Source organism: Mytilus trossulus, chromosome 14 (assembly GCF_036588685.1).
Source record: "Mytilus trossulus isolate FHL-02 chromosome 14, PNRI_Mtr1.1.1.hap1, whole genome shotgun sequence".
In the NCBI taxonomy this organism is placed as follows: Eukaryota; Metazoa; Mollusca; class Bivalvia; order Mytilida; family Mytilidae; genus Mytilus; species Mytilus trossulus.
The window spans coordinates 40,820,451-40,943,574 of record NC_086386.1 but is presented as its reverse complement, the minus strand read 5'-3'; the positions used below and the strand labels follow the sequence as shown (position 1 = coordinate 40,943,574).

Genomic DNA, 123,124 nt, shown 5'->3' with positions numbered 1-123,124 from the left:
TACCAGGACTAAATTTAGTATATACGCCAGGCGCGCGTTTCGTCTACAAAAGACTCATCAGTGACGCTCGAATATAAAAAAGTTAACAAGGTCAAATAAAGTACGAAGTTGAAGAGCATTGAGAACCAAAATTACTAAAAGTTTTGTAAACAGTAAATTTATAAATATAACCATATCAATGACAATTCATGTCACCACAGAAAGTGATGACTACTTGGCTTGTGATACCCTCGGGGAAATAAATCTCCACCAGCAGTGGTATCGACTAAGTGGTTGTAAATAAACTCATCATAGATACCAGGATTAAATTTAGTATATACGCCAGACGCGCGTTTCGTCTACAAAAGACTCATCAGTGACGCTCGACTCTTACATCCCCAGAGGAAATAAAGCAGTTTTGACGGTGATTATTATTTGTACTAATGACCTTTTATTATTTGTACTTTTTTATGAACTAGTTCCAATATCTATTCATTTTAGAAAAAAAATTCTAAAAAGGCTTAGTTATCTTAACATGCTGGTTTTTCTAGTGATATCCCCTTTTTTTTTTTAATTCTCTATCAGTCAACTACACTAAAACAAATGACCATATTGTAAGGAGCATGATGGAAGACCTTTCTTTCATTTAATCAGACACATAAAGGTAAAAGAGAGGACAAAAAAGAGTTATCGTTCTGAGAAAAATGAAAAATTTCAGAACGGATCACATACCGGTAAAAGAGAACCTATTGTACGAAAAAGTCTAGAATTTGTTTAACGATAAGAAATTCACATTGCTGGATAAATTTTATACTTTATCATGTTCATGAACAGTAAGAATTGTTGGAAAAAGTGAAGTTATTTTCCAACCCAGTAATTATTAAAAAAGGGGGAAAATTCAAATGATTTTACATATATTTCAAATGTGGTTTGTTAGAGGAAGTTTGTTGATTATTAATTGCTGCTCTCGATAATATATATATTATGAACGATATAAAATATGTGAAATGTATACTTGCCCTTCAAATCCCAACATTTGACAAACCACTCTAGCGGACAAATTTGTGAACTCATCATCGCAGACATTGCCCCATTCGTCTCTGTTGTACACCTCTAAGCGTCCTTCAACGATATCAATGCCATTTTCGTGACGGGAATACCCATCCACAAGTCTAACTTTTGATGCATCTGGAAATCATATTTGTTTTTGATTAAGCAATAGAAAAAATCTGGGTGGTATTTATATTTTTAAATTGGTAGAACATGTATTATAATTTCGATCGTAACTAGTTGAGTGCTAATTGGAACTATTTGCAACTCCCATTAAAAAGAGTGTTTTTGGCTTGTAAATAGATTTCCAGTGATGTTAAGGACCAAATAATATGGAGAGAGAATTGAGAGTTCATGGCCACTTTCTCAGCTTCTGTAATAAGACCATGACTACTTATCAGTGGTGAGCATACCAATTTAATCACGTCTGTCAATCTGTCTGTCTGTCTGTCTGTCTGTCTGTCTGTCTGTCTGTCTGTCTGTCTGTCTGTCTGTCTGTCTGTCTGTCTACATTTTTATAACGTATGATAAGTCATAAATACATTGTCTGTCTGTCTGTCTGTCTGTCTGTCTGTCTGTCTGTCTACATTTTTATAACGTATGATAAGTCATAAATACATTATCTGAGTTCAATGATTTATATAACAGTGTTTTAGTATGTAAAATGAAATCTGTATCAAAAGATTTAGAAAATGTATTAAAAACTGCCTATGAGAGAACTATCCACCACATTTAGTATAAGTGGGTATAAACTAGTAAAGGTCATCGTACGGTCTGTAACAATGGGAAAAAGTCAAACCACTCGAGACTGGTTAAGCTAGCTTTTATACCAGGTTCAAACCATAAGATTCAACATAAGAAAATGCCTATAGCTAGATATGAATATGACAGTTGCCATTGATTAGTTCAATGAAGACATCCTATTACATATGCAAGGGAAAATAAAGCATAATGAAGGTTGGTCAAAAGGAAACCCATTGCAAACAATACAATCCTAAAAAGAGAATGATGACCATACATGAGCCTTTAAACAAGAACTGTTCGAGATCGGCTCATCGCTACTGGTTATCGTGCGATACTACCATTTCGGGGACCTTTGCCTACGAACAGATACACAGGTGCCCGTATCCAATATAGTGCAGAGCTCGCCAAAGTTGGAAATTAGCGTCGTGGAGGAAGATCCATTGTTCCAATGGAATTCAGTTTATCTTCCTTGGCCCAATCGTAGCCCGAATTTGAACCATATCGAGCATATGTGGGACACTATTGGGCGTAAAGTGCATGAAAGGACACTCCAGTTCTAATCAGGAATCAAAAGACGTTAAGATGCGGTTAACCGTTTGAATGGAGACTGCGCACAAAGTACTAATTTTTGGCGTATAACAATCAACCATGATGTGAACAATCATCTTAAGATTAATTTTGAAATGTCTGACATTGTAAAGTTCGACTACAGTAAAAGTTGTAAAATGCATTTGTTTTGTACAAAAAACACTTCATTTTGTTATAAACATTTTGGTTAGATGAATCTTTTTTTTTTCATACATGTTTTTTCGTTTGAAAGCCCCTTATCATTAACTACTTTTCAATATTATAATACAAATATTTTATCATATTCAATCCAAAATAAGAGACTGATTTTTCAAGTTTTAAAAAATCAAGGTGTTGCAATACTTTTTTCCATGAATATAGTTAATATCAAATTTGAATTGGTTGATTTTAGGAATTTTTCACATTACAAGATTGTTTTAAATTGTTCTCAAAAACCTAATTTTCCTTGGCCAGAATGGGCTTTAAAGCTACTCCTTCACATATACTAAATACTTAATAAAATTCGTACACAAAACATTTAAATCATCAAAACATTACCTGTTCCTTGTTTAGATAAACAATAAAAGACAATACATAATATAATCCAGACCATCTCTGTTGGAGAGACGTCTTAACAATGATCAGCTAAGATAATAATAGAAAAATTTAGTTTCACATACATAACTGTCAGTTAATATATAAATATATAATAATTATCCCATTGAAACAATTAAAAACGAAGTATTCACATGACATGTGTATTAAGAGTGTTGAATGCAGTATCACTGACCTTTAAAACCAACAACCAAATACAAACATGATGCCAAAAACTTCCGTGATTACTTTTTTAAACAAAAACATAGAAATATTATACCAAGTCACTAAGTTTAAGACTAAACAAACGTTAACTTCTTTGGTTTCATTATACAAAAACTCAGAAATTGCAGAACGATGAAGGTGTTAGTCAAAAGGGGGATGGGGCATGTATTCGTACTGATCAAAGTACTTTTTAGTACATTTTTGTGCTTAGTTTGGATTTAGTTTTGACCACAGTATTCAATAAGTTTGTCTCTTTTGAACCCTTGGTGGTATAGTCTTACCTTTAATTGACAAGAAGTTATCAAGCTTGTTAATTAGCACGCCTAGTAAATAACGGCAACAGTAGTATACCGCTGTTCAAAAGTCATTAATTGATTGAGAGACAACAAATCCGGGTTACAAACATATACCGAGTAAGCGTTTCGTAAGACTAATTAGCGGCCATGAATTAAAGCAGTTCGAAGGAAATATCCGTATATCAGTTGAAAAACGTTGAAAAATCATAATCCCCAAAAGATGATTAATCTGACAGACAATCTCTCCTTGAAAAGAACCACATTGTAAAGAATAATTTTCGTCAAGTCTGCGACATTTTCTTGCCTCTCCAGAGTCAGTATCCTTTGTTAGTCTTGTATGATTTTTTTTATTTCTAGTTCATTTCTATGTTACGGAGGATTTTTTATTTCCATTTTGACTGATCTAGTACCCTTTTTCTATGCTAGCTAGAGCTCCGCTACGGTTTCGGGAATTTCTTGCTGTGTTGAAGACTCTTGGTGTCCCTTTGCTTTTATCTGTTTTTTGAGAGAGTTGTTGTATTTTCGACACATTCCCTATTACCATTCTCAAATTTATCATACCAACTCGTATGCATTCATGCTTGTAACATCCGACATGATAAATCATTCTTACTAAACTTTTTAATACTGGCCACATTTTTAGCCGTCCTATACAATTTATGGCTCATAATAACAAAACACAAGCAAATAAAAGATGTTTATAAATTTATAAAAATGATAAGCTCATAATTGAATAAAAAGATTTTTCGATGAATTAAATTGAAAACATAATTTTCGTTTTTAAATTGTGCTGTTTTAAACTTTAACAAAAAAAAATTCTACAATGCAATCATTGTGTACATTTATTTGTGTAAAATACTTATAATTCTACTTAGGGGATCAGGTACTTAGGGTATCAAAATTATCGACTTCCGAGGAAAATTTTTAAACGGAAATTCCCTAAGAAAATGGCAAGCAAGACACTTGTAATGCTTAACATTTATAGTAGTATATATATACCGTAAAATGTATTGTACCAGGATGAAATGTTACTATTGATATTATTAAATTTTCATTTCCCATGGCATAAGTTCATTATCTAGCTATCGTCATAAAATTTATAATGAATGATGAATATCTTAACTGACACTCTAAAATTAAAACATTCCAGTAGTATAATGGTTTGATAATATGTTAGTCTGTTAGTCCAATAGTCCAATGCATCCGTTAGTTGGACCTAACAGCCTGATAGTGTGACAGAATTCCCTTTTAGCATAGCTCTGCTGTTGCGAGGATGGATTTCGTCTTTTTCAAGCTTGTCAGTACACAGTAAAAACTTGCAATACGCAAGCAGTAAAGAGTAATGCGTTGTAAAGTATATCAATATTTATAGAATTATCGTTGGTCCTCTCAACGAGATTTTTTTCTCTCGCTACGGCGAAAGTGAGAAAAGCAATCGAGTTAAGATAACCAATGATAATCTGTTTATCGCTTTTTTACCTATGACGACGTTATCAATTTCATGTCAATTTCATTGACAAAGGAATTAAACAATAACGGGAAAAAAAATCTGCAGCTATAAAATAAACTAGACGCTCTAAAGAGCCTATGTCGCTCACCTTGGTCTATGTGAATATAAAACAAAGAATTACTAAATAGTAATAATTTTATACGCCAGACGCGCGTTTCGTCTCCATAAGACTCATCAGTGACGCTCAGAACAAAATAGTTAAAAAGCCAAATAAATACAAAGTTGAAGAGCATTGAGGATCCAAAATGTGCCAAATATGGCTAAGGTAATCTACTCCGGGGGTAAGAAAATCCTTAGTTTTTCGAAAAATTCATAGTTTTGTAAATAGAAAATTTATTAAAATGACCATAATTGATATTCATGTCAACACCGAAGTGCTGACTACTGGGCTGGTGACTTGGGGACGAAACGTCCACCAGCAGTGGCATCGACCCAGTGGTGTAAATAGTTATCAAAAGTACCAGGATTATAATTTTATACGCCAGACGCGCGTTTCGTCTCCATAAGACTCATCAGTGACGCTCAGATCAAAATACTAAACATTCTTGCTGCTTACAATTATATCTATCTATAATGAACTTTACCTAGTAATTTCAGTGGAAATTGTTAGTGAAAATTTATAAACTTTATGAAAATTGTTAAAAAATTACTATAGAGGGCAACAACTCCTTAGTGACTCAATTGACCGTTTTGGTCATTTGACTTATTTGTTGGTCTTACTTTGCTGTACATTATTGCTGTTTACAGTTTATTTCTATCTATAATAATATTCAAGATAATAACCTAAAACGGCAAAATTTCCTTTAAATTACTAATTCAGGGGCAGCAACCTAACAATCAGTTATCAGATTCATCTGAAAATTCCAGGGCAGATAGATCTTGACCTGATAAACAATAACACCTCCTGTCAGATTTGCTCTAAATGCTTTGGTTATAAGCCAAAAACTGCATTTTACCCCCAATTGATTTCTAGCTATCGAGGCCATCTTGGTTGGTTGGCCGTGTCACCGCACACATTTTTTAAACTAGATACCCAATGATGATTGTGGCCAAGTTTGGTCTATTTGGCCCAGTAGTTGCAGAGGAGAATATTTTTCTAAAAGATGAATAAGATTTACGAAAAAATGGTTAAAAATTGACTATAAAGGGCAATAACTCCTAAAAGGGTCAACTGATGATTTTGATTATGTTGACTTATCTGTAAATCTTACTTTGGTTAACATTATTGCAGTTTACAGTTTATCTCTATCTATCATGATATTCAAGATAATAACCAAAAACAGCAAAATTTCCTTAAAATTACCAATTCAGGGGCAGCAACCAAACAACGGGTTGTCCGATTCATCTGAAAATTTCAGGGCAGATAGATCTTGACCTGATAAAAAATTTCACCCTCATGTCAGATTTGCTGTAAATGCTTTGGTTTTTGAGGTTTGAGCCATAAAACTGCATTTTACCCCTTTGTTCTATTTTTAGCCATGGCGGCCATCTTGGTTGGTTGGCCGTGTCACCGCACACATTATAAATACCCAAATCCTGTTTGTTGCCAAGTTTTGTTAAATTTGGCCCAGTAGTTTCAGAGGAGATTTTTGTAAAAGTTAACGACGACGAACGACGGAAAAGCTCACTTGGCGCTTTAGGTCAGGTGAGCTAAAAAAGAATTATTTCAAGGACCTTCTCCGGCTTTCAGCGGCTTTAAACTATGCAATCATCTCAATATCGTATTTCTTTATTTGGTGTTTTTGATCTCACATTTCAACACAACGACAATAAACATGCAGACGAATAAATTGCTCAGTTTATAAATGTTTGTACATGTAGGAAAGTGACCGGAGTTGAGTATGGATAATTTTCTACATTTGAAAATGCCAGTACCCAGTCAGGAATATGACAGTTCTTGTCTATTCGTTTTTGATGCGTTTTGTTATTTAATTTTGGCATGTGATTATGGACTTTCCTTATTAAGTTTCCTCTGAGTTCAGTATTTTTGCGATTTTACTTTTTGATTTGATATAGCTGGATTATAATTTTATACGCCAGACGCTCGTTTCGTCTACATAAGACTCATCAATGACACTCAGATCAAAATGGTTAAAAAGCCAAATAAATACAAAGTTGAAGAGCATTGAGGACCCAAAATTCCAGAAAGTTGTGCCAAATACGGCTAAGGTTAACCGTACGACCTCGATATGAAAATAAGTATGATCAAAACACTTGATTTTATTTTATGAAAAGCAACATATGACTATACAAACTTCTCGTAGTTAACTACTTTTTCTGTACACGTAATCGTGGATAAAATCATCAGTAATAAAAAAAAAAACAAGACTAGTCTATAGTCATCTCATTTATCAAGGTTTTGGTGTTCTCCTTCTTTGCTGAGTTCCGGTTCTATTTCAGTATAATCGTTTTTAGCTTCAGATGAGTTCATAACCAGTGCTTGATACGGATGAAGATACCCTGAAAATCTTTGATTTTCATCAGAGGTAGTTGAACTGTCCTTTGTTGATTCATAATGATGAACATCTACCTCAGTTGATATGATTGGTTGATACGGATTCAGGTAGCCATCGTTGCCATCACTTTTGATTGAGGTACTGTTGTCTTCATCCGTGACAGAATAAAAATTATTTTCTTCATTTGTAGAAAATTGTATGTCGCATAACAAACTGTCATCAATGTCTTCATAATCATTTTCATCCGTGTTCTTTTGATCTTTTATGCATTGCACAAGATCCTTTTCCAGACGACTGTCCTGGTCGCCGTCTTTTGATTTTGCATTGTCTACTGCTGGCTTTTTTCTTAACTTTTTGTAACAGATGTATGTTATCAAAATGAAAACAAAAATTGCAAGAAGACCGGAACTTCCTATATAAATAAATCTTTCTTTTTTCTGAAATCCTAAAAAGAAATGTTTGGACAAATGTATATGAATTTAGTGACTGCTTATGAATAATGATTTGTCATGTTATATGTATACGCTTCAATGAAACAACACGTCAAAAGACATTAATAAAAGTTGAAATATAAATATCTCGCCTATGTAGCCTTATCATGAATTTTGATAATTATTGACGACTGATATCGCCGATACCGGCAAAATCATATTTAAATCTCGCATTTGCATGTTGAACAAACCGCTTAAATCACCTAGAGTTCAATATGCGTTCTCTGTAACTAAAATCAACTGGTACAAGTATTTATTTAATGTGTTGTGCTCTATCAAAATTATCCCAAATGTAGTATAGTTTTTTTTTAAACTTACCTGATTGGCTAAAGACGGAGACTGAAAAGGTCGTCATGATTTTTACAAAATTATGAAAACTTCAAGAGTTTCGTTTTCCAAACAAAGGTATTTGAATTGACAGAAAATAGAAAATTAAGATATAATAAAAGCTAACATTGACGATGTTCTTGGCATCAACATGCCGATGTCAGATTGGAAAATAAAATTGAGAATGGAAATGGGGAATGTGCCAAAGAGACAACAACCCGATCATAGAACAGACAATAGTAGAAGGTCATCAACAGGTCTTCAATGCAGCGAGAAATTTCCGCAGCCGAAGACGTCCTTCAGCACAAATATATAAACTAGTTCAGTGACAACGTTTTTTTGTTAAAAAAAAAAAGACGAATTATTAAGGAATAATTATACTGTTCGATTATTGTACCTGCTATCTAGATCATTATCTAAATTAAAAAAAAAATTTCAAAAAGAATTTGAAATTCTTTCTTACTACCGGGTGCAAAAAGTAAAGTATCAAAAATATTAAACTCCAAGAAGAACACACTAACCTGTATCTGAATTTGTCTCTTTCCTATCGTGAGTTATCATATTTGCTGCATAAAATATAAAAAAAAATGATAAAATGATGATAAAAAGAAAAACCTACGTTTTACTTTCACGACAGGGACTTTATAATTGTGTTCAGCTTTATTTATATTTATTTATATAATAACCGCTTTAACTTTTACTAGTCTATAGATAATTGGCAATCCGTTTTATGTCATTCAAACTATGGGTTTTTCGGGGAGCTGTTGCAGGGGTTCGTTGCGTGAAGAGAAGATGACACTATCCCCTCATTCTGGAGACTGGATTTCCTACTTCATCAAAATTGTAATGCTAAAAGTTTTAAAACTTTACAGATGTCCATACCAAAGTACTATGGTTGAGTGTGAGAAAAGTTTCATGGCGTCACACAAAAACAACCTCGTCGTTCTCTGGATCCGCTACTGCTTTTACAATATTGCTATCAACCAATTAAGTGTTCTTCAGTTAGTGCAAAAATCAGTATACACACAGTTTGTATATAATATGGAAATAGAAAGTCAAACCATCTTTTCAAATGACTATTATGGTTACGAAAACATTTTTAAAAATAAACTCATCAAAGATACCAGGTAGGACTAAATTTTATATATACGCCAGACCTGCGTTTCGTCTACAAAAGACTCATCAATGACACTCAAACCCAATAAAGTACAAAGTTGAAGAGCATTGAGATCCAAAATTCCGAAAAGTGTTGCCAAATACATCTAAGGTAATCTATGCATGAGGTAGAAAAGCCTTAGTTTTTCAAAAAAATCAAAATTTTGTAATTTATCTCCCTTTGCACAGTTATTCATGAGAACCATGCCATATGCTGAATATCATACTGTTGTCCCAGATGCACAAAGCTAGGCCAATGAAATATAAATGTACAATAGTGAATAGATCAATAATATAATTTTGGAAAAAAGCACGCTTTCAGTGTTTGGCTTCTCCGCTACCAACAAATTACCTATTAACCATCGGCTAGCGAAAATGAGCTTGGGGTAGAAAATACATTTTGAATTTTGATACCAAAATTACTTTTTATTCCACAGTATTGTTTTTCAAAACTTCTAAAATTATATAGCAATGAAACACTCAACTTACTAGCATTTATTTCAATGTCAACTCGAATCAGTATAGAGAGGTTTACACGCAGAAAACACAAGGAAATCACTTGACAGTATAGTTTTTACATGTTATATTTAAATTACTATGAAACATTATGATGAATGATGTTAGATAAGTACAGTGAAGGGCATATTTCCGAAAACATTCATATATTACTTATAACACTCAAATAACTCAAACAATGTTTTATATTTTACGGAAATAGTGTTTTTAATGTCAATTCATTTCCTTCAGGTGAACTTTACCATAACATCAATAAAATAATTTAGTATTTATTTTTCACAATTGACCTTTAAGTTTTGAATTCCAACCGGTAAATGTTTGTACTCTATAGTGCAGTTAAGTAATATATGATATTTCAGATTTTGAATCCATTGGTTGAACCTTGAGAACTAGTAAAAGTGCATTTGAATAAAGCTATAATGTTCTGTAGCATTCAAAATTACCGAGGAAGTAATTATGGGAGAGAATTATAATATTATAGATTGCAAAAATTGGCCATTAAAGGGATATTTCACTTAAATCTTGATTTCTCTAAATTCCATCTGTATACATTGGAAAGAATGACATCCCCGTCTTGAAATATTATATCATTCAAGAAGTAAAATCACAATAATACCGAACTCCGACGAAAATTTAAAGTTCAGTTGTTACCAGCTTTCTTTTTTTTCTGCTTAGAATGGTCTATAAAAAAAGACTTATTGGCTTGCTGCCGTCATGTGGTATGTTCCTTTGACATTTTTGAGATCTTTCAATTCTTCGCTTTTATGATGAATAATTCCTTTTAATATCTTTTGAATTTGTTTCACAGACAAGAAACAAGAAAACTGTTCCTAAAATTCTTTCGTGATAAAGTATGTGTATTTCAAAAAATGAAAATAAAATGAATACGTTTAAAACACAAAATATTCGTTCTTACCTGCAATTGTGCTATGATAACTAGACAGAGACACACAGCCTTGTACATTATCACATCTGAAATACATCGTATATTTAACATATAAGGCAGAGAGTATACAGGAGCTAAGTAAATCTGTAAATGCAAGTTATAAAACAGACACAAATAAAAGTAAAGCAAATTGAAAGCATGTGAAGGCCAGACACAGGGAGACCCGAGAGTGTCAACAGTGAATAACAATTTTCAAAAATATCAATTTTTAAATTCAGACAACCGCTTTTTCCACATTGAATATAAGATTATCATGATATTTGTGATACTTAAGACAGTGGTAAGCAAAATCAATTACTAAGCTGAAGGATAAAGAACATGACAAAGCAGGATGCATAATGTCAAATTGACATCTTTCACCATTATTTCTGAGAAAAGCCACATAATGCCATAAGAGGTTAAAGAAATTAGAACACTTTTTCAGATTATCAAAATTTCCAAATGATGAAACAAAAAAGTCATGATTTATGTCGATCGTAAAATAACTTAATGGCTTGGTTTTTAAGACTGATGGTAAAACTGTATTTACTTAATTTCATAGTCAAATGCATATCGAAATATGTATTGTCGACTTGTAAATCACTAAATCCTGATGATCCTTTTAAAAAAAAATATTTTTGAAATACGCTTTCCTAAAACTGCTTATGTTCTTTACATGATATCCGTTAGATTAATACTTGTAGTTGTTCAAATATTTGCGCTTTGGATCTGGTGGATATTTTTCTAATAATAGTACCAGGAATAGTACGTCAGACGCGCGTTTCGCCTACATAAGACTCATCGGTGACGCTCCTAACCAAAATTCCAAAACGTTGTAACAAATACAGCTAAGGTAATCTATACCTGGGATAAAAAATCCTTAGTTTTTAGAAAAAGTTTTGTATACAGGAAATTTATAAAATTAACCACATTATCGATATTCATGTCAACACCGAAGTGTTGATTACTGGACTGGTGATACCATCGAGGACGAAACATCCAATAGCAGTGGCATCGACCCAGTGGTGTAAGTAGTTATCAAAGCAAAACAAGTACAAAGTTGAAGAGCATTGAGGATCCAAAATTCCAAAAAGTTGTGCCAAGTGCAATATACGGCTAAAGTCATCTATTCCAGGGTTAAGAAAATCCTAAGGGTTTTCAAAAAATCAAAGTTTTGTAAACAGGAAATTTATAATAAAAAAAATGACCACGTTATTGATATTCATGCCAACACCGACGTATTGACTACTGGGCTGGTGATACCCTCGGAGACAAAACGTCCAATTAACAATCATTTGACATTTCATTATTTCTATAGACGTTCATACATAATACATACATGCATGCATACAGGAACACGTACATAGACAGAAAAAAACGGATAAAGAACATAAAAGAAAATAGCTAAATGGGCATACATATATATTCTATTGCTTATTACTAAAAGATAGCTGATGAATGACCAATTTCTAAGCTGAGTCATGTTTAATTCTTTTTTAATTGTACCTTTCATTATCTTTACAGTAACATGTTGTATTGCATCTGTATCCGAAAAGGTTCTCTGGACATTTTTTACACCCTTTTCCCTGTAGAGCATAAGAAGTAAAACCTACTGGACACTCTAAAATATAAAAGGGGATCTTGTTGAAAAGTTCATTTAGATAGTTCTTGATTTTTTCCCCATATTCCGTCGACATATAGCCGTAATGACATGTAAACAAATAGTTTACTATTAGTAAGTAAAACAAATCACTTTAATAATGCAACAATAATTACCAAAGTGAGTAAAAAAAAAATAACTCGTAAGTTGTGCTGCACCTTATTAACGTGCGTCATGTTTATTACCCCGAACCTTGTGCACTATGACTATGAGCGACATCCAAATATGCTTCAGTTGCTCTGATTGTTTTCATACAACATTGTACTGGTGAATACTCCTCTATCTTTTGTCACAGATTTGTGATAATTGATGATCAGGTGTATAACTACAAGAAAGTGTTTTGTATATCACAATGATCTTCATCTGACCTTGACGTTTGACCCTAACGTACATTTTTCGTCAGTACCATAACCTTTGTAATCATTTGATTTTGGATATTATTACGTTAAACACATAAATATACCATAGAAAATGACCTCTGACTTTGGTCTTTGTTTATGTCAATGTTTCATTATGTATTGCTTACTGTACTCCAAATTGTTACTCTAAATGCAAGTCAAATATGGAATTAAAAGGTTAGATTTTGGAGAAATGTCTTTTAGTGCATGGACTTCAACAAAAAATATCGCTATAGATCTATATTTTATCTTCTGAAGACAAAGTTGTGACATAAACTAATGTGCATCTCACCTGGCCCGAGAACCACTGAATGGATTGAAACCAAACATAGCATTAATGTTCCTTATGAGGTGCCGACCAAGTGTTGTTACTTTGTAGCCGATCCATAATCCAAGATGGCTGCATGCAGGGGGATTTAGTTTAACATAGAACCTTTTAATAAATACATACAAATGTCTTCTTTTAGAGAACCACTTATTGGAATGAAACCAAACATAGCATAAATGTTCCTTATGAGGTGCTGATCAAGTGTTATTACTTTGTAGCCGATCTATCACCCAAGATGGCTGTCAGCATGGGACTTAGTTTTACATAGGACCCTATGAGAAATACATACAAATGTCTTCTTTTAGAGAACCACAGATTGGAATGCAATAATAAACCAAATTTGACCTCAAACTTTATTGAAGTATTCGTTATGAATGTTATCTTTTTTTTAGATGATTTCAAAAACCCAAGTAGAGTTAGGTGAGAAACACAGGCTCTTGAGAGTCTGTAGTTAAGAGATGCTAACCTTTCCATCCACATCCACTTCACTTGAACTTTAATGGATAGTTATCTCATTGACAATCATACCAAATATCTATTTTTTAATTTAAGAAACAATATATACAATTGCTAGGATTTCAATGAAAGTCGAAGTTCATAACTCAGCTGTCAGTGTTACGATAAAAGTAGGTATTTGTATCTTTTATATATGTTTTCTCGATTACTTTTGTTGAGTCTATTCAAACGTATATAGTTCTGTGACAATTTAGAGCTTAGCATGTTGTATATAAACTGTTTATTGTCGAAATAAGTTGTATGTTTCGAATCTCTTCTGTCGTTTGGTTGCTGTCACGACGACGGATATCCTTGTATACGTATTACAGTTAGTTATGTACCTTTTTCCTGCAGTATGGTATGTATACATGTATGTTAATAAAATTAACGGTACCAATTTTCTTGCACCAGATGCGCATTTCGACAATACATGTCTCTTCAGTGATGCTCGTGGCCAAAATATTTGAAATCCAAAGCTTATATAAAAGATGAAGAGCTATAATCCAAAAGGTCCAAAAAGTATAGCCAAATCCGTGAAAGGAATCAGAGCTTTGCACGAGGGAGATACATTCCTTAATTTATAATAATTTATAATACTTTGTAACAGCAAATTTAAATAACACAAAAAATCCGTATTTCATGCCAGTACCGAAGTACTGGCTACTGGGCTGGTGATACCCTCGGGGACTAATAGTCCACCAGCAATTGCATCTTAGTTTACTAAATGATACAGGATTAAATCACACTATACACGTATTTCTTGACTGCACAATATTTGCAATATACGTGACACAAAACATTAGGCATTGAAAATCACACCTGAAGATTATGCAATTTATGGCATGTATCGTTCTATATGATATTTACATTTATCACGTACAATATACATATACAGCAATTTGGTAATTAATAAAGGTACTTTTTTCAAGTCTGTATCACATACCTGGAGTGACGTCATAAATCGAACTACGTCAACATTTGATCCATGACATAGGACAGTGTCGTTTATTTATTCAGTGAATTATTTAAAACATGGTCTCGAAAGTATATTAAGAATGTAATAAGGTTTATAGGAGACATTAAGATGTGGATATTCAACAAATAAAGAATTTTTAATTTCCTTTTCTTGCTTATATTTCTGACGATGTAAAAAAAAACGGATATTCCACGAATCTGATTCTGTTAAAATATGTGATAAACAGAATAATACATGGCAAAATCCGTATCGAATGCTGTATCACCACTCGACCAATATCAGCCCTCGGGACGTTTGGCCCTCGGCACTGATATTGGTTTCTAGTTTCTATATATTTATTGTTACCTGATGCATTTTGTTTACTATGAGACAGCAAACCAGTCACACAAAATATAAATTTGGAGGGCAGTTTAACCCTAAATTCATGACAGAATTTTTTATTTTCTACCGTTGATGCTGATTGCACGTTGACGTATATATAAGTTTCTAGTGTTACAATTTGTAAGATAAATAGAAGGCATTTTTTCAATGAAAATAAAACTGTTTTTATATACAGCCGTAATACGAATGTTTGAGAAACGTCCGGCGTCCAGCGTACTTGACAAGCTAGTTAATTTTGTATTTAATCTATATATATTAACTTATATTAAAATTAAATTGTGTACATATACGAAGGTTGTAGTTATGTCATTCGTTCATATCTAGTAAATACAGGGGAAATTAAAATGCATGTTTGTGAATGATCTGGAGCACAAACCTTTACATTTTCCATTCTGAATGACGTAGTGCGAGCAACAATAATATAATGTCCGTGTCTTTGATGCTATCCTACAAGTAACACATAAAAATATGAAAAAAATAGTTTTATGCAAACAACTAGAATCAGGTCTAACACAACTGATGTATGAAAGTTTTAACTCATGAATTGGTATATATATAGATATCATTATATTGACTGTTTTGTCTATTTCAAAATCGTTTGAAATATTTCAAAAGTTTTGTTATTTGAATTGTTTCCATTTAGTAATACTTTGTTTTCATTAGGCTCGTTAGACATGCGATAATTGTTTTTTTTTTCACAGCCGCCTCTTCTAAAAGTGCAAATATATTTTTCCCATTAATTACATGTATTTGAAGAAGTCCTGGATGATTCAAAATCTAACATATATATGAGATATGTCATGTGACGTTTAAACAAGATGGACGTTTGAATTTTTCACTGAAAGAACTGTGATAGATTATTGGAAAAATCTTCTGATCTGGATGTGCTAATCAGTTAAAAACCAGAATATTGTGATAAACAGTTATAAGGGAAAGTATACATACACCAAAAACCCATAACACTCTATGTCAAGATATCCTCCACGAAGACCAAGGCAAAGTTCCTCCGACTCTGATTGTGATTTTGTCCGTCCTTCGCCCAAAAGATTGAACACAAAATCGTACTCTGTTCCTATCCAACCTTCTCAGTCAATAATGTCCGAACCAAACTCAGACCAAAATGTATCAACGAATGATTTATATAAATTAATGATGAGTATTAAACAGAACCAAGACTCTTTAAGGGCATACGATACAGTTTTGATTCTATATTTACAAGTTCATGAAAATTTGCATATAGGCTATTTTTTACCTGATTAAATCAAATATGTAATAAAAAATATACCTTCATGTGCTACTTTTTGAGTAAAATGAGGTCGAAATTTGGTATATTTGCTCAAAATTCAAATTTGTGGCCGTAATTTCTTTTTCGAAAGAAAGACATAACTTTTTTGTTATAAAAGATAAAAACAAATTGTTTTTTGTTAAATAATCGGGAATTTCTATATTTTATAAATATCTTAAAAAAATATGCAATTTTTTGTTCAGAAATAACTCATATTTATCAAATGTTCATGAATTGAGGAAAAAACGTATTTTTTTACTGCATGTTTATTACAATTAAAGAAAATCCTCTATTTACAGGTTTATAAAATTTGGGTCACATAATCTCCCTGCAAAATGAAACCAAATGCCGTTTTGAAAAATAGGGGTCCATGAACTCGTTTTCAAATTAAACCAGTTTGAATGATAAAAATCAGTCGAAAAATGCATCTTTTCCCGATATGTCACAGTTTGACGTCGCGAAAATAACAAATTACTTTAGCAACGTCATTACCTTCCCTGTAACTGTATCGTATGCCCTTAAGAACATCTTTAGAGCAAAGAATGACGAACATGGAAACAAAATTCACACATGAGATAAGCAAAGGTATACAATCTTTGAAAGATGAAATGTCAATGGAATTTGCTAATGTTGATAATAAGATCAGAACATTGGAAAATAAAATGTTAAAATATGAATCAGATTTACATGTTAAAAACACCACACAATCGGCAATTAACGAAAACAGCTCACAACACAAATTGGTATTTAAAAATATCACCCATGATACTTCGGACATGGAAAGCCTTAAGGCGTATGTTAACGGTGTTTTAAATGCCATAGGACTAGACTTTAACGTGGTTGATGTTCAGAAGATCGGAGGTAAAAATAACGGTACAACTAACAATTCTAATCAATCAAAAACCGTTCTCGTAACTTTCTCTGAAGGAAAAGAACGCATCGATGTTCTTCGGAACAAACGGAAGCTAAAAGATACGGAAGATTACAAAACCTTATACATTGAAACGGACCGTTCACGTCATGAACGAATGCAAGAGGCGAACCTTCGGCGAATCATTAAATCGATTCCAAATTTGGAATTCCGGGGTGGTCGTGTTGTTGAAAAATCAGAATAATATGCATGCCAGTCAAATAAGACCGATGCAAAACTGACAATTGGTAGTTGGAACTGCAACGGCTGGTACGTTAAACGACAAAATGACAATGGCAGACTTTTAAGGGAAAACATTTTAACTTCTTTGAATTGTGATGTGTATGGTATTTCTGAGACCCATCTGAAAGACAATGAAGCTATCGAACTAGATGGTTATAAGTGGATAGGTTGTAATAGGCGAATTCTTTCGAACAAAGCGTGGAGGGGTAGTGGTGGAATAGGATTTTTGATTAAGAACTGTATACTTGACAACTTTGACGTCGATATTCTTGACAATAGTAGAGATGATATTCTTTGGATTAATTTGAAATGTAAACATGACCAAAACTTTATGCTTTATCTGTGTGTGTGTTACCTGCAACCGGAACGGTCAAGTAGGGGCAACGTTGCTCAGGAATTTTACGACCATCTTCTATCGCAAGTGTATCTTTATAGTAGCTGTAATCCAGTCCTAATTTGTGGTGACTTTAATGGGCGCATAGGAAACTCGCAAGATCGGACTGACTCTATCTGTACTTTACCAGATCGATGCTATATTGATTCTGTAAAAAATGCGTTTGGTGTATTTCTGTTGGAGTTTTTGAACGACTCAAACTGCTCTCTGTTAAACGGAAGAGGAGACAGTACAAAAGACAATTTTACGTACGTTTCGCCTATTGGTAAATCTGTCGTTGACTACATGATTACTCCGCATGCTTCGTTCACAAAATTTTACGATTTCGAGGTAAAACTTGTGTCAGACTTGCTGATCGATCACAACATTGAAGTACATCCCAACTCAAGAGTCCCAGATCACTCAGTATTACAGTGTTCATTCGATTATTCGGAGTATCGAAATTATTCAAGTCCACAGGTAGCGAAAACGCCAATTTATGAAAACAACTGTGTACAATCTGTGAGGCGAAAATATGACGTCACAAAGATACCAAATGATATATTCAAGAGCGAACGATGTGTGCGCTGTTTAGACAAAGTTGTCGATTCACTACTCGATCGTCATAACATTGAACAAAGGATTAACTCAATCTATGAAACGCTACTGAATGCAATTCATGACGAAATGGACAATGTTCTTGACTACAAAGATTATGGACAAAGCACACACAAACGTAAACGCTGTAACACAAAACCGTACTGGAACAACGAATTACGAAATCTACTACGTGAGGTAAATATTGCCGAAAAGGACTATTTGAGTTATCAGGGTGACCGTCGAACAAAAACAAAACGCAGGGAGATATTTAAAATAAAGCGTAGACAATTTGACAAACGTTTACGACAAGAAGAACGGAAATATACAGCTCAAAGACTAAATCGAATAAAATCAATCAATCAGAGCAATCCAAAAGAATTTTGGCGTGAAATCAATAAACTAGGTCCAGGAAAAAAATCGACAAACATTGATAGTGTCAACATGGACGATGGGTCAGTGTCTCATGATCCCTCTGAAATTTTACAACGATGGAAAGAGGAGTATTCCAAACTGTTCTCAAGTGACAATACAAAAGTTGATTCTGAATTTATTGAGCAACTGCAAAACCTTAATTCACAACTAGAGCGTGAATATGAAAACCTCCCTGTTAATCAAACATATGCTGACAACACGAGAACATCTGAATTGAACGAACCTATTTCTCTTGATGAAACGAAACGTGCGCTAATTTAGGCGGCTTAGATCATGTCTGGACCATATCTTTTCACTGTGTACAATATTGAGAAACAGGAAACTGCAGAACATAGACACTTTTTTGTGCTTTGTTGACTTCAGCAAGGCGTTTGATTCCGTGAATCATACTATACTCTGGAATAAACTTTTAGCCGTGGGTGTGTATGGAAATATGTACAAAGTAATTAGGTGTCTCTACTCAAAGCTACAAAGTGCAGTGCGATTATCGCCTACGATGTTTACTGAATGGTTTTCCGTTGATTCCGGTGTCCGTCAAGGGGATAATCTCGCGCCCACACTTTTTGCATTGTTTATTGATGAATTGGTACCACTCATTAACGGACTCTCTTGTGGCGCATTAATCGGTGACGATATGATCAGCTGCTTGCTATACGCTGACGATCTAGTTCTTATTTCGGGAACTGTTGACGGACTACAAAATCAGCTCAATGCTCTAAACGATTTGACAAAGACACAATTAATGAACGTTAACACAGAAAAGACAAAAATTATGCATATTCGAAAGACTACAAAGGACAGAACTCAATTTACGTTTCGACTAGGGGACAACATAGTTGCATTTGTAAATAAATATCGTTACTTGGGACTCACATTATCCGAGCATATTGATTATAATGTCTCTGTCAGTGAACTCGTTAGTGCAGGTAGTAGATCATTGGGATCTTTGATATCTAAATTCTTTAATATGGGTTATATGGACTACGACATATTCACGAAAATTTATGAAAACACTGTTATTCCTGTACTTGACTATGCATCCGGTGTATGGGGAGCAAAGCAATATGACAATATCGAACGCTTACATTATAGAGCAATCAGAACTTTTCTTGGCGTCGGCAAAACAACACCAATTCCAGCAATATTAGCAGACATGGGATGGCATCCAGTTTTCATTCACAATCAATGTAACGTTGTCCGCCTATGGAGTCGTCTTATGAACATGCCTGGTCATAGGATTTGCCGAAAAGTGTTTGTTTGGGATCGTGAAATGTCGAGACGTTACCGAAACACATGGTTTAACAGCGCAAAAACTCTTCTGGACAGATGCAATCTTTCACACCTAACTGAAAACGACTCCGCTATCTCAACAAGATTCATACTCGACTCTGTAAAAAGTAAACTTGTAGCAGACTTCAAAGACAAGTGGTTTAACGAAATAAACAGTATGCCAAAGTTGAGGACATATAAACATTTAAAAACCGATTTTTTTGCCGAGCCATACGTACAAAAGCATTTAACAAGGACACAAAGATCTGCAATCGCTAGAATTCGCTGTGGTACTTTCCCACTAGAAGTCGAGCGAGGACGCTATAGAAACATTCCAATCGAACAACGAGTTTGTAAAATGTGCAATACTGGATCTATTGAAGATGAGCAACACTTCATCCTGTACTGTGATCGTTACTCTGTTTTGAGAAATAAACTATTTACTTCAATATCACCAGACCCTGCTTATCCTCTACGCATAAATGAACTTCCTCCAAATGCTGCCTTAAATGAACTGTTATCTAACAACAACAAAAGTATAGCGAACTTTATCTTGGACTGTGATCGTATCAGAAGAGAAATTATTTAACTATTTTACTTGAACTGTTGAATTTTCTAATAATTTAGACATTCGTCCAAAACTATGTGTTATCTATTTTTCAAATTTTGAACTTTAATTTGTCAGTGCATCGTAAGCCTATCTGGCTGGCTGTAATGTAATATTGTATTGATATGTATCTATTGTATATATATAGGTTGCACTATAATAAATCATTCATTCATTCATATATTTAGGAAATGACTGAAATATTTGTTTTTGTCTATGAAAATATAACACCAAAACTGTTGTTCACGCTTATGCGGGTACTTTAAAAGTGAGCATCACAGCTTTTATGTTATTTCGAATAGACGGAAAACCATATTAAAGTCATTCAATATAATTCAATTCTGCTGAAAAGTAGTAAATAATGATAAAAACCTTGATGACGTCACGGTCACATGACAAAGTTATGCCTATATGAGCTGATTGACAAAACACTCTCAGCCAATCAGAAGACGTGTTATATTCATTATTGAATAATTATTACATGTAAATTACAGAATGCGAGATACGCAGTTTTTAAGTTATAATGAGTAACACGGCGGTCGCAACCACTGGAGCATTATCTGTTTACTCTGCCGAATTACTTGACTTAATCCTTGTTTTTCTTTTAAGCTCGTGTAATTTTCAGATTTGAACAAGTGACTTTGTTGAATGCGATTTGTTCGTTAGTTTGATATTTTCTTATGTTTGTCTGTCATGGGTTAGTCTGTGTACACAGATTTGCATATTGTATTGTATTGTAGTTTTTAATTGTCGCTTTAGTATCTTATCACTTGATCTCAGCCTAGCTCAGTCATCACAGACAAGATGATTTTTGTTGATATACATGTACTTGTCTTGCTCTTAAGCATAATATTACATATGCAATTGACAATTTGTTTTAGGGTATATTGTGCCTGTTTAAGGAACAGAGTACCGTTTTAGGCAGTTTTTCAGCTGATTATTTTTCAAATTTAAATTTGTTATTTTCATGATTACTTAAAAGTTCTGATGTTGAACCAAAAACAAAGTTTAATTTGAACCCTTTAAGACCAACTTGAAAAACATAAACCAAACAAAAAAATCTAGATACATGTTAAGATTCAGTATATAAGCGAACCACTTTAATTCATTTTTTGATAAATCAAACTATGTTGAATTTTGGACTATATGTGTACCAATTTGAAAAATGCCCATAAAATCCAAAATCTAATTACACGTTTTGATTCAGCATTTCAAAGAAACCAAAGAATTAATTATTTTTTTAATCAAACCAAATTTTTTTTGGACCCTCTGGTGAACTGAATACTTTGTTGATTTCATTGATTAAATTTCTTAATTCATTTAATTTTTCTAAACTAGAAGTCCACACTATGAAACAGTCATCTAACACCGGTTACGATCATCCCAATATGGCGGACACAAATTTAGAGAAATTTTAGAAGGCCGATTTCTCTGCTTTAAAAGCTTATTTTCAGAATTGTTTTATATCAAAAGAATTCTTAATAGGCATTGCCATTGAATTAGTTTTTCCTAAATGATAGAAAAAGAACCAGAAGAACGATCTAAGTAACGTTTCCAATAATACCATAATTTTTTTTTAATAATTACATTACATTTATATTTAAAAGGGTTTTTTAATTCTTGACGATGCTATGAAAGTAAAAATGTAGATAATAAACAGTGTTTGTCTATCATTTTCAACGGATTGTTCAAGTGTTAACCGTGCGGAAAATTTTGATTTGAATAGCTTACGAATTTCGCACATAATTTGCTGCGTTTAACCTCTTTGTTCATAAAATTCAATAAAGTATTAGGAACTGTTATATTCTTAGTTTTATTTCAGTATTTCCGGAATTCGTTAATGATTCTTTAAAACCGATTTATTATAATGTAAATGAATGAAAATAAAATACCTAATTTGTTTAATACAAATTCTGGCTTCAGAATTACTCCTAATAAATGCGAGTGGTAAGTAGAACGACAGAACACGTCGCCAATCCATCCTGCATCAATAAGGAAACAAAATTAACGGAAATAATGTGTGAGAAAATAATTATAGACTAGAGTGCTTCATAAAGATATTATAATATTTGTATTTAATCGTATCACGGATTAAACAACAAGTTTATTGGTTAATATGGTCTTGAAAATCTGTATTGGAGACTGGATGGCTGAGAATGCAGTTTAACGCTTTGGCTATTTCTACTGGTTCACATTGATCAATCCATTCGTTTTAGATTGAACTTGAATTCCCCAAAACAATGTCAAACCTTTCTGTAGCTTTTATGTCATCTGACTGAAAAGGACCTGTGCGAGTTATGCCATCATTTGTAATTTACTAAGCCTTTTCATCTAAAAGTTATAAAATTAATTATTTTTAAAAAACCGGAGAGTATTGAAAGTATTGAGTAAATTGATTAATTTGGGAAATGCAATAAGACCAAATCATCCAAATTTAAAACAAAATTATAAATGGAATACAATAGTTGTCTAAGAAACATTCAAATTAGATAATCAAAATCTTAGAAATTGTGTAATAAAGAACAGACAGAAACTTCTTTTATAAAAATAAAATGGCGTTTGAAGGATACAAAAGTTATTCTAAGTTGAAAAAAAAAATCTTTGAAAAAAAGCAGAAGACAATTAGTGTTACAACAGAAAAATGGTTTGATAAATTAGAAAGACGTGTACGGTAAAAGAATTAAGATAGCATCTTGGATACAGAAAAAAAAACCACAATACCATGAAGAATTTTCGAAATCCATAAAAAATACTTTTTGAAACCTAACAGAAATTCTGATGCTAGATTAAAAATACATCAAAATGCGTATTGCTTTGTGTTTCTTTATTTTTCTTTGACTAGATGTATAGGGGAGGGTTGAGAGCTCACAAAACATGTTTAACCCCGCCACAATTGTGTGCCTGTCCCAAGTCAGTATCCTCTGACCTTAATTAATTTGTTATGTGTTTTAATTTTAGTTGATGAATATGTTTTGGAGTTTAGTGTCAGTCCATTTTCACTGAACTAGTACACATTTTTTTCAGGGTTCAGTTGAGGACCACCTCGAGGTGCGGGATTTTCTTACTGCGTTGACGACCTATTGGTTGCCTTTCGCTGTTGTCTGTTCTATGGTCAGGTTGTTGTCTTTTGGACATATTCCCCATTTCCATTTTCAATTTATTTTGTGTGTAGGTAAAAGTATTATCTAAGGTTAGATTGCTTGATAGATGAACATAGAAGTCATTATTAGGTTAGGTATACTTCCCTCCTTTAAGAGAAGACTAATATTATAAAAGTTGGACGTCCATTTGGTTGTGCGGGATGTATAAATACTCAGTCACGTTTAGTTGGAGAACAGTTTATACTGAATGTAATAGACGCATTATAACAATATATGTATTCATTGACACATTTATATTAGAACTTCTTTATAATTCAGCACTCTTTCAAAATACCGATGATTTCACATCGCGAATTACTTAATCAGATACAATAATATTAATGTGACGGACGTGGCTGTATTTATCTAAACTGGATAACTATTTATTCAAGAACTAATATATTTATAAATAGAATAACTTATTATTTACCTATAATAACATTAGAAATTGAATAAATATAATTTGTATGGGGTTTATTCGCACACTTCTGGGACGTTTTGACATTTCTTAATTAAGTGTATATTCAATCCCATTTCAATTTAATTTAGAAGGTTTAATAAAAATCATAACTCTATAGGCTTTTCATATGGGAAAATCTCGGTGTGGATGCATAAGTTAAAGTCTTGCAAATTTGAAAGGTATACGGAGAACTTTAGATCTATAGCATTTACTTGTATTTGAAATGCGTATAAACTTTGCATGCGAATCAACTGAAGGTTAACAAATCTGAAAAGAAAACACTCATGAAGTAATTACAATTGTTAATCATATCAAAATAAACATTTTGGGTAAAAATCTACTTAACCTTTTGGTATGTTTAACAAGAAGATAAAAGTCTCGACACAATAGGTATTATTCTAAATACTACTATCTAACAATGAAGACATGTAATAAAGACATTTTTAAATATTATCAAACACTTCACCGTTCAATATCGGTACAGACTGATAACTTTAATTTACTCAACGACAAGAATTTGTTTGCATATATATAGAAGAAATTCCTATCTATGGACTACCGTTTTTAAATACCCTATGTCTAATTTGGTCATTAATAAAACAATTGTAAACATGTATTTGAAACGTATACAATAGGGCCATGACGCGAACGGATATTTTAACTTGGTTGAGCAAATTACATCGAAGTTTTAACAAGAGTAGCGAACCAAGACGTTCGATAATATCATGTTCCGTTACACACAAGACAATCATTTGAACAAGCATATGGAATAAATGAAATGGTATGTAAACTTCATAACTATTATTTGTTTGTTTTAAAAACTGGTAAAATTTAGGTTGAATTTTTCCAATTTTTGTATTTATAAAATAAAATTAGGACTTATCAGAATATAAAAATTATCGTGAGCAATAATGACTTGATTTTTATCTAAATATGCTTATGGTCTTTTTCCATCGCAAATGTCGAAATTAGAGAAAGAAAAAAAACTCGTCAGAGAGACCATGTTTATATTATGTGTTACGACATTACCCGCATTGCGTTAGCAAATAGACTCGTTAGTGACGCTCGAATCAAAAGGTAATTCGGTCAAAGCAAGAACAAAGTTGAAAAGTATGAAGATTTATAATAATGTAGATCTGTTTGTGAAGCATACAAAGAGATAACATACATATGGCTGTTATTTTGTGTCCTTTTTACACTTAATTGGGGGTTAAGGGGGGAGGTAAATTAATGTGTCTCAGGTTCAATAAATAATTTGAATCTTTGAATTTTAATTGTAAGCATGAAGAGAAGTGTTCATAGATAGCCTGCATATGACGTCAACAATTATGTATACAATAAGTCAGTATCAACCCCTAAATAGTTTTACAAAGGTTTGGTGATGTACATTTTTTTTTAAATCAAACAGAAAATAACACTGTATTTATACATCCCTCAAAGCAAAACACAAAGGGAGGGTGAATTCATAAGTTAATCATGATGTGTACATCGAAGGCTCGTTTTGTAGAGACAAAAGACTCATCATTGCCGCAAAAAAAGGCAAAATCAAGTATGAAAAAGCATTTGGGATTCAAAAGTCCAAAATTTACCAAACTTAGCTCAGTTATTTAGTCCTAGGGTGAAATAATAGAATTTCAAATATCAAAATGCCCTGAATCTGAATGCCGTTAGGAAACGTCATGCCTCCGGCCACATCAGAGACGAGTATGCGTATAACGAGGGTGCCTCTTTCATGGATGGATCTGTACAATTCTACTTTTCATGACTATTTTTTTTCCCTTAAAAATGGAAAAAAAGATACCAAAGGGGTTATTCAAATTCATATGTCGAAAAAAAAACTGACAATACAATGACCAAAAAAAACAAAAACGGAAAGACAAACGACAGAACACATGACACAACATAAATTAAACATAAGAATGAGCATCACTATCATCCATTGTATAGTGAAAAATAAAATCGTTAATAAAACGTTTGTGATTATTTTTAAACAGACTAAAGTTATTTTGAATTTTTCACCGTGTGAAGCTATTAAATAATTTTAAAATACTGATCAAAATCAATGAAAGCTTGAATGGTGTGCGATACGTCAAGCTTATCTTATTTTGTAATAAATTTAATCAAAATAGATAAATACAAGGTTTATTTTCAATTACGTGCCATTTTCATGATAATGTTTTTATTGTTTTGCTATTGAAAACTCCCCAAAGTAACTGTTTGTCTTTTGTCATCGGCATACAAAATGTACAATATTACAATGTTTATGAGCATCAGGGGCGGATCAAGCCATTTTAAAAAGGGGGGTCCCAACCGATGACAAAAGTGGGGTTCCAACTATATGTCCCCATTCAAATGTATTGATCGGCCAAAAAAAGGGGGGGTTCGTAAAAACTCAATTTCAAAAAAGGGGGAGCAGATTTTATTTTCTTTTGCCAAACTAGTATTTAACTTATGTCTCGTTTTACCAAATAATGGATTTCTTACTAAACAGCTTTAACGGGCAGTATAAATTCAATACTATACTTATGCAACATAATACTTTAAAGAAGAGGTAATTGTCAAATTATTCTTGTATAAAAGAAATTACACGATTTTCACATTACGTGCGTTAAACATACCTTTTGTTATAATTAATTAATGGTGTGAATTTCTCAAGGTTGAAAAGGTCTTAGATCTCCAATACCCAATTATATATGGAAAAAATAACAAGCTCGTAATAGTTTGTTTTCTATTTACCCACGACCTAAATAATTACGAAGCTGACTTTTTACTGTAAGTAAGATCATGATGATTCGTAAATTATGTTTTCTTATTCAATCTTCAGTTATGATTGATTCACTAAATGTTAATTGTAAAACGTTTATTGACAAATATTCTATGCACATTTAGTACAAAATGTACGAGAACAAATCATTGATAGATCAAATTCTGTTCAGAAAAAAGACTATAGTTTGAAATTCGAACGTGTTGTACATTGCGAATAAAAATGTTGTTGGATATGCAAATGTACCTGCAAATAAGCCCCTATAAGGTCTGTTCAAAGAGTTAATGCAAATAAATCACACAGAGCGCATGCCAGTTTCAATAAATAAAGCAAATAATTTAGCTCTCCATTCTAAGCGGACGTGGTTGCGTATTTGTACATCCCCCATAGCTTTATCAACATTGTGTGTTCAAATTTATTTCAAGGAAATTGTAAAATTTATATTTATATATTCTCTGCAATGAGGAAATTCAGAATTCTCTTCAACTAAGTAAATAAATGTTGATAATTGGATGCCGTATGAGATATTGTGGCATACAATTAACTACAATCTGATTCTTTTGTCACAATGTCAACCGTTTGAATGATTCTTGAATGTGCGAAATGATTGAATTACTAGTAAGTAGTAAATAATGTCGTGTAATTATAAATTGGTGATCATAATTTACTTAATCTATTTCATTTGTCCAATGTAACCACTTATTATACGTTGTTAAATATAATACATTGATGTTAAACATCCAGTCACAACTATTACATATCAGTACAAGAAAATGTGGGGATATGAATTTGAACCCGGCTCTGTACAACAATGATACGCTGAGTCGGACTTTTTACCAGCTGGTTCACAAAATAACTGTCCGCAGGGGGTCATGTCAGCCTACCGAGACTCCAGACTGAGCTGTATTTTCTCATACTCCTTAAAATATAAAAAAAGAAGATGTGGTATGATTGACAATGAGACAATTATCCACAAAAGACCAAAATGACACAAACATAAACAACTATAGGTCACCGTACGGCCTCCAACATGAGCAAAACCCATACCGAATAGTCAGCTATAAAAGGCCCCGATAAGACAATGTGAAACAATTCAAACAAGAAAACTAACTTAAAACACTGCTTAATGTAAAATCAAGTAGAAAATACCATTTGGTATAACTGTTTTTCTAACAAGCCGTTGATGGAACCCAGGGGCTCCCGCAATTGACGTGTACACAAGTGTTAACAGAATTTGTTACAAAAATCCTCAAATATGTAAAACATCAGTTCATACATTTATAAGCGGCCAATCTAACTTATGATCCTGTTTAAACAGCTTACGTTATCTTCATTTTGATAGGATGACAATAAAACCAAACCAGCTACAATACAATTGAACAATCAACAGAAGGGGGATCTTCGACAAGCTTTTGATCTCTTTGATGCGGATGGTTCTGGGACTATCGATGGGAGTGAATTAAAGGTAAGAGATAAAGGAGCATTCTTGCAAAATACCTTGATTTTATTAAGTTAGAAGTTGTAACGTGCATAATGGTTACCTATATACTAGTAAAAATATAGAAACCAAATCTTTAGATCTAAAATTGAGAATGGAAATGGGGAATTTGCAAAGATACAACCTCTGACCAGAGATTAGAAAACAGTCGAAGGCCTCTGGTGTTTCTTTAACGCAGCGAGAAAATCTCGTACCCTGAGGCGGTCCTCAGCTGACCCTTAAATAAAAACGTGTACTAATTCATCTAATCTAACTTTATAACATCGTTATGATGTGTAACTGTCGGCTTTAGGCAAAGAATCTCCAAATCAGGTATTTTACTTCGTCATAACAATTTACCAAATAAACAGATAAATGTGCATACAGATTGCTATACACAAAGTTACACATAACTGTTTCTAAATGCTGTCAAAATTGTCCACACTTCAGCCTGATCGGCTTTATATTGATAGAAACAAAAAAGATATTGGGTATCCACCATGGCACAAAATCAGTACGTGCACAGCTAAAAAAAAATACAACCAAAGAACAGTACTTTTATGCGGTTTTTAACTCAAAGACACAGTGAGGTCTTCAACACGAAGCAAAAAGAAAAATGTCACCTCTCTGTAATTTGCAGACTTCTCCTAGCACCTGTTTGAGAGGATTTTTTTTTTAATATTGCGAACTGATTCGGATAGACTATGTAAGATGTATCACTACCAAATTGGGCCTGAAAAAAGAAAACATACTGAGAGTAGTACATATTTAACACAAAATAGTTCATATGCATAAAAATAAATATAACACTATGTAGAATATGTGTTGTATCAACGTGAAATATTTTTCACTGGACGTTGAGCCAGCAAAAAGTCACTAAATCTGCATTTCTACATACGCTGTACATTTAGTTTTAACTTTTGAACTGATATTATAACGTTTATACAGCAAACAGTCATGGTGAATCAGGTATTATCGAAAGCTATAAATTATGAGTTTAATATATAATTGAAATTAGTGAAAGTTTATCGTTGAATATTTTGATTTTTGGTGCAAGTTTTTTTTCTAATGTTTACCTTAATGTTAAACGGTAATTGTCTTTCAGATAGCACTCAGAGCGTTAGGCTTTGAACCAACTAAAGAAGAATTAAAGCGATTGGTGGCAGAATGTGACAAAGACGGTAATTATATTTTTTCAAATAATATGAATTCAACTACTACATGTATGTACATTTTCTTTTCTTTTTTGTTAAATCATTTAACTCGCATATTTAAGTAGTATGTATAATTACATGCAACTTTATAAGTTGGTTGAGTAATGTCATATAGAATGACTTTCCTGTACAACGGCACAACAAAAAGACCACACTTAAAACAACAGACTCCTTCTAGAAAAAATGGAGGTTTGAACAAAACCCATTACATAAAAGCATGTGACAGTATGTGTGGTTATTCCAACCAGTGTATGCGCGCACAAACATCCCGCTTTTTTCACCTATACCTTATGGCGTACAATGTAAAACACACCGTAAAATCTTGCTTAGATCAGATACCAACATGTTGACCTCTAACTTAAAATGGAAACAAATATGTTTAAAATGTGTTTGTAGGTCTTCTGGACTTCAACGACTTTCTGAAAATAATGTCAGATAAAATGACAGGTCCAGATACAAAAGAAGACATGTTAAAGGCATTTGAACTTTTTGATTATGAAGAAAAGGGCAAAATTGCAAAGCATAATGTTATGCAAATAGCTGATGAGCTTGGACTTACACAGACAGAGAAAAGAGCAAAAGAGCAGGGATTGGATTTACCTATTACAGAATGGGAAGTAGATGTATGTATAAATTACTGTATGAATAAACCGACTGCCACACGTATCACATTAGTGTTGATGTGGTGTTTAACAACAACCAATCAATCATTCTACATTAGTTATACTTAATTTAAGTATCAGACTGAAAACGCATTTGTGATTGCGAATTCAAATGGGATTATTTCCCGTTGAATACAACCAGATAAACATCACAGTTATTTCGTCAGTAAGGACGTCATATATAAGCACGGTAATAAGTCTTTATATATATCATTGGTGTATCTTAAAGTTCAATTATAAAGTTTCATAAGCACTGTGATCTGAACAAAATCATTGCTTATAATGTCCAAATACTACGTTATTAATTATGTACGTATCGAAACCGGTACCATGACTACTGAGCTGCTAATACATTGTGTACACTCAGAAACTAGCAGTCCACCAGCAGTGGTATCGGGTCAGTGCTATTATGACAATATCACTTTACAAATAGGGAGCTAACAGAAATCATAAAAACATGTCTAACATTTTGAAAAAAATTGGTTATGATGGCTTGCAAAGTCGTTCCCGCCATGCTACTTGTATTGATTGTTTGTAGTTTCAATATGCGAACATCGTATAAACTATGAAGCTGTGAAATTAGCTGCGCAGGTTACAAGTTTTAACAACAACATAAGATTATGTTCTTAAAAAGGACTACTAGAAATCCATGTAAGATGAACATCTTTAGAAAAAATGTATGAGCAATAAATAGAGCATGCTATTTTTCTTTTCAGGAAATGGTTGATGGTGCTGATAGAGACAGAGATGGTCTAGTTAGTAAACAGGAATTCTTAAAAATCTTAAAGACAGAAAAGAATTAAAATATCGTTGATCTATTTCATGTTTACTTAGTTGCCAGTAGTATACGACCAGAGTTTAAAAACAAAAACATTATAAGTGCGTACAAAATCAATGTCATCGTGTAGAGCGCCACCTGCGGGGTGTCGACTATGTTTGTAAGTTCAGTAATCAATATTTCTTTTTTGAGAATTGTTAGTACCAAATTATGTATTGCACGGAAAGATCCGAACCATTATATTTTTTCAGCAAGTAGAAAGAGACATTTTCAATGCTCTGTTTTCTTCAACACCTCTCCCTAGTTTTTCGTGTTGCAGATTTTGAGTCTTTTTATGCAAAATTCAGGACAAAATAACTACTTTTGACGATTTATTCCAGTATTGTTTATAAAGAAATGCATTTCTATCATTTACCAAATGTTTGATCCTTATTTGAAAGTTATTGGTTTTAAAATTATTTTTAGTGGTAGAGGCGCTAATAAAAAAAAGAACATATTTGAATATGATTCGGTCATTTTAATCTTTTGTTATTTAGACGCACCTACAATGTTTGAAAAAATACAAACTTGGGGTATTTCATTTTGCCCTTTTTACGGCTTATAAGTAGTGTACTTTTTTTATTTTTAATTTAAGCAATAGTAAAAAAAAAGTAAAGAACTTTAGCTCAATGCACTAAACAAAAAGAAAGACCCGCAGACGAAGACACTTCTTCTCTAAACGATTTCAAAACAGCAATTAAAAATCTTGGAAAACTTTATGTGGCTGCTGATTTTCTGTAATTCATCTAAATGGCCAAAAAAAATTACAAATATTTTCTCCTTCTTTGTCTCAAGTTCACTTTGGAATATAAAGGTACATGGCGATTAAATCTAATAGTATGATCTTATGGATTGGCATTATATAATTTATTTTTTGCGTCTTGGAGATCGGTCATTCCGCGCTCAGATATTTTTTTTTGTAGATTGTCCAATACTTTTTTGTACACCCATAAAGTAAATAATTTACCGAAAGAGAGTCTTCAGCCATTTTTCTAAAAGCTCTTTTTTTTCTTAATACAACGTGTCCGATGTAATCCTTTTTGACATAATTCTGACTGTCTCCAGGAAAAAGAACAGAAAAATTGTTTAATGGAAAATTTTGTTTTAACATAGTCACGGTGGGTATGGTTGTCCTGCGAGAGAACGTACTGTGCTGGTGATTTGGTCCTGACGGGTGCTGGTGGGTCCTGATTCTGTGCTGGTGGGTTTGTTTACATTGTATCAGAACGGCAATAAAACGACTGTTTTGTTGCTTAATTTTTCTCTGATGTGTCATAAGTACCATGCAAAGTATATTACAACAATATTATATTGCAAACGTCGTGCAAGTTCGTTAAACGGAATTGTCCTGACGCTGTGCTGGTGATAAGAAAAACGGTCCTGGTTCTGTGCTTCTATGTCCTGGTTCTGTGCTTTTATATTTTGGTTAAAAGTGGCATATATTCAAGATCAATTTTTTCATTGGTGCTGTACTGTTATTGACTAATTAGCTGTTGTATGCTTTCTTGAAATTGACATTGTTGTGAATCTGTTTACTGTTATTATGAGAGAAAAAATACCCCTATTTTTTTTTAAATTTACTATAATCTTATTTATTGGCCTGTTAATGGAATCCTTCTTGTCCCCTTTTAAGATAAGAAAATATGTTTACGATTTTCGGATTACGATCATTTTGCAAGATCACCAAAATACGTTGTAGTTTATACAATACTTATATAAAGTAGATGATGTGGTATGTTTGTTGTCAATGGACAAATTTCCATAAGAAACCAAAGGAAGTATGTGTTAACAACCATACGTCATCGTGCGACCTTCAACAATAACCCATAAAATAAAAATGTAAAAGGTTTGACATAAAAATGGAGAGCAAAAATATAGAACAAAGGACTTTCTGAGCGTTTGAATCATGTCTTTAGCAGCTTAAAACACATTTGTTTGTGAACAATTGAGTGCTGACTATAAGAATGACAATAGTATTGCGAATTTGTTTTTTTGGTGTTTTTTTTTGGGGTGGGGGTGGGGGTGGGGGAGGGATGGGGATAAGTTAGAGCGAGGTTACAGTGACGCTTGGAATAGTTTCCCGTAAGATTTAAAAGTTGTATTGTAAAAGAAAAATGTATCTTATAGCTGTTAAGAATCACTTGCTGTTAGATTTTTCCTACATTTTTTTTTGTCTAAACGGTTATCAGGTAAAAAAAAAATCGAAAGTTCGATAGAACACTAAAAAAATCACTATTTTATGAAAGGGCAGGCTAGAATATGTCAGAGAATGAAGACGAGATAACATAGAGAACACTAACAAAATTAAGATTTCTGAGCTTTTTCATTTCAAAATAAATATTTTTGATAAAGAATTACGGGGGAGGAAGTGAACAATGTGTCCTTCTTTTCTATATTTAAATATTTTTCATGAATAAAAATAAAATGTGCCTTGATTATAATTGAAAATGAGTAAATGGAAAAAAATACCCAACTAAAATACACTTTTATTTTAATATTGGAAATATCACTAAGCTTTTAAGTTTTGTGTGTCAAACACACCATCTCTGTAGTAATGACTCCTTGCTAAGATATTTCACTTCATTCATTTTTTTTTCTGCATTTTTTTATATTGTGAATTCATAGAATTATTATATTATAATGTAGCCTTAATTCATATTTAAAAAAACTGAATCTAAAGCCAGATATATCAAACATTTTTGTTTCCATCTATCCGTTTTCAGGACTTTAACAATCAACAATAACACGTCTGGAAAATGCGTACTCGGCTGTCTGTAATCGAGCATTTTTAGACACCACAGGCTCCTAAAAAAACAAGCCGGGGTGGGGGTTCAAAGATGCAAATTATGTACTTATATCAATATTTTATCTTTTCGTGTACGGTTTATGACCCCTCCTGTGGCCTGTCAATTCCGAAATGTGAAAACTGCAATAGTATCAAAACAGCACAGACAATGAATAATAGAGATATAATTTTGTACATATATCAAGGGGAAACTTCTTGCAAAACATTATTATTTATAGTTCATTATTATATTTAGTAGAAAAAGAGAATTTAGAGAAAATAAAATCACTATTTTTGTAGAGAATTCACAGACCTTTGTACAGAGATTTTTGTTATGTTTAGCATGGGATCAACACAATGGTTCATTACCGAGTAAAAAAAATCTAAATGTCTATCTACCTTGCACATTTTAGAAAATTCAGATCAGATAACGAAACTGGGTCCAGCAACATTTATAAGCAATTTAAGATTGTGACCCTCACAGTTTCCATTCACCACAAATATTCTCGTTACAACGAATCATTTTAAATACAAAAATACGTGTTGCAGCCTTTTGTTTATCTATTAATATATGTATACGGATAAAGTTATGAAAGGCAGCAGGGTCATCAGGGTGAGGAGTCCATGTCATCTGAAATAAATGCTAAGCATAGATCTAGAAAGCGACAGATAATCATGACATTAAAAAAAGTCTCTTATTTTTAACTTATTTTAGATACTATATATTGTTATCTGATATTGGACGAAAGATGTTGCCCTTTTATGTTATTATGTTATACAAGTTCAGATCATTTGAAAACACATATTAAACAGCCAAATGGATGCACAAGAGCTAAAATAGGAGTTATAGATCCTGTAGGCAACAACTATCTGGCTAACTGTATTGATTTTGTAACATTTGTTTCAAATATGACTAACTTCTTATCCAAAATCACCAGCACCGTATCAGGACCCACCAGCACAGTATCAGGACATGAATAAATTGAGAAAATGCTAAATTTTAATAAATTGCAATGTTTTTTCACAAAATTGTTTTGTCGTGTGGATTGCGGTATAGAAAGCGGACTCAATGAGCATTTTTGTTTTATTTTTTCAGTTCGAGATTTTCTGAAAATGAGCATTTTTGTGTTACGCTTACTGAAACAGTTTAGAGGGTCATTTTTTTAATGGTTTATATATGAACCGATTAGAAACGAAATTGAAAAATCTAAACTGTTTTCTTCCATTTTTTTTTGAGTGAAAACGTCAAAAATCATCATTTTCGTCTTTGTTTACATTTTTTCATTGATCACCAGCACCCGTCAGGACCGAATCACCAGCACAGTACGTTCTCTCGCAGGACAACCATACCCACCGTGATAGTTTTGAATAGACGTGACATCGTTTTCAGTTCGTCTTACAGCTGTTTTGTCATTTCTGTTAAATAGACGCCGTTGAGTATTTTTGTGGAGAGAGTTATCGAATTCTTTTAAAAGTGAGTGTTGTTTGCGGTATGCACGAGCATTTTGTAGATAAAACTTGTGCAGAAATTAGATAACCTAAAACGGGGGGACATTGTCAAAAGTAGTTTTTCATCCTGAAACTTGCATATAAAGCCATACAATCTGTACACAAAAATCTAGGTGTTTTTGAACACAGAGCACTGAAAATGTCTGTTTCTGATTGCTGGACATGGATTACGGTTCGGTTCCTTTCGTTAAATACATTGTATTATTGCACTATCAAGTCTCAAAACAGAAGTTTCGATACTTGAAATTACTTTGTTTTTCTCCGCTTCAAAATTGCCAACCTGTGTCATACATAGCCGGCAACCCACATGTGGCGTATTACACGGTGAATCGGAACTTTCAAAGTTATAAACATGTTCGGCAAATTTCTTAGTGCCGGGAAATAAGTGTTTCATTGAAACAAATCTATCAAAATGGAAAGCATGCTTTTCTTTTTTTGTTTTTTTATAAAGGCATAGGACTTTCTTTTTTCCCGGCTGATAAAGCTGCTATTAAAAACAAATATTGTTTGACGTACACTTTACTTTGAGGTTCTGCCCAAAAAAAAACCACTAACATTCAAACTAACTCCTTTATCGGAAAATGACATCTATAATATAGAATTTTAGCTTCTTCCTTATAAGCCGAACAAAAAATAATGAAAGTTCTAACTATGTACTGGCTTCCGATGCTGCACAAAACACCTTACAAATATACATTTATTTCGCCCTTCAAGCCATTGTTCCACTACTAAACTGTATATTCTACCTACCTGTAAATTTGGTACAATCAAACATCTGATAATAAATTGTTCAAATAAAGCCTTTGGAAAAACTGGAATGAACTACTGTTGGAGTGTCAAAAGTTCGTTGGAAGTACTTGATAAATTGCATGCTTTTATTGGTGATTTTGAATCTGTTCAATGTTTTGATTTATTTCTACCCAATATGCCACTTTGTCCCATATTCATATTAAGAAAAAAATCAAACACCTTATCAAAATGGCATTTATAAAGTAAGAATGCGAATGTATATTATGTGTTCAAACTCTTTAAGATAATGTTTTAATAACTATAAACAAAAGAACTATGTCGATTTGCATGCATTGATACTAAAGCTGCCCTTGAAATTTTGCTAATTTACATTTGTATTCGCTTTGGAGATTCTGTAAATCATCAAGTTATCTGAATTCCATTGGGGACTAAATAAACTCATCATAGATACCAGGACTAAATTTTGTAGATTTCGTCTACAAAAGACTCATCAGTGACGCTCGAATACAAAAAAAGTTAAAAAGGCCAAATGAAGTACGAAATTGAAGAGCATTGCGGACCAAAATTACCAAATGTTTTGACAAATACAACTAAGGTAATCTATGCCTGAGGTAGAAAAGCCTTAGTATTTAAACAGTGCACCACTTACTGCGAACCTGTTTCTGTATTGTTCTGAGTTTCAATTTTTGACTTAAATCAGCAAAGACAAATCAAAACAACATCTGATACAGCAATTTAATACTACTTTTAGATATTTGAAGGATAAATTGGCTCTCTAACGACTTCAGTATGTAAACTAAAGAGATTTATTCTGCTGAGCTAACTTTTAATAAGGCTAATACTAACAATGAACACTGTTCTTTTCTGAATCCTGATATCTATATATTTTACGGGAAGCTAAATGCCAAAATTTTTGATAAAAGAGATGATTTTTCATTTCCTATTATTAATTATTCGTTTTTAGATTGTGACGTTCCCTTGTCACCACCTGATGGTGTTTATGTATCTCAATTTGTACGATTTGCTCAAGTATATAGCAACGTAATCAATTTTAGAGATAGAAATCGATGTATTTCTAAAAATAATATTAAACCAGGGTTTTTGATTTGACACATAAGTAAAAACATTTACTAAATTTTATCATCGGTACAAGGACATCATTCGTAAATATAAATCAACATGCAGAAATCTTATACGTTCAGGAATTTTACATTCAATCTTTTATGGTAATATTCTTTACTAAGCACAACAATTTCGGCATTCACCTAAAAAGCTAACAAAACATTTAAACAGACTTATCAAGAAGGGATATCGATAGCTCGGTGAATGTGAGGAATATTTTCAACTCTATTCCTCGACGTAGACGCAGTCATGGTCGTCGCCATTATACATCACCTACTCTGCATGATGTCTCTATTAAAGACTTGCTGCTATGTATACAAAAGCCGTTAGGTATTCATCACATTCGCACGAAACTTTAATCATTACCCCTTTCTTAACTTTTTTTCTCTGTTCAATTTATGTTTGGAAACCACTGTTACAAACCCTCATTCAAACCTATACAAACTTACAGCTATAATTGCGGATATTGCAAGTCACAGACTTTTCAAGCCAGTCCGCATTGGAAAAGATGAAATAGAGTAAAGACCTTTCCTTAATCTTTCCTTTGCCAACAAGGGTCTCGATGGCGTAAACTTAGGCAATGTACTTCATCATGAATTAGTTCAATCGAAAATACCACCCTATTTCAAAGATGAGTCCGTACCAATCATTTCTTATACATATACCAAACCTATTGCAACTAAAAAATTTAAGTGAAAAAAGGTTTTGTATGATCTCAATATTGACGACTTCAAGTCTAAACCTTCTGATTGCATTTGTGCTAGTTCCCAATTTATATATAATCCGGCTGGCGACGTTATTCCCGGTGACCTCAACATTGTTAATAACACTTCTCTCTATCGTGAGCCTAAATCCATCACTTGGAAATACAACTTTAAATTTTGATGGATTCAGTCGAGGATTATACCAGACAATGGTCTAATCTCAAGTGGGAAGATGTAGACACTCTTTCAGAATGAATGAAGGCAGTGAGGTCGATGTTACAAATCAAAATTAAGAAACTGAATGGGTCTATCAATGCCGATGCTACGTCAATCTTTAAAGACCCAAATGTTGCAAAACACTTCAGGACAAATTGTCCCCGCAGATGAATCCCTAAACAACATCGTTTTTCTTTGCAAAACTCATTACATTAACTGCTTGATAAACGAATTAGGTATTGACAATTCACTCGGAAACTCAACACATACCCTCACGACACTTACCAAAGACGAAATTCTGGATATCATATGTCTGTTCTATGTTCCTTTGGAATTTCAACCAAGGATGAAGAACTGGATCTTCCATCACTGTATTAGATACCTAAACTAAATAAGTGTCCTTACAAACAATGGTATATTGCTGGGTCTTTCAAATGCTCCATGAAACCGCTTTCTAAATTATTAACATCTATTGTATCAGCAATCAAAGACATTGTAAAACTGCCTATTCTAGAGGTGGCGTGAATCAGGTGTGGATACTTATAAAAATGAAAAGATCTTTAAGAGAACATTCAATCTATCTCTGTTTCATCTTGTAGTAGTATTAAACATTCGACTTTTCTACACAAATATTCCACATTCAAAACTTAAAGGCAAATTGAAAGAGTTAGTATTGCTTTGTTTCATAAAAAAGAATGGCCAACGTAGATACAAGTATCTTGTCTTTGGGAGGGATAAATCCTACTTTGTAAAGGATCACTCTGATTCAAACAAAAAATTCTCTGAAACTGACAATATCAATATGATTGATTTCTTGATTGACAACATATTTGCTACGTTCGGAGTACGCGTTTTTCAACAGACTGTCGGCATTCCAATGGGAACAAATTGTACCGTTTTTTTGCCGACTTGTTTCTTTTTTATTATGAGACTGAATTCATACAGGAACTTCTTAGGAAGAAAGATAAGACGTTAGCAATATTCTTTAACTCTTCTTTCCGCTATATAGATGATGTTCTTTCACTAAATAATTCAAAATTTGTGACTATGTTGAACGCATCTATCACATCGAACTAGAGATAAGGATACTACAGATACAATTAAGTCGGCCTCATATCTTTACCTACATCTAGAAATTACAATGAGGGTCGGTTGAAAACAAAACTTTACGACAAAGGAGATGATTTCTGCTTTCTAATTGAAAACTTTCCGTTTCTAAGTAGCAACATTCCATCAGTTACCAATCGTATGGATCCATTGATTTGTGCAATCCGTAGAGTTCCTTGTGGTACATTTTTGCAGGGTGGTTAGAGAAGAGATTCAGAAGGGGAATTTCAGAAACACATTTTCAAATTCATAAAGATTTATTAATAGGAAAGAAGAAAAGTTACTATAATTTAATCATGTAACAATCCTGTTGAAGATTCGTCTGCTACAAACATTCGAGAAAGGTACACGAATGCAGTGTTTTGTATTAACGCATGGATTACAAAGACACATTTCACGACGGCAGATAGAAATGCAGTTACTTTTTGGAATAAAAAAAAAACTCAGTCTTTTTTACTTCGTTTATTAAGGAGCCGTAAACTCTGTAAATAGTCAAGATTGTTTTACAAAAGAGAATTTTCCAGCTTCCGTTCTCAATTCAATCCAACTCAATTTTATTCAATCAAACAATAATTATGGCAATTGTCCTTTTTATTTAAACTTCAGCATATTCGAATTCACAAGTTTTTTTTATACCAGAATTTATGATAATCCGGATGACTTTTCGTAAATATATTTTATTTTTCATCTTTTTGATGGTTATACCATATTATTGTCTTATATTTTTAAATGGAGTGTTTACAATTTTCAAATACTTTTGATTTTGACATGATTATGCAATCTATATCGCTACTTAATAATTTTAGACCGTCATAAAGGATTATGAGAAAAGAACATTATTTAAAAATATAGTCAAAACATTATCACTCTAAAATAAAAATTGCGTGTTGACGAATATAGACTATCTTAAGGAAGCATTTACAGAAAAAGTGAATATCTTTAACCTTCACAATCTAAGTGAAGTACACATAAAACTTATTCTTAACTATTAAACAGCACCATCATAAACCTATTTTTAGTCATATTGCAAAATGCTAAATTAGAATGCTTAACATTATGATTTATATGACATTTTTAAAATATGCATAAAATCTTGATCAATGACTGTTCGACAAAAACAAATATTATGAGAAGAAGAAAAAGTTTTCTTTCCTGTAAATCAATTACTTCAGGTTTTGTAAAAGATCATTTCCTTATATCATGTGAAAAAACTTTCCTCTTATTTCCAACTCAGTTTTCACTCAATTGATGATACAATGAAAAGGCGTGAATAAGGATAGTTGAAGCTTGTTGGTCCATCCAGGCTTGAACATGATATCAATGACCAACGGAACAATTTCAGTCTTGTAAAAATGATTTAATTTTCACCTTTTCGACTTTTATATATTTTTTACTTATATAACAACTGTCGCAATGCTTAGCGTTTACTTTCTTATTTTGTGTGATACTCGTCTACATAAGCACGTTTTACAGAATTCCCAGAGAAATATGCGCTGCTTATACCAAAAATTCGTGACCAGGGGTATGCTAAAGAAATGAAAAGTGGTTTGTTTTACATTCACAATATTACTTATTGTTTTACGATATGATGACACTAAAGCATAGCAGTTTATTCGTATGCACACACAATAGCTCCCACTTTCGTACTATACATTTCTTACGGTTTCCACATATTTTTCATTTCTCAATTAAAGACAACAGCAGTATACCAATGTTCAAAAGTCAATGATCGATTAAGAGAAACCAAATCCGCGTTACAAACTAAATAAAAGCAACAGTAGTATACCGCTGTTCAAAATTCATAAATCGATTGAGAAACAAATCAGGGTTACAAACTAAAACTGAGGGAAACGCATCAAATATAAGAGGAGAACAACGACACAACAGAAACATAACATTAAAATGTAACACTCACAGAAACAAACTATAACATATAGGACAGAGAAACAAACGAATGATAACTAATAAAAGGTACCCGGTTTAAAATTTAATACGCCAGACGTGCGTTTCGTCCACACAAGACTCACCAGTGAAGCACAGATGAAAAAAGTTCGAAAGCCAAAACAAGTATAACCGAGGGAAACATATCAACTATAAGATGAAATCAAAGTAACGACAGAAAAATTAAAGTGTATCAGCAACATAGATACAATACTTTTGTTTCTCGTCAACACTTTTTTAATGTGAGCTGCATATGAAATGTTATGCTTTTTGGGGATCAGATATGTTGACGCTGACACCAATCACATATCCTGTATTTTAATTTGTTGTGAGTAATTTGAACTATCATTTTTTTGAAATTATCGTCGTTACGGACCAAAATATCACATTTCATTTTAACCACATGTGGTTATACTAAGGTTTTCATTTAATAGTTGACCTTCTTTTATCGGTCTTATGTTGAAAAACATAGGTGTCCTGGGGTTTCATTAGTTGATTTATCGTTCAACTTTAATAGAACTGAAAAAAATTGCATATGTTGTAGTCGCTGAAATATGGACCATTTTGTTACTGAGTGTTCAACTAGTTCCAACGATAACTACCTTGATTTAATTGAAATTGTGATGTATTTTGATACCATATGCCAAACCTTTATGAACTTTCGGATATAAAACATATACCCCTAGTACCAGCGCTGTTCTTTGTGTTCTTCAGTAACGTTGTTCACTAGAAACAGACTATGACTATTTATTGAAAAACTCGATAATAACCAGCATATACTGGTACCGAATCGTGTGCCTGTCAGTTTACTATGAAATTGGAATATTCCAACGATTTAAACAATATAATATTGTCGTGAATATGTATGTTAAAAGTAAAATAAAAAATACCAAACTCAAAGGAAGATTTGAAATGGAGAGTTGCTGGAAAACAACTGGATAATACCTGGTTTTATAGCTAGCTAAACAATTCGCATAAAATTCCATTTTATGAACAACAATGTATCAACAAGAATACATGCCTGAGACATCCAACAGTCATCAAGCTCTCAATCCGAAGGCTCAAATTACAAAGTCCTTGTAGGAGTTTCATTTTTAAAAAAAGTTTGTATTTTGTACTATTTTTGTCGTCCTGGGACCATACAAAATATTATGTTCACCTCTTTGCATTCAAACAGGTTATGCACGCATAATAATTCCTTACTTTTCTGTAACTAATTAGAATATTTTGACGATATTTTATTCTTTGGTCTTTTGGTAAATGTTAATTTGTACATATACATATTTTAAATGAAAGTAAAAAAGAACATAGCAAATGTACCAAAATCCAAGGAAAATTAAAAACGGAAAAGGCATTTTCGGAGTACCGTGTAAATATTGTTGACACAAATTTCAAACATACCTTTGACAATACACAAGCAAAAGAATCTAGTTTACACTTTAGTTTCAAATTCAAAAGTCCTTCCACATGGAGAAAACGCTTACACACCTCTCTGCAAGATCAAGACATTTTTAGCAGTGGATAGAATAGAAATCTGTGCTATCTTTAAAAAGAAGTCGTTAAACTTATAAGAGGGTAGTGTGAATTATAACATTAAAGGTGCAATTTAAAGCACATGAAAAAAAGCACAATACATGTCTCTTCTATAAAAAGACAAAAGGGACAAGAGTATAACCAAAGGCGAGTAAGGAACGAAAGCCTTTGTATTTAGAATAACCTATACGAAGAAGCATCAAATATAACCTAATACCAGAAAAATAGATGCCAGAAGATATCTTGGAAATATTTATTGTATTCGTCGTTTAGTTTAGTCTCAAAACACATTATTTTCCAACGCCAACCGTTTAAGGTTTATAGTGGATTTAATGAATGCATTTTGAATGTGAACATACAGTTTTATTTCGTTATGCGTGCGTAATTGCTCTTTAACATTTAGCTTGAAAAACTTTTGAAATATTCAGAAATTTTGTAACGTCTGTAAATAAAGGTAACAGTAGTATACCACTGTTCAAAAGTCATATAACGTTTCAAATATTCTTATGAAGCATTATGCAATCAATCCATATTGTGTACAAGGATTGATCTTCCAATATATGATATCCCTTTTTGGATCTTCATATTCTGATACTGTCAGATATTTTTTTCTTTCAAACTACAGAATAAAACAAAACCATTTAGACGAACACCGGACAAGTCGAGTAATATAAGTGTTATTCATGAAAAACAAAATACTAGTACCTGAAGGAGAGCAAATAATTTAAAGTATTACACATAGTAATATCAAAGTAAAATACAAAACGAAAGCATATACCATTTTTCCCGCCCAAGCGCAAGTTACTGTCGAGGAACAAAAAACTGAATAACATTGTTCATCGTTCGTATTTCAAAATGTATTATTCAATCTAAATAGGAAATAATCAAAACGCACGTAATACCAAATGGAAAAACCAAAACCATTTGTTTCGTTTCATAAAATATGAGTGCAATACAAAATAATTTACCCTGAAGTATGCTTTTTACAGAGTACCCTTTCGGACGGCACAAACAATGTCACGACAGATTTATAATCAATGAAACAGTATCTAAAAATATCGTATCGTATTTTTTTGTTATTGCTAATGGTGTGATTTATTGTGCATTTAATGTCAACAACTTGACAAAACGTACTAAATTACCAGTTGAAAATCCCCTAAAATTTTCCAGAAGAGTATAAATTTGGTATAAAACTTGCTACAAATAATAGCAGGATGTATTTCCACTTAATTTGACAGAGAAATGTATCGAAAACTAAATTTTATTATTGCATCATTGATGGTGATAGGAACAGTTCGTTGTGAAGAATCTAGTGGCTGTACTGGTGAAGCATGTTCAACCGATCCGTCAATAGATATTTCAAATGCAACACTGATCTCGAATTTCAATATTTCTCTGTTGAATAAACAATATGCATCTGAAATTGGAGAAGAGATAAAGCAAGAACTAGAAAAGGAAAGAATGGAAATAGAAGGAACAGCAGACGATTTGGGTCTTTTTAAAGAATCTGGATTAAATGGTAATTTAAAATTCAATTATGTTTGTTAAAAAGACACAATCAAATCTCTGTTTGTTTCGTTTGTTTTTAATGGCAAGAAACATTTTTCTTTTTTCTTTTTTTGTAAGTTCTTCCTTTTACCTTTTTACCGGTACTGGCATGAAAATACGTATATTTTGTGTTGTTAAAATTTGCTGTTACAAAATGTTAGAATTATTATAAATTAATGAATGTATCTCCCTCATGCAAAGCTCTGATTCCTTTTAGGATTTGGCTATACTTTTTGGACCTTTTGAATTAAAGCTCTTCATTTTTTATATAAGCTTTGGATTTCAAATATTTTGGCCACGAGCATCACTGAAGAGATATGTATTGTCGAAATGCGCATCTGGTGCAGAAAAAATTGTACCGTTAATGTTATTAATTGTTTTATCAATGTGATACATACTTTTTTTAATAGAACTTCTTCGTAACTTCTACGTTTAAGTTATTCGATGAAACTAGACACCAAACAGTCATTATGCCTTCATCGCTGAGGCTTAAAATCCGAGTTTTATTATATTATTTCTACACTTTTTGTGACCATACAAGATAGTATAGGTCTCGTCTTTCTCTGCAAACATAAATATCTATCAAAATATATAATGTCTGCGTATTTCAGTAATAATGGTTTGATTGTATCATGACTCGTCAAACGTTGGTTAATGTGTTTACATAACAATCTGGTTTTCAACTCACGATCACCGAATAATATATTGTTTATGTTACGTTCTAGATATTGAAAAATCAGGATCCAACTTAACATCAGCATCAGACTGTCCATACTGAGTGGATATTTTTCTTACTAAATAATTTATTGATTTTTTTTACATATCTACCTGTTCTTTCTTTAGTGTTGATGTTTCTATTGTAGACTTTCTAAACATAAATATAGTCTATGCACTGGTCCTCTCCCCCAACTTCCCTTTAATTGCCTTTGATATTTTCGTTGCCTACTGATGAAGCTTATGAATTTCTTAGTGTGGAGAGAGATTAACTTGTACTTTTGATTTAATATCTTCCCAAACCTCTTACTTGCTAACCAAGTAGTTCAAAACTAAACAGGTATATTTGAAAACATAGATATTTCAAATAAGAGGATTCGAAATCTCTTTTCATTTGTTCGGACATTGCGGTCAAACCACAGCTTATAAAGAATTAACAGAGACTTCCTTTTATTTTCCCGATTAACACCCGTATCATGAAAGAGGGCATACACTAGTTATACAACAAATTAAATTTTATTCTTTACATGGTGTTTTCGAAATTCAGATGATACCACAAGAACTTGTGGTCAAGTCGCGTATTTAATATATATATATAAAGAATGCTCATTTTTCACAGTTGAACCTCGTGATAAGTCAATGCCAGAAAGCAACTATAGTGCCATCCTTCGGTATATTGTTGACCTACAGAAACTTTATATATCCATGAACGGAAAAGTTTCATCGGCGCTACAGAGAATATCTATCATTGAACAAAAAGGTAAACATATTCTTTAAATTTAATGTTCTTAATAATAATGTCCAAAATCATGATGTTTGTATTCATACTGTTCTCTTCCATTGACCCTATTTTATTTTACAATATCAGATTATATGATGTGGTTCCTTGGATGCAGTTTTCTTTTCTCTTTCATTTGAATGTGTTAGCGAAGGACCACAATAAAAATATATTTGATAGATTCGCTAAATCATAAATATATTTTGTATATCCAGTTAATGTTACCTCATATTTATATGCTTCTATGAAAATGAACAATGTTCTTCTCCACTAGTCTTGTCTCTTTATAATTACTAAAGAACTATAAATATTTTAAGTTTACTTTGCACAATTTTTTATTCGCATTAGTTTTGGTTTACTTTTTGTTTCTTCTTTGTTAATTGGAATTCTTTCTGGTCATCCTCTATTTACCATATCAAATAATGTCTGAAGGGGAGGTTTTCCTCAGTTTTAGTTTGTTATCCCAATTTTGTTTTTTGTCCGTAGATTTACGAGTTTTGAACAGCGGTATCCCAGACAACATGAGTATGTTGGCCCAACATTGGCACAACGTATATCATTGCATTGGCCCATCGTTGTATTTTAACGTTGGCCCAACGTATAAGTGCAAAGTGGGCCTACGTTGGCCCAACATGATGGCTTCATGTTGGCCCAACGTTGTACGGTTATATGCAATACATAGAGCCAACGTTGGCCCATTGTATGAAAAACGAAATCCATGTTGGTACAATGTTGGACCAACGTAGAAATATCTTTTCTTATGTTGGCACTATGTTGGCCCAAGGTAGGTATTTCTCATTTTTATGTTGGCAATACGTTGGTCTATTGTTTCAACCAAATTACAATGGATGCTGCATGAGGAGCTGTATATGATAAATACTCCGGAGCGCATTTGATCTTTTTTTGTATTCCAAACTGCCAAAGTTTAAGGTAGCAATTCTGTATTTTTGTATTACCCATTGTTGTTACTGTCCTTATTTTTTTCATGAACTTTGCCTCTTTAATTATATTTATTGTGTGACGCTAAGATATTTCTTTGGCAATGTTTGATGGATCGACAGATAAAGTTAAAACTCTGTGTCATTTGGTGTCTTGTAAAGAGTTGTCTCATTAGCAATCATACCACATCTTCTTTTTTCATATTAATTTCATTTATTTCTTTAACAGAACAAATGACATATGGCTTATGGTTAGGCGATCGATACAAATAGTTTTTCGGAGATGTAATTTTAGTTGTATTGGTTTCAGATCCAGAATAAAAATTAAATAATTCAGAAGATGAAACTTTATTTATTTTAAATTTGATATCATTGGTCGTCACCACGAGTAGTGTCCTCCTCAATTTGAACTTCAACAGTGTCATTATTATTTATATATGTTATTCTTTTTTTCCCTTCTCTGTTTCTTGCCACCTTCTCTGTCAAGGCTTAAGCACTGCCAATCTTTAGCTGCATCATCTATCTCCTTATCCGAAGACTCTTTACAGCTATGGTTTTTTTTCTAACCGACTCTGTAATAAAGTTATACGTAAACTTGAATTGCGTATGTGTCTAATGCGTGCGTGCGTAATCTCCCTTCTAGATATGTAATATAAATTAATGTATATTCTAAATATTTTAAACACTATTTAATACAAAATAAAATCTTAAATAACCATTTTTTTGTATATTGGTTATTTGTCTAATGGTCAGAAATTCATTAGTATTAGACGGATTTGTGGGTACAACAAACCCTTATTACTATTATTTCAGAATTCGGTATCATACTTTATATATTCGTAATATACATGATATATACAGAATAATTTAGATGTGTATTAATGAACAGTTATATATTTGATATATAAAACACTGTTTCACATTCAAGTGTGTATATGATTAGGTTTCACATATATATCGTATCTGTTTGCATGCGATTTAGAAATACAATAAAACTAACAAATTCATTTATATTTTAATGAAGTAGAAATCATTATACCACATTTTTGAAACATTACGGAATAAGGTACATCTTAAGACAATTTTATTCCATTAACTTCAGTAATGATCATACATGTTGTGGTTATAGATTTATATAATTTACCATTTGTTTGAAGATATTAATGTTCAGTGGCAAATATTTCATGATAATTAATAGGATTGAAATGATTTAAAATCTAGTAAATATTTCCCCCGAAACGAATAAACTTCCAAGATCTGCATTATAAAATGATAGAAATTAATATATGTTTTGATTTTTAAATCGTATATATATATATCAGATTTTTTAAAGTTACAACTCACATGTTACTATCTTTCTCTTTGAATCTCAGATGACATGATTTTCTCTTTTTGTTTTCTTCGTATCACTGCTTTCTTACAAATACACAACAGGAAATAATCACAAAAGTGACCATCCCATTACATTCAGATTTCCTATAAACTTAATTACCATAGCAACTATCTTTGAAATTTGTCGAACATATGGTCAACCTTATCAGAATGGGCTTGATTAACAGACTGGCTGTATCAAATATCACTCTGCATATAATTGCTATTATTATGTTTCACAAAGTTTAATAAATAAAGTTATTATAAATAATGATTGCAATAAATTTTAATTTTTAACCAGACAATCCATGTTTACGATATACATTTTTTTATTACAGTTATGATATTCCAGTATAAATTTTACCTGACTAATATATAGAGTATAATATATGATCACGCAACGTTGGGCCAGCATTGGCCCAACATAGAGTTGTAAATGTAATTTCAGTTGATAAACACTTTCGGTATAGCATTAACTTTTCATAAAGCCTGCTGCAATCGAAATTATCCGCCTCTCAAGAGAAATAAAGCGTAAAATATTATATAATCAATTCTATTAACAAAATTTCATATCGGCCCTATGTTGCTACTAACATAATGCCAACATTTGCCCGATTATTTATAACCAACATGAGATAATAATATGAATTTACAACAACAGACCAACGTTGGGCCAATGTTGTGCAGCCGACACCAACATGCGACCAATGTACCGACAATTTGCCAACGTTGGGCCAATGTTGTGCAGCCAACATAAACTTGAGACCAACGGACCGACAATTTGCCAACGTTGGGCCAATGTTGTGCAGCCAACATAAACTTGCGAATTTGCCAACGTTGGGCCAATGTTGTGAAGCCAACACTAACGGTCGACCAACGAGCCGACCATTTGCCAACGTTGGCCCACTGTTAGTCTGCTGACTGGGATACTACTTTTGCGTTTATTTATTAAAACAAATCTTTTTCGTATTTTCTTAAAAGTTCTAGTAATGCATAATGCAACAGATGTAGAGGAATTTTTTTCAATGAAGGTTTGTAATTTTTTTTAGTTCATCGCAAATTTTAAAAATGCTTGATTTCAAATTCCACACATGAAATAAAAGTATGTATTCATAGTATTTCGGGCAAATCGAGTACCTTCACATGGAAATGAATTGTTTATTGATTTATGTAAAGTTCCAATATTATTTTTTACAGTATCAAAAACACGGAAAATATGTAAGTATCTTTAAAAATTTACCATACACCGTATCTTGAAATAACTGAAAGTGGTTAAATCATTGATAATATAAAGAGATAAGTCTCTTTTAGAATTCAGAAAATATTCAAACGAAACACCAAAAATGCACGTTTACTGAGTATCGTTAAAACAACGTTACTGAATACAAAAAACGGCCCTTTATAAATTTCATTTTACCAAATATTCTGAAGAGTACATTTAATATCACCATTTGAAATGTACGGATTTCAATTTGTATGTCGGAACCAAAGGCGGTCATTGAAAAGATCCTTTTGTATAAGCAACAATTCCGTTACAGCTACTCTTTCTTGAAAATACCAATTGTATATGCATCTTGTATTTCACTTATGATGAGCAACACAAGACATGATATCTAAATAATCTCAAGAAAAGTGTGCATGAGTAATGCAGTTCATCTTACCGTTTTGAAAGAAGCGTTTTTCTTCTTTACTTTAATTTTACTTTAATTTTCTTTGTTTTAGTTCTATTTCTAAGAACATTGAAATATTTAGTATTTGTTATTCGATTTTTTTTTGTGTAACTTTTTTTTTCCCTTGGGGAAACTTTTCGTATCTAACATTTCAACTTTCACAATCGTTCAAGTTTAAGGAATAGATAACTAACTTACAAACTTCTTTGTACTATCTTAGAAAAGAAATATTTGTTTATCTATTACGGTTACCCGCCGTTTTTTATGAAGGTAGACCAACGATACACACAATTGTCGGATTCCAATATATGCAACACAGTGTATATGGTACTAAATGACAGGCAGGAACTGCGAAACTTTCCAGAGCAAATGAGGTTACCTTGTTTAAGGCTTCTGTCACAGTTCAGCGTTTTGTGTATACTTTTTTTGTTAACTTTGTTACAATTGCATTGTCTCTTGTCGATAAATATATATATAAAAAAAGAAGATGTGGTATGATTGACGATGAGACAACAGTCAACAAGAGACAAAAATGACACAGACATTAACAACTATAGGTCACCGTACGGCCTTCAACAATGAGCAAAGTCCATTCCGCATAGTCAGCTTTAAAAGGCCCCGATAAGAGAACAATTCAAACGAGAAAACTTACGGCCTTGTTTATATAAAAAAAAGTCCATTTGATTAGATTATAGAAATTAATATTCTATTCTGTAAAATCCTTAACAGGTCAATCAGGAAATTTCGGTCAACAATTACATATTCCTGGGAACAGTTTTCCAGCTTCAGCGTACATACGGTTCTATCCAGCATTTGAACACACACCTGCCATTGTATATGGATTATATCTTTATGATACATCGAGGCTGGCTAATTCGAGATTCAGCACCAGAGTCAACAACCTTTCTACATATGGATTTAATATTAGCATAACTTCTTGGGCAGACACCAAAATGTATGGAGCTCGCATTTCCTGGATGGCATGTCTCAAAAATGTTTAATATACAACAGGACAAAGTCATCATGATTTGGTTTATCGTACTTACAATGTTTACTTGATTTCCGTCACAACATTTTAAACAAGGAACGAAGCATTCAAAAACTTATTCATGTAGTATAGTTTTAAAAAGATATTGTGCTAAACTTCTAAAAACTTTCGTAATTGAATAATATGGTTTTAAAAATTCTCACCACTTACAAGCAGCGCATTCTATTCTTTTCTTCTTGAAAAAAAACCCAACATTTTCACTCTAGTGTCAACCCGAACTTAATATTAGTAATAACCGTTAACAAATCAGTGGTTTTCATTTTTTAAAACATGTTGGCAGTTCTTTCGACTCTTTATTTATGTAGATCACTGACCCTCCTCTTACTTTTCGTCACAAGAAAGGAAACCAATAAATTATTGTAAGCATTTAACGTATCGATCTATATGTAACACACTTTTGTATATACCTGTTGTCATTTATATAATTTTCCAATTGATTTCTTATAATAATTATTTGCAAGAAAACAATTATACATGTCAATGGGGTTGAAGATAAAATTATGAGCATTCTTGCAGTCATCTAGCTTAATGTTTAAAATTTTATACGGTACATGTATTTAACTTTCATTCTTATTTTCTTCCTAATAAAATTAAATTCTAAATGTTCCTGTTTATTTTTATGATATGAAAAGTTGTAAACAATAAGCAAAATAAAGAAAGAATTGTTCTTTGACGTTTTGATGATAACTGATACATAGATAACAGATGGAATAACGTTCCTATTAAACTATGAAACAAAATTGACCAAATAGATATTCATCTCATGAATTCGTGTTTTATGACCAACAAATATTCTCACACCGACGCCATGGTTTATATAGAACAAAGGGATCAAATGCAGCTTTTGGCTTTTATCTCAAATACAAAACCTTTTAGAGCAAATCTGACGAGGATAAAATTGTTCAATTGATCCGGATCTATCAGCCCTGAAATTGTCAGACGAATCGGACAACCCATTGTTGGGTGGCTGCCACTAAATTAGTAGTTTTAAGGAAATTATGCAGTTTTTTGGTTATTATCATGAATATTATTATAGATAGACACAAACTGTAAACAGCAATAATGTTCAACAAACTAAGATGTACAAAAATGTTAACAAAACCAAAATTGTAAATTTACCCCTTAAAGAGTTATTGCCCTTTAAACAAAATTTTACACAATTTATTCATCAAGTTTGCCTTTAGTTAGCTATTATTCATGTGTTTCTTTGTCTAATATGTTCTATTTATTTGTATTGTAGTCCTGTAATATTATGTTGTCATTTTAATGTTATATTTAACATTGCCAATTAAGTGCGAGGTTTGGCATGCCACAAAACCAGGTTCAACCCACCATTTTTTTCTTTAAAAATGTCCTGTACCAAGTCAGGAATATGACCATTGTTATATTATAGTTCGTTTCTCTGTGTGTGTTACATTTTAACGGTGTGTTTCCGTTGTGTCGGTTGTTTTCTCTTATATTTGAGTGTGAATTCACATTACTATAAGACGTGTCACGGTACTTTTCTATCCCAAATTGATGTATTTGGTTTTGATGTTATATTTGTTATTCTCATCGGATTTTGTCTAATGCTTAGTCCGTTTTTGTGTGTGTTACATTTTAATGGTGTGTCGTTGCTCTCCTCTTAGATTGAATGCGTTTCCCTCAGTTTTAGTTTGTAACCCCGATTTTGTTTTTCCCCCATGGATTTACGAGTTTTGAACAGCGGTATACTACTGTTGCCTTTATTGCTAACATTTAAAAAATCTTCTCCTCTGAAACTATTGTGCCTAATACTTCTTATCTTTAAACGAATGTTCCTTTAGGAATTAAGTTTATGAATTGTATCAGAATTTGTTATCCTTCAACAAACATGAACGCCATGGCTAAAAATAGAACATAGGGGTCAAATACAGTTTTTGGCTTATATCTCAGAAGCTATAGCATTTAGAGCAAATCTGACATGGGGTTTATTTGTTCAAAAGGTCAAGATGTATCAGCTCTGACATTTTAAGACAAACCTCACAACCCATTGTTTGGTTGATCCCAATAAATTGGTAGTTTTATTGAAAATTTGCAGATTTTGGTTATTATCTTTGATATTATTGATAAGATAAAGATAAACTGTAAACATCACAAATGATCAACAAAGTAAGATCTACAAAATGTTTTGTATGACCAAAGTTATCAATTGACCCCTTAAGGACTTATGACCCCTTTTAAAAGGACAATCTACACAAGTTGTTCATGTGTTTATACTTGAAAAATCTTCCCAATTGTATTTGGTATAGTCTTTTGTAGACGAAACGCGCGTCTGGCGTATATATATACAAAACTTAGTCCTGGTATCTATGATGAGTTTACTACCACTGGGTCGATGCCACTGCTGATGGAGATTTATTTCCCAGAGGGTATCACCAGCCCAGTAGTAAGCACTTTTGTGCTGACATGAACTATCAATGAAATGGTTCTATTTATAAATTTACTGTTCACAAAATGTTGAATTTTTGAAATATAAGGCCTAAAATATGACAGATACAACGAACATTTAATTGACATTTTAAGCCACTTATCAATATATATTTAAGAGTAAAAATAATCATTGATGAAAGATTTAAGCCAAAAAAAACACAGGTGATTCTGGCTCTTGAGGGCCTCTTGTTTTATTAGGACACCTTTGAGGCTGATACCTTTATAACACAATCATTTAAATTGATTAGAGGTTCTAAGGAGCTTATGTTGCTCACCTTTGTTCTTTGTGCATACTCAGCAATAGGACACTTTCCAATATTGTACACGAAAAATGCTGATCATTTTGTCTGTAAAATTTCCCTCTTATCTTCTTTTGTTTTTGGTAAAAAACACATTTTTAATTGGAACTGGATAGTAATTCTTTTTTCGAGGCGTCCATTTTCTTTCCTGGTCAGCCTTATGTCAATGATTTAGTGAAGGCTGTTAAGGTCAAGAGACAAATACAGCGTATTCAGGAAGAGAACATAAGATACAAATATACCATGAATGGAACAGATGACTACGACCTGTGCTATTATTTACTGATGACTATAAGAGTACCTCATCTCTAAGCATCTGACTAAAGGTTAATGGTGTTCATTATCCAGTAGGAAGCATATTAAATATATCAATAGATTTTGGATCTACAGGCCTAAACTATTTACTTACAATTTACCAATAATAGAACCATTGTTTGCATAGTACATTTGAACTTGAATAGAGAAGATTATCCTCTCTTACATGAATATGTTACCTATATCTTAACCCTTGAATTGGTTTACAAGGGGTGAATAAGGAATGCCATTGTAGTACTTTACAATTGATGATTTCAATAATATCCTACTTTATATGTAAGCATCCAATGACTTCACTTTGTCTTGAATTCTGTAAGTAGGAACTTTTTAGTGACATGTTTTAATACACCCAATTTGATGGACTCAATGTATATGCATATATGATCATGGGTTTTTATTTTAATGTTGATTGAAGTCTACAGGCCTCAGAAAGACACTTTTATGGGATTAAATAGAAGAAATCTTAAAAACAAGTATTTAAACCACTTCTTGAACATTGTTTGCAAGTGGAATGTTTTCAGTTTGATCACTTTGATTTCTGATGCTCCTGAGTGTTGCACCTCCTCTAAGACTACTCATTACAAACATGCACACATCTTCATTATTCATTCTTTTAATCAACCGTTTTTTAAAGATTCATAGCCAAACTGACTCATTTGTTCTATAGCAGTAAGATACATAATAAATTTCTTCAAAAGCAGTACATGACCTCAATGGAGGACTCAAAACTTATCTTTTCATTCATATAATGCTTTTCCAAAAAAAAACTATAAACTCATTGGTCAAGGGGATACATAAATAATGAAACAAGAATAAGATAATTCACTTTTATATAACAACTGTTTTGTGGCAATCATGACTGCATGAATATATACTAACATAAGCAAATAACTGGCTTTATAGTATTCTAAAAATAGATTGAAAAGCTTAAAATAACACTGTAAACCATAGTATTATCTACTATTAAATATTAACCTATGCTATTGTAAAAACAAACTGAAAAAATATAAATCCTAAAATGCTTTTTCAAACAGAACAACTTTTGCCACTAGAATGAAAAATCTCGCATATGGTATGCTTGTTTTATAACTAGCATTCTATTTAAAGAAAAGGTGATTTTCAGTTAGACTATAATTAAAATAAAAAAATCTATAATTATGAAGCAGTAATTACATAAAGAGACATCTAATTAGAAGTCTTGCTTAGTTCTATACAAATTTCAAACTTTAGTATCTGTAAATCTGCCATTGTTATTTCATTTCTCAAAGAAATTTGAACACAACAATAAAATAATTATATAAATAACAGATGAAAAGTAAAATAACAAATATATCAAAAGTAACAGCCCAAAATGACTAGCAGTTATACAAAAATATTAATTACTATTAATTATTGATGATGTTGTTATACAAACTTTGGAATGATGCATTGGAATGCAGCTGTAGTGACAAGAGTTGTCACAACCTGTAGAAAACTTATGATTCTGTCAGCATTACAAAAATCCTTGTTTCAACTCCCCATCTAATGTCCATTTTACCTATTTGATTAAGAGACCTTTCATTATGACCTTATAGAAACCTTCAAGGTGGAAAATTGCAATAAAAGCATTTTCTCTTTTTACTTTACCCATGATACCCTCCATTTTCTTAAAATTAAATCCCAATGTATTATCCTATATCATAATGTGCAAAGTTTTCCTCTATTTGTTAGTTTTGGTATTCACAACACATCTTTTAGCACTTATGGCTATATCCGAGGGGGGGTAGGAGGGGTCCTGATCCCGAAATCCCGGGCTTTAAAACACGAAATCTGAAATCCCAGGCTTGAAACCATGAAATCCCGAGATCCCAAAATTCAAAAAAAAAAAAGAATTCCCAGATCCCGAAAGTGTCAATTCGGAAATCCCGAGCTTCAAAACACCCGATCCTGGAGTCCCGAAAAAGGTCCTATCCCCCCTCATATCTAGCTGGTAAGTTTTTATTGATATGAAAGCCATAGAGATACTTTGGTAAGTGGCAAGAAAACTGACTATCCTAGTCAATTAAGTTTGGGGTCAAACATACCTGCAAAGTGTCGGGATAAAATTCTGTCCTATTAGAATGCAAACTGGCCAGGATGAAACAATATTCTTACTTGATGTTACATTCTAGATAGTGTGATATACATATATGTAATGTCATGTCCTACTCTTCACTCCAAACTTTCTACTTACATTTGAAACATTTTAATACTAGAAAAGATTTAATAGTAACTTGTGTGTAAACTATGAAAATTTGTCAATGTAAACATTTACTATTGACCTCTAAGCTTATTTATAATCAGTTTTAAAAAATCCAAAAAGTTTATATTTACCACATCAAAGAGTGATCCCATGACCTCCTTTTGATCATAGACCTCCTTTTGATCATAGTATTGTTTATATCTACAAATGTTGATAAATGGTCATGATATGCTAAATAAGTATGTTGCAGGTGTCAACGTTACAAACCCTTTTTTCTGAGGACAATCATCTACAAGGACATTTGTTGTAACCAAATTCTGGTAGTTTTCACGATACTTTGTTTTACTTACATGTAATGCTATGAAGTGTAAACTATTTTCCCAATTATTAGGTAAATAATTTAAGTTAACATCATTTTAGGCAGCTACCATGAGTCCTTTATGTTTGGTAAAATGCAGTGTTGTTTTGACAATAGTGGAAACATTTGACAGGGCAATGACTAATTGTAAAGAAAAGATGTTGAAAAGGAGAGAAATAGGGATATCTTTCAAAAAAGAGGGAAAATTTATCTCCAGATTGATAGTCTGAGGGAGATTCCAAAACTCATATAAATTATATGAAGTCATGCAACAATTGGAAAGTTAATGTTTATAAAGAAATCAATAATTACAAACAAATTATAATAAAAACAACCCCTTTGACTGACTAAATAAAATAAGCACTAGTTATATTTTTAAATAGATTTAGTACAATTCAATTATTTCATAAAATAAAAGCATAAAGGGCAGTGACTTATAAGAATACATAGCAGTTTCTTAATAAATATTTAATAGCACCTACTTTTTGCTTCAGGCACAACTTTATAAATCTTTGTCATAACTTTTTTCATTATCTGAATTCTTTGAGATTTTTTTTATATATCATTAACAGCCTGAGAAAAACTTGATTGTTTTCTTATTTCAAATCAGTTAAACTTCCAAAAGATTTGAAATGTTGAAGAGAAATAGAAAGGGGTCAATTCATAAAGCATAAAATTCTAAAACTTTGAAATTTTTCAATACATTTTTTTACTTGGTGTTAAAGGCCAAAAAATAAATTTTGTCAAGGTAAAAAAACCTTAGAGATATAACAACCTTGCCACCAGATATAAAGACATTTTGGGACTGAGAATTTCATTTTTAAATCAATATTTGATGCCCAAAACTTGTGTAGTATAGCACCTTTAATTTATTGTTTAATGTCTTTGAAATCCATAACAAAATGATGATGAAATTAGGAAAATATACACCAAAATAACAGGTAAATGAAACCTGAACTTTTACTTGGAATGTAAAAATATTAATATGCCATTAGTTAATGAAACACCTGTTAGTAAGTTTTGGAGATGAGCAAACATGTTTTATACCAAGAGGACCTTTTCATCTTCTATCAAATTTAATTTTTTAGCTGTGTAACATAGATAAGTTTGATTTTTAACATGCAAAACTCAACATTAAAATATATAAAGAAATGCATTTTACAAGGAAAATATTATAGTTATAAAATAAATTGATTTAGTTAGTTTTGGAGAAATATCCTCCATTTTTAAAGAACATTGTTTATAAATGGCTGTTTTCCTAAATAAAAACAATGATATAGACTGGTTAACTAAGAAAATCCCATATCACTTGAGTAGCATGATATGAGAAATTATCGCAGAACAGATCAAAGTAAAATTTGCAGTAAATAGACATATTTTCAAACAAATTCATATTCCAGGACACACAATTTTTTATGCTTTGCAATTACTTCTTTTAAAATCTAGGACCTATTTTGATCAATAAAAAAGCTTCCCAAAAATTTCATTAAATCTCAGTGGTGAAAAGACTTGACTATTATTTTATATATGACTCTGAGATAAAAGTTTTGGTCAAAAGCAGAAAACCACAAATTATAGGAAAACAGTATTCATCTTCTACAAATAAGCAATATACAAGTAGAATAGTGAGCTATGTAAAATGTTCATTTATATATATACTATATGTTTTGTTACAATATATACAAATTTACAGTTCTTATTTACAAAAATAAAATTTATATGCAATATATACATACCAAATAATGAAACATATTCAGATAATGGAAGCTAAATGAAAATGAATAATGTCAATTTTGAGAAGTCCACACCATACCTGCCAAGTTTAGTTTTTTCAAAAGGGTTACTCTCTCTTAACAGGTATTTAATACCACTCAGAAAAATGAAAGACAGTCTGGCAAATCCATTCAACCCTCATGTCCTTTGGAAGATAATTCCATACTAGCTTACCAATTATTACTATCCATTAATTTCCCAGTTACTGTAGAATGATACATCCTATATCACTTTTTTGTCATTATGCATTAGATTTTTTTTTAAATTCAAAATATTGTAACCTTGAGGTTTTTTTAAATTGAAACTAGATATCAATGCTTGATCTATATATGAAGCTCATATATTCTGTAAACCATGGAAAACTGACTGCTGGATCATTAATCACATATAAACTAAAATTTGGCAGGTATGTCAAAGAAAATTCAAATGATAAAAAAAATCAGGAATCTAATGACTAAATGCTAATTACTTAAATAATATATACTTTTATAATGTTTATCACCACATTTTGAGAAATGAAAATTATAAAGAATTACGTGTCACATAAATTAGATTTTTATAATCTGTGTATGTAAATTTAGTCACTATGCAGTTTTCAAAAAGGGAGACAAATCAATTGTTATTAATTGCATTATCTTCCCTTGATAACAAAATCTAAAAGGTGGTCAAGATCACATGAACTAAATTTGAAGATTCTCAATTCTGTATATCTTGAAAAAGTGGCAGCAAATTTTATCTCTATTTTTCTTTTTCTTTTTAAAAAGAAATATCAGTTTTTCAATTTGTCCATTTCTGCTTTTTCAGCATCTGCAGGACCATATGAATTCTTATCCACTTAGCATAACTTTAGGTGAATTTCTTTGCTACTTCTTATCAAAATGCAAAACCAGCTGAACTTCAGATCAATTTCGTTGCTACATCTAATCAAAATGCAAAACCAGCTTAATTCAAACTATTGAGTATTGATTATTTTCAGACAAAAAAAAATCATTTTACTATTCTTTGAGCAGTTGCGAAAAAAAATTCCTCAAACCTTTGTTCTCATTTGGTGACAAACAAGTGAGAGTCTTTTAATTAATTTGATTGTGTCTAAACAAACTATCAGCATTTCAGATGAATAAATATCCCTTACAATATGGTACAAAACATGAAGCAAACAAAATATTTATACAGTGTTAACAAATATGTAAGTTTCAATTATAGAACTAAAGTCACATGACTACAGGCAAAACCATGTGACCTAGTTGTAAAAAATATCACAGTCTTTGTTGTAGTATTTATACACCATAGACAGACAATAATGATAGATGAGTTCAATGCTCATGCCATAATGATATTTATTCCATTCTTAATATTTACAGTTAGTCTGTATTTCATATAACCTTCAGTGTTTACATGTGGTGTTACAATGGAAGCAGGATGCTATTCATAAGCATGTGTTACTGGTAATATATTGTAAACAATAGACAGATCTATGAAAATTAATTAACTTCAGTAAACATAATTTTGTGTGTTTTAATGTACGCGAAAGCAAGTGATGCAGTTTACTTTTGAGCAAGTAAAATATACTATATCTTGCATTATTATCACTTAAAAGTTTACAAAATTAGTTGTTGATTCTTAAGTAACAACCACTTGAACAGGCCATGCATTAGTATATATATTAACCACTAAAACTGGTCATATATAACTTTTTAATCACTTTAATTGATCATGTTACTCTTAACCACTTAAACTTGCCATAGATTACTCTAAACCACATAAACTGGTCATACTTTACTCATAACCACTTAAAGTGGTCACATGAGATATCAATTATTACTAAATAAATCTCCTTTTATGAACCACATACAATGTGCTTGGTAAAAATTCAGGACATACATTTTGCTGAGAGTCATTAATGCAATTTTTAATTACACCTAAGACTGTTGCAAGAAATGAAAGAAGAGCAATCCAAGGACTTCTACAGGTAGAGAGTGAAATTTTATAAATACAAAAAATTCAAAGACTTGCCATACTTTTGATTATTTTAAAGAATATTTTGATGGAAGACAAATATATATATCACTTTTGACGTTAACATTATGGCATGAGCAAGGATTATGACTATATGATGAAAACATTAAAATGTCTATACAGTCATAAGAACAACAAATGCAAATATGAACAGGAATAAGATACTTTTCACAAAGCTTTAAGCCTAGCCAGCAGTTTTTCAGCATCACTCTCGTCTGTATCAATGGACGATTGTTTTGTTTTTGAATTTCGTCTTTCCCCTGACTTTTCATGATTATAATTAGTGTCCCTTTCTATATCAACTTTGTCTTCTTTTTTGTTTTGAGACGGAGCTGTATTTGGATCATCAAAACTGATTTCTGTCAATGTTGTATTATCTAGGTTGAAGAGATTCTGTCTAGATCTAGATCGAGAGAGTTGAGCACGTCTTTCAGCTAAAAATATAATTTAAATTTATAAATAAATGACTTCATATAAATTTTAGTATACAAATATTAATTTCATAATTTTCAATTATACATAATCATTATTCATATCACACCTACCATAATCCAAATTTATGCATATAAAATAACATTCTAAGTTTCTGAGAAAATTTCATACATGGCCATTTTGTGCAAGGATATACATAAGTATTCATGAAAAAGCAAGAAATTGATAAGCAACTCATGTGAAAACACATCACACCTTCTCTAATGAAGCTAAATGCAAAATTTCAGGACGCTCTGATTTTATAAAGTTGAAGATGAATCTAGATGCCCTATATGTCATGAAGCCGTGACCTATATATTTAAAATGTAGTAACTGATTTAAATGTGACAATAATTTCAAACATGTGAATTGCATTTAGTTTTGAAGATGTAACTTTTATCTGCAAACAGAAAGAAGATCATCAAAGGAACATGTCACATAACATTTCAAAACTAGATCAAGCTTGTCCCCATTCATTTTTTTATTAAAGCATTGTGTAGTACCAGAAATAACAGGTCTATTCAACATTGCCAACTAATTAAAGTATGCATAAGGATCGACTTGCTAAAAACATTACATGTAAATATTTGGAACAATGTTGTTTTTTCTTTCAGGCATATACAGCACTTTACAAGCATATAGTTGTTGTTTTAAGCAGGTCATAACAAAATTACAATATACACTTCATGCAGCGGTTACATGTAAGCATACAAGATGAATGAAATGATGCCACCCTGCTCCTCAAACCCCATTCTACTCTCCCAAAATATTTGAACAGAATATATAGTTCAACAAAAAAAATATTACTTAACTGAAATTATTTTCCTTCACATGAATGATCTTTGAATGAAAAAAAAATAAATAAAAAAAAATAGAAATGCATATTCTTTTCAAATGGATTTTTGTATATTTTTTAAGAAAATGAGTGAGTGGGTCAAAGGTCATATATCTATCATACACTGGATATTTTAGATTAATCCTGTTAGTCCTCTGTATGTTGTATATTATGTCATGAGTTACCTCAATGTTCAATACTTGCTAACAGACTTCGACGTCTGCTGTAACATGCTGCAATCATATATCAACTTTTTTTCACAAAAATACAAACAAAAAAACACAAACTTTTAAATCTACATTCATACATAACAGATACACGAAAAATAATTCCCACACACAAAAATAATCAAAACTAAAACAAAAAAAAAACAAAAAAAGTTCTTTATGTGTATCCCTTTCTAATCTCCATAAAAAAAAAAAAGAACTGAGTACATAGGTTATATGGGAATCATAGTAAAATTTTGCATATTTCATGCAAATTTTCATGAACATATAAATAGTACTCTGGTATTGCTTAAATCTCTGAAACATCAAAATAGGCAATAATATTTTCTGTATGTAAATATTTCACATAACAATCTTGGGAATATACATAACAACAAAAAATAATAAAAATTCAAAGCAACGAAACCAAATGAATGCAGCACAACCCAATACAACAGCAATTTATAAATCTCTCCCTCTACGATATGCTAACAGACAACATTTAACAGACCATGCATGGCAGTGTATTGAGAAACAAACCAGTATGACGATGAGCCATGCACGATTTTACCACCATGGTCGTCTAATCCATCACCGTTGACGAGGGGTTTATCGTGCCACACACGAGAACGAGACAAGTTGGAAAATCTATCTGCTAGTCAGTAAGAGAAAATAGAAAAAAGTGTCAGAAGACAAAAATTTAAACCACAATTAGTAGGATATTTCAACTTATCACATTTCTGCTATATAATTCTAAGGTTAATATACCTTTTTCTTTTAAGATTAAAAATTCTTATTATACTCATTTTACATAAACAGAAAATAATCATCATAAAAGACAACACTTCAAAAAATTTTGCAAAGTTATTGTTTTCTTGGTAGACATGTTTTGCCATCAAGCTTAGCAATTTGATTATTAATGGAAAATATTGACTAGTTTATTGAACACTGTCATACCTCTATTATAGCATTCTTGGTGTTAAAAAAAGGTATCTTCAACCATAAGACCTATATTCAGAATACCTTCATTTCAATTGTATAAATGAACACATGAAAAAAATATCAAAAGTTTACAAAAAATCCCACATATCTAAAAATGTCCAAGTTTATAAAAAAATCCCACATTACTACAAATCCGTAAAACTCTACTTAAAAAAAGCTACCCTCCAATTCTTTGCCTCACCTCAATGTATCTGTCTTTGATTATACAGGAACTGTTTGTTCACTATCCCTGAGTTTATGACATACATGTATGATGCATTAAAAGCAGTTGGATATCATTTGGTCAATTTTGATATTTAAATATCCCAAAACCATGGGTTCAGTCAGATGTCTTTTTACAAGTGAAGATCATTTCAAACTTTTGAAAAAGGAACATGCAATATTTTAAGTGAAATATTTCTTTTTTTTATTATTTTTGTTTTTAAAAAAAACCCTTTGAAACATTATTTTCCCCAATTATAAATATATAATATGCTAAACTATTATGTCCAAAATACTTATTAAACTATCAAAAAAGTTTTGAATAAAACATAAGAAGCTGTCTCTGTACCATTGTACTTTGGTTTACGAGAATAAAGATATATATATATATCTTAATTATTTTCTAATTTTCTAATTTTTTTTCCCCCCTAAAATATTGTGACCTCCATTGTCATGATTGTCATATGACAGCTTGGAGAATGTGTCCATGTTCTGTTATTCCTTTAAATTTAAAACTTAATTTTTTCAGGTTTAATACAGCCAAAATGACAGCCCTTCACCTTGTCCTTTAAATTTTCAAATAGGCAAAACTTCAGACAAAATTTCTATCTACAAATCTTAATATACTTAACTTCTTACTAAAAAAAAACCTATGAATTATTAATAAAATCATTAAAACATTTTTCACGAAATGATCTTCTTTTGTTAAAAACAGGTAAAGGAATTCATATCCAAACCACTCTAGTATTACCATGATTGATCTCACGGGAATGTCCTGTTCAATGAAGCATGAAAAAAGCCAAGTGTATGATCAGCTTGAAAGTATGTATACTGTGCAACTACTAGTACAAAGTATGTATACTGTGCAACTACTAGTACAAAGTATGTATACTGTGCAACTACTAGTACAGATATATTTATAAGCCAAGTCGTCTCTACTAAATAAAGACATAGATTTATACAGATTATAATACATATTAATAATTGTTTCTATCAGTATGGTTTACTGAAGTTTTGGTCAATTGTAAGTTATTTGTAGTTGTTTTATTACATCATGGTGATCAATTGTTCATTTGATCTGTGTGCCCCTAGATCTGACGGTGCCAATTGATATAAGAAGTTACATTACTGTATTACTAGCCATTCAACGTTGAGTTCTTGAGTATTAATACATCATGTGGTAGATGCACTAGACTCCACTCTTAAATTTTGTTCTGAAGATGGTAATATTTTCTGTGCATATAGGCTTCCTTAACCAATTTGACCACATGACATAGCAAAATAGTGCTGAAGTGGCTTTAACTATTTGAAGTTTTCCGTTCATTGTTTCATGTCAGTAAAAGTAAACAAAAGTCTCCAGTATTTCTAATGTTGAGTTATACACAAACACATTACTGTATTACTTGTGATTATTCTAATTTATATTTTGTGCCCTTTTTTTCCAAACCATTTGAAGAAAATTAAGCAATCTATCAAAATTATCTTCAGTATAACAAGTATAATGTATTAGGCAGATAAAAACTATCTGGAAGATTTAAGGGAGAGAAATCTTCCTTTGCTCATGAAGTACTTCAATACATTTTTCCAAAATAGGCCAGATAATAAAATATATCTTGTCCTTTTAAATAAAAAGTGACATTATATCTAAAATGAAAATCCCTTGAAAATATTATAAACAAAATTTCTCATCGGAGACAGGCACCTTGAAGTCTTTCTTGAGAAATTGTAGCTATGACTTATTTCTCCATCAAAAAAAAAATTGTTTCCATTTATATTTATTGAACAGCATTTTATAATTATAAAACAACAGAGATATGAAATGGCACAAGAGAAGTGAGATAGGATCTTTAACATATATATGATAGACAAACTAATACATGTGTACAAGTGTAGCTATAATTATATTGAAGATGAATATCAGTTTTTATTAGAATGTATCACAGATAAAGAGAATAATGTGTACAGAGAAAATTGCAACATCCTATTGCTGTAGACACCATAAAGAATCTGAATAAATATAATTTTAATCTATATTATATTTGAGACAAATTTCTCAAAGGAAAGTACTTTTACATGATCAATTCCATAATTTTTAAGTATTGGTTTCATGCTCCATAAAATTAGTATATTGTTTGAATACATGTATACCTATAGCTCTGTAACTATTATTTTTGGACGCCTCACTTTCAGATTGAAAAAAAAAAATACAACTGATTAAAATTATTGTAGTTATTTCACTGTAATTTTTCTATGCTTGAATATGCATTGATGGTTCTGCTATGAAAAAAGGGGGTTGGGATTCATAAAATGCATTCCACTACTTTTTTATAAAAAAAAATCCTATTCCCGTACAGACATTTAATTTTTTCTGAAATCACTGAAATTTCAAAGTTTTCTTCCAATGGTTTGATGAATGATCATAAAAAATATCTATCCACATAAAATAAAATATTAGCAATAAAAAGGAGGCTTATTACTGGACATTTAAAGGGATTTGTGTTGAAAGCGCCATCTGTGACTTTGTGATTAAAAACAAAACAGCATGAGAATCCTAATCCTTTCTTTTGGTTTAGTCCAGTGTCGAGGATATTTTCTTTTTTTCCATTCAACTCACATCAACATATACTTGAACTATAGGGTTAAGCTACTTATATTATCTACCAACGTCCCTCAAAATCAATTCTTCTTGTAAAATTTTATTTGTAAAAAAAACATTTTCAATCAAATTGAACAATTTAAACATTTAGTGTGTTAGGGATCAGTATCAATTGATAGTATATGGAAAAAAACCTAGTAGGAGTTTTAGAGATGGGAAACATCAATGAAGATTTAAAATCAATTGAGTTTCTTATAATAATGACTATTTCAATGACATTACCTCCTGCCGCTCTAGGCGTCCTTTGTTTCCGGTCACGTTTTTCTCTAACATTATTAAAGGCAGAACCAGTCTTCAAGGCTTCTAACAAATTATCCATAACACCTTCCTGGTCTCCTTCTACAAGACAAACAAATATCTGGTTGCAATATAAAAGTCAAAATATAATATAATTTTTTTTTCTAGTTGCAATACATTACAACTTTGGATTTAAAAATCAGCTGATCTTTTCTTCAATGTTTTGTTTTCAATTAGTCAAGTTTATTGAATTTAATAAGATCTCAGAAAAAAATTGCTGTTTTATTTTAATTTAATTTTTTGACGACTGAAAAAAAATGTATTTCCATGAATATTTTTGGTTTCAAGGTTTTTGCCAAAGTTTAAATATTAGCCTATTGAATATTTGTAAATCAGTAAACATTTAAATTCATGGGTAATCTTAACCCTTGTTATCCAAGAAATTAGCATCCCACTAATAATAATGAATTTGAAGAAATATATGATGTCTTAAGACTGTCAAATAAAATCATCAGCACTGGCGGATCTAGAAATTTTCATAAGTAGGGGCCCGCTCTAGTCACGTTTCAGTGATTCCCTATATAAGCAACCATTTTTTTCCTAAAAAGCCCCCGCCCCTCTAAATCTGCCTCTGATCAGTCTTATGATAATCTTTTCTATTGACAATTTCAATCATACCCATAGTCATATCCACAATAGCCTTCTTTCTAGCAATCTTGGCTGCCTTATCTTTCTGTGCTCTATCCTTTGCTTCCTTCGCTCGTCTGATCTTCTCTTCTGTCTCTCTCATCTTAGCATTCTCCTTCATTGCATTCTGAAGAAAAAAACAAGAGTTTATATTAACTTCAATTTGCATAATAAAGGAAGCTTTTAAAACACTTCCGTGAATGTCAAAAGTAAGTTGTCAGCTAAGATAAGAAAGCCGAATGGTATTAACTTTTAGAATTGCTAAATTGTGAGTAAATATAAACCACGAATTTGAAAGTATAACTGCATACTAATTCTATTTACGACGAAGGAATGCTATGTCTCGCTTTTGCGAAATAAATTTTGCAGGCTCGACAGAAAGAGTAAGCCTGTAACATTTGAAATGTCTGACATGTATTGATACCATCGTGGTCAAAATGTAAATTCTTTTAATAGAATAATAATTTAAAGCTGATCAAAACTTGATTTTGCCTGACACATTTTCAGTCCAAAAGTCCAGTAATTCAAAATTTCTTTTCAAGAACACTTGAAACATTACTACTTACACTAAAGCTATCTCGGAATGCTTTTATATCCTGGAAGAACTCTTCAAAACTGTATTTCTTGTAATCAAATGCGTAGAACTTTCCCATTTCCTTGTATAAAGATTCCATCTTTTTCTGCATACCACTTAATACATCAGCCTGGTCTTTTGCTGATGTTATAAAGGAGTAAAAATAGTCAAGGAAAAATCTTTGCTATTTATAGACATGACATTGTAATTTAATAATCTTGAATTTAAATAGGTTCATCTGTGCCTCACTAGTTTGTATTGTACCAAGTATAATGAAGACCCTTTTTTTTTTGCACTTAAACAAATTACATACAAATGTAAACAAAGATAGACAGACTTATGAAGCAGCTCATATTCACACCATATGGACTCTGATGGATAGTTGTCTCATTCGAGTCATTGGTAATATACCACATCTCCTATTCCAACTAAGTTTAAGAACAACCTATAGAACAAATACACAGAATAACTGAATAAAAAACCATTTAAGCTAATAAAATTGAGAATGGAAACGGGGAATGTGTCAAAGAGACACCCCGACCAAAGAGAAGCCCAAGGCCAACAATGGATCTTTAAAAGAAATTTTAAGAAAGCTAGAAAAAAACTGCACCAAAAGGCTGGCTTCAGCTGGCTGAATATAGTTAATATAAGGATATGTTCATAACTTCAGCAAAGCGATCCCCATCCACATTATTTTTACTGATATTTTTTATATCTGTTTCCAACTGTTTTAATTGTTTCTCCATACTCTTCAGATTCTTTGTCACTGTTTCTTCTGAGACTGAAAAAACAGAAAGATTTTTTTTAATCAAGATGACAGATACTGAATAAGGTAGAACATTCTCTGATAAAAAGTTGTGTTTATCTTATACTACGAAAAATTTAGTGAATACTGAAAACCAACTTATTTTCGCAAGTGATTTATTTTCGGGACTTTCGCGAGTAGAAAAATAATGCGATTTTTAATGGTCGCAAATATGTATCACTTGAATCTTTTCTTATTTAAACATCTCAAGTAAATTAGAAAATCGCGAAATTAAATAGCCGTGAAGTGGCCTAGATAGGACCAAACGCGAAATCAAGTATTTGCGAAAATAAGTTGGTTTACAGTATTAGGTTCTGTCACACTCCAAACATAATTTTACCTAATGGAATGTATATAGCGAAAATGTTAGCTTCTGGATTGTGATACAGGGTGTTTTCATTGTAATCTAAAAACATGGCAGTCATGCAGTCTTATTCTTTGGCTTATGATATGCCTCAATATCAAGTCGTCTTCTAACATAAGTTTTACATGGAAGTCGTGCAGTCCTGATATTATAGCTTGTGACTGGCCAAAATATCTATTAACCTTTAAACCCCTTTCACAACAATATGACTATTTTTGGAGATTTGTATCCTTTATTTAATAATATAGTGTAACAATGGGATGTAAACCATTTTCTTCTGAATCAAAATTCCATGACAATGGACGTGTTGTTGTTCTATACAAGCTGTGAAGTTTAGAAAAACAAGGTGCCCAATCTTTGTTATACGACTGAAATTTAGTCACTGTAGAATTCCCTTAGGTTATGAATTATACTAAATCATCACATGTAAAAGGTTGCAGCTGTTGAATACTTTAAGTTACTAACCTCTTGCTGCCTTATCTAAATGTGTAAATTCATCTAAGAATCCCACTAATTCTGGGTATTTTTGCTCCACAATATTGGCTATGAAATGTACCAGTGTTGTTTTACCATCTTGAGCTTTAGTATTTGCCAACTGAAAAAGAGTTGATGGCAAAATTGATTATTAACATATAATTAAACAGCATTCTTTTAGATAATATTGATTCATCTTGTAGCTAATTCCTATCCCTTTCAAATATATTATTCTGGTTTCATGTTTTGTTTGCTCCACAAATGCATTTAGACAAAAACTGTTTGTATTAAAATACATTTCAAAAAAGAAAACAGAACCCCAAAATCTATGGAACAACAAATGAACAAGTAACAGAAATATATATATATGTTGACTTAAAAAAGTCATTCAAAGAAATCAAACTTTTAAACATTAATACTTCACTTACCTTGGGAAGAAAACTTATTTCAAATCCTACAGACTGAGCGTTACGAGATCCAGCGTTGAGAAAGTTTCCCATTAACAATATAAGTTCTAATAACTTTGAGAATTTAGTGCTATTCTTTACTTCTTCACATGCCTCTATGGCTGATACTAAATTCTAAAATATAACAGGAAATACAAATTGTATGTTAATTATAGAAATATTTCAGCCATACTGTGGATTCATTTATTTTCGTGGATACAAGATTTTGAATTTTCGCGGATACTCAATTTCTTGGTTTGGCCAAAGTCTGAATAAATTTCTGAAGCAAATTGGGAATTCTTTGGACATTGGAATTCATGGTTCTTTGGTAACCACAAAATCCACCAAAATTGGAATCAAACTAATAACAATGAATCCACAGTATTTTAACAGACACAAAAAGTTTTATATTGTAAATAGTATCAAAATTATGTTGTATACTGTAAAAGCAGAAATTTTCGTGGAGGATTTAATTTCGTTTATTTCGTGGAAAGAATATATCCACGAAATTAAAACCCCCACGAAAATTTAACCTACATTAATATCACTTCCATTTACTGGAAACCACGAAATTAAATCCCCATGAAATCTTATATAGAGACAAAACCACGAAATTTTAACCCCACGAAAATTCATGTTTCTACCATATTTATATCATTATTATGCTCATGCACTTAATTCTTAATGAATATATGTACATGTTCTTTAGTTGTTGTCATCTCTCATAAAATTGTATAGATTGGTGTATGCATAAATGAAATGTATCTTCTATGATTGTATGGTTTAATTGTATGCAAAAGGTGAGATGTAAATAAAATATAGAATAGAAAATATAGTTATTTTTCTCATAAAAATAAGAAGATGTGGTATGATTGCCAATGAGACAACTATCCATCAGAGTTCAATGACAAGTGGGAGGTATAAACCACCAATGGTCTTTCAGCCAATCAGAAGACGTGTTACATTCAAAATTAAAATATTGACAAACACATAAAATTAGGACTAATGCCCCTTCTTCAATTTCAATAATTCATACCATATGTTGAACGACATAGAGAACAAACTTACTGGTTTAATATCTTGCACCATGTCTGGAAACTGCATTTTAAACAACATTGAATTTAATCTAGGTGTAACTCTCTTTATACCACACATCTGTAATAAACATATATAAATCATATAACAGACTTGAAAATGCTGATTGAAAATATACTTATCTTTCCTTGCACGGCTGTGACGCTTAAGAATTTAAAGATAACACAGAAACGAAATGTCACAGTAACATATCTTTTGTGCAAAATTAAATGTCTACAAAATGCTCCGTTTTGAAAAGACCTCATTCCATCCCCCCTAAAAAAAAAACATCTGCAAAGATCACAGCAGGTGAAGATTTATATTTTATTAATATGCCTATAAAGAATAGATATAAGTACAATGTATGTTATTCGACTCCTGATGAGTCGAAATTGGATGTGTCGAAATTTCGGTTGAGTCGAACTAAATTTACGATCCCAAGGTGAACAAAGGCCTTCAAAATTCATTATTTATCTTGAACTAATACACATATGTCAAAACATGACCTCTGGCATTTAAATGGATTGAAGAGTTCATCTGACAATACATGTGTAATTAAATTTCAAGTCACTGACCACTGTATTGATTTATGACATGCTATTTCCACGAGTGTTTACCTAAGATTATCTTTTATAGAATTTTTATAAATAATTAGTGATACATTGTTAATGTTCATGAAAAAGTATTTAAAATGTTTACAAAACAATTAATTGTGATTTACACTAACGAGCTTGGGTGTGTATTTAGTAAGGATTATGACTTCCGTTGATGATCACCTAAAAACTACTCAATCGGCGTCTTTAATCTTGTTGTATTTTCTTTTATTAAAAGAAAGAGTGAGATACAACAAAATGAAGAGGAATATAAATTTTCTAAAGTCTTTTGTATCCGAGAATAAACAATTTTGTCAACTTTAAACGACCTGAATAACGAAACTATCGATTGGAAATTACTCTCTCGAATAAAAACCATAGGAAACAATTGTAACTGAAACAATTGAATAAGTAAAACAATTTAATTATAATAACGAAAGACCATGACATACAAATACATCGATCTGATACCAGAATATCGATCCCCTTCCCATATTGACCCGGATTTATTTTAGCTTTACCATGCTAAGCAAGAGTTGTGTCCCTTGTTCAGTCAAACTTCCGGTTTTCGTTTGAGTCGAACTATGTGTATCTCGAAATATTTCTCCGGTCTGGCTGACTTCGAGATAACGAGAGTCGACTGTATGTATCATTTTGACAAGATCAAGAGGTTTCTTCATATCATTGAATAGGAAAAACAACAAAATTAGAAAATCATTGTGACTTTCAGATGACGAACAGCAATGAAAGCAATGTGCTTTGTATTTGGTCAAATGCATGTAAAGATTTTTGTCATAAACTTAATTGTCCTACATACTTTTTTTTCTATTGTAATCAGTGGGGGATCCAGAACTTTTCATCAGGGGGCCCCCCGACAGACCTAAAATAGGGAGGGGGGCACTTCAGTCATGCTTCAGTGATTCCTTATATAATCAACCAACTTTTTCCCACACATTAGTCTGTAAATTTATGACACAACTTTGTAAATTTATGTCATTTCTTTGTAAATTTATGACATGTCTCTGTACAGTAATGGCATGCGGTTGTACATTAACGTCATATCTTTGTACATTAATATTATTCTTTGTACATTTGTCATGATTTGGTAAATTTATATCAGGTATTTGTACATTTATGTCATGTCCAGTTATATTTTTGTCAGGTATTTGTCCTGTTGTATTTTTGTCATGCATTTGTACATTTATGTCATGTCCTGTTATATTTTTGTCAGGTATTTGTACATGTATGTCATGTCCTGTTATATTTTTGTCAGGTATTTGTACATGTATGGCATGTCCAGTTATATTTTTGTCAGGTATTTGTGCATGTATGGCATGTCCTGTTATATTTTGGTCAGGTATTTGTACATTTATGTCATGTCCTGTTGTATTTTTGTAATGTATTAGTACATTTATATCATGTCCTGTTATATTTTGGTCAGATATTCGTACATTTGTGTCATGTCCTGTTATAATTTTGTCAGGTATTTGTACATTTATGTCATGTCCTGTTGTATTTTGGTCAGATATTTGTACATTTATGTCATGTCCTGTTATATTTTGGTCAGGTATTTGTACATTTATGTCATGTCCTGTTATATTTATGTCATGTATTTGTACATTTAAGTCATGTCTTTTCTCATTACACAACATCTGCCTCTTTATAACTCACAGTGACAGAAAACTGTTCTGGTTCTGCTAAATCTGAACATTAGTTATATTTTTTTTACATTTATGTCACACCTTTAATTTGTACATTTATGTCATGACTTAGCTTAGTATATACATGATATATATGACATGTATTTGTACATTTATGTCATGTGTTTTCCCATTAGACAACAACTGCCTCTTTTTAACTCACCGTGACAGAGAACTGTTCTGGTTCTGATAAATCATTGTACTGATCCTGTAATTTCTCTAACTGTTTCATCTGCTCAGGCTCTGGCATGTATCGTATCAAACTTTCTAATATAGAAGACGACAACTTTTCTTCATCAACTTCTACAATTCTACGTTTAATTTCTGGATATGGGACCTTGATGGATCCTAATAAAATAGCTGGAAAAAAATTACAAAATCTGCAATCTATATTTAGGATCAACAACTTTTCAATACTTAAGGAGTTGTGCAGAATTGTTGAGTAAATGTAGAATTTGAGTAAATGTAAAATTTGCAGTCCTTGCTTTCATTTTTTCTGTCACAGAAAAGTCCTTTTATTGTAATCGCTGTAATCTACAAAAAAAGTATAATTTTTTTCAGATGTTTGATAAACATAGATTTCTTATTTTTTTAGATCATATCTTAAATGGACTAAAAAGAAAGATCTTCACTTTCATGTTTTACATTAAAGAATCAAAGCTTCTCATCATTTTTTCAAAAGATCAAGTTTCACCTGTTTAACCTAGAATTTAAAATCATTAAAAGCTTACACAAATTCTGAGCTGCTTTAGGATCAAGTACTTTCAACTCTTTAGCCTTTTTTGTAGGTTTCTTTTCTGCTGCTTCTGAGGTATTCATAATTTTTGCTGAAAAAAATAATATCATAAATAGTAAAACAAATTTTCTTAACATTACAGGGAGATAACTCTGTTAAATCAGGGAAACGTTGTTAAAGTCATAAAAAATGAGTGACCGGTGAAAAATAATGTTCTTCCAATTCTTAAACCAATGCATACAAAAATCATAAACTGAGTCTTTTGTGCATGAAATTTATCACTTTTTTTCGTGTAAATTTCGTATAATTGTCAAATTTTTTTTCAATCAGTTAGTGTTGTTGTTAAAATATGGCAAGTAATTAAAGTTTGTGTTATAAGCCTAAGTTTAAAGATTGTCACCTGTTTGTCAACAATAGACAAAATATCAACAAAAAGCATGGAAATTGAGCATGTGTTTAACATTTAAATTCAGATAATAGTTTATTTTAAGGACATCCGTGCGTATTGTGATCACCGCATTTTTACGAGATGGGTCACACTGAGATCACTTTGCATACGGAAAATATGCCGGGGAAAATGCTTCCTGGAAGGAAGCAATTAAAATAAAGAAAACTTCTTCTAAATATGAACAAATTAAAGATTTTACTTCAGAAAAAAGTATATGTACATAAGTTTTATAATGAAAACTATCTATTGAGTTATAAAAAACATATGCATTATTTTTTTTGATTTAAGGAAACATAAAGCTTCCCAATGATCAAAATTAGTGTTTGTCAAACTGCTATATAACCTTTGATTTTTTTCTGATGAAATGGTTGGTTCAAATTTTTTTAAATTTTCAGATACATTAAGAAAAACCCTTTACACTTTTGTTTTCGACATCTGTAAATGTCGATCATATGTTTAAAATCTATTCTTTTTTCTGAGAACATAAATCATAAACTCACACCCCTAAAAACTGATCTGTAAATATAATTAAAGTAAGTAATCTTCAAAGGTATGAAAAATGACAGCCTTTTCTTTAATTTACAGCCTATTGCATTGAGTGTGTAAGTAAAGGTAGTATGTTTGGTTAGCTTGCTTGCTAGCTGAACCGTTAAGTCATTAGGTTAGGTAAACTACCCTGCTTTCAAATTAAAGTAGTCTAGTCCTACAGACAGATACGTTGGTTATATGTTGGACTAGTCTTCTCTTTAATGAGGGTAGTTTACCAAACCTAAATGATTCAAGGTTCAGCTAGCAAGCAAGCTAACCAAATTGAATATATAACCTTGGTCTACACACTCAATGCAATCGGCTGTAATAATATTGAGTGGCTGTCATTTGTTGATGTGCTTCATAAGTCATAAATCTATTTACCTTTAGTAACTCCAAAATTTTCAATGAGACCTTGAAATAAAGATTCATCCTCATACTGATCTTCACGAACTTGGACCCAAAATGAATCTTTTTCTAATTTTTTGGCTTGTACCTAAAATAATAAAATATGTTACCAGTAAATGATAATAATCTACTGTAAATACCTGTATGTAAACATTGAAAAAGTAAATATATTCCAGACAGTGTAAGGAATATAATATCCTACTGCCTCTATTATCATCTTGTAAGCAATTTCAGGTACACCTTGTACACGTTTATATTAAAGAGAAGATGTGGTATGATTGCCAATGAGACAACATTATACAAGAGAGCAAAATGACACAGAAATTAACAACTATGATCACCTATGGCCTTCAACAATGAGCAAAGCCAATACTGTAGGTTTTGTAGAAATCTAATTACGAACCAGAAATCACAACCGTATTCATATACATGGTGATGTTGTTTTATAGAGTTTGTACTTTTCATATAAAATTAGGCTATATTTCAGTTTAATACTGTCCAAGTACTCTAAAATCGCTAGTTTTGTGAGATTTTTTTCTTCTTGTTTGTTCTTGTTGTGTGTAGATCATATAATGGAGACTTTAATAAAAATTGTTGTTAAAAAATTAAACAAGATTATGTAAAAAATTTAAACATTCTCTCACATCTGGTACCAAAAATCTTAATTCGATATAAGACAATATGGCATGAGTGCCAATGAGACAGCTCTCCATCCAAGTGACAATATGTGAAAAGTAAACCATTACAGGTCCTGAATACTATATTTAGTACTTTCATAATGAAATTTTACCTGATTCCAGTTGAGTCGTTTGGTCTGCATTGGAGGTTGATATTTCTTCTTCTTTATACCATATGGAAGACTAGTTGATGGCGCTGCAGGTGGACTCATAAATCCTGGAGGTGGAGGTGGTGCTCCTGGAAATCCTGGTCCTCCTGGTGGGGGAGGAGGGGGTGGTACTCCTCCCCCTGGGAATGGTGGGGGAGGGGGTGGCGGGGGACCACCACCAAACCCTGGTGGAGGTGGTGGCGGAGGAGGAGGGGGAGGTCCTCCACCGCCCCCTGGTGGTGGTGGGGGCGGCGGTGGTGGAGGTGGAATAGCCCCTCCTCCTGGAGGTGGGGGTGGTGGTGGCGGCCCTCCTCCTCCACCTGCTGCTCCTGTAGACTGGATCTGAGCACCAATACCCAGTTTTATCTGAAAGGAGAAGAAAATACATTCAATTAACCAAACATGTAATTAGAAACTTATATTAGAAATAAAAATGATTAGTAGTAAATGAAATTAATAATCATACATTTTAAACATAATAACTTTTAAATCTTCCCAAAAATTTATAGTATATCCTGTTCATAATTTATCTATTTCATCTATGTTTATCATTCTTTTCACTATTTGATAATTTGACTGATTCATTAGATTTGATTTAGACATTTTTATTAAAAATGTGGATTTTTGTAAACAGTATTTCTTATGCTATTTTTCTAAGTTTTTCTGTTTTATTTACATGTTTTTATTGTAAGCTTTTGTCTTCATTGTCTTGCAGATAAAATTTCCTATGGTTGTATTCCATGTAAATAACTTTGTTTCCAAATTAACAGAACAGTCAAATTTTACCTTGTAAATTTTTTGGCCAGCTTTTGTCTCAATTATATATTTAAATATAAAGATTTGGAAAACAACTGAAAAAAATCCATTTATATTTCTTTTGCTAGAGTAAAAGAAGTTTTGTTTTCATACAGAATTAATGAACTGTCATTTATTTTACAAACTACATATATGTTAATTATTTTATGAATAATTAAATCCATTAAATTTATGAATAATATGTTATGTCTTGTTTAGTTTGAGTTATTTTCATGAAAATATTATTTTAAGAAATATATTAATTTTAAACTTGAAAAAAAGCTCAAACCCAAAAAATCCACACATCATACTTTTCTCAAGACTACCAAACCACATATTCACAGCATACTGTTAACCCTTTAAATGTATTGCAATGTACTTAAAATACAATGATCATAGTGATAATGCATGATAAGAGTGAGAATTGAAAAAAGAATCTTGAGTGGAAGTGTGAGTTAAAACTATCCAACACCTAGGAATATTCAAAAATTTTAAAGTTGTGAAAAGGTATTAAATAATAGATATGTGTGGATTAAAGAAAGCATGGGAAAAAAGTAGAATTCTTTTTCAAAAATTTGGCAAGTCGCCGTCAGCTGAAATTCGTAGCGGTTATCAGTTAAAATAATCTAAACTATCAACCACGTTCACTCGAGATATAGTTTTTCACATTCCATTCATAAATCGCAAAAAGAAAAACCACTACTGACCTACCTTTTAAGTGATTGCACTGTGATAATCCTGACCTTCACATTTTCCAAGACTATTTTGAATGTTGGAATCCGCCATTGTTTTTTCCGGAAGTGTTCCCCTGGAGTTCAATTTCTTAACATTTGCATAAAGCGCGGGAAACCGTATCACATCAATGAAAAGAACATTTCAGGAAACTGCGTAAATGACGAATTTCACATGTAAACAAATGATCCTCATAGAAACGAAGATGGCGGATTTACAATGGAAAACATTCTGGAAAATATGAAGGTCAGGATTATTACAGTGCGATCACTTAAAAGGTAGGTCAGTAGTGGTTTTTCTTTACGCGATTTATGAATGGAATGAGAAAAACTATATCTCGAGAGAACGCGGTTGATAGTTTAGATTATTTTTACCAATAACCGCTACGAATTTCAGCTGACGGCGACTATAGGTACACTGAGAGGTTTTGGCAACCAGTTCATAAATACTTGGATCCATTTTATGTAAAATATCAGTTTGATATAATTTCCAACAAAAATAATTCAAAGCAAGAATGTGTCCATAGTACATGTTTGCACCACTTGCACTATAATTTTCTGTGTTCAGTGGAATGTAAAATTGGAGTCAAAACACTAATTTGGCATTAAAATTAGAAACATCATATCAAAGGGAGCATGTGTACTAAGTTTCAAGTTGATTGGACTTCCACTTCATCAAAAACTACCTTGACCATAAATTTTAACCTGAAGCATGCGAAGGACAGATGGACAGACGAAAGAACGAATGGAAAAACTAAAGGATGCACATACTAGAGAACAAAATGCCCCATAAATGGAGCATTAAAAAGAGGCATAATAAACGGGGCATAACAAAATGATGTGAAATTCAAACAAACTTTTGCATAGTGTGACCTATAATCTTTGACCTAATCAGAGTCAATCAAGGAAAACCCATTATCTGTGCAGGGAGATTATCCAGATATCAGAATGTCAGATGATATCATAGTCAACTATTTAAAGCAGTTTTGTTGTATGCTATGAAGGTTTCAAGACAGAATTACCACCTCCTAATTCTACAACTACAATTTATCTAAGTCAGTAACTGTGTTAAAGATTCTACATTTCTGGCTTATTGTGTAGATTAACAAAACAATGATAAGTGAAATTCAAATTATTATCTTACAAATTATATGGGGCAGAGGCTGATTTAAAGGGGTTCCAGGGGGCACAGGACACTCGTTTTGGGAACAAATTTGGTTGATTATTAAGGGAATAACTTAAGCATGAATGGTGCGGGCCCACCCCTTTGAAAATTTCTAGATTTCTTTAACATCTAGTCATTGTCAGTACTGGAAAAAAATTAATAGACATGTATTTACAAATAATATTTTCTCTCAAAGAAAAACATTTCTAATTAAAATCAAGTTACCACTCATCTTTGTATAAGTTAGTTAACACACTTGCTTTTTTATTCCATATTATGGATTTATTAAATTTCAACCAAATTCAAATTAATCTTGGCTTTCTGGGGAATACCTTCACAAAATCATTCTCAACTATTCAATTCAAATGAATAGAACTTTCAAAACCATTCAGTTTCACAGTTTTCAATGTAGACAGAAGTCATGTACATATACATTCATTGTATATATAAATACAGAAGTAATTTACATTGTATATAAAAAGTAAAAGGTTTATATAAAACTGTGAGACCCAAAGTTAGAAAATATAAAAATGATTGATGCCCATGATGTTTAATAGCTTAAACAGATTTAAAAGTAATGACAGCTCTACTTTTTACAAAATTTCTTGCAAATTTTTTTAGGATTGATTTTCCAAGTTACCTAGTACTAAACAAAGAAATCCAGAGAGCTGATCGATAGAGCTAGATTATATCAACCAGCTCTAACTGTTTCATTAAAGCAGTTTCTTTCAAAAGTGAACTTTGTCAAAATTCTAAAAATTTGAATATAATTAATAATTTGCAAGAAATTATGTGTAAGATAGAGGGGTCTTACTGGCAAGCATGATGGGATTAAATTCTACCATAAAATATGTGACCACGCGATACCTGATCTTGACCAGCTGGCATACTATCCATAGTGCTAAAGCCTGACTTATTGCCAGCGGCAGTGTTCATTAAAAACATTTTTTCCTGTTAAATCAGAATTAAATAGCTGCTTAAAAATTTCTTGAAAGTTATCAAACAATGCATCAAGATTTGGTACTGAAAGTGGACAATCATCACAAGTGTGAAAAATTAACTTAAAATTTGGGTTTAGTTTAATGACAGCTTTATTTGAGCATCAAGATATTCATGCTGTAATATCTATCCAATTTTGTGCATTGAAATAATGCTGCACTGTCTATACAATCTTGTGCATTGTATGCATTGCCCTAGTGTATGCATACATGTGAAAATTGTTAAAAAATATGGGGTGTAAGTAAAAAAAAGATTAACAACCCTATTTGGCCAAACTTGGAATTTTTCAAATATAAATACATCAACACATTCACCAAAAAAAATCATGTACTATAAATCACATTGAACTTTGCTAGAAAAGAAAGGACTAGATGCATAGAAAGAATCTGCATTGATAAGTTGTTTAAATGCTCCAATCACTACAGTATTAGAACCAAAAAAAAATCATCCATCCACTCTATATTTATATAAATGAATGGAATTTCACCAAAACTTGAGGTGCTTGCTATATTATGATACAGATTTGTTAAAAAAGGAAATAAAATAAAAAAGTTAAGACTATTCCATTAAAATGTATGTGGGAAGGTAGGAAGGGAAGTTTAAGTCATGGGTCTTTTTACAGTATGCCTTTCATTATCATTGTGCTAAATTATCTAAAGATTGGTTATTGGATTTAGGGATATTTTGAAAAGTCCCTTCCTACCCTCCCACATACATTTTAATGGAAAAGCACTTATGATATACATCTAAGATATTCTGACGCAATGCCTTACTTTTTCTTTCATGACAGTGAGTTCATCCTCATATTTCTTCACTTTTTCTTCCAAGGTCATTGCTTTAGCTTCTGATTCCTGTTTTGCAGTAATGGCTGTCTCTAATTTTGAACTTATTTCTACAATGCTGACTTCTGCATCTTCTACTCGGGATTTTTCATGTAATGAACCTGTTAAAAGAAACAATGTAAAGATATTTTTTAAGATAATTACAAGTTTGAAAATAATTAAAGAGTGTAAGGTTTCATGACTTCTAAAATTAATTTTGATGTTGAACATTTAAATTCATGTATTGCCTCAAAGAAATTAACAAAAATAAAGTAACCAAGAAAAAATAATGAATCCACAGTTATAATTTTGTTATTCTTTATAGCTTATAAAGATATGGATTTTGTTCATTGTTGAAGATGGTACAGTTATCTGTATTCATTTACATCTTTACCATTCATGAAGTCTACAGTGTATAGTTCTCTTCTTATCTCTACAGTACAAGATTAGCAATAAAAATGTGTGTTTTATTGTCTTGAATTGATATTGTAGAGTAAAATACTTGTTTCTGGACTTAAATTCATCATGCATTTTTTCTATGCTGTTTTCTATATCAGAAATCTTATCTGTAATTGTTACTGTTTAAACACAGTTTTCTATCCTTTTTTTAAAGATTTTTTTGTTAGTGTCTAATCTATGTTTTTGTAAATTCAATCAACTTGATGATTTAAAGTTAATACAAAGTATGCATATCTTGTCAGCCATTGAAGACTGTATGATGTATATTTGACCTACAAATGTCAAAGTTTTGTTGTATTGTTTAAGGGGTTATTTGTTATCTCTCTTATTTCAGGTGTCCTTTTTTTAACTTTATCTTTTGGGGCTTTCCTGAGGGCTGTTTCAGAAAATACTATGCCCCCCCCCCCCCAGGGACGGCACTTTTTTTTTAACCCCCACCACCCACAGAAATAAGATTTAATTAGAACAACACTCCCTTTGCATTTTGGTATTTCAAATACAACCACCCACATAATATTTAAAAAAATTGACTTCCCTGGGGGGGACATAGTATTTTCTGGAACAGCCCTGAGTTGTTTTACTCATTTCAATATATACATGGGGTACACAATTTTAAGTCTGGTATCTATAATGAGTTTTTTAACATTTATTCAACATCAACATTCATAACAATAACGATCTGTTAAGTTTTTCTATTGTAATAAATTTTCATTATAAACATGAAGTATGAGATAATACAATTCCAAAACAATTAAATACTGATTTACCAACTACATGAAGACTTACTAAGTAAAGGTTCTACATCTATATCAAATCTCTTTGTGTGTCTGAAATCTGGGTCTGTTCCATTCTTATGTAAAACTATCTGTGTTATACATTCTTCTATTAACTTATAATATTGAGGTCTGAAAACATAAAAAGTGCATTTAGGTGATGAATAAATACATAAAATACATTTTCTGATTTCTAAGATGTTTATTCTTTGTTTTACTTTTTGTCAAGTTACAGTTTCAAAATTTGTTAAAGGTAGACAACTCTGTAAAAATCAGCTGAACATTTTAATCAAGTTCCAACTTGTTTCCGAATCCCATATTTGAACTTTATGTAACATTGAACATTGTAATATCTATCTTGTAAATTTTTCATTAATAAACTAAGTTTTATTTTGAAGAAAATATTAAGCTGTTCAATGATCAAAATTAATGTATGTCAAACTGCTATTTACCTATTTCAAACAAAAAATTTCCGATAAAAATCGTTGTTTATCTTGAAATTTTTCATATTTATGTCAAAGGGTCAAAATAAATATTTTGTCAAAATTTTATGAAAATTACCCCCCCCCCCCTCAATAAATTAAGACCATGAGTTAGAAGGCCCGTAGCCAGGAATTTCCAAAGGGGGGTGTCGTTGGACTCACAAACTCGACTTTAACAGTCACAATTCGAACAGAACATTGACTTTTACAGTGCTTATTTGTTTTCAAGGGGGGGGGGGTCGTCCGAACCCCCCAAACCCCCCTGGCTACGGGTATGGTTAGGTACAGCCATAACTACTTACCTAGCATAGGCATCATCTCGTACAATTAATAAATGCTGTAATATGGATAAAAAGTAAGGTTCTGATATTGTGTCTTTTGTCGAATTATAAACCAGGTCAAAACACTGACGTGGATCTCTAAGATATGGTTAAGGTTGAATAATTATTTGTCAGACTGATAGCTGTGATCATGCATTTTAGCTGTAATAAAAAATAAACTTTAATTCTGTAATAAAACCTGTACATCACCTTATATCCAACAAGATTATGCCAGTAACTACTTTTCAATAAAATATAATTTTTTCAACTTCCCTTTTATTTTTTCAATGAAATCAGTTAACTGAAAGATGAAGAGCTCTCAAACCATTTGCATGTAAAATCTATTTGAATTTTGAATAGAACCCTTACCTCAAGGTGTGAACAATGAAGGGTATAATGTAACAAACCATTCACTATACAATTTAATTCAAGAGTTAAGGTGGCTTGTGGGTACAAAATTTCACCAAAAAATTTCACTTTTATTATTTTATTACAAATTTTATTTATAACACTATTAGTTATTACTTTATGATATGGTACAAAAATCAACCCAAAAAATCGATTCAGTTTGGCACCAAATGACTTTTAAAATGTTTATATCATGGAAAAAGTGAAATCCTATATTAGAAAAAAAAGTTTGATTTATACCCAGGCCCTTAACATTGAAATATAAATTCCAACTGAAATTAAATTAAACTTAACTTAACTGTGCTTTGCTCATTTTTGAAGGCCGTACGGTGACCTATAGTTGTAAATGTTTGTGTCATTTTGGTCTTTTGTAGATAGTTGTCTCATTGACAATCATACCACATCTTCTTTTTTATATTTACAAATAAATGTGTTTGCTTTGCAGTACAGCTAATGTTTTTTGGTAAATCTTTGTCTTTTGAACTCCTGGATTGCACCCACCAAATATTTATTACCATTGTGACATGATTAAGATTAACAAGCAATATCATTAGAATAAAAGTTTGTACACAGCAATATCAGATGGACAGTAAACTGGAACCTAACTTTGCATGTCTATTCTAGCAGTAAATTACTGAAAGCGTTCAATCTAAATAAATATCCAGTTTTTGCTGACAAGCGGGTATAAAAGTGTAAAGTAATTATGATCTGGTATAAAGGATACTCTAGCTCAATATGAGCATTATCATAACGATGAATAAATTCATCTAAATCTTCTTCTTTATGGTCATGGAAAATTCTTAAATGTGTCTGTAATTCTTCATCTTGCTGAGTATCTAATGACTGAAATTAAAAGACAAAATATAAATCATAGTCGAAAAAATATACTCTGACCAAATTGAAAATTACACTTGCATAAATTCAATGTGTCAATGGCGCTTTTCTGGATTCACCTTCATCAGGAGCTCTCAAGTAGCAGTATATTTGAAGTCTTTGATTAGTTATTTTTTTAATGCATTTGATATTGACCTTTTCATGATTATTTTTTTTTACTAAATCGAAGGAACTTCTGAGGTTTAATTTATTTTTGTGGATGTCATTTTTCATGGATATTTGATTATGTGATTTTGCCAATCTTTGCAATTCGTTGAATATTTAATTCATGGTTAACCTGTTCCGAGGAGAGCAACAAAAAATTATAATGAACTCCCAGTATATTTTTCTACGCCTTTTCAGTTCTCATGGTTAACCTGTTCCGAGGAGATCAACAAAAAATTGTAATGAACTCCCAGTATATTCTTCTATGCTTTTCAGTTCTTTTGATGTAGCATCATTGACAGTGTCTTGACAACACTCATAGCTGTTTGATGTAAGTGGTAAAATTATCAATTCTATTTCACATGTTAAATAATTGGGGGAAAACTATTTCTCTTGGAAATCAGTTTTTTTATTGTAAACAATGAAATAATATTTAATAATACAAACCCCAATCAGATCTATCATCCCTGTCCTCATTATTTCATTCCGTAAATGCAGTCTGAAATCTAGGTCGTCAGGCGTACTGACAATAGCATTGACTAGTTGAATGTTGGCCACTTGCATGGGTTGGTTATCCCGCATACCTAAACCCATGATTATTGGCACAAATCTATCTCTCCCTCGTATCTCTCCACATACTGTTATACCCTCTAAAACTTTTTCATGACTGCAAGTAGTAAGAAGTAGAACTGTTAATATCAAAGTGACTTTACTATATGCCAATGAATAAGAGAAACAATAAAACAGAAGTATGTGAAAGTGGTTTGAAGATATTGAACTTGTCCTTATAACTTGATGTCTATGAACATAAAATAGTTCTCAAGCACTATTACAACAATGTATGTCATGTATAATGGGTACATTAACACCATTCTTTAATTAAGTGTAAATCATTTGGAAACATTTTATTTTGAAAAATTCTGATTATGGATATATATACCAACATGACCAAAGCTTTCTGCAATGATTTCAAAATTCACCAACTTAGAAGGTATCTTTTACTTATGTTGCTAATGCTAAGGGCAATAAGTTGAAAGTCTGGGGGAAGTTCAGCAAACAGTCAATAAAATATTATGCCAGATATTTTTAATTCCTAAAAATAAATGTTAATGCTTATCAACATTCTGGTATTAGTCTTGAAATCAGAGAATTTACTAAATTGACCTTATTGCTATTTGAGAATTTGTGACGCTTGAACATGACCTATTATGTCAGACATTTTCTATTGCGACATCAAGAATTTACAGGAACATGTGTGGTGTCAATGTAGTCTTGATGCTGCTAAACTTCTACATATTAATCATCACTGCCCTTATAGTTTGTAATACCTACCCATCTGGAGGTACTATACATATAGCAGCTAGAAGTCTGACAGCCTCTAACATTGTATTAGGTTCTGAAGGGTCTACTTATACCTACCCATCTGGAGGTACTATACATATAGCAGCTAGAAGTCTGACAGCCTCTAACATTGTATTAGGTTCTGAAGGGTCTACTTATACCTACCCATCTGGAGGTACTATACATATAGCAGCTAGAAGTCTGACAGCCTCTAACATTGTATTAGGGTCTGAAGGATCTACTTATACCTACCCATCTGGAGGTACTATACATATAGCAGCCAGAAGTCTAACAGCTTCTAACATTGTATTAGGGTCTGAAGGGTCTACTTATACCTACCCATCTGGAGGTACTATACATATAGCAGCTAGAAGTCTGACAGCCTGTAACATTGTATTAGGGTCTGAAGGATCTACTTATACCTACCCATCTGGAGGTACTATACATATAGCAGCTAGAAGTCTGACGGCCTCTAACATTGTATTAGGGTCTGAAGGATCTACTGTTCTAGATAATATTGTTAAGGCTTCTTCGTGGCCTATCATTTGCATCAAACCAAACTGAAAATAGAAAGATAATAAGTATATATTTTCTGTTTTAAAATAAAGAAAATTTGAACTTAAAGGTCAAATAACCATTCTTTTTTTCCCACGGCTCTGTGTTGAAAGTCATACATTGACTTATAGTGGTTTGCTTTATACAAATTGTTCTGAAGGGATTACTGTAACCAGTTCCTGTCCAAAATTTCAGATGAAGTGTTTACAGGTTATATGAAATGAAACATTAAACATGGAACAGACAAAAGTTTATATTACGGATTACAAATGTGTCGAGGTTTGTGATTGGATAACAACACAGAGATGTCAGTATATATTCAGGAAACTGCCGGGGTATATACGATGTTTTTATCCCCAATTGGAACCTCAAACACGTCATCATAAACCGGTTACTATGTGACGTAGTCAAAAGCTATACAGAACACTAAGGAATGTCAAGGGCTCACAGAGGGAAAATAATGACGTGCTTCAGCCAATAATACGTTTTTAATACAAAATCACGCAATTTACACTTTAAATATTTAAATCTAATGTTAAAAGTGTTATAATAAATTATTGCATACACGATAAAATTATATTAACAGCAAATTATAATATCCTTTACGTATGCCGAACATATCAGGTTGAGTTTTCAATATGTGTGTTGTAAATAAAAAAAAAACAAAGCCAGACGCACATACAAACACAAAATATGATTTAAAAACTTTATTGAAACTATTTTTTAACGGATAAAAATTTGTCAAGATTAAACTAGAGGCTCCAAAGAGCCTGTGTCGCTCACCTTGGTCTATGTGAATATTAAACAAAGGAAGCAGATGGATTCATGACAAAATTGTGTTTTGGTGATGGTGATGTGTTTGTAAATCTTACTTTACTAGTCTTGCTGCTTACATTTATCTCTATCTATAATGAACTTGGCCCAGTAGTTTCAGTGGAAAATGTTAATAAAAATTTACAAATTTTATGAAAATTGTTAAAAATTGACTATAAAGGACAATAACTCCTTAGGGGGTCAATTGACCATTTCGGTCATGTTGACTTATTTGTAAATCTTACTTTGCTGAACATAATTGCTGTTTACAGTTTATCTCTATCTATAATAAAATTTAAGATAATAACCAAAAAACAACAAAATTTCCTTAAAATTACCGATTTAGGGGCAGCAACCCAACAATGGGTTGTCAGATTCATCTGAAAATTATAGAGCAGATAGATCTTGATCTGATTAATAATTTTACACTGCGTTGGATTTGCTCTAAATGCTTTGGTTTTTGAGTTATAGGCCAAAAACTGCATTTTACCCCTATGTTCTATTTTTAGCTGTGGCGGCCATCTTGATTTGATAGTCGGGTCACCGGACACATTTTTAAAACTAGATACCCCAAAGATGATTATTGCCAAGTCTGGATTAATTTGGCCCAGTAGTTTCAGAGGAGAAGATTGTTGTAAAAGATAACTAAGATTTACGAAAAATGGTTAAAAATTGACTATAAAGGGCAATAACTCCTAAACGGGTCAACTGACCATTTCGGTCATGTTGACTTATTTGTAGATCCTACTTTGCTTAACATTATTGCTGTTTACAGTTTATCTCTATCTATAATAATATTCAAGATAATAACCAAAAACTGCAAAATTTCCTTAAAATTACCGATTCAGGGGCAGCAACCCAACAATGGGTTGTCAGATTCATCTGAAAATTATAGAGCAGATAGATCTTGATCTGATTAATAATTTTACCCCATGTTGGATTTGCTCTAAATGCTTTGGTTTTTGAGTCATAAGCCAAAAACTGCATTTTACCCCTATGTTCTATTTTTAGCTGTGGCGGCCATCTTGATTTGATAGTCGGGTCACCGGACACATTTTTAAAACTAGATACCCCAAAGATGATTATTGCCAAGTCTGGATTAATTTGGCCCAGTAGTTTCAGAGGAGAAGATTGTTGTAAAAGATAACTAAGATTTACGAAAAATGGTTAAAAATTGACTATAAAGGGCAATAACTCCTAAACGGGTCAACTGACCATTTCGGTCATGTTGACTTATTTGTAAATCCTACTTTGCTTAACATTATTGCTGTTTACAGTTTATCTCTATCTATAATAATATTCAAGATAATAACCAAAAACTGCAAAATTTCCACAAAATTACCAATTCAGGGGCAGCAACCCAACAACGGGTTGACCGATTCATCTGAAAATTTCAGGGCAGATAGATCTTGACCTGATAAACATTTTTACCCCATGTCAGATTTCCTCTAAATGCTTTGGTTTTTGAGTTATAAGCCAAAAACTGCATTTTACCCCTATGTTCTATTTTTAGCCGTGGCGGCCATCTTGGTTGGTTGACCGGGTCACGCCACACATTTTTTAAACTAGATACCCCAATGATGATTGTGGCCAAGTTTGGTTCAATTTGGCCCAGTAGTTTCAGAGGAGAAGATTTTTGTAAAAGTTAACAACGACGACGGACGACGGACGACGGACGACGGACGACGGACGACAGACGACGGACGACGGACGCCGGACGCAAAGTGATGGGAAAAGCTCACTTGGCCCTTCGGGCCAGGTGAGCTAAAAAAGGTGCATTCAAATGGATTACTCAAATTATTAAAGAAACAGTAAACATGTAATGAATATACATGCTGCAATGTGAATGTTCAACAAATACCTGCACTAGAAAGTAACATTACGTCAGGGGTAATCCGTAATATATGTGTAATTCAGGTCTCAGACAGGGTATATACTGTGACATTCCCGGCTTATGGCTTATATCCCCTTCGCCTTCGGCTCAGGGGATATAAACTCTAAGCCGGGAATGTCACAGTATATACCCTGTCTGAGACCTGAATAACATATAATGTTGGTAATTATGTTCATATTACCTTATTGTTCATAAATGCTTTGAGACATCGTACAGCCTCATACGTACTTCTTCTTTCTGTTTTTCTGCAAATAAAAAAAACAAATATCTTTTGTCATTATTAAATCCAATTTGCTTTGAAAGGCTAATGCTCACACATGTTAGAATGCAACTAATTTTAATCGCCTTCAATTACTGTAAATTCAGAAATTAATGTGAGGTTTTTATTATTGCGAAAAATGCGACTGAGTTGTAAACGCAATAATTTAAACTCGCATTTTGAAATATTTTATATGAATTAAACAGGATTTTTCTCAAAATCGTAAAAATTAAAATCGCATTTAAGCCTAAAATGACATAATCGCAATATAAATTCCACGCAAATAATTTCTGAATTTACAGTATAATGATTAAAGAATCAACAGAAATCATTTTTCCTGCACCTGCATGATTTTGATTTTTAATATTTATGTGTGGAGCAGGATCTGATTGCACTTTAAGAGCACTTGAGATAACCCAAGATTTTAGTTGCTCAGTCCTTAGATTTCTATGTTGTGTTTTGTGTTCTGTTGTTTGTCTTTTGGGTGTTTTTTTTGTGTCATGGGGTTGTCACTTTATTTCTACTTAAGAGTTTAAATGTCAAAAGAGTTTATTCTCTAAAGAAAGTAAAAAGAAAGAGAACCACTTTATCAACGAAAACTCCTTTAGACATTTGGGTTGTAGATTTGCTGTCTTGCTGTGGTAAAACTTCAAATCTATTTTTTTTACAAATACAAAACACACCAGATTTAAAACTATATATCTTTAAATTTCATTATCTAAATGTCTTGCTTTTTCAGTTTATTTCTTAATTTCTTAAGTTTTTTGTTATTCTTTCTTATGTACAATTATAAATTCTGAGATAGTGTGTTTTTTGTGTTCTTTGTTTTGTAGATAAATCAGGCTTGTTTTCTCTTTCGAATTGATTTAACATATGTAATTTTGGGGCCTTTTATAGCTTACTGTGCTCTATGGGTTTATTGTTTTGCTCATAATTGAAGGCTGTACAGTAACCTATACTATTTTTAAATTTTAATTCATTTGGTCTCTGGTGGAAAATTCTGTTGTTGGCAAACATACTACATATTCTTATTTTTACTCTTAAATACCATGATATAGTTTGTGGTTATTTTAATCCAAGTACTTACGAATCACAGCAGTAAGTTAAATTCCTTAAAATTCCATTTAAACCGGCAACACCAAACTCTTGTACCCAACTGTAATTATAAAGTACATCAGCATAAGTTAGATATTTCTATGAAAGTGTTTAACAATAACAATTTTAATGATACCAATTTTGATTTCAATAATTTTTACATGTTATATATTTGCATTTTTTTCAAGTTTGTTTGTTAGTATTAATTTTTTAAACTTGAAAACTGTAATGAACTTTTCATACAACAAAAAAATCTTCAATTTTCATAAAGAATTCTTTGTGGTGTGAGTTTTCCTTTAACCATGTTCAGCAGGTATTTTCTCCTGCAAAGGTAAAACTTTTTCAGGTTTAACATAAATTGCATTCTCATTCCCAAATCAATGCAATCTGCATGATCTTAGCACAGCAATGACATATGAATGTTTTTTTGACCAATTATTTTAATAGTTTTAAAGATTAGATTTTAGATTTAAAATCATAACCATTTTCTAGCATGTGATTTTAAAAATATGAAAATATTAAAATCTGATAATCTGCTATTTTAAGATGAACTCCTTAGTTAACAGCCTGAAATTAGGTTATTGTCATTTGTTGCTGTGTTACATATTTGTTTTTGTTAATTTTTTGGTACATTAATTCTGCTTTTAGTTTTCTCACATGAAAATGATTTTGGTACTTTTTATAGCTGACTGTTCGGTATGGGCTTTTCTCAATGTTGACAGCCGAAGGTGATGTATATATATCTGTTAATTTCTATGCCATTTGGTCTCTTGTGGAGAGTTGTCTCATTTGCAATCGTAACACATCTTCTTACAAAATGTCTTATTTTAAATTGGACATTAAAGAAAACAGCTGATTTTAAATGACGTGTTAGCAAGTTATGACAGTACCACATTACCTTACAGGATTACTTGTTAATGATACTCGTAAAGATTCCAATAATTTTAATCGTTTATCTCCCTTGACCTCAGGGTTCCGTAATTCTGCATGAAAACTAGCCGGAGTATCAAGGTTTCCTGGTCCCACAATCTGAAGTCAACAACAAACATTTTAAGTCATTAAAATACAATGTGTCATGTGTTTTATCTACATTGTGATCAAATTATAAAGGATTTGCTTCAGTTGTACTTGAATTATGATCCAGACAATAAACATTATATATATGTGTCTGTTCAAAGTCAGGAGCCTGTAATTTAGAGGTAGTGATTTGTTACTGTATACATGCATCAATTTGTTTTATCTATTTTTTTGTTTTGTATGTAATTTACATCAGTCATTGGGTTTCTTATTTGATTTTTTTTAATTTTGTTATGTCAGAGCCTTTTTTCAGTTTGATATCTGGTATGGGTTTTGCTCATTGTTGGCTTGTGAGAAGAGTAGATATTTAGGTTGCCTACGTTATCACACGTTGGACATATTGACCAGGATTAATATCAGATCCTCATAGGAGCAAACATTAGGCTGCAGTTCTTGTAAGAGTTAAGTTGAGTGTTTCCAGGACTTTTTTAACATACCTTGACAGACTGGTGCATTCCGAGCATAGATCGTTTCTGGAATATGTCTTTCTTTCTTAGAGGAGCTTTCTTTTCTTCTGACAAATTCATGTCATCCTGAAAATATATAGTATTAATTGTAATTATAGCAATTATCAAATATCAAAATCAGATTTGTCACATTTTAATAATAAATCTTGCTGTCTCATACATTTGTCATAATAGAAACTTACTTTTCCTGAGACTGTCTTTGAAGATCAATTAAATGGAGGATGTGGCCATGGGAAATAGATTATAAATGGCAACTCTTGCATATAATGCTGCAAAAGAGCATAACTAGAATAATTTCTGTAAAAGTGGATCCATCCAAATTGGATCTTGATATGTTTTATGGTTATAAGCATTGTGTATAAGATTCATAACATTTGGTTGAAGCAAACTAAAGTTTAAGATTAAGTTGGAACTAATTTTGTATGTACTGACAGACAATGGTAAACACTTAATGCCCCTTCCTGGCTGCATGGGGCACAACAACAAAAATGATGGTACATTTACAAAGGAGTACAAAGCCTATCAAATGAGTAAGCAAGAAAATCTATGAAAAATCATATTTCATAAACTGAATGACTGCATTTATGTATACTTCTTTTTTTCATTGACAGATAATACACTTTATTCATATTTATTTGAGTAATATAACTTTTCAAGATTTTGGAATTATTTAATTGGTGAGAGTCTCTGTTAATTAGCTATATATTAAAAGCCGTGGTGCCCCCTAAAAATAATCATCAGTCCAATGCAAATTGATTTTCCATAACATGCCTAAAGCTATATTAAAACCACAAAATATTAAAAAAGGGAGGATTACAAAATTCTATAAATATATAGTCATTGGTAGTTGTAACTGGTGCTAAAATTGTAACCCAATTTATTAATAAAATATGTAACACATTTAACTTTTTTTCTTTTCCAGTAAATGATACATCGCTACTTTTAACTGTATTAATCATAACAGAAATATTTTTATCCTGACTCGGACTGTGCATCAATTTATTGTATACAAATATTTTTATGATCAGCCATGCGGAAAGTTTCACCTTTCCTCAGGTGTAAAAGTTATACTCCAGGTAATCAAAATTCTATGTAATCTAGCACCTCTACACCTTACAAAACTTGACAAGGTAATTGATATTGTGTGTACTGGAAAATACATCTTATATTGAACTAGTGGACCTTCGGGTTAATATCATAATCTAACATTACCAGGTTTTGGTATGAGAGAACTACATAATAATTTGTCTTTATGATGTCAGGAACTGGCAAAGTTACTTTTTAATGCCTTTGGGTGTCTATTTGTATGTTATTTCACACCAAAATGAGAAATTTATATATAATCATATCTAATGCTTAACATTCAATTCACCCTTGAACATGATGACCAGAGTTGTCAAAGGTCAATTGTCTTAATTTGTCTACTTAACAAAAATATTTTAGTAACTGTATCAACCCAAAATGTACTTTCAAAATAAAGTACACTATATGACCAATTATACTACTGAATAGTACATCTTAACTAGTACACTTCAACAAGGACGTATATTAGTTATACGTCCTTGACTTCAATATACCATTCATAAAAGAACCAAATCTAAAATTATTTTTGTGTGCTCTAAATGCCAGTCTCTTGAGTCAATCTTTACAATTTGTTCTATGTCACATGCTCTTACACCACTGTCCTGTGTTACTCAGAGGAACGAACACTTATCCAAAGCAAGGAGCATGTTATTCAATGGTGTCCAAGATGCTTCATTGATTGCTGTCTGCCATAATTATTTTTCATTTTATTAAAATTGGTCACTTAATTTTTCTTTTTACCAGGACATTTCATCATGTACATTGCATACTATTCTGTACCGGTTTTGTTCATTGAATTAAAATTAATAAAGCCTTTTATACATTGTTTATCCTTGTCCTATGCATGCTATCCATGTCTCTTGCTAATAGGTGTCTCATTGGTAATCTATTTTCATACTGTATCGTTAGTTTGCTGTCTCGTTTAAGTGTGTTGATTATTTCTGTTTATATTTAATGGTTGAGTGATTATTTATTGTTATTTCATTTAAGGAGGCTCGCGGGTATAAGATTTTTAGAAAAAAATTAAACATTTATTTTTCATTACAAATTTTATTAATTACCTTAAGTAGTTGTTACTTTATCATATGATACAAAAATCATTCCAAAAAATCAATTTGTGTTGACCCCTGGTGACTTTTGAAATGTAGATATCATTGAAAAAGCTTCAAATTATCTCCCTTTGGTGCAAAAATGCCATATTTTGGCAATAAAATTGAAATATCTTTTTTAAATCATCGGTGACCTATATTTTTTATTGTTGTTTTCGAACAAGCTGTACATAAACTAAATAATTGTAAAATTTAAGCGATTTCTGTAATTTAGTTCTTTTTTTATTTCGATATTACCGCTATTTCTCCTATTATATCAACAGAAAAAAAGGACATTTACAAAAATGTATACTTCTTTTAAAGGTAGATTGTGAGCGTAAATGAACGGTGACCCCATTTTTTTATTTCATTTTTCCATTAAGTAAAAGATAAAGTTCATTTATAGAAAAATATAGGGAAATCCTATATTAAATTAAAAAAATCATTTAGACCCGCGAGCCCCCTTAAAAGAGAAAATTTTATACAAAGAACTGTTGTTTTTAGAAAAACATCCTTGTAACTCTAAATCACAATATTATTTAATCTTATTTGAAGTAGTAGATTTTTTTTTCAAATTAAAACTTCTCTTACATCAAGTTGATTATAGTTCTTTTATCTTAAGGAAGTTCTTTCCTAAAATTGTCTTAAATATTTGACGTTTTACAGTTTTAATGACATAGGTGAAAAAATTTACTCCAGAATATGGTTACATCCCTTAAGCAATTATAAATGAAAAAGACATGATTTGATTAAAGAGCATGTTTATAAAACAAAGTGATAAAAGATGATTAAGCATATGAAGCACAGAAAGAAACAAGAGAAGAGAGAAAAACCTTTTGATTTATCAAATGCAAATAAAACTGTGGAATGGTGGAAAGAAAAGCAAAGTTGATTTAAATTGATATCTGCTTAAGATCCAGATCAGATACATATTTCTAACAAGAAAAAAAGAGTAGGACGGTTAGAATGAAGAGAGAAAAATAAGAACTACAGAACAAGAATGTGTCCATAGTACATGGATGCCTCACTTGCACTATCATTTTCTATTTTGTCCACCCGGTGCACTATTTATCTATTTATACACTTTATTCCTAAAGCAATATATACAGTTTATAGGTATCAAGTACAATTAATATTACATTAAATATATAAAACATCGAATAGTATAATAAGGTGATTTCTTAATATACAATTCATACTGTTTAAAACAATGTTCAGAGGATTGTGAATTTGAGATGGATGGACGAAGGAATGGATGCACAGACTGAAAACTTAATGCCCCACGATGGGCAATAAAAATAAGAACTGTTCGTGCAAATTCAACATGGTAGATGAATAAAAAGGTGTTTCAAACTTTGTGCAAGTCATTTACACATCTAAGGTTACATTTTATTTCTTAAATTCAGAATTCTTTCCCATCTCATATTCCAAAGTTAAGTGACATAAAGCCATCATTGGGTGGAATAAAAATTATGCATATATATCATTGTATATTGCCAAAAGCAAAATTTATTGGATGCTTAAAATCCAATTAAATTTTGTTATATAAAATAGTAAAAGGAAGGCATTTTAATTCTGTAATTTGTAGACACATAAGTAGTATTAGATCAAATTATAATATCTAATATCAAATTATACAGAAACAGTGCGTTTAAACTTTAGACTGTTACGTAATATACAACAATCGGATATATTATCATTTAAGCTGTCAAATTGTTACTGTTATATTTTTTTTCTGTATCGTAATTTGTACAATACTTTGCTTGTCCTACGAATCAGGAAACTTAAAACATATACAGGCCATGGTTTAAAAGTTTATGTGATGTCCCTATATTTGCTTGATTAACCTTACAATTAATTAAAACAGATATATCAAAGTAGATTTTACACAGAGATGAAAAGGAATGAAATATGATCAATATGAAATAAGGGAAATGATATTAGATGTTAAACTTTATAGAAATTAATGAGGCATTTAACAGATCAGAGAGACAACTTTTCAAGGACATAGTTTTACTGTCACAAGGCAGTCTTACACCAAGTCATAGGATTGTAGGTCACGGTGACTTCTTGAAAATGAATCTAATAATGGGCCACTGCATGCCTAGAGAATTTAAAAGTCATTAAGGCTCCTGAGACTTACACTGCATACAATGACCTACAAAAGCATATAATGTAGGTCAAAATGATCTAATTTGATCAGAGCCTGTAAAGTTCCGATCCCCATATAAATGGCATACTGTATACTGATGTCAACATGTTCAAAATTTATCCACATGATCAAAGTCAATGAAGTGTAAAAGTATAGGTCCCCATTTCATTAATTGTATGAATGGAGACACTATGTATGTGTATATAGTAATATACATTTTGGTGGCCTACGGCTGTTGTCTGCTATTTAGTCGGGTTGTTAGTCTCTGACATTTCCATTCTCAATTTTATGTCAATCAGATAGCAAACCAATATATATAAAGAGAAAATCTAAAGCTAGAGACCAAAACATGTTCCTTGTGATATTATGAAAACTTTCACTTAAATAGCATAGTGACTTTCTGAGTACAATAATATGATGAAGAAATTTGAAAAAAAATACCAGATTAAATCATACAAAGGAGTACACTGAAGGTTTACTATCATACAATAAAGACTAGAGTATCCCATGGCCCTAATCCAAATTCCTACTTCCCTTTCTTTCATAATATTGAATTTTAATATATCTTAAATTTCTTTTGAATGTAATTTTTAAAACTTCCTTCAAATCCTAAATAAACTGATGAGTAACTTTGTTAAATATCAGTGCAGTGGAGATAGCTAATTCTGATGCAATATCTGCAAATAAAATCAAGTATCTGCAATTGTTGACTTCTTTCTGATTCATTTAAACTTATAAATTAGATACTCCACAGGAGATTATACCAAACTGTCAACAATTGTTACAGGAAATTAACATAGCCTCTAAACTTCAAATAGCCTCTAACTGGGAGATCAATCATTTTGTGCTCTAACATCTGCCAATAATATTTACGTAAGGAAACTGCTATTATCATCAGCGCCATTATTTACAACATACACAAAGGGTGGAGTTCTATTGTGCATGGCATTTATTTCTTCCTCATCACTTTTTTTTTTATATTGCTTTCTTTTCAATTATCAGTACAATACCTGCTACTTCAAGCGTACATCTGACAAAAAATAAACGTATAGCTTCCTTAAAATGTATAAATCATAAATCTAGTATATTACCATGATTACAGATATAGTAAATCACATCCTACATGTCCTACTTTTTCTAACGAATTCAGTTCCTACAAAATGTTACCTAACTATCTAGCATTCAACAATTTTCCATAAATCTCAGGTTTATAAAACCCACACAGTCCCATTAAAACACTACAGCCCCTTGAGGATTAATGTCTTAATAGTCACTAGTGCTAAAAGGCTCATCTTGGCAAGTCACTTATGTAAAATCAACATGTTTGAAAAATTCTCAGCCAAAAGTTAATCAGAATTTTACTATTTAATAAAATCCTCAATTATGACAGAAAGGAGTAATTTATTTTTTTTAAATTCCACACTTCAAGGAAAATTCATAATTGAAAGTAAAACAAAAGGTAATATCAAAAGCGCAAACATATCAGGAATGGAAAACAACTGCTGTATTCCTGACTTGGTATATATTATAGAAAATAGTTAATTAAACCTAGTTTTTTAAAGCTAGCTAGACCTCTCACTTAATAATGTGTGACAGTCAACTCTGTTTTTAAGTTAAAGCAGTGGAGAAATGATAATCAATTTCTTTACAAACCCCTTTTTGAAGTATTTTTAATCAATATATCTTTTTTCTGTGGAACATCTTACTTGTTATTCTACATTCTGTCATTTGAGAAATTGCACAACTAGAAAATGTGGTCAATGGTCATTATAAAAAGATAAGGCCATTTTCTGCTTGGATAAGAGGAGAGAAACTTGTCTACAAGACATCCTCAGCATTTAATATCTTAACATACAATGACATATGCAAGTAATTACTTTCACAAGACAACAGCAATTGGAAAGGATTGTACGAGGTCTCTGTGGAATAGACATTATAATTACGTAATGCTGATTTCTTTGTTAATTGCTTTGAAATCTTTCAGGCAATTCTAGCAAAACATTAAATGTCACATTACAAAAAAGATATGTGTTGTAATGAAACTCATCTGGGTAAAATATAATCATCACTCTAAACACATGTGATAAGTCTCTACTTCTTTAATTTGTCCCCAAACATAAATAAAATCCTAACAAGTATTTCTCTTTTATAATATTGTTTTACATTGTCGAGATATTGAAATATAAAAGGAAATAGTACTTTTATTGACCGATTTAAAGTATAACAATTTACCTTGTAACACAGTTGTTACAAAAAGTACAATTAATTGTACATGAACTTAAAAAAGTTTGCATTAATTTCTAATGATTTCCTTATTTTTATGATTTTTTTTTTGGCGACTATACATAAATTTCTACTTTTCATGTTTTTTAAGTGTCGATTCGTTCACATGGGAATGGATAATACAAGTTCTACAATTTTATTATATACTTCACATTTTCATTTCATCACCAAAGGATTGTTTCTAAAAGGTCTCATTAGCAAAACAGTTGTTTTGAAATTTTGAAAATGTCATTTTCTTTACCAATTGAACCCACATGACAGTCATGTGACAGTATAATATACTAAGATAGATACATGTTTAAGAAGGTGTGGTATGATAACCAATGAGACAACTCTCCATCTAAATGGCAATTTGTAAAAGTAAACCATTATATGTCAAAGTACAGCCTTCAACAATTGAACATGGAGCCTTGGCACTCAACACAAGCTATAAAAGGCCAAAAAATGACACTAACTATAAAGGGCCTCAAAAATGACAACGTGTAAAACCATTCAAACAGGAATCAATGATCTAATCTATACATATGTATAAAAAACAAAAAACGCAAAAAACACTTATGAACCGTTTCAACAAACATGACAAACAACAAATACTGAACATCAGATCCTATATATGAAAATATATATTGCACAATTAACATTAATGATTCCACAATAAAAACAAGAGTAGACATAATGAGGTCAATATGCAGTCTTCAACATAAGCCAAGTTTGTCAAACTACATGTATAAATGTCATTCAGTCAAGTGTAGAAATGTTATGAATGAAGTAAACGCCTTCCAAAGATCTGCCAAGACCTGCCATCTACATACAGTCTATATAGTTCTAATCTTTTACGTTATTTATGATGTCAGAGGTCGTTTATTACATCTGATGTCATTAACATATACTGAAAGTGTGAAATCCATTTAACAAGTGAAAATTAACACAGAGCTAAATTTGATCAATAAAAATACAATATTGCTGAAACTGACAATATACATGTATCAGAATAAAAACTTATATAATCTTGTGAAGTTTTAGCCACGGTAAATTCAGTAAAGCAGATGGGTAAATTCAGTAAAGCAGATGATACAATAACCTGGATTTTATTTTTCACTGATATCTAAAATTTTAATTAAATTTTGACTCTGTATACATGTATCAAATTTGAAATGATAAGAATGCAAAATAAGTTTTTTGTGAATCTTAATGATACTATTCAATGTGATATTTTAAGGGGGGGGGGGGGGGGCTTAAGCTTTAAAACATTTACATAACATACATTCAAGTTCCCAAGTTTTCTGTTTTTAATTTGCAAATAAATGAACAGATGGAAGAACCAGCCAGATAATTCATTACAGAAACTGCCTGTATGTAAGAATAACCTTTTGTTAATTATATGTACATGGTTTCTTGTATTTCTTGATGTCTGTATTTCACAGTTTGCAATTTGAAGAAGAGAAATTCATTTAATTCCTTCTTTTTGCACTAACATTTATATATCAAAACTCACAAACCAAAAAACTCTATATATATAGATGACTACATACACAATATATACTTGTATGCATTTTCGATAACAATAAATTTTGAACAAAAACGCTTGATAACATGTGATAAGCAACAAATCGTAACTACAAGTGAGGTAACAACATTCTTCAAATCATTTATTTAATTTAAATTTGAAATGAAATTAAATGGACAATCACGATTTGTCATTTCTTACTCTGCTTTATACTACTACAGAAGATGTTATCTGGTGTACTGTATATGTAAATTTCATGTATTAAGACCTTTTAGCATGTGTTTAGCTACCATGATGATGTGAACAGATTGCCAATAACAGGTCAAGTCTTTTAACATGTTAATAATGACAATAGGTCTGATCTGTGATCAATATACTGGACATTTGGTTTATAAACAATATTTTGATCTTTTCAATATCTTATCTGATCTGCAGTAGTTTTCCCCATTGCGTAATATTTTATATTGTTTGTATTGTCATATATATATAAACTAAAAATAATTTATTTAAATTTGACTTTAATGGTCCTTGAAAAGACCTTGGCATTAGTTTACATGTACAAAGATATTTTCCTCATTTTCTTGTGTAACAATGCAAACAGAAGGTGTTAAATGTCAATTTGTTTTATATTAGACATGAAAAATCTGTTGTTACTTCACATTATGTATTTCAAAACTTTAATCTTACATGTAAACATCATTGTCAATAAAAGGAAAAGTTATGAAAAAATATATGGTAAAAGTCACATACATGTATTAAAGCAACCAAATAACAATCAGTGACAAAAAAAAACACAAATCACTTCTGATTTTGTATCAAAATGTGCACAGCAACATAATGTTTCCTGAAGAATTTAACCAAAAATAACTATGTCATGTTCATTAGTGCAGTAGTGCAATATCCCTTTCATGTTTTACAGTTGTCAAACATGGGCTGCTTTAAATTAACATTTTAAAATCTTTGTCATACTGAACAATAAAATTTGCTATTGTCATGATTGTCTGAATTACTGTTGAATATTTATGAGGAATAAATATTTACAAATACAAATGTGACAAACAATCGAAAAATAAGGAGATGTGGTGTGATTGCAAATGAAACAACAATCAACAAGACAGTTTATTGCTTGAGACATTATAACCTTATAAATGGCAATAGAATAAAGCTCATTCAATGACAATTAAAATGAGGTCAAGGTTAAATGACCCTGACCACATTTTAATGAGTCAATAGACCTAAGGATGAGGATCTTTTACATATAAAAACTGGGATACTGACAGAATTAGGAAAGAAAGACACAAAACATTAACTTTAACATTTAAATAAGGTCAAGGTCACTTGGGCATGTCAAATGAAATTGTTCATCTTAAAATCTTTATCAAACGAAAAATTTATAGCAGCCATGTTACATGTACTTATATAATTGACTGCAACACCAGACTTTTACATTTCCACACACTGGGTCATCCTGACATTTAGTGATTTCAACAACATAGAAATCAAGGACCAAAACTCCTACACAGCATAGTGAAAATTTTAATATGAGCTCAATTTTGTCATGAAAAACAACAAATCAAACTTTGACATTGAAATTGATTAGTTTAAGAGTTATCAAGTCATTACACAGAACATCATTATTGAAGTGATTCAATCAGTTTAAGACCACAAAAAACATTAAAAATACCAAAATTGACCAAAGGTTTATCAATAAAAAAAAATATCATTATTTATATATCCACATGTAATGTATTTTCCTAACCTCTAATTAATAAACGAGGGATATTTATACTAGATGAAATTTCTGATTTTGTTTTTGATGTTTTTACTTATATTTGCTGTAAAGACTACTAAAGAAACAAACAGTATCAACACTTCTACATCTGTTCTCTGTTTAGCCATCTGACCAATACCTATTACTTAGTGTAATGTTTATTTGAGGGCTTAGTACCATCTAAACAAACAGATATCATATCACATTTGATAACGGTAAACACTACTGCCCAGCATTATTAAATACCTGAAATATTGTTGTTATCTAAGGTCAAGTGGTATACCTATACTGAACATGTTTAGAATATTTATTTTCACAACAAAATGTATATAGATCTGGTTAGAGGCATGTACTTGTACACTGTACATATACATGTAGGTCAACCATGTCAACGGTGGTGTGTTGCTGTGAATAATCATTTGAGTCATTTTAAATTTTAATTATATTATTTGTCAACTTATCTGTTCTAAATGTTCTAAATCCAAAATTGTGAACAATAAGGCCTAAAATAAAAAATTGTTTGTTTCCCCAATCCCGACCGACCCTGCAAAAACAGAGCTACTCATAAAATTTTATTGTCAAAACTAAGTGAAATTATATTTTATTCATTTCCAATTTCCTGGCTTGCGGGATTGTACAATATTGTTCAAGCTTTTTAGAACAATAAAATTATTTCCCTACCTACCTACCCACACCTGGCTTGGCAGGGTCGGGATTGGGGAAACAAACAATATATCAATTTAGGCCTAAAGAACGGGTTTTCCATGTAGCGAGAAAATCCTATACCCAGAGAATCTGCTTCACAGTTTTTGTTCTTTTACTTTTCATAAGCTAAGTAAATAATTCTAATTCCTTATTAAGTGCTATAACAAAGTCTGCAAGAAATACATATTCAATAGCTGAAATTTATCACGACTTTTTTTGGAGTGTGAAAAACTCTTTGGAAATCTTGATTAAGTTTTGATCCTTTTAAAAAAGGTCAGTTTGTTGTCATGTGACAGTTTAGATTGATTTACCCTTTACATGGTACATGCATGACATGTACACTGCAAAGAAATCTTATTCAAATGATGTTTTCCAACAATTCAATATAATTCATAATTTTAATATCATGAACATGTTTAAGTCCTTTGATAAACCTTCAGAGGTGAAACTAAATCTGCTGTTGTTATCACACAGTTTCCTTTTCAATTATAACATAGATACACAAATTGGAACACCTATTTTTTTTTATTAAAGTCATTATTTTTTTGTTTATAATATCTATGTTTGTTTTGTAGATAAAGTATATAAATAAGGGATTTGTGTAAATTTTGGTTGCAAAAACTGTTACCCTCTTATTGCAGATTTAAGGTAAACTTCATAAAAAAAACCACAATAAAACACCACTTTTACATGATCTACACATTTCATTTTAACAATACACGCATATTCATTGTATTTAGATAAGCAGTGGCGGATTCAGGGGAGAGGGGTCTGGGTGTTGGAACCCCCCTTTTTAGGGGGGCCGGGGGGTCAATGCATTTGAATAGGGACATGTACATTGTAGTTTGAACCCACACACACACACCCCTTTTGTCCTGGGTTAGAAAGCACAGCTTTTTTAAGTGACTGGATCCACCCCTGATATAAAATAGGATTTCCTTCTTATGAATATTCATCAATGCAATCAGGTATTTTGATGAAATAATTTGTGGTTACATATACAACTTGAAAATATATATCATGAATGCATGTATATATTATATTGCCTTTTATTAGTGAACATTTTTTTTAAAGAAATCCTTATTTTTGCCATTAAAAACGTTTATTAAGGTTCAGAATAAGGATTGGTTGGGAAACCTGTAATATGTATTGTTTAATCATCTGATAAACAAAAATAGTCATGATAGTGAACGATGTAATTTTTATAACACAAAATAAAAATTTCCTATACATGGTAATATCCATATGATATATATACTAAATTACATTTACAAACAAACCAGAAAAAATTTCCTTTCAAATTTTTCATTTTCATTTTCTTGATTGTGATGTTCCATAATTTCCCCTTTAGTCGTTTAAAATCTTATACATGTGCATAGTATACTTCTCAGTTGGCTTTATAAGTAAGCAGTGAAGACTGATTTAAAAATGTACATATATATTATACCACTAATTTTTTAAAGAAAATTTAACCCTTGTAGGTGTTGGTTCATCAACCCTTACCCAGTTTATCAATGTTTATTAACATCATGAACATATTGAGGACACATGCCAACATTTATAAAAAAGTATACTTACCAGCATTCTCTCAAATTTTTCCAAGACCTCCTTGTCCGACAATTGGCTAGTGTCTGGACGGAATCCATAAGCATTACCGTTAGTGTCATCGGACTCACTGGGTGTTGGTAACTTGTTTGGTGCCTTTTTGTCTTTTCCTCCTCCCTTAATTTTATTAAACTGTAAACAAAATAATAATACATTTCAAGTAATTTAACTTAATGCATTTACTGGATCTAGATTAATCTGTTGATATTTTTTAACACCTACATTTGTAATAGTCTTTGATATAGTAGTTGTTTCCCGCTGTTTCACAAAGACATTACGGAGTTGGCAGACAACTTCAGATAATTCATTAACATGGAAAATCTGGTCTTGGTGTAAAACTTTCTGTAGATCTACATTTTTGTACATTACATCCATCAATTATTGTGATTATAAGCCAGAATTCAATATGTTCAAAGCTAAGGCCAAAAAAATAATACATGTCATGTGTTTCCGCTAACCCCTTCCTACCCTAATTTTTAGTGCTAACACTTTTTATGCCATTTCAGAACAAGCACTGTTGAAGTCAGACTGATGCTCTAGTATAAAGTATAGCCATACTACATGTAGTAGTAACCAGCTAAATAAAGTTTGAAAAAAATAATATGATTACCTACATTGTACCATGCCTAACAGATGTACATGTATGTTCAGTAACTTACTACATGTATGTACTACATATACCCTATTATTTTTTAAAAGAAAGAAAACACATGGCTTACATTTGTATTATTTATTTGTTTGGCCTAAATGATTAAAATTATTGAATACATATGTAAGGGTAATAACTCCTACATGTATCATGTGTATGAAGATTTACCAACAGTTATGGCAATATTGATTTATTTGTCATGTTTTGTAGATCTTGTCTTGTGGATCATTTTTTGCTATTCAAAGATTCTTTCTCATAATTTTAAACATGTATTAGAATGTCTTATGTGTACCACTAAGTTTGTTAACGGTTGAAAAATTATATACGTCGGGTAATTGAATTCAAAATTAAAGTCAGTAATTTTAGAATGGTCTATCAATGTTACCATGGCTGTAGAATCGTAGCGCTTAGGTGAGAGGTCCTGGCATTAGTTTCTGACATTTAGTCACAAATTGTCAAAAAACATCATTAAGATCTGACCTAAGAGCTACGGTTCTGCAGCTACATGTAAATTTATGTTACACTGGCTACTGTATACACTGAAAGCTGTACCCTAATCATCATGTATATCATTTGAATGATAATTATGTCTACAATTGTATTTAAGTTGTTCGCATATATAAGTGTTTTTTTTGCATGCCTACCTGTAGTTTCTGATTTCTTCTTCCTGCAGGTACATTTTGTAACTTTACTGTAATTTGTTACCTATTTATACTTTAAAAATCCTTTACCTTGAATGATTTTCTCTTCTGTTGGTCCTTCTTGGGAACAACCTGATCACTCATTTTTAATCAATATTACTGTCAACAATATAATAAAAATTGTGATACTGTGTACCCCAATGATGTTAAAGGAACATAAATGTGTATTTGTCTTGTCAAAGAGCTAACTTCCTGAATGTCAGAGGGGAAACAACACAGTAAATAGTAGTGTACATGTGCTATATACTTACAATACTGTTCCGTTTGGATATATCTTTTTTGTCCATGGTTTAATTTCAAGTATACACTTCCTCCGATATACAAAACCGCATGTAAACATACGACATTAAGTCATATAAGACATTGAGTCCATTTGAATCTTAGAGCTGGACTGATTTGAACGAATCTGTTGTTGGTGAAGTTTCATTAATTTTCAAAGATTAAAACTTGAAGGGATTATTTGAAAATGAAGGTAATTTAACCGTTTATAACAAAATCTTGCTGTCAATAGTTGCTGCAGTATTTAACACTTGAATATAAAAGAACTTCCATTCATTGTGTTTTGACACACTTTTTTGTGATTCACTATCCGCCATATCATACTCCCAAAATTTTGTCCAATGGGAATGACGCTTGCATCTTCACTTCGGCACTGTTTACTATTTTTAGATTCTGCATAAAATTTCTTATTTCATCTAAGTCCATTTTCAATTTCTTTATTGTATCCTTCTCAGACGTATTTGAAGTTATTCGCAAATAAATATTGTAAGAATGAAGTGCAGAAAAAAGAAGTAAAAAAAAAAGGGATATTCCAATATTTCCAAATTGACCAATCAAAATTGCTGTTTTAAAATCAAGGAGGTTGGAAAATGGCAGGTGCCACATTGGATGCCAAAGGATGGTTAGAAGAAACCCAATTATAATACACTGTCTCTCACATAAACACAATAGTTGCAAAGTCTTAAGATTAGGCTTAACATGTTAAACTTGTGCATTATTAGTTAACACAAAATTTCATTTCATTAAAACAATTTACTTTAGTTTTAAAATTCAGTCTGACGGTTGTTTTGGAATGTTTATGTCTGATACTGACAGAGATAAGACTTCAGACTTCTTCAGACAATTTGCGAAATTTTGTGTCACAATTTTATATAATCAATATATGGTCAAGAGAATGACCAGAATCCATATGACACCCAACATGCATTATGCTTCTTTTACTAAATCTTTGCTTGGCTCCCGTCTCAGCCATTGGATGTATTCGAGACAGGCATGCACATATTCTCTAATCCTGCAGATGTTTATGCACCATCGTTGCATTGAGTATTACAAAACCGCAGGGTTCAGGATAGCAACTGCAAACAACTGAGCTGAAGACGTCACTCTCATCTGTGACACCTTGTGTTGCCTGATTGTCAAATTCGATATCAATTCACAAAAGTCCCTGTCCTCATCATCAGTTTTTTTCGTTCAAACAAGTCAATGAAATAGTAATTTTTCATTTTTAAGTAATGAAATTCAGACATGAATGATGGTCGATAATAAATTTCAATAAATTTCTTTTTAAGTGATGACAGCAAAGGGTATCAGGTGACAGGTCTGTTTGCACACATTTAATACACTTAAGCACCCTATAAGTTTGCCCCCTAGGTCCATTCTTACCCAAATTTTATTTAAATTCCAGTTGGATTAATAGATGTTTTTTATATATAAATATGTATATACCCCCCCCCCCCCCCCCCAAAAAAAAAATGTATTTTATTTTGAAACAAAGAAAAAATGTATTGATAGCAATAACCATGATAACCATTATTCATGTTATTTAAGATTTATCTTGACAGCATAAAAAAATTTCATTTTAATTTGAAACAAAGACAAAAAGAATAAAGCGTTTTAAAGCAATACACTTACCAAAACTCTTATCACAAAATTATAAAACACAAAACCAATAAAAAAGTCATAAATTTGTTCACACAATATTAACTGATAATGGGGTTTATGCAACTAGGAATTATCCAAAGTGAAACCAGATGTGAAAGGTGCACCATGCGCACAAATACACCAAACTGCACTGTACATATTAAACAGCTGAAAAACAAGATTATTATCAATAACAATTAATAAGTTAATTGAATACATAGTTAAATATTTTCATAATTCTATTTTTAGGCATTTAAGTACAGAGGGTATTGAACAGTGTGTTGGTGAAAATGCCAGAAAAGATGACAAGATTATCGATGTTGCCAAAGATGTAAGTACTTAAAAAAGATTTTAATTGGATTTGTGTTTAATGAGGAGAAGAAGCAAATGCCAATAGTCATGCCAGTCATGCTTGGATCAAACAGACAATCTCCATTGCCAGAAGTGGGCATTGAATTCTATTTAAAACAATTAGGTTTATTAATTGCAATGATATACTGCTTTTTTAAAAGGATACAGAAAATTTAATTTAAAATCTGTAAGATTTGAAAAAGAAAATTCCTTATTAATGTGACTGTTAATTACATACATTATTTGCTCCTTGTTACTGGAGTTGTTTTCTCTTTCTAGACTGATTTCAAAGAAATAGGAAGGAAATGGTTACCAGATGATGTTAGTAAAGTCAGCTGTGAATATGTAAGTATTATGGAAGTCTATTTAATACATCTTAAAATATATTCATATTTTTTTTCACATATAAATGAAAATTATCATATTTATTTTACTTATAAATGAGATTATCAATCGTCCCACTGTCTATATCACTCTGTACAGCTCTTAATAAAATTGCTTATCGGTCGTCCCACTGTCTATATCACTCTGTTCAGCTCTTAATATTATTCCGTATCATGTCTTTGTGACGTCAAAGACGTTGACCCGGCCTTAATAACTTTGACCCGGACATATCAGCGTCGTCATAATGTTTGAACCGACGTTAATAACTTTGTCCCGAACTTATCAAGTAATCTTTTGTGGGCTGGTGTACAACAAAAGAAAACACTTATGAAAAATATAGCCTGATTATGATAAATCGATTATCAGGTTTTCCATGTTTTCTGCATATTGATATTGTAAAATATCAGCTGCTTGACATTATATGAAGTCTTTTTGATCTCGTTCGCTATGCTCACTCGACAAAAAGCTTCATATTATGTCTCATAGCTGATATTTTACGATATCAACATGCAGATAACCTGATAATCGGTACATATCACGGTTTAATGTTTGAACAGACATCTTCTGGTTGCTGGTGAAGTTAAGAAAACACTTCCAAAAGACACACAAAGCTCGATAAATCTATTATCAGGTATCTGCATATTGATATTGTAAAATATCAGCTGCTCTACTCAATATGACTTCAGGCTTTTTGATCTTGTTCCCTGTGCTCACCCACCAAAAAGCTTCATATTGTGACTTACAGCTGATATTTTACAGTATCAACATGCAGACAACCTGATACTTATCTACCTGGTATGTCAGTATATATTTTTATACCCCCGCTTTAAAAAAGGGGGTTTATACTGTTTTACCTCTGTCTGTCCGTCAGTCCGTCCGTCTGTCCGTCAGTCAGTCCGTCCCATGAAACTTTCGTCACATTTTTTTCAGGAACTACAATACAAGGATTTCTGAAATTTGGTTTCAGGGTTTATCTAAGTCAGCTATACTGTGTGATGCGTTTTCAGATTGATCACTTGACAACTTCCTGTTTACCGAACACTTGTTTGATTTTACACATGATAGCCAAGTTGAAAATTTTCGTCACATTTTTCTCAGGAACTACAATACAAGGATTTCTAAAATTTGGTTTCAGGGTTTATCTAAGTCAGCTTTACCATGTGATGCGTTTTCAGATTGATCACTTGACAACTTCCTGTTTACCGAACACTTGTATGATTTTACACATGATAGCCAAGTTGAAAATTTTCGTCACATTTTTCTCATAAACTACAATACAAGGATTTCTGAAATTTGGTTTCAGGGTTTATCTAAGTCAGCTATACCGTGTGATGCAATTTCAGATTGATCACTTGACAACTTCCTGTTTACCGAACACTTGTATGGTTTTACACATGATAGCCAAGTTGAAAATTTTCGTCACATTTTTCTCAGGAACTACAATACAAGGATTTCTGAAATTTGGTTTCAGGATTTATATAAGTCAGCTATACCGTGTGATGCGTTTTCAGATTCATCACTAGACAACTTCCTGTTTATCGAACACTTGTATGGTTTTACACATGATAGCCAAGTTGAAAATTTTCGTCACATTTTTCTCAGGAACTACAATACAAGGATTTCTGAAATTTGGTTTCAGGATTTATATAAGTCAGCTATACCGTGTGATAATTTTCAGATTCATCACTCGACAACTTCCTGTTTACGGAACACTTGCATATTTTTACACTATTAATATTATCCACTTACGGCGGGGGTATCATCAGTGAGCAGTAGCTCGCAGTTTCACTTGTTTTACATGTCTTATTAAAAAATTAATTTTATTTTCATGGTTAATTCCTAATATATTTTTTAGGATTTGACAGTGGCAAATAAATGAAATGAAATCAATTATGTTGGTTTTGTAACACTATCTAGTTTAGGCCATGGAAAATTAATTGTTGGTTTCCCTTAACATGGCAAAATTTTAAAGACCCGGCAGGCAGGCTTTTTTTCTTTTGTTACCATGCATAATTTTATATCTAAATGTTTTGTTTCTATAGTGGAAATATAAACTTGCATATTTTCAACACTTTCAGTTGTCTCTTCAAAAATTTTTTTTTTTTTTTTTTTTTTTTTTGCAATAAAATTTAATGACCCGGCGTTTAAAAAATGACCCGGTCGGGTTAGGGGAAACCATAAATTATTTTTACATGGCCTTAAACATTTTTTAATTGCAAAATATGGCATTGACTCTATATACATGTGATAAATATTATACCATTAATTGTTGAGCTCAGATTAAATCTGTTGTGATCTTTATTAAACAAGTTGCAATTGCTACTAGATAATACATAAACAGAATGCAGGTATATTGGACCAAAAAATTGACCACATCTATGCAACCACTCGCATCCTCACAAAAAAAAACCAGTTACAAACAGCACATCATCCAAAACAGCCTAACTTGGTACAGGCATAGAATGTGTTGGGGTTAAACCAGTTGTATATGTATGAGCACAAAAACCATTCTTTTGTTTATCTAGACCCAATGGTACAAAACGCATTAAAAAATACAGAGTCTTTTGGATATGCTGATTAAGTTCATCAACATCAGGGTTATTCATTTGTACATGTAGCCTTGTCTACTGTCATGAATTTTCATGAATTTGAAAAAATACAATTTCTGCATACAATATGCTGAAATACTAACAAACATAATAAATATTTTGTTTTTTATAGGTTGAAGGTCCAGGAGTGTTACAAATTCAGAAGATTAGAAATGTAGCAGCTCCTAAAGATAATGAGGAATCACAAGGAGCTCCCAGACTGCTGAAGCTGACACTGACCGATGGTCACCTTAATTGTAATGGTGTGGAAACAGAAAAACTGGATAAGTTTGGGTATAAATGAATATTAATTTCTCAGTGTATATTTGTTTACTAAACACTATAACTGTCTGCTATTAAACATATTTTGGTCCAATGCTGCACACTGCAGTTGTGAAAGTTGAATGAAGCACCCAAAACTTTCAAAATGGATTAGACACATTTTTAGGCAGTTAAGCTGCCTTATGCGAGCACCCTGAATTTGTGTCCTACCCAATAAATGCTGAAATACGTGCCATTGTTAACATCTAGCTGGTTACTATGTTATTTATAACTTATTGGACTGTTTTTTCATACTTTACATTCTGGATTAAAAAAATTATGACCAGAAAAACCTTAAATGATCGTTGATTTTCCCAAAAGTTTTGAAGTTGCACATAGGAAGTAGAGCACATAAGGAAATCCTTGTGTAGTTTATTATCCCCTGAACTTTTGGCTAATATGTCAAAGAACAAATGTATGAAATATTTAATCGCCCAAAATCTCTAATGACAAGTAGTTAAGATTTCCCAAATTGCAATAGTCGTAGGAATATTGTTTGTCATCAATACGTAGTACAACGTCAGTAAGTTCAACTGTTCATGCTGTTGGCGGTAATTTCAAATTAGAAGACGAAATTTTTATATCTTTTCAATTTCTAGGCAGGGGTTCAAATTAGCGGTGGTCTGAGGTCCGCGACCTTCCACTTTTGCACGCGGAAATTCAATTTGGTTTTTAGCTACGCCCGACGGAGTCACCTTCCACTTCAAGAAAATAAGAAATAACTTTGCAAACCTTTTCACAAGTTAACAGTCTCCAAATAAACGATCTAAAAATTTTCATCATTACAATTCATATGACAGTGATGTTTATTTTGTTCAACCGCTAGCTTTATACAGAAAATCGCCGACAAATAGTGTTTAAATTCGACTAAAATCGTATCTGATTGACAAAAACGACATTGTAAACACAATAAAACGGCTGTGGTGAAGACAAAATTTTACAATATCGAAATTACTGCAATTTTCAAGGGATATTTTTTTCTCAATTTTGTAGGGTCAATTAATGTAGATGGAAGTTTCTTACTTTATTTTCACAAATAATGCAACTATATTATATAATGCCTGAATGCAAGCAAATCATATGATATATAAGTGGCGTCCTTAAGGCTACTATACCCCCTCCTGTTTGAGAACTTGGAAACAGATGAGATCCCCACCCCTAAACCATATACATTAATGTATAGGACAATATAACAAATACAATGAAATTTAGGGGAAGTCCCTAGGGTCAACCTACCCCTTTCTGTTTGAGAACTTGAAAACCGTTGAGATCCCCAACCCTAAACCATATATATTCATGTATGGGACAAAATAACAAAATAGCAACATTGCCACAGTTTTATGATTACATTTGCCTTGGTTTTTGGTTAACTGCTTTCAGCGCTTTGATTAAACTAGATACTCCAATGATGATTGTGGCCAAGTTTGGTTTAATTTGGGCTAGTAGTTTCAGAGGAGAAGATTTTTGTAAAAGATGCCTGTACCAAGTTAGGAATAAGACAGTTGTTATCCATTCGTTTGATGTGTTTGGACTTTTGATTTTGGACTTTCCTTTATGAATTTTCCTCGGAGTTCAGTTTTTTTTTGTGTTTTTACTTTTTCGTTATCCAAGTTTATTCTATAGTATCATGAGTATGTATTTCTGAAAAATGTAACAGTGTAATATTAGTACTTTTTGTATGTCAAGAAAGATGTGAATAACTAGCTTTCATAAACAACTGGAAAATTTTCGATTGTTCATTTTTTTCATTTTTATCAATTAAAGGTCAGCATCTGGTATAAATAAAGTTTTGATTTAAGGTGGCTCGGGACTATTTGACTGCGCATAATTTCACGCATGAATTACAAAAGTATTTGTCGTATATTCGATATAATTTTTTTAAATATTTTGATTGATTAGAAATGTTTAATCATTGTAGTTATGTGACTAACAGAATATTTTCATTATTATCCGTACTTGTTAAAGGGTCAAAATGACATTTCACCCATTTTCACCATTTTCGCGCAAAAATATGGGTTTTAAGGCAAAATAATTTTTTTTCCTTATCGGTGACCTATGTTTTTTATTGACTCATTCTTTGAAGCTATATTCAAGCTTTTCATATTACAGTTTTGGACCAATTGTCATAGAACGTTTTTTTGATATTCTGATAAAAATATGTCAACACCTCTATTTTCCCTATCATTTCATTGAAAAATGGTCCCTTTTACATAACTGTTTAAAAGTAAAAAAATTAGCTTAAATGGCCCGTGACCCCCTATTTTTTTGCGCCCAATTTGATTCTTTTTTCTTTAAAGAATAAAATAACCAAAAATACGGCACTTCTGATAGAAACTTCGAATAGGCCCGAGCCACCTTAAAGAAAAGTTTTTTATCATCCTTATTTTTATGCAATAATGAAATGTTTAACATGTTTAATTGACATTAGAACTTAATATGCAGTTGTTTTACACTCAAAAGTGTTCACTGCCAATTTAAAGAAGACATTATGGTATTAACACTTTTAGTCAAATTTTTTACTTGAATTAAATGTTTGAATCTGAAACAAACAACAATCCAAACAAATGGCAAAATATGTTTTATAAATCAACAAAATAGAGGAAAATAATTTATCTTTTTTAACAAAAAAAACCTACCTGCATCAGTATTTTTGTTTCAATGAAGCACTGATTTTAACTTTTGGAATGTATATATTTGCAGAGTAAACGTACCACCAGGAACTAAAGTACTACTAAAGGGAACAGTAGCAGTAGAACATGGAATTCTGTTGTTGAACAATAAAAACTGTCACCTGATTGGTGGACGTGTAGAGAAAATGGCAGAAAACTGGGAACTTAAAAAGGTATGTTATTAGCAATAAATTAAATAAACACACTTAATAACATGAATAATTATTATTATGTTACATGTATGTTGGTTTAAGGTCTGTAGGTTTGATTGGATAAAAGCAATTGTGGGGCATTTCAATATCAAATTGTAATTCTCAAAATTAAGTCTACCATTATGACAACACAAGATTCATGTGACAACCTCACAACAATGCATAGGAAAACAAATGAAATATCTGCTGCAGCATTTAATTTCATGGTTGTTGCATAATAGTATAATTAAAAGAATTGAACTCTTCTTTTTTGTTATTTTTAAAATAGGTTTGTAAAGCATTGATTTTGCGATCATTTGAAGTTTAAAGTACTTCCACGTATTTCATTTTATTGGTCACAGTATTCACATTTCTTTATTCTTGAGGCTGAATGAAGGTAAAGTTATTATGATACAGAAATATGAACAATTACTGGTAATGGTAATGTAATTGTACTATTTATTTTATTTTTAGATGTTATCTAAACAATCCAAACTGAGAGGTGTGACAGAAGGAGGTCCGCCTCCATTTGTTCCTTTTGGGCATAAAATACAACAAGTCAAACCTGCAACTCAGAAAGGTAAATTTTATGAACTGCTTGAAATTATGTATGACAAATTAAGTAAATGGAAATAGATTTAGGCCTCATTGCTATAAAAATTAGAGATAAATGCTTATTAGTCCAATTTTTGTGGAGGAGTATTGGCCAGTAGAAAGATATACTTTCTCGTTATTATTCTAGATAATTTTAAGTCCTTAGCAACAAAAAAAGAAGAAAAGAAAGAGGAAGGAGAATTTGAACAACAGAGACAGGCTACCATTGCTGAAGCTCTGCAGGCCAAGGAAGAAAAGACAAAAACATTTGGAGGGGGACAAAAACAGGTGAACTTTTATTATAAGGCTTTAAAATTTAAAATGAAATAAAGGAATTGAATACTAATTTATAGCTTTAGTTTAAAATTGGATGAACCTGATCTTCAATCATAGCTGAACAAAAAATAGAATTTATAATTAAATGTAATTACACATAAAACTTTTCTAATAAAGAAAATGGGTTTTTTTCTATATAGAATTAAAAATTACCAATGAATGTACTCAGGAAGCAGAATGTATATATTTTGCAATTGTATTTAAACAAATAAATCCACAGTATTACAGATTCTTGTCTTGGTCAATTTTTAAAAAAAGAAGATGTGGTATGATTGCCAATGAGAAAACTCTCCACAAGAGACTAAATGACACAGAAACTAACAACCATAGGTCACTGTACTGCCTTCAAAATTTATACCTCATAGTGTCAGCTATGAAAGGCCCAAAAATAATGGCAAAATTTATGTAAATTTATATGTAGGTTGGCTCTGATAAAGATATTGCAAGAATTATGGAGATGGGATTTTCTGCTGATCAGGCCAGTAATTCTCTAAAGCAAAACAATGGGAACTTCCAACTAGCTGTCAATGATCTCCTACAAGGAAGGGGAGGAGCCAGGCAGAACCAATATGGTGGTGATAGACAAGGTCCATCAACAAGAGGCGGGAAAGGAGATTTCCAGGGGAGACCACCCAGGGAAGAAAGGAGAGGTAATTAAAAAGAATATTTCCTCGTCCATCAAAATACAAATCTACATGTGTTTAAAAAAAAAAATTATAATTGGACATAACAATATTCAATCGAATTTTTAATGCAAAAAAAAATCAGAATTTTTGAAAGTCATTTATTTTTTGGATTTTTAGTAAAGTATCTTGGTGTCTCAAATACAGTTTTTTCTAAAACTTCTGTAAAAAGTTCTCATCTCAACACACTTTCAAATTCCAACATATAAACTGGGGTTCAAGTTCCAGGTTTTTTTCTTTAGAATACACTGAAATTGATGAAATCACAGTTATTTGATAAGAGTTATATAGTGAAAATTTAATTTTTCCTTATTGAAGAAACATTAAACAATATATATTTTAAAATTCAATGATTACTTTTGAGAAAATCATTAAGATAAGATAAGGGGATCACATGCCTTATTTTCTTGAAAAATTAAAATCACAAATTGTCTTATGAAACAGTATAATTATCTGCCCTTGGTTTTTAAAATTTTTTTTTTTTTTTAAATTTGGAATACACATAATAACAGTTTTTTGATAGTTTATTCATTAAATTTCAAGATTAAGAAGTTTTTGTTGTATATTCAATAATACCTGGTTAAATATTTTTAAATCAAAAAATATTTTTTCAACATGCCCAGAAGAAATACTTAAAAAAGGACACCCATCTACAAAAGAAGAATTATGACATTTTTAAAATATTTTAAGATTTTGATATCGAAAGGTTGTTAGGTCTTCTCAAACTGAGTTGCAGTAACTTTGTTTCGAGCATCTTTAATGATTAATTCTAATGATTCTTTAAAGCTGGTAGATTATATTCCTGTCAAGCATAGTCAAATTTCTGAATATTTGTAATTGCCGGAGGACTGTATGATTTACCAAGCAGTGTTTTATAATTGCCATGGTTTATATTACATACATTTCTTTCATTTTCTAGAAGGTCGTGGCAGACGACAGAGAGATGAAGATTCTGAGGAAATGTCCAGTAAACCATCAGCTCCTGTTACTCTGTTTGATTTCTTAGCTAAAAGTAATAAAATACCTGTGGGAAGTAAAGAAAATAAAGGTACTCTAAGTTAAAGACATTTACACAGTACACACATTATCAATGGCATAACTTTTAACAACACTGAGGTTGTGAGTTCGAACCTTGCTCCTATGGGTGCCCTCAACTCCAATCTTAATTGACTAGTATTGTCAGTTTTCCTATCTATGGTCGGTGGTTTTTGAATTTAATGGTTGTCTTTAGCTGTATCTTCATTTCAGTTGAAACATATATCCTACACAAGTTATGGCCAGTTCTGAGCCAGAAATGTGATTTAAAATATCTCTACAGATTATTCTTGATAAAGACTATACAAATCAGTTTGCACACTTAATTATATACTTATCCGAGAATTTTCCACACCACATCTGAATATAATCCATATAACCATGATGTAAAAAGTAGAGGAAAAGATTTTATTAGTCAATATTTTTCAACTTGTGTTTTATGTTTTAAATTTGATCAAAATAATTTCATGTCTCATTTATTTCCCAGAGAACAAAGATTCAAAATCCAGCAATAGTGTGCCTTCTAAATCTATGCAATACTCAAACGACGGCAGCAGGCAGGGTGATAGAGGTTATAAACCAAAATATCAAGACAATTCAACTAGTTACGATCCACAAAATTCACAAAACGATAGACGAAACTTTGATAGCAGACCAAAATCTAGTCCCGCATTTAATCCACAACAATCCTCTAACTATGATAATAAATCTCAGCGACCTGGAACTGGTTACGATCGTAATAAACAACCTGATAAATTTGACAGAGGTCAAAGTGGTTACGATCGTAATAAACAGCCAGATAAATTTGACAGAGGTCAAAGTGGTAACGATCGTAATAAACAACCAGATAAATTTGACAGAGGTCAAAGTGGTTACGATCGAAATAAACAACCAGATACATTTAACAAAGGTCAGAGGTCACAACAGACAAATAATGACAGAAACTTTCAACAAAGTAAAGGTGATGGGCAGTATAGTAATAATCGTCAAAATTATAACAATGATAAAATTACAAAAAACGATAGGCCACAAAATTACGACAAAAGGTCAGAGCAAGGGTCAAATACTAGTGATAGAAACTTTCAAGACAACAGACGACCAAATCAAAAAGGAAATGATCGAGAACAGAATTATGACGGACGATCAGATAAAAGTCGTAATTTCAACGACCGAGGTTCACAAAATGAAAACCGCAGTTCAAATGTAAATAATTATAATAGCAGAGACTCTCAAAAAAGAAATCCTGGAGATTATAGTTCTGGTAGAACAGAACAAAGAGACAGTAATTATACCCCAAGTAATAGGAAAGATGGACAAAATAACAAATCACAAACTAACTATAAAGGAAAGTCAGAAAACAGTGACCAGTCGTATCAAGGACAAAACTACAAAGGAAAATCAGAAAACAGTGACCAGTCATATCAAGGGCAAACAAATGATTTTAAATCAAGGAAAAATGAACCCATTAAAAATGGACTACAACAGTATCAAGCAGTAAGTTAACTTACAGCTGATTGCATTGAGTGTGTAGGCAAAGGTGATATCTTTGGTTAGCTTGGACCATGAAGTCATTATTAAGTCAGGTAAATTAGGTTTAAAAGTAGACTACCGGTAGTCTTACAGATAACCAATCCATCTTTCTGTAGGACTTGGCTACTGTAATTTGAAAGGTGGGTAGTTTACCTTACATTATGATGACTTCACAGTTCAGCTAGAAAGCAAGCTTACCAAAGATATGCCTTTGCCTACACAATCAATGCATTCAGGTGTAAAGCTGTTTTGTTTGATAGATTTCTATTTCTTCCATTGGTGGACACTTTTATAAACCATCAGCCAAGTGGTTATAAAAAATATTCAATCACATGGAATTTTAAAATTATCTTGAATATTGCCATAATCATGATAATCAATCAGGAGTTACTTGACTAGATTTGTAACTAATTCAGTATAGTATCACATTATAATATTGGACGCTTTGTTATCAGCTGTGTCATTTTTGTAATATATACCTTTGAACTACAAGGTTTCACACAAGAAAGACTTAAAAAAATAATTAAAAGAAACAAAATTTTCTCTTTGTTTTTGCTCATGATTTACAATATTTCTTTAATATGATTTATTTTGAAAATGCAAGCAGAATAAATATATCTTTAAAATTTAAATTTCAAATCTGATGAAATAATTCAAATACATGTATTCTTATTACATCCCTGAGAAGAAGAAAATATATTCGTTTGTTCAAGCTTTCAGTTTTATAGGTGGATATGTGGTGATGTCTACCCGAACCCACAATAATCTATATTAGTAATCGCCCAAAAAAAACAAATTAGCAGACAAGGTGGACATTATCATTTTTCCAAACATTTTTAGCAAGCCTTGAAATTGAACTTTAATATACCATGTATATAGCCATCAAAATTTGTTTGTCCAGTCTTTAATTGAGCCATATCATATAGTATTGTTGTGAGAATCTCAGATGCGTTGTAGCATTAAAATACCAAATATGTTCACAATATTTCACAGAATTTTATTCTATTTAGATTTCTACCCTTTTCTAAAACATTGTCATGATTGTGTAAAATGCAATGAAACTTTTTTTGCTAATACATTGACATTCATGACATTCTAATTTGATTGTGGCATATTTTCTGTTTACAAATGTTAACTTTTAAACACATTTTATCTTTTTTCTTCTTTATTAGACTGCTGGTGAGACTAAGACCTGGAAAGAAGGAGAACACTGCTTAGCCAAATATTGGGAAGATAATCAGGTTAATATAAACAGATTTACATGATTTTGAAAACATTAAAATAAAAACAATATCATACAACTCCAAATTCAATAGAAATAAACCCTTTGAAAAAAACTGCAGAACAAAGAAATAATAGCAAAAAATAAATACCAAAACATATTGCCAAATGGCTTCTACTTTAAGCATGTTAAGCATAGCTTCTTGCCAACTCTCAACTTTTAAACTAGAATGTTAAAAGTTTTGTTCAGGATGTAGGTCTATTACAAAACAGGGTCAATATTCATGTCACATATTGTTCTCATCCTGAATATGCATTTCAGGTGGTACCTAACACTTCAACTAAAATAAATTTGACTCGTTTAATTTTCATAATTTTTTTAAACAAAAACATAAAATTTTAAAAATTTTGAACCAACCATTTTGTCAGAAAAATTACACTGGTTATATAGCAATTTGACAAACACCAATTTTGATCGTTGAGAAGCTTAATATTCCTTTTACAACACAACGTAATTAAAAGGTTAAGCTGACTTTACAGAGTAATCTCCCTGTATATAGTGTTAGGTCCCACCTTAATACATGTAATATGACAGTGGATGTTAAACAGCACCATCCATCCATCATTAACATCAAAGTTAGTTTGCAAATGGATCCTGTGTATTTACTGACAATCAACAAACGTTTGAAATTTCTTTAGGGCTATAACAGAAAGCATATGAAGGGTAGGGTTGACGGTACTTAAATTATCATAGTATGGGTTGGGGCAGGTCAAAAAGTTCAAATTGTGTGGTTACAGCCAAGGAAAATCCAATTGTATAGGTGATTGCCACACAAAAAGTGCCTTGTAGCCCCACAATGTTGTTGTTTTTTACTGCAGTTTCAATCAACAAATGATCAATTCAAAATGGTGGGTCCCTCCATAGTTACGCCTGGTCAACTGTGGATATGACGGCAACTTTTAGCCAATGAAAAAAAATGTTACATCCAAATTGCATTAGAAATATTTATATATATATATATATATATTATTAAGAACCAGATAAATAACATTTTTTATTTAACATAAAGATTATTTCTATTTCAGTATTATCATGCTGTGATACATCAGTGTATACAGAATTTTGCTGTTGTTTTATTTCTGGAATATGGAAATCATGAGGAAGTTAAATTAACAGATATAAAACCAGTAGGTATTTATATATAAAGAAAAAGGTCCATTAACATTTGATTTTTCAATAACAAATATTATTTTAAGCCAAGTTTCAGACAATTGATAATACTCTATAGCGGCCGATTCGAAACCTTAATCAATACCTTTGCATGTGCAAATTTAAATTTGTGGAATTTTTGGGGGCGTTTTTGCTCTATCTGAAAAAATTGCAAAAATTTAAAAATATTTTGCTAAGCATGGGGATATAAAGTGTTACTCTTGTATGTCCAATTGCAGGTAGTCTCAAAGTTAGATTCTGTCCTTTAAACTTTAGTTTGCCTCAACCAAATGTTATGAATTATACACAATACTTATTACCATAAATATACAATATTAGGTCAGTGTCAGAAAAATATAAACTTTTTTGTATAAGGCTGAAAAACTTGGGAAGGGCAAGGTTCTACCGATCCCTTCTCCAGTTTTGCGTTGAAAACAAAAAAGTATATATTTTCCGACATTGACCTAATATTGTTTTTATACTAGTTTAGTTTAAACATATTTTATTGTTCAAAATGACTAAAGGATCAGACACAAGTTTTACAACTTAGTAACATCTTCTCAGAGTTTTTATACTGCAACTTAAATTAATACATTGATAGTTATTAAGATTGTAAAACTAATTTCAAACTGATGTTCAACTTTTAAGGAACCCGAGATTTTGGAAAAAGTGATCCATGATGAAATTGACATTGCACAAAATATAGCTGTTTTACTATGTTTAGGAAATAAACACAACTAGTTGCGGTATAAAACACACATCAGTTTGGAATTTTGGTGTGTCACTCTTGCAGTTCTCTCATTATGTCCTTCATAATGTTATATGAAAGCAGGGCCTTGTCTGTTCTTTGGAGTCATTTTCTATTTAATTTTTTAAGTAGGATGAGAAGTTACAAATGCAATATTGAGACATGAATGAATAGTGATAGAATTATTTTTTAAATACACCCAGAGGAGTCTAGTATAAACATTTTTGTTTAGGCCCCTGAAAAACCAGCCTCTAGGTCAGGGATTTTCTAGCTATGTTAAACACTCATTGGTGGCTTTGTTCTGTTTTCTGCTCCTTGGTCAGGTTGTTGTCTCTTTGGCACATTCCCGCTTTTTATTCTCAATTTTATACTACAATTTCAAAAGTAAAATAAACAATTAATTCCAAATTTTTACTTTACAGCTGCCTAAAGTACAAGCAGTGGCACTACCAGACTTCAGTATGCCACCACCTGGGATGTTTGCTTATAACGTACCCCCACCAGCTAATCAACCAACCAATGCCAGCCAAATACAAAGCATGGAATTTAGACGGAAGAAGCCAGATAATGATAAACCAACCATGCAATATTATCAACCACCAAAACAACGATATAATTAAATTCATACTCAATAAAATTGACATTATTTAATGAATTAGATTACTTTTATATCAACTCTTATAATCTACCAAAGTGATTGCAGTAAAACGTGCATTTCAACAATGATGATCTAAAAAATGGTTGATCTTTCACTGATTCTCAGCAGGCATCTTAAAAAGAGATGAGTTATAAAGGTGTCATCATAGATTTTCATTTGTGTCATGGTTTCATGTGTTTGCTCTAAAGATATCTATATTACAAATCAAAAGATGTTAGAGTGGAAGCGCCAGCTTGTACTACATTTTGCAATCAGTAATGTCATACAATAAAATAACTTCCAATTTTACCTCATCTGGCCAGAAGGGCAAAGTTAGCTTTTCTCATCAATTGGCGTCAGTCGTCCCTCCTCGTCTTTAACTTTTTACATTTTGAACTTCTTCTAGAGAACCACTGAATGGAAAAAAAACAAACATGGCATAAATGATCCTTATGAGCTGTTGACCAAATGTTTTTACTTTGTAGTCGATCCATCATCCAAGATGACTTCAAGCATGGGACTTAGTTTAACATAGGACCCTATGGGAAATACATACAAATGTCTTCATTTAGAGAACCACTGAATGGAATGAAACCATACATAGCATGAATGTTCCTTATGAGGTGCTGACCAAGTGTTGTTACTTTGTAGCCGATCCATCATCCAAGATGGCTGCCAGCGGGACTTAGTTTAATATAGTACCCTATGGGAAATACATACAAATGCCTTTTTGAGAACCACTGAATGGAATGAAACCAAACAAAGCATAAATGTTCCTTATGATGTGCTGACCAAGTGTTGTTACTTTGTACCCGATCCATCATCTAAGATAGCCGCCAGCGGGGGACTAAGATTAACCTAAGGAAATCTTCTTTTTAGAGAACCATAGAATGGAATGCAATATTAAACCAAATTTGGCCTCAATCATTATTTAAGTACCTGTGATGATTTTATCTTTTTCAAAAACCCAAGTAGAGTCAAGTAAGCGATACAGGCTCTTGAGAGCCTCTAGTTTTAAGAAGTTACAGTGTGGGAAGTTATTAGTTCTGCCAAAAATGTGCTTCCCATGAAAAATAAATTGCCTTTATTTCAATCACCCTCCCAGTTTAGAAATTAATATGCAGACCCTATTGAAAATGAATGAGACATTATCGAAAACATTGTTATATATATACCCATAAAATATGTATTGTCTTTGCAAGTAAGGTTTGATTCCAATTTCACAGACTACTGTCGTCCTTGAAAGGAATATGCAATTTGTATAACAAATATCGTTTATAACGATGTATATCTACATTGCTTTAAAACTTCAAAGGTATGAAACTTTTGTTTGGTCTTCTTTTGTCCCTTTTTGGACTAAATGGATATGAATTTGCTAATGTGGATTGGGAAACCGAAATTGAAGACATGGAACAAGCAGTGAATAATTGCAGTTTTTGAGTTCGAAAGCAACAATAAATGACCTAAAGACAGAAAAAATCTTATCTACATGGTGACCATTACTAATTTAAAGAACACATAATCGAACAGGCTACACGTATGTTTGTTTTCATGGCTTTTTAAGTAAATAAATTGCTTTTCTTTTTAGAAGCATGGTTCAATAAGTAGTCATTTTTTCAAATTATCTCGAGTTAATATAATTCTAATTATTTATTCAGCGAAATGATTACCATTGCAATTTTGAAATATGAGAGCATAACAAATAAATTGTTATCAAATAGCTATTCAATGAATAGTGCAGCAATTAATTAAAATAATATTCTGTCTTGTCTAAAACTTGAGGTTAATCCCCTACAACACCAGATGACGGAAAGAAATAAATCCAGAAAAATTGAACAATTTTAACCGAAGTTTTCTTTCTGTATTTCTTTTTCTTATGGAACTACTAGTATACTGAGAAAGGCAC

The 123,124-nt window shown here is 31.7% G+C and overlaps 4 protein-coding genes and 1 long non-coding RNA gene across 10 annotated transcripts; 3 read left to right on the top strand and 2 right to left on the bottom strand.

Moving 5' to 3' along the window:
* Window positions 1-24,877: 24,877 nt before the first annotated feature.
* On the top strand, window positions 24,878-31,327 carry LOC134695919 (uncharacterized). The gene is made up of 5 exons (XM_063557407.1): window positions 24,878-25,173; window positions 28,499-28,621; window positions 29,739-29,814; window positions 30,244-30,470; window positions 31,226-31,327. Exons 1-5 carry the CDS (start codon window positions 25,171-25,173, stop codon window positions 31,310-31,312), a joined length of 516 nt encoding a protein of 171 aa, XP_063413477.1. The 5' UTR covers window positions 24,878-25,170; the 3' UTR covers window positions 31,313-31,327.
* A 12,891-nt stretch (window positions 31,328-44,218) lies between these two features.
* On the top strand, window positions 44,219-51,556 carry LOC134696457 (uncharacterized). Its single transcript, XM_063558278.1, has 4 exons — window positions 44,219-44,512; window positions 45,875-46,015; window positions 49,540-49,560; window positions 50,742-51,556. The coding sequence occupies exons 1-4, from the start codon at window positions 44,236-44,238 to the stop codon at window positions 51,011-51,013; spliced, it is 711 nt and encodes a 236-aa protein (XP_063414348.1). The 5' UTR covers window positions 44,219-44,235; the 3' UTR covers window positions 51,014-51,556.
* LOC134696705 (uncharacterized) lies at window positions 47,308-49,082 on the bottom strand. The gene is made up of 2 exons (XR_010102998.1): window positions 48,316-49,082; window positions 47,308-47,543 (listed from the first exon to the last, which is right to left on the bottom strand). It is a non-coding gene; the product is annotated as an uncharacterized LOC134696705 (long non-coding RNA).
* A 5,250-nt stretch (window positions 51,557-56,806) lies between the features above and the next one.
* Window positions 56,807-105,484, bottom strand: LOC134695662 (protein diaphanous homolog 2-like). Of its 6 annotated transcripts, XM_063557003.1 has the most exons (25): window positions 104,831-105,021; window positions 103,424-103,582; window positions 91,227-91,322; window positions 90,611-90,741; window positions 89,705-89,773; window positions 88,540-88,603; window positions 85,523-85,656; window positions 84,203-84,422; window positions 83,442-83,560; window positions 82,292-82,408; window positions 81,521-81,639; window positions 80,228-80,397; window positions 75,729-76,130; window positions 74,915-75,026; window positions 73,550-73,645; window positions 72,982-73,178; window positions 70,520-70,606; window positions 69,434-69,586; window positions 68,997-69,126; window positions 68,021-68,143; window positions 67,355-67,521; window positions 66,780-66,915; window positions 66,087-66,203; window positions 62,546-62,657; window positions 60,804-60,927 (listed from the first exon to the last, which is right to left on the bottom strand). In XM_063557003.1, the coding sequence occupies exons 1-25, from the start codon at window positions 104,882-104,884 to the stop codon at window positions 60,924-60,926; spliced, it is 3,288 nt and encodes a 1,095-aa protein (XP_063413073.1). In that variant the 5' UTR covers window positions 104,885-105,021; the 3' UTR covers window positions 60,804-60,923. The 6 variants fall into 6 exon arrangements, with proteins under 6 accessions (XP_063413071.1, XP_063413070.1, XP_063413076.1 ...); XM_063557001.1 differs by lacking the exons at window positions 62,546-62,657; window positions 104,831-105,021 and adding an exon at window positions 105,052-105,484 and having other exon boundaries at window positions 56,807-60,927; XM_063557000.1 differs by lacking the exon at window positions 62,546-62,657 and having other exon boundaries at window positions 56,807-60,927; window positions 104,831-105,019.
* Window positions 105,485-105,577: 93 nt separating this feature from the next.
* LOC134695663 (tudor domain-containing protein 3-like) lies at window positions 105,578-121,232 on the top strand. The gene is made up of 13 exons (XM_063557007.1): window positions 105,578-105,701; window positions 106,970-107,051; window positions 107,351-107,416; window positions 110,177-110,337; window positions 113,065-113,206; window positions 113,699-113,804; window positions 113,967-114,106; window positions 114,576-114,804; window positions 115,757-115,885; window positions 116,360-117,366; window positions 118,575-118,643; window positions 119,710-119,811; window positions 121,004-121,232. Exons 1-13 carry the CDS (start codon window positions 105,670-105,672, stop codon window positions 121,199-121,201), a joined length of 2,463 nt encoding a protein of 820 aa, XP_063413077.1. The 5' UTR covers window positions 105,578-105,669; the 3' UTR covers window positions 121,202-121,232.
* Window positions 121,233-123,124: the final 1,892 nt, after the last annotated feature.

What these genes read in the sequence shown, in the direction of transcription:
- LOC134695919 (XM_063557407.1), top strand. An exon ending in TCGATGGGAGTGAATTAAAG is followed by an intron (nt 28,622 to 29,738) that starts GTAAGAGATAAA and finishes ATTGTCTTTCAG; the next exon opens with ATAGCACTCAGAGCGTTAGG. An exon ending in TTACAGAATGGGAAGTAGAT is followed by an intron (nt 30,471 to 31,225) that starts GTATGTATAAAT and finishes TTTTCTTTTCAG; the next exon opens with GAAATGGTTGATGGTGCTGA.
- LOC134696457 (XM_063558278.1), top strand. Translation starts at nt 44,236, where the DNA reads ATGTATCGAAAACTAAATTTTATTATTGCATCATTGATGGTGATAGGA. An exon ending in TAAAGAATCTGGATTAAATG is followed by an intron (nt 44,513 to 45,874) that starts GTAATTTAAAAT and finishes CATTTTTCACAG; the next exon opens with TTGAACCTCGTGATAAGTCA. An exon ending in ATCAAAAACACGGAAAATAT is followed by an intron (nt 49,561 to 50,741) that starts GTAAGTATCTTT and finishes AATCCTTAACAG; the next exon opens with GTCAATCAGGAAATTTCGGT.
- LOC134695662 (XM_063557000.1), bottom strand. Translation starts at nt 104,884, where the DNA reads ATGAGTGATCAGGTTGTTCCCAAGAAGGACCAACAGAAGAGAAAATCA. An exon ending in AGATGTAGAACCTTTACTTA is followed by an intron (nt 80,398 to 81,520) that starts GTAAGTCTTCAT and finishes TTCTTTTAACAG; the next exon opens with GTTCATTACATGAAAAATCC. An exon ending in CAGAACAGTTCTCTGTCACG is followed by an intron (nt 70,607 to 72,981) that starts GTGAGTTAAAAA and finishes TGTTTATTACAG; the next exon opens with ATGTGTGGTATAAAGAGAGT.
- LOC134695663 (XM_063557007.1), top strand. Translation starts at nt 105,670, where the DNA reads ATGGCAGGTGCCACATTGGATGCCAAAGGATG. An exon ending in ACATTGGATGCCAAAGGATG is followed by an intron (nt 105,702 to 106,969) that starts GTTAGAAGAAAC and finishes TTCTATTTTTAG; the next exon opens with GCATTTAAGTACAGAGGGTA. An exon ending in GTAAAGTCAGCTGTGAATAT is followed by an intron (nt 107,417 to 110,176) that starts GTAAGTATTATG and finishes TGTTTTTTATAG; the next exon opens with GTTGAAGGTCCAGGAGTGTT.